Source organism: Mobula hypostoma, chromosome 3, assembly GCF_963921235.1.
Source record: "Mobula hypostoma chromosome 3, sMobHyp1.1, whole genome shotgun sequence".
Taxonomy (NCBI): domain Eukaryota; kingdom Metazoa; phylum Chordata; class Chondrichthyes; order Myliobatiformes; family Myliobatidae; genus Mobula; species Mobula hypostoma.
This window is the reverse complement of record NC_086099.1, coordinates 29250183-29394361: the sequence shown is the minus strand read 5'-3', so window position 1 is coordinate 29394361 and position 144179 is coordinate 29250183. Positions and strand designations below refer to the sequence as shown.

Genomic DNA, 144179 nt, shown 5'->3' with positions numbered 1-144179 from the left:
TGCCACATTGGACACTCACCAGTATGTTTCCCAACAGAACTGCTCTGCCATAGCATCTGTCATGCTCCTGACCCTGACACACCTAGAAAATAAGGACACATGTCAGAATGCTATTTCTGGATTTCAGTTCAGCATTCGACACTATTGTCTCAGAAAACTTGGTGATCAAATTCTTACTCCTCAGTCTAAATACTTCACTGTGCAACTGAGTGTTGGACTTCCTAACCAACAGATCTCAGATAGTCAGGACGCACGACCACTCTTCCTTCCCCATCATCCCCAACACAGGTACCATTTAACACAGGTACCATTTAACACAGGTACCATTTAACACAGGTACCATCTAACAAAGGTACCATTTAACACAGGTACCATTTAACACTATGTGCTGAGTCCATTGCTGTACACTCTGCACAGTCAAACACCCAAGTAATCACGTGATCAAGTTTGCAAAGGACACAACAGTGATGGGATTCATCAACAGCAATGATGAACTGGCCTACAGACAGCAGACATCCCACCCTGCAAAAACTCATTTCAGGGAGGTAGCACCATCAATTTGCGGGAGACTTCCGGGAGAGGTGGGATGTCTGCAATAGAGTAGCTCCTGAGCAGCTAGCCAGCTAGTTTAAATAACGTTAGCTACGCTAATGAACGAATGACACCTGATAAACTCACCTCAACATGTCTTTTACATTTTAACCCACCATGGGCAATAGAAAAGTCACTGTTGCAAACAGTGCAGTGAGCAACACTGTCATTATTTTTCACCCCTATTAGGCAGGGGTACACTTTAGTGTAGTCTGGGGTGACGTACGTTTTATATTTTCTTTTTTTGGAACACTCTCCCATGGCGTGCTCTCACTCTCTCTGTCTCTCTCTCGTGGTCACTCTCTCTCTCTTTCTCTCTCTCTCGCGCTCTCTCCCTCTCTCTCTCTCACTTGCTCTCTCTCATGGTCGCTCTCGCGCTTTCTCTCTCTCACTCGCGCTCTCTCCCTCTCTCTCTCTCACTCTCGCTTGCTTGCTCTCGCTCTCTCTCGTGGTCGCTCTCGTACTTTCTCTTTTGCTTTCTCTCTCGCGCTCTCTCGCTTGCTCTCAAAAAAATTGATTTCTATGACATTGTATGTAATTTACTGGCATCAGGGAGCCACTATTAATATGCGGGAGACTCCCGGAATTTCCGGGAGAGGTGGGATGTCTGAGACAGGAGGTAGAAGAGGCCTGCTGGCAGGCAAATAACCTCTTCCTTAATATCAACAAGACAAAGGAAATGGTTATTGACTTCAGGAGAACTTGTAGTACTCGCACCCCTCTTTACATCAGCAACACATACAAAATGCTGGAGCAACTCAGTAGGCCAGGCAGCATCAGCTCATCATAACCAGTTTTATAACTCTTTCAGGTCCAGAAACAGCAGCACTAAAAGTCAATCTTCTGGAGCTCAGAAGCTGATTCATTAATGACTTAATAAGATTTTGATTTTAAAAAAGACTCAATAACTTTTTGCCCTGATCAAGATTCTCTTGATGCTGGCTGGCCTGCTGAGTTCCTCCAGCATTTTGTGTGTGTTGCGTGGACTTCCAGCACCTGCAGAGATTCTCTTGTTTGTGAGTGGAAACTTCAAGCAGTTTTAACTCCTGGAAGTACATGTCTCACACAACCTCTCATGGTCCCAGAACGTCTTATCATTGTTCTGGTGTTATCATTTCAGAGGTCCTGTTCTGGGCCCAGCACATAAGTGCAAGTATCAAGAAAGCCCGGCAGTGCATCTATTTCCTTAGAAGTTTGCAAAAATTGGGCATGACAACTAAAACGTTGACAAACTTCTAAAGATGTGTGGTGGAGAGGTTATTGACTGGCTGCATTGGAAACACCAATGCCCTTGAATGGAAAATCCAGCAAAAAGTAGCGTATATGTCCAAGTCCATCGGGGTAGAGCCCTCTCCACCATTGAGCACATCTACATGGAGTGTTGTTGCAGGAAAAGCATCCATCATCAGGGACCCCCACTACCTAGGTCACGCTCTCTTTTCACTGCTGCCATCAGGAAAAAGGTACAGGAGCCTCAGGACCCACACCACCAAGTTCAGGAACAGTTATTACCCCTCAATCATCAGGCTTTTGAATCAGAAGGGATAACTTCACGCAACTTGCTCCATCACTTAACTGTTCCCACAACCTATGGATCCACTTTCAAAGACGCCTCATCTCATATTCTCGATTATAATTGTTTGTTTGTTTATTTATTTATTTTTGTATTTGCACAGTTTGTCATTTTTTGCACACTGGTTGTCCACCCCGTTAGTGTGGTCTTTCATTGATTCTATTATGGTTATTGGATTTATTGAGTATACCCACAAGAAAATGAAAATCGGGGTTATATATGGTGACTTACAGTACATGTACTTTGACAATAAGTTTACTTTGAACTTTGAACGCATTCTACACAATCAGAAAAGCTCACCAATGCATCCACTTTCTGAGGAGGCTGAAGAGACTGGACTACGCACATCCATATTCACATCATTCTGGTATTTCGAAATCCGAGTGAACTAGTAGTCTTTGGGGTACTGCAAGTCTGTGTCTTTGCTGTTGCTCTGCTCACGCTTGAGTGCTTGGTGGCAGGTGCCGATGCTTTTTTTTGCTAGTGGGGGTGAGGGGGGGGATTGTTGCTTGCTACTGCTTACGCGCGAGAGGGAGGGGACTTTGGGGTTCCAACATTTAACTGTCATTCGTTCTTTGGGGGCACTCCTCTGTTTTGTGGGGGTTACAAAGAAAAAGCATTTCAGGATGTATATTGTATTCATTTCTCTGACATTAAATGTACCTTTGAAACCTACTACAGATGCGCAGTAAAGAACATTCTAACAAACTGCATCACTGCATGGTACAGAGACTGCACTGCGGTGGGCAGGAAGGCTTGACAATGGGTAGTCAAAACTGCATCACCAATACCAGCCTACTTGCCATAAAGGTCCAACAGAAAGGTGCTGGAAAAGGGCCGGTAACATCATGAAAGATCCCACCCACCCTGCTCATGAACTGTTTGTCCCAGTCCCATCAGGCAGGAGGACAATGCTAGGACCAAAGAGTTAGTTTCTGCAAGGAGTAAGTCTGATCAATACCTCTGACCACTAACACATCCCTCCAACCAGACCCCCCCTCCATCTCCGCCCTTCACCGCTCCCCCATTTCTTGTCCAGCCACTCCTGTGCCTAGCACTTTATGGACATACAATACAATCTATGTATATGTTATCTTATGTATTTATATTTATTGTGTTCTTTATCTTATTGTGTGCTGCATTGGATCTGGAGTAACTAATCTACTTTGCCTTTACATGTATGTACTGGAAATTGCATCAAGGTTCAAGTTTATTATCAAAGTATGTATACAGTATACAACTCTGAGATTTGTCTTTTCCAGACATCAAACAATCTTAATAATGATTATAGATCACAAAGAACACAGGAAGACAGTATTAGCAATAGTGAACACCAAACTAGGTTATAACTATGAATTTTCACATTATTTTCAAAACATTGCTGCAAACATCTGCAATTTGCTTGGATCCAAATTGCTACTGGCTTTTGATTAAAAGCTATGCATACATTGTAGAAATAAATTGTGAACTTGTAGACAGCAGCTGCTGTTAAATACAGCAGTGGAACTTCTACTCTTTCACGTGAGGCTTACATCACAGCTTTATTTTGATTGCAACAGTCAATAAAATAACATGAAGTAAACAAGAACCCTGCTTTCAGAATTAGTTCTATCAGTAGGAAGCCAGAAAATGCAAACACTCCAAAGAAAAACAAGGACAATATAAGCACTCCATGAAAATTAGAAAGTCTTTTTTTAAAATCAAAATCTTATTGAGTAGTAAGGAATCAGCTTCTGACCTCCAGAAGACTGATTTTTAGTGTTGCTGTTTATGGACCTTAAAGAGTTATAAAGCTGGTTATGGTGAGAAAATGTACACATTCGGCATTTGTGCTTTTCTGGAGTTTCCTCAGTAGGTGTGAAAACCAATTCTCCAGGGTGCTGTGAAGTAATTGATAAATATTTCCTGCAGATACTTTACACCTTCTATCCTGCACCCTGAAACCCACGCTTACGGAACAGGAGGTTTGAACTTGAAAGGAAAAAAAGTATTCTTTAGCTTGTTAAGGCAAAGCTTAGAGAAAGACCAAAATCTGCCAAGAAAGCAGACCAGCTTCAAAGTAAATACAGTATGTTTGCTGTTGACATTCCTTTATTCTACATCTACAGCTATTAGAATTGGAATGTACTATCCTTAACACCAGTGAAAATACTTACTGTAGTGATAACAGTTTACAGAGCGGTGAAAACAAATGAGCAAGAAGCAGAAACAAATTTCAGAACATGGAAAAACAGCATGAAAAACATTTTGATCCTACATATGTAAAATAAACTAAATCTTAATTGTGAATATTATTGAACCTCTAGTGGATGAAAGCAGTATTTTTAAAAAATTGTTCTTATCAGGCAATGGTATTTTCATTATTTTGGGGATGCAAAACATTCCTCGTTGCTTTGTTAGATATAATTGGCTTTTTACACCATTTCAGAGAGCAGTTAAAAGTCAACCATCCTAGTTACAAAGAAAAAAGGTAGTCCTTTTCTTTGAACTACTGTTGTCCTGCTTGTGATGATGACGCTAACACAATGGTGTGAGGTATGGAATTCAAGGATTGTGACTACAAAGAAAGTCAATTTATGTTCAAACCAGGGATGCTGATTGACTTGCTGGGGAACTTTCTAAGAGCTGTGTTCCATTGATCATGATACTTCTTGCCTTTCTTGCATTTAAAGTTGCGAAGATTGAGGTGCTATTGAAACAAACATGACAAAATGCGGTGAGGCATCCTGTATTCATAATCAGTGGCACATGGTAAAATCGAGCATTTAGCTGGTAGCTAAATACATGTTTTAATAATTGTCTTTACTTTAAAAGTGCAGCAAGGGATAAACTCGAGAATGGAGTATAAGATTATTTTTTATATACTTAGGGGATAAAATGAATATAAACATTTTAAAAGAAGTTGCAAATATCTTCTTTAAGAAAATTAAAATAACGTTTATAAAGTTGAATTTATGACTTGTGTTTGGAAGAGTGACCTAGCCACAAGTCAATTTTTTGAAAATACTGTAGTGGAATTATATAATTTGTGTTTATATATGCAAGGGGTGGAGGGGGTGGTGGGCAGAAGGCAAGAAGCAAATGAGCCAGACTTACAGACTCCTGACAGGGAATCTGGAGACAAGACTTGTGTTTTATTACTGTGAGGAATTTATCAGTTTCATGGCATTATGTTCATTGTTTTGAAATTTTTAATGCCGCTCCCCCACTTATCAATTAGAAATATTACAGAACTGAGGAATAAAATTCTGGGACAAAAATATGCAAGTTATGGAGTTTAAACTAAAAAACCCTGAATTAATGTGGAGTATTTTTGTTTTAGGCTCCTGTGTTATTGGCTCCAGTTCTATCTTGTCTCCAACTGTTTTGCCCAGATAAAGACAGTGACCTCCCTTGGTTTCCCGTTCTTTCACTAACCATCCCTGGCCACCACACCATGCTTCCACCTCACCCCTGTTTACACTACGTTTCAGTTACATTCAGGTGGAATTCATTTTAATGTTATCTCTCTTCTTTTAAGTAGATTGGTTCTTAATGGTATGTTGTCAAATAAGTAGCCTCTTGCTACTGCTAAATACTTATGCATGATTTCTTAGATATTTAATGTAATATACTGTATTGGACAGAACAGATCTACATTAATGTTTTTCCTTTACTGATTTTTCAACTGTTGGAAAAATATGGATGCACATTGTGGCTTCACCTGGGCTATTCTACGTGCATGATTACATAGATCATAGAACATAGAACAATCTACAGCACATTACAGGCCCTTCAGCCCACAATGTCGTGCTGACCATGTAACCGACTCTAGAAGCTGCCTAGAATTTCCCTATCGCCGTAGTGCTTTCTTTTTCTAAGCTCCGTGTACCGAGTCTTTTAAAAGTTCCCTTTCAAATAATTTATCTAATTCTCAGTGACATCTGAACACAATTAACTGAAAGCGCGATTGAATACTGAAATTTTTGAAGATGTACACGGGAAGATGAGATTTTATTTTTTTTCTGTTGCAGGTTACTAAAATTCAGAACACACTGTGTGAAAGGTAACTGAAGCACAGTAACTTAGGAACGAAATTTGGATAAACATATCAAGGGACAAAATTAGATAGGGATATGGGTAAAGAGCAGGAGAACTTACACAAAAATGGTAATTGGACTGGCTTGCATCTGCTATTCAGCATGCTGGAAATGACTTTGAACACTTCATTACTAGCATATTCCTCTGTGGCAAATTAAGGGGAATAACAATAAAACAAGTATCTTATCCTTACTGTGTTATTCTGCTCTGATGTTCCTGACTAACATGGCCATTTTATTTGGTACCAGAGTGGAACCCAGTGTGGTCTTCTGCTGCTGCAGCCCATCCACCCCAAAGTTCAATGTTTTGTCCATTCAGAGATGCTCCTCAGCACACCACCACTGCAACATGGCTACACGAGTCACAGCCGTCCTCCTGTCAGCCTGAACCAATCTGGTTATTCTCCTCTGACCTCTCTCATTGACAAAGCATCTTTGTCCACAGAAATGGCGCTCACTGGATGTTATCTTCTTGTTTTCTGCACTATTCGCTGTAAACTCTAGAGACTGTTGACAAACAACCAATGCACAGAAGACAGACTATGCAAATATAAAAAGCAAATAATAAAAAAAACTGAGAACATGAGTTGTAGAGTCCGTGAAAGAGTGTCCATAATTTGTGGAATCAGTTCAGTGTTGAAGTTAAGTGAAGTCATCCACGCTGGTACAGGAGCCTGATGGTTGAAGGATAATAATATAGTCGTCCTCCTGTGAATATACTTGGAGCATAGTTTTGTCATAATGAATCCATTATTTTGTCAAAGGTGCAAGTCAAGGACCAGTCCTGGATAAGGCAATTGCACTTTCTGGATTATGTCAACATCTGAGCAAGAAATCATAAGGATATCTGTATTACAGGTGCTAACATTACCATTAATATGCATTAGTATCAATAGAAACATGGAAGCAAAAAGATCAATGTTAAAGCACTCAAGAGCTCCCAAAGCCAGTTCATCTTGTACATTAGAGGGAACGAGCACAGGAGGTGGCAGCTTTGACATGCTTGGGATCTTTAGCATTAACAGCGGCCCAATACTTGAAGCCCCACCACATTGAGAGCCAAGAATGAAATGATGTTGAATATCAATTGGCTACTAAAAGGTGGAGGTCACTGCAGATTTATCCAGTGTTGACCTGAAAAATGTTGGCAATAGGAGAGCTCGGAGGTAATAATACAGAGAAAATAAGGGAATTGAAATGAGACCACACTAAGCAATCAGGTATAGAAAAGATGAAGAATAATTTTTTTACTATCTTCCTAACAGCTTTGAGACTAATAGACAAGATTTCTCACTGTTCAAATGGCTTTGTTGGTAGAGGACTGCTGGCAAGAGTTCCATAGAAATAAGCAAAACATTTTTTTTCTAATCAACATCAATATTTCATCCCCAGTATCCAGAACAAGAACTATTAAACTGGATGCACAATAAAGATTTGTCTTTGTACCAAATTAATTTTAGTCGATTTAACCGTAATGCATATTGCCTATATTTTGATGAAAGTACACATTAACTGTGAAAGCACCAGTGAGAAAGAAGCAAATATGTAGTACTGCAGTGGTCATAGAGACAGAGAGAAATACAGATCCATCCCACTGAATCCATATAAACCATCAAGTGCCCATTTTTATTATAATCCTACCTTAATCCATTTTATCCTCTCCATACTCCCATCAACTAGCCTCCATCACAGATTCTACCACCTACCTACAAGTTACAGTAGCTAATTACTAACTATCTGCACATTTTGAGCTGTTGGGGAAAACCAAAATAGCCACAAGAAACTATGCAGCTACATAAAGTATTTTTAGGTGGCAATTACTGTACTCATACAAAGCTGCCTACTCTACATAAATGCTTAAACTGGTAATACTGAGGTTCTTGGGTAAGTAGGACAACATGGACTACAGGAGGAAGAAGCTGGAGGATCATGGTCCAGTTCTCATTAGGAGATCAGAGGCAAAGAGGGTCAATTACTTAAAATTGAATTGAATTGAATTTAGTTGACTTTGTTTCTTACATCTTTCACATACATGAGTAAAAATCTTTATGTTGCGTCTCCATCTACATGTGCTATGTGCGATCATAGTAGTTTATAATAAATAGAACAGTCAATGTAATATAGAGATCGGCATGAGTTCGTCAGTTTGATGACCTAGTGGAAGAAGCTGCCTGGAGCCTGTTGGTTCTGGCTTTTATGCTGCGGTACCACTTCCCGAATGGTTATCATGGCTTCCTTGGCATTATCATATCAGTATCTGTCCTGGGATCAGCATGTAGGTTCCACCACAAGGAAAGCATGACAAAACCTCTACTTGCTTAGAAGTTTGCTTAGATTCAGCATGTCTCCTAAAACTTTGACAAAATATGATAGGTGCACAGTGCAGAATATTCTAACCAATTTCTTCATGGCCTGGTATGGAATACCAATGCCCAGGAATGGAAAAGTCTACATAGAGTAGTAGGTACAGCCCAGTTTATCACATGCAAAGCCTCCCCACCACTGAGCACACGTACATGGTGTACAGCTACAAGGAAGCAGCATCCACCATCAAGGACTGCACCATCCAGCCCATGCTCTCTTTTCACCACTGCCATCAGAAATGAGGTACAGGAGCCTTAGGTCCCACACCACCAGGTTCAGGAACAGTTATTACCCTACAACCATCAGGCTCCTGAACCAATGGATAACTTTGCTCACCACAATTCTGATCTGATTCCATAACGTATGGACTCACCTCAAGGACTCTACAACTCTTGTTCTCGGTATTATTTATTTATTTTTTCCACGGTTTGTCTTCTATTGCGCATTAATTGTTTATGTATAGCATTACATAAGTTATGTTGTATTTCTTTATTTTCCTATAAATGCCTCAAGGAAATGAATCTCAAGGTAGTATTTGGTAATATTTATGTACTTTGATAATAAATTTACTTTGACTTTGATTTTAATTGAACAGTTTCTTAGTATGATAAAATGGCGTCTTGGAGTTAAAATCTACCTCATTATCTGCCTGCTCTGCACATTCTCTGTAAATGTAACATTCTATTCTGCACTCTGTTCCTGCTTACTTTGTACTTCCTCAATGCACTGTTGTAATGAATTGTTCTGTAAAAATGGTATGCAAGTTAAGCTTTTCACTGTACCCCAGTACCTGTGACAATAATAAACTAGTTTACTAATTTTCAATATATCTTCCTTCGCACATCTTGTTCGTGCTGTTTCAGTACAGTATAAACCAAATATGAATTATACTAAGAAATTACAAGTGATGCTTTAAGACTCTCCTGCCACTGTGGGAGGACACACAGAAATAAAACTACAACTCCAATGTTCAAGCAATCTCTGCTGCTCTCAGCAAAATCTGGCTTTGTAAATTAAAATCTTGGGCAGAGAGAGCAACAATGAGTCCACTGTCTTATTCTCTCCTCCCCAAAGAAAGCATTTTTAGATATTTTCCTATTTCCTAAAATGTAACCTTTCTGTAGTTTTTAAAAAGAAATACAATTATTTATACTGTAAATAACAAGGGCTTTTCAGAAGATCACTCTCCATCTCGGCATGACTTAACTTTAAATTCTTTTCAGGCCTTGTGGTGAATCAGAAATTCATTGATTAAACAAGTCTCTGGAAAGCTTAAGTCTGAATTGTATTAAAGCTTTACTTGGGAAATCCTTGAGAAATCCCTAGGCTCACTGCTATTGATTTTCCTTTGACTTTTTAATCGTCTGCAAACACTTGAGATGGGATCAACTGTACCCCTTGAAAAGCCTTTACTTTCACTGTTATGCATGAGTGCCTCTGGAGAAACTCACAGCCTTGTTTCACCAACAACAGCTAGTCTTGTTCTAATTATTAGAAGCAGCAGGAATTTCCTTTCGTGTTTAAGATACAAAGTGCTTCTTTAAGTAAGCTAATGCCTAACATGTTATCCTCATACTGTTTAAGCACTGAATTCTTATCTTTTTATAAGGACACAAGATGATTTGGAGCTTTTGCAGAGAAGCTTACAGAATTGAGGAATTTATAAGGTGCTTTAGTTTCTAATGTTTTTTTAATCTATGAACAAACCACTTAAACGTTTAGGCAATTAGCAGATCTGCACCTACCTTCTCCATATCTCCCGAAGCTCATTCCCTTGGTATCTTGGTTCTCTAAGACCTTTCAGTTGTGCTATTGATCGCTGCATGCCCAGTACTCAGGCTTCGGATGGCAAGCCAACAGATGGATGCCGGTCATCACCCAGCAAACCGGTTGGCATCAAGTTTCAAGGGACCATGTCACTGGCAAAACACATGGGTAAGACCCATTGAAGGGTAAGTGGTGAGGAAGAGATAAGACCAGGAAGGGTAGAGTGATTGGCACGGAATGGGCTAGCAATGGAAATGGAGGCAATGGAGAAGGGATCAGACAGAAGCTGTCATAAGGTCTTTCAATGCTGTCAATGACCTGGCAGGAATACTTTTGCTCTTCTTCTATATTTAGGCAATTGTTTTTCAAGAACTTTCCATTTTTTGTGGGTACTTCAGTGATCCTCAGAAGGGCATATATGACATTATGGCTGGAACCCACACTTTTCTTCGGTCCTGAGACAGGGCACAAATGTAGTGTTTACTACATTGCAATAAGATAATTTAATTTCTAATCCTTGAACTGCATTTGATACAGAGCAACAAACAGTACATTTGTAAGGAGTATGTTGAGAGGACTGGATGTAATTGACTGTGGATATCAGAAAGGGTAAATCGAGAGAACGAACACCAGCCCTTATCGAGAGATGAGCAGTGGAAAGGGAGAACAGTTTCAAATTCTTGGGTGTCAGCATTTCTTAAGATCTATCCTAGAAACAGCAATTAGAAAGGAGGCACATCAGCCACTATACTTCATTAGAAGTTTGAGGAGATTTGGTTTGTCATTTAAGACTCTGCTAAGTTTCCACAAATGTACAGTGAAGAGCATTCTAACTGGTTGCATCACTATCTGGTATGGAAGGGCCACTGCACAGGATCGGACAAAGCTGAACAGGGTTGCAAACTCCGTCAGCTCCATCAAGGGCACTAGTCTCTCCCGCATTGAGGACATCTTCAAAAGGCAATTCCTCAAAAAGGTGGCATCCATCATTAAAAACCCCCATCACCCAGGACATGCCTTCTTCTCATTACTACCATCATGGAGGAGGTACAGGAGCCTAAAGACATATGCTCAACATTTTAGAAACAGCTTCTTCACCTCCAACATCAGATTTCTGAATGGGCAATCAACCAACCCATGAGAGCTACCTCACTATTTTTGCACTACTTACTTAATTTAATCATATGTATATTTGTTATTGTAATTTATATGTACTGCACTGTACTGCTGCCACAAAACAACACATTTCACAGAATAGTCAGTGACATTAAACCCGATCCTGATTCTGATCTTGTAATCTCCTGACCAAAACAGTTACTAAGCAACAAAGTTCCCACTATCCTAGTCATCAGCTAGTAATTCTCCCAGATAGTTGAGAGGGAGAAAGCAAATATCTATTGGATCTGGCTGCGCAAAGTAATTTTCTAAGTTTATCTGGAATGGCCACTTCCATTTTGGGACAAAGCCCTGGCTTAGGGCAACTGATATAGGCTCCCTGGCTACTATTAACATCTCGGGACCACAACTGAATTACTATATGGTATCTCTGAATAAGTCAGCTACTCCATATCTAAAATATTAGGTAGAAAATTGCACACAAAACTACTTCTGCCTGAAACAGGTGTGCAAATTTTCTTCAAGCTAGTAACAGAAAACAAACCTTTATCTGTAGCCCTGCATGTGCCTCCTGTCCCATAAAGGATATGATTGGATCTTAATGCCCTGTCAGTGTTTAAACAATTAGTGTAATACTCTAGCTAATAACATGTCTCTAAGCACTACAGAAGTTTAAACAGGGCACCTGAGCTTGGGCAATAAAACCATGGAACGCCAGAGTAATCCACTCCACTCTGCTTTGGAGCATCTAGACAACAGCAAAACTTATGTCAGGATTTGCTTGTAGATTACAGCTTGGTATTCAGCACCATCTTCCCCTCAGTATTAATCACCTAGCTTCTAAACCTGGACCTCTGTACCTCCCTCTACGATTGAATCCTTGACTTCCTCATTAGGAGACCACAATCAGTACAGAATTATGATAGCATCACCTGTTCATTGACAATTATCACAGGAATACCTCAATGATGAGTATTTATCCCTCTGCTTTACTCTTTCTACAACCATGCCTGTGTGGCAAAGCTCAGCACAAACAGCACCTATAAGTTTGTAGACTGTTATTATTAAGATCTCAGATGGCAAACGGAGACGTGTACGGGAGTGAGGTAGATCAGCTGGTTGAGTGCAGTTGCACCAATAACCTTGCACTCCGTGTCAGCAAGACTAAGGAATTGACTGGGGACTTCAGGAAGGGGAAGTCAGGAGAACACACACCTTCCTCATTGACAGGTCAGTGCAATCCATGACAAAGGTGCACCTCATAACTATGAGTTTGAAGGGATTTAGTATGTCACCAAAGACTTACTAATTTATATAGAGTTACGGCAGTTTGCATTCTAACTAACTGCATCACAGCTTGGTATGGAAGCTTCAATGCACAGGATCACAAGAGGCTTCAGAGAGTTGTAGACACAGCTAGGTCCATCACAGACACAACCCTCTCCACAACTCAGAACATCTTTAAGAAGCAGAGCCTCAAGAAGGTAGCATCCCTCATTCAAGACCCTCACCATCTGGGACATGTCTACTTCTCATTACTACCACGAGCCTGAAGACCAACACTCAATTATTCAATAACAAGTTCTGTCTTTCTGCCATCAGATATCTGGCAATCCAAGAACACTTCTTTGTTTTTTTTTTGCACAACTTATTTTGTAATTTACAGTAATTTTATGTATTTGTGATATGCTGCTCCTGTAAAACAACAAACTTCATGTCTTATGTAAGAAAATGATAATAAACTTGAATCTGACTGGTTTTGACAGTGATCCCACAGTCCTATCCTCTCATCTCAAAAGAAATTTAGCGTTAGGAATTGGTATACGATTTCTGAAATACTACTCTTTCCTGAATTTATAAAGTAATACATAATTATAAATACACATTGAAGGATTCTTAAAAGGTCACTCTGGAAACAAATCTATGGAAGGCTTAAGTCAAAATCACAATAATTCATGCTTGTCAAAGCTGCCCAAACAGCAACTTGCTTTAATATAAGTTTTTAAGGTAGTAAAACATTCCAAGGTGCCAAACATTAGTATGGATACTGTTTTGGAAAAAATGGACATGGATTTTTTGTGTCGATCAATCCTCCCTCGTTTTGCTTCCAATGCCATGGGGGGCTGGCGGCTGGCACAGTGCTGTGGCAGTTAGTGCAAAGCTTTACAGCACCAGCAATCCATGTTCAATTCCGGCCATTGTCTGTAAGGAGCTTTTACGTTCTCCAGTGACGCCATGGATTTCCTCATGGTGCTTTGGTTGCCTTCCATATTCCAAAGAATATTAGTGTTAGTAAATCATGGCCATGCTATGTTGATGCCGGAAACATGGCGATACTTGTAGGCTATGTCAGCCAACCTTGCGTTGGTCATTGATGCAAATGATGCATTTTATTTTATGTTTCAATATAAATGTGACAAATAAAACTAATCTTTAAGATACTTATCTTTATTATTTCAAGTCAAGTCACTTTTTATTATCATTTTGACCATAACTGCTGGTACAGTACACAGTAAAAACAAGACAACGTTTTTCAGGACCATGGTGCTACATGAAACAATACAAAAACTACCCTGAACTACGTAAAACAACACAAAAACTACACTGGACTACAGACCTATCCAGGACTGCATAAAGTACACAAAACAGTGCAGGCATTACAATAAATAATAAACGAGACAATAGGCACAGTAGAGGGCAGTAGGACAGTGTCAGTCTGGGCTCTGGGTATTGAGGAGTCTGATGACTTGGGGGAAGAAACTGTTACATAGTCTGGTCATGAGAGCCCGAATGCTTTGGTGCCTTTTGCCAGATGGCAGGAGGGAGAAGAGTTTGTATGAGGGGTGTGTGGGATCCTTCATAATGCTGTTTGCTTTATGGATGCAGCGTGTGGTGTAAATGTCTGTAATGTTGGGAAGAGAGACCCCAAGAGATTTCCAAATCCACAGGGCTTTAGCAAGGTGTTTGCTTATGCTTACACCAATATGACAGCAAACACAAGTTGTGACACAATGTAGTCACCATGTTGTGACATAACGTCCACTGTGTTCTAACAATGGATGCTACACAAACTGAATTCTGGAGACTACCTATGTTTAGACAAAATTGTAAGAAGAAAATACTTGTAAAATATAAAACAATTAACCTGATGACAATAATCAGAGTACTGCACATCTGGGTTTAATTCCTGATCTCTCTGACTAAGCTGGTTAAATCAATCCAAAGCAGGGAATGGGAAAATACAATTAACCTCAAATTAAGGGAGGTAAAGAAATCATCTCAGAGTTTCAATCCCAATCATTATCCAATTGGCGCCCCCCCCCCGCCCAAGCAGGAAAACTGACGATCAGATGAAAATGGGATTGGACTTCATCTTAAGATGTTCCATTTTTAAATAAGCTCAGACCCTTGAGGTCCATAAAACTAGTATTAATTGAAATTCTAATTCAATTACTGTAATTGAATATAAGAATTTACAAAAGTAATTGCAGTTAAATTCAAAGACATTTATTTAAGTTTCTTAAAATAATTGTAAACTTGGCCTGAGATTTAGCTTTAGCTTCAGTTTTAACTAATCAATCAGAACATTACCTATTATCTTGTCATGCTTTTTAAATCCTTAACTAAACAAAGCTCATCCTTAACTAAACAAACAGACCACAGTCACTTACCTTAACTATCTTGGTAAAGGAACTGAGAAAGTCTCTTTGGAACAAGGAGAGCAAGGCAATCATCTATACTTAGAAATATTCATGTTATTAAGAAATACGTTTTCAGCAACAGTGACTCGTTTACATGTTTTCCTTTTTTGTTACTTTGTAGATTTGTTTCTCTTCTCCCTCCCTTAGCTGAGGGTGTTAATCTGCAAAGTTTGTTGAAAGTGTTGTTGATATTGGGATCTCTAGGCGATAGAGTTCTCAGGTACAAGGCATAAACAAAAACTATTTTAAAATTCATTCCTGGTTCTGCTCAGGTTACTTGCATATGTATTCACAAACAAAGGAGACAACTCACGTGTTCAATGCCACAAGAAAACACTTTATTAGATCTAGCAAATGCAATACAAAAAAAACAAATTTCTACAGCAGTACAGAAATCAAAATAAAACTTATCATCATCTAAATGAACTTATCTATGGAATGCCAACAGACTTTCACACTGCCTCTCCTCTCTCACTCTCTCTAAGTTTAAGTCTAACTCTGACTGGACATAATATCTTCATACACTAGCCACCAGCTGTGACCTAGCCTAGGACAAATCTTTCTTCCCCGCCCCCCCACCCCCACACCAAGAAAGTGTCCCTCTTATGCCCTTCAAAACCCTTTACACTGGTACTTTTACATTTCTTGGTGGTAGCAACTGCACCCCACCCTTAGCCACCTTCTGCCCAGAAGTACATGTTTTTCACCACTTTCCACTGTTCCTGGTATTTCTCAAAACATTACTGTGGACTGTTTCACTTGTGCTTTCTCAAAACAAACTCACTCCGAGCTAACACCATTTTGTCTTACAGACTTGCATTTTATATTAGCACGTACCAAGGAGGAATCGCATTTAACTTTTTTCTCACACAAGCCTGAACTTGAGTCTCTTCAGGTGACATTAGAACACTATGGCTTTTGTCTCCTTCCAAACACCCATACCTGGACCCTGCCAGGAGTCACTGGATGGCAAATGAGAATGAGAAACCTATCCAACCTTGGTCCTCTCAGTTACATCACTATGGCAGCGATGATCAAGCAATTTTACACAGAAAAAAAGTAATGGGTTTTCTGAATGGTCCATGAACTCATGAACATTACCTGATTATTTGCTTATTGCTTTGTATATTTGTTATTGTAACTTATAGTAACGATTTATGTCTTGCCCTGTACTGCTACCACAAAACAACAAATTTCACAACATAGATCAGTGATAATAAACCTGATGCTGATTCCAATTACCCACAAATCCCAAAATTAACAAAATAACTTTAAATTACTCAGTGTTATCATTTCAGAGGATCGGCCCTGGGTCCAGCACATAAGTGCCATTACAAACAAAGCACAGCAACACCTCTACTTTCTTCGAATTTTGTGAAGATTTGGCATGACATCTAAAACTTTGACAAACTTCTATAGATGTGTAGTGGAGAGTTTATCAACTGGCTGCATCACAGACTGGTATGGAAACACCAAAACCCTTGAATGGAAAACCCTGTAAAAAGGAGTGGATACAGCCCAGTCCATCACAGGTAAAACCCTCCCCACCACTGAGCACATCTCTACACTATGTGCTGTTGCAGGAAAGCAGCATCCATCATCAAGGACCCCCAGCAACTAAGCCATGCTCTCTTCTTGTTGCTACCAACAAGAAGAAGGTACAGTAGACTTAGGACCTACACCACCAGGTTCAGTAATAGTTATTACCCCTCAATCTTCAGGCTCTTGAACCAGAGTGGAAAACTTCACTCAACTTCAGTTGCCCTATCACTGAACTGTTCTCACAACCTATGGACTCATTTTCAAGAAATTATCATCTTGTTTTCAGTATTTATTGCTTATTTATCTATTTATTTATTTATTTTGTATTTGCATTTTGTTGTCTTTTGCACATTGGTTGTTGGCCCACTTTGTTGGGTGCAGTTGTTCATTGATTCTGTCGCATTTCTTGAATTTGCTGTGTATGCCCGCAAGAAAATGAATCTCGAGGTTGTATATGGTGACATACAGTATATTACTTTGCTAATAAATTTACGTTTGTACAATGAACTTTGAACTTTGAGAATAGTCCAACTTTTAAGGTAAATTTGGAAAACTCAGTCTGCTGAGTTAGAGTCAATAAAACTGTTTGAAGAGCTGTCAAATATTTGTTCTTTGAGGTTACCTGTTTGTGAACAAGAGAAAAGAAACAGATGACAATTAAAGTTTGCACAGTAATGCTTTCTAAAGGACAAAGTGCCCAGATGGGACATTACAGATACTACATGCAAGTGGACATTGGATAAGCATGAGGCATGATGAGACAGACTAAAACAAAGTAGTTATCTTCCATTCCTGAAATTTAGGCTTTCAGCTGCTATCATGTGGGTATCCTTCCAGCTGATGTTTAAGATAAATGCACAGACCAAGGAAATCAAAAGAAAAATGGCCAGCTTTTTAAAGGAAAGCATTTTAATTTGACTGCATGGTAGCAAAGCAGTTAGCATAACGTTTTACAGTGCCAGAGACATGGATTCAGTTCCCGCCTCTGTCTGCAAGAAGTTTGTACATTCTCTCTGTGACCGTGTATGTTTCCTCTGGGTGCTCCAGTTTCTTCCCACACTCCAAAGTTTTACAAGTTTGGGTTAGTGAGTTGCAGGCTTGCTGTGACGAGAGTCCTTGACGAGGATGGTTTGAACCGAAATGCTGGAGTATCCAAGGATAGGATTGAGACACTGAATAAAACTGGACTGAGAACTGAGCACAAAATAAAATGCTAGATGATATCTCTGGTTGGATTTACGATTGAGCACAAAGGCTCCATACAGGTGCTCTTTAAACACTCAATTCTTGGCGCCCAACACATGATTGCTAATTAGCAAGACGGCCCTGAACCCTTAAAGAGGCTATGCCATCTACCCATATTCTGGAGAGTTAGGGCATCTAAACCCTGGAAGCTGGTGCAGGTAGGTGCGTCTTGTAACACTTGTTACGTTGGCGACAGAAACATGGCGCCTGTTATGCACATCCTCGGACTGTGTTGGTGGTTGACACAAATGAAGCATGTCACTGTATGTTTCAATGTTTCAATGTACGTGTGACAAATAAAACTTATCTTTCATTTTACTTCCTTCTGAAAAAAATAAGAACTTTCTTTAAAATGTCTATATTTTGCTTGTTTGCTCCTCTTGCATTTCTTATGGAGTCACAGATGTTCCAAAAAGTGATTTGTGTAACTAAGGAGCTTAATACTTCCCACTTCAACATCTCTTCACACTCCTAATGAAGAATAGCCACTGTCTTGCCCTCTTTATAACTGCATCGATCATTTTCAGGAGAAAGTGGCTGGTTAAAGATGAAAATTAACTGATTTTATACAGTATTTACAACACAGAAGGCCTATTATCTAAGAACAACCTCATTAGTCTCAGTCCATCCTCCGTATTCCCTATATTCCTGGAACTTATTCTCCCCCACACGTCCACCAACAGCACTTTGATTCCTTCTGATATTAACCTACATTACAGAGTAATTGACGGTGGCCACTTAACTGCAGAATGATGTGGGTGGAAACAGGAAATCCATGCACAGAGAGGTGTTTTTTATAAGGTGAGTACAATGGTATCGAACAGCAAGAGGAAAACTGAACGGAATGTTGAAGTCAGTGCTGATACAATGGTCCAAAACTGAGCACGAATCCAGAAAGAATGAGTCAGAACTGGAGACATATGCTGAGTAAAGACACGTAGCTTTGTAAATAATTCTTTGTCACATCATTGTGAAAAACAGATAGGAAAGGTTTAATAATTAAATTAAATAGGGAAAAATAGGTAAGCAGAAATGATGCAGGAGAAGGGAAAATTGATTTCTTTAAGATTGGTGCTCCAGGAAGAGAAATGGCAGTAAGTGCTCCGGTTTCCTCCCACATTCCAAAGACATACCAGTATGTAGGTTAAGGGGTCATTGTAAATTGTACTGTGATTACGCTAGCGTTAAACTGGGGGACTGCTGGGCGATGTGGTCTGAAGGGCCGGAAGGGCCTACTCCACGCTATATCTCAATAAATTTTATATGAAGAGGAGGTAAAGTATTTTTGTTGGGTCTAGAAGTGGCGTATGTGCGTGTGTGTCTAAGACCTTTACACACTACTGTATATCAGTAACAATAAACCTGATTCAGTTGCTTTATCGCCATGGTATACTGAAAATACATTATCTTGAGCTCTGTGCTCTAATGGGCCTTTTTTTTTAGAGAGAATATGATCACTTATACCAGAGGTCCCCAACCTTTTTTGCACTGCGGACTGGTTTAATATTGACAATATTCTTGTGGACCGGCAGACCGGGGCGGGGGGTGGGGGGAGGGTAGGGTTGCCAACGGACAAGAGTAGCAGACAAATACGTTGTGTTTACCCCAAGGAAGACTACAATGACCATGAAGCCTTGCGCGGGCACCAGTGCTTATGCGTGTACGTGCTGATTTTTCTTTACACAACGTTTTTGGCGATTCTGTTCGGGGGAGGTGGGGTGTTAATCACGACCAGAATATAGGTGATAAGTGGCTAATACACTCAATTTCGTTTCTAAAAGGGTTTATCTGATGAATTTAATATTAAAAACACAGCGCACATTTTCCTCACATGAATATAGTGATGTCAATTATCAGGAGAGGACAGGGGAGCTTGAAGTAAGCATTGAACGAACTTCCAGTAGAAGTGGTAGAGGCAGGTTCGATATTATCATTTAAAGTTAAATTGGATAGGTATATGGACGGGAAAGGGATAGAGGGTTGTGGGCTGAGTGCAGGTCGGTGGGACTAGGTGAGAGTAGCGTTCGGCACAGACTAGAAGGGCCGAGATCGCCTGTTTCTGTGCTGTAATTGTTATATGGCTATATAAGTCACTTATAAGTCAATAGCATTATAACATTTTAAGTAACGTTTGGATATTAAACACACAGAACATATTTTCCCCGTATGAACATATAAAATCATTGCAACACGCCAATATCGCTGAATCAGTGGGAGCCCTGGGCTTGTTTCCCTGCAACATCGAGGGGTGATGGGAGACAGCGAAACTCGAAGGGGGTTCCTTATGTCCAGTCTATTCCGCAATTTAGTTTTCATTGTATTCATTGCAGAGATACGTTGGAAATGCAAGCAATGTTTTCAGTGCTTTCGTGGCTACCTCAGGATATTCAGCCTTGACTTTGATCCAGAATGCGGGCAGAGATGTTATGTCAAACATACTTTTCAGCCCACCGTCATTTGCAAGCTCGAGGAGTTGACCTCTTACCCACGCTGACACCGATGACGCGCGGGTAATGACCTTGCGTGCGTTCAAGTTCAACACTGCGTGACAGGGAATGAGGAAAGGTGCAGCTGACTCATATCGCCAAATCATATCATTTCCTCACGGCCCGGTAGCACATGCTTTGCGGCCCAGTGGTTGGGGACCGCTGGCTTATACAAAAGACAAGATTAAATGTGATATAAAAGCACAAATCTGAAAATTGAATCAAGGCCAGATGACAACAAAGCTAATCTGAATGGCTTGGGTAAGTAGCACAGAACTACTGACAGGGTTGTCAGTTCCATATTTTGCTTATATGTCTTAGGTTAAAAAAAGAAGATAACTGATATGATCTTGAAACATTTTCTGGTTGAAGATATTGTGGAGTGGATTCTCTTTGGTTAAGCTGAATTAGTAGCTGCAGCTTATTATAAAAATTATAAAAGTGGGATCTTCCAGTGGCCATCCATTTTAATTCTACTTCCCATTCCGATATGTCCATCCATGGCCTCCTCCAGTATCGTGATGAGACCACACCTAGGTTGGAGGAACAATACCTTATATTCTGTTTGGGTAGCCTCCAACCTGATGACATGAACTTTGATTTCTCTAATTTCCAGTAATGCCCCCCCTTCACCATTTCCCTCTCTCACCTCATCTCCTCGCCCACCCATTGCCTATCTCTGGTGCTCATCCCCCCTTTTCTTTCTTCCATGGCCTTCCTGTCTCTTTTACCAATTTACTTCCCAGCTCTTTACTTCATCTCCTCCCCCTTCAGGTTTCACCTATCATCTTGTGTTTTTCTCTCCCCTCCCCCCACCTTTTAAATCTACTCCTCAGCATTTTTTCTCCAGTCCTGCCGAAGGGTTTCGGCCCAAAACGTCAACTGTACTCTTTTCCTAGATACTGCCTGGCCTGCTGAGTTCCTCCAGCATTTTGTGTGTGTTGCTCTAATTTCCAGCATCTGCAGATTTTCTCAGTTATAAAAATTGTCAGTGTTTCCAGACAATATCCAACCAGAATGAAAGGCTGGATAGCTCTTGTGCAGGACAGACATTTGGCATGAGAAGCAGAGGGATCAGGAAAACCAGGAGTGGGATGCAGCGCTTGGGAGCAAAAGGAGAAATCAGAAGCCAGAATCAGGCAGAGATTAGGTTCAGGAGAATTCAGTAGAACCAAGGCCACAATCATGGAAGATTGAAGGGCCAAAGGAAGGTCAGAGGTCAGAAGGGAGAACAGAAGAGTCAGGAATTGTATGACGGTGTTCACCACTGAAACCTGTGGCTGGAGTCAAGTTTTAAATTCTTAATGTTTTTACATTAACCCTCACCTAATTTTACCCAACTTTGTATGTAACAATTGCCAAGGTTTCAGCTTAATGATCTTAAATCACCACCAGGATTGTTATAAGTTAATTCACACTTACTGACAAATATATATGGAACAATGCAGAAGAGAATATTTGGCCTATCAAGTCCATTCTAGATCTCACAGAGAAATGCCAAAGGTCCCATTTTCCATCATATCAGATATGGTCCTGATATGGTCATTGACCAAATCTGGTCACTACAGCCCTCATATCAAGAAGGCACACCAGTGCTTCTACTTCTTCATGAGGCTAAAGAAATCTGGCATGTCCACTTTGACTTTCACCCATTTTTTATTGATACACCATAGAAAGCATCATATCCAGATGTAACACAGCCTGGTATGTCAAATTGCTCTGCCTGAGACCACAGAGAATTGTGGACACAGCCGAGCACAGCACGAGTTCCTTCTTAAACAAAACAGTCATGAAGCATTTGAGAAGCTTTTACAGATTGTCCAGTGGTGGCAAGACCACAAATGTGGTCCTTGTCGCAGAGCCTTTGTGCTGGCTGCACTGAGTCTCAATGCATCCTTCAGCACAAACTCCAGCACATTGGAATGTGCAAGATGGTGACATACAGTTGTGGATACTCCTAACAAGTGAAGATCAACAAGCTTTGTGCAAACCAAAGTGCATCTCCTTATGCAAACCACTTTTTAAATTTAAAAAATAAATTATACTCATGAAAATATACTGCATAAGATACAATATGATCAGTACATCTTTTTTTACATTCATATTGTTATCAAATCAGTCCCTTCATTTCACCACTAACCAACGTATTTTATTTACAAAGCATCAACACACTCATGTTTCCTTCTTAAACAGTACTCCAAATGAAATGTCTGAGAAGCTGACACACAGGACCCAGCCCCTCAGAGTTCCGTGACAGCAGAACGTTAGACTTTAGACAGTCATCACAAAGTCTTTGTTGTGCCAGAACATCAACAGACTATGGGCATCGTTCATGGAGTTGATGATATTACATCAGCAGTTGGTATTTCTCTAACCTTGATCCCTTTGAACAGCCGGTAGATCATAGACTCCACTAATGGTGCATCTCCTTGGGACAAATCTTGACCCAAGTAAACAACAGGAATTCTGCAGATGCTGGAAATTCAAGCAACATACATCAAAGTTGCTGGTGAACGCAGCAGGCCAAGCAGCATCTATAGGAAGAGGCGCAGTCGACGTTTCAGGCCGAGACCCTTCGTCAGGACTAACTGAAGGAAGAGTGAGTAAGGGATTTGAAAGCTGGAGGGGGAGGGGGAGATGCAAAATGATAGGAGAAGACAGGAGGGGGAGGGATAGAGCCGACAGCTGGACAGGTGATAGGCAAAAGGGGATACGAGAGGATCATGGGACAGGAGGTCCGGGAAGAAAGACAGGGGGGGGGTGACCCAGAGGATGGGCAAGAGGTATATTCAGAGGGACAGAGGGAGAAGAAGGAGAATGAGAGAAAGAATGTGTGCATAAAAATGAGTAACAGCTGGGGTACGAGGGGGAGGTGGGGCCTAGCGGAAGTAAGAGAAGTCAATGTTCATGCCATCAGGTTGGAGGCTACCCAGACAGAATATAAGGTGTTGTTCCTCCAACCTGAGTGTGGCTTCATCTTTACAGTAGAGGAGGCCGTGGATAGACATGTCAGAATGGGAATGGGATGTGGAATTAAAATGTGTGGCCACTGGGAGATCCTGCTTTCTCTGGCGGACAGAGCGTAGATGTTCAGCAAAGCGGTCTCCCAGTCTGCGTCGGGTCTCACCAATATATAAAAGGCCACATCGGGAGCACCGGACGCAGTATATCACCCCAGTCGACTAACAGGTGAAGTGATGCCTCACCTGGAAGGACTGTTTGGGGCCCTGAATGGTGGTAAGGGAGGAAGTGTAAGGGCATGTGTAGCACTTGTTCTGCTTACACGGATAAGTGCCAGGAGGGAGATCAGTGGGGAGGGATGGGGGGGACGAATGGACAAGGGAGTTGTGTAGGGAGCGATCCCTGCGGAATGCAGAGGGGGGGGAGGGAAAGATGTGCTTAGTGGTGGGATCCCGTTGGAGGTGGCGGAAGTTACGGAGAATAATATGTTGGACCCGGAGGCTGGTGGGGTGGTAGGTGAGGACCAGGGGAATCCTATTCCTAGTTGGGTGGTGGGAGGATGGAGTGAGAGCAGATGTACGTGAAATGGAGGAGATGCGTTTAAGAGCAGAGTTGATAGTGGAGGAAGGGAAGCCCCTTTCTTTAAAAAATGAAGACATCTCCCTCGTCCTAGAATGAAAAGCCTCATCCTGAGAGCAGATGCGGCGGAGACGGAGGAATTGCGAGAAGGGGATGGCGTTTTTGCAAGAGACAGGGTGAGAAGAGGAATAGTCCAGATAGCTGTGAGAGTCAGTAGGCTTATAGTAGACATCAGTGGATAAGCTGTCTCCAGAGACAGAGACAGAAAGATCTAGAAAGGGGAGGGAGGTGTCGGAAATAGACCAGGTAAACTTGAGGGCAGGGTGAAAGTTGGAGGCAAAGTTAATAAAGTCAACGAGTTCTGCATGCGTGCAGGAAGCAGCGCCAATGCAGTCGTCGATATAGCGAAGGAAAAGTGGGGGACAGATACCAGAATAGGCACGGAACATAGATTGTTCCACAAACCCAACAAAAAGGCAGGCATAGCTAGGACCCATACGGGTGCCCATAGCTACACCTTTAGTTTGGAGGAAATGGGAGGAGCAAAAGGAGAAATTATTAAGAGTAAGGACTAATTCCGCTAGACGGAGCAGAGTGGTGGTAGAGGGGAACCGATTAGGTCTGGAATCCAAAAAGAAGCGTAGAGCTTTGAGACCTTCCTGATGGGGGATGGAAGTATATAAGGACTGGACATCCATGGTGAAAATAAAGCGGTGGGGGCCAGGGAACTTAAAATCATCGAAAAGTTTAAGAGCGTGAGAAGTGTCACGAACATAGGTCGGAAGGGATTGAACAAGGGGTGATAAAACTTGACCCAAGTATTTATGTTTCCAAATAACAGCATTCGTAAATTCATAATTCATTCAGCGGTTAAATTTAATCAGGAGATTTGAGTGGAGAGTATTGAAAGTAAAGGATGGACAAATATTTCCTGAGACAGAATACTTAATTAAGGCCCATTTGAATGAGTGCCATGAATGGCATATATACCATGTGTTCTTTATCTAACTAACAAGTACTTCGTGACAAACAAGATAGCATTGAATGGAATGCAAACCTCCTCTAGGAACACATTTTATTCCCAACTGTGTTGAGTGAGCATTAGATAACCAATGGAAAGAGTTAATGATTTATAGCTCCCCATGTGATACAACTATGCAGCAGTATATTGTTCATCCAGAAAAAAAAGGCTCATTAGTTAAACCGTTAATAGATAAAGTTGTAAAGTGTATACCTTGTATCTATATTATAATTATGTGATTTAATGGAGTGGCTTTAAAATACATATTCCTTCTCTCATCTGATACCGTCTCTGGGGATAGAACAGCCATCCAAAATCAAACTATAATTCTGCGTTCACCAGCAACTTTGATGTGTGTTGCTAAAATAGAATCAAAATGTTATTTTCTTTTGTATCATAGTTATTATAGATTTTTACAATCTATTTGTTTAATTCTAGAATCCAAAGATAAAATTGAGTTTTCAAGTTCCAAACGGAATTCAATTTAGTATTTTAATAGACTTTCACCAAAATCTGTACCATATGATATTAATGTAATTTACAATATGTCTAAATTAAGAAATTAGTCTATGAAACCAACTTTTGTTATTAGGCCAGAGCAAGAATCGTGGGGTCATCTCCGAGTTTACCGATCTCCTACGAGTCATGACATTTGGCCTTGATGGCCCAGGGCGAACAAGTGAAAAAGAGCCAGGATTCTCACCTCTAATTGCTTTTCGAATGACCCCCTGCTGGAAATTTCTTTCCCGTGGCCACTGGGTGACATCAGGGAGAATTTCTGGTCGGGTCTACTGATGCTTTCGTTTTAGAGTCACATCCCACTAGAACGGTTCCGTTCTGAAATGAAACTGCTAAAGAGATAAAGGCGAGCAAGTCTGGGAAAAGGAAGATTAAAGCTGAAAGGAGAAAAAGCTGAAGGTTCCTGTTGGATCATTTGAAAAGTGTGTGGCTTAATGTGGTCCTTTACCTTGAAGTGACCATTCTTATAATAGCGAATCATGCAATGCCCAACAGCCATCTCAATGATCGAGCATTTGCTCATTTCAGCCTGTCTCGCGGATAGGTAAAAATTATTCTCTAGCCCTGTATTGACGTCCTGCCTTCTCTCGTCATTGTTAATAAATTGAGGAATCACTTATGCAGGGTCAGGTACAATTTGGAAGTGCAGGAATTCAGAACAAAGTTCTCTGAAACTGATATCAATGCAGCGTCCAGCGGATTCCGTCTTTTGTTTTAAGCAAATGAGAACGAAGCCATTGGAGCTCTCCGCAGTCGTTGGGCTCCTGTGTGGTAGGGTGGGAAATTACGGGTGGAACTGCTGCCGTCTGAATGTTGACATTAAAAATGAAAGCGAGTGAAAGATTCTTAAGTCAAAGGGAGATGGAGAAGCTGCTTATTTGAATGTGGAGGCGGGACAGGTTTGTATTGGTTTCCCGAGAGCTCGGGAAGGAGGAGGTGAGAACTACAGTTGAAGAACGGGCTGAAAACCCCTGAACAGGAGGGCGGCATCTCCCACTGGCGCCCCCTCGAATTTACCGGATTTCCAAGTACTAGTGAATTATAACCCCTGAGCAAGAAAATGAAATTGGAAAGAGTCTCTCGGTAAGTTCACTGCAGGGATGCCATGCGAATTCCTCCGGTACGTTTAGTCCCAGCACTCACCGCTATTTGATGTACTTTTAGGTTCCTCTCTGTGGTGATATTCGTCTTACAGGCGGCGGGAACTGAGACTGGTGAGCGATTCAAGTGAACCTTGAATTATTCATCTCATGTTCTTGATATTATTTATTGTTATTTTTCTTCTTTTTGTATCTGCCCAGTCCGTTTACTTTTGCACTTGGATTGTTTGTCCGTCTTGTGTGCGGTCTTTCATTGATGCCAGTGTGTTTCTTTGTATTTACTGTAAATGTATTAAATCTCGGGGTTGTATATGGTAACATATATGTACTTTGATAGAAAAAATTTACTTTGAACTTTGAACATTTTTTCTTGTGATATCCAGTAATACCAAGCGGTTATGTTCGGTCAGTTTCAGGTTGCGAAGGTCAAAACTGTGAAGATAAAGATACTTCTGACTCCGCTGTTCAGAAACACACAGAAAAACATCACAGATCCTCTTTAAGACACTTTAATCACTTTAACAAACAGGCGGAAGACCGAAAATCGCGAAGCCATGAAGCGGTCATACCGTTCATTGGATTAACGGACAGTAAGTCACGGCGATCAAAACACGGAGGTCATGAGATCGAGTAAAGTTGCGGAGTCTAGTTTTGGATTCAGCCGTTAACCAACGGCAGTGGGTCTCTTTGTCAACGGCGATAAAATGACATAATAGGTACTAATATTCCAGTTTATGCTGCAATATTCATACGGAAGTCGTAAACTTGATCCAAGTTGACTTTAATTGCCACGTCCCCCTAATCAATCAATCACATCTTCAATAATCTCTCTTTAGCTTTTTAATCCTTATCCAAACAAACGAGTCCTTACTAAGTAAACACAGCACGCTCGCTTGGTTTTATTATCGTCCTACCAGCTGGGTGGGAAAGTCTTCTGAAGAAGACGCTTCCAAATGATAATTATTGACCGCATTTTAAATTCGTAATAGAAATTAACAGAAAAAGTTTTTTTTTCATTCTTCATGGAATAGCAGAACGGGTTTGAAGAGCTACCGTTTGTAAATAGCCCATTCAAACTAAACGCCTGATAGCAATAATTTACTTCATCTTGTTGGACCCTCTGTGTGAGAGAACTTTCAACCACGGAACCGACCCTGTCGGACTCAAACGGAACGAAATTGAAACTGTGAGGGAGCAAGGGGTATTTCCCAATACAGTATCCAGGTTTTCCAGAATAACTATTTTTTACTGGTTTCTCAATTGTGATTAATTGAGCATTTTGAAAACGTTATTCTTACGGCGGTTAGTACTCTATAACATATTTTAGTAGATTGTTAAGAATTGAAAAGTTTTCTGAATTTTCAAGCTTGCTGTGTCTGCTCTGCATGAATAATGGGATGAGTTGGAATTTTGATGTTCAACCAAAAGAAGTATGTTGAAATATATCAGAATTTATTTGTCCTGATACTTGCAGTACATAGTAATTTTAAGCTTATCCTATAGGGAGGATACGAGGACTTAACTTGACGTCGAGACAGGTGCATTTTTGGATGCAACATATAGGTTGAGCCCAAGACAGAGTTCCATTTTATTTGATATTGTCAGCTGGGTGAATATATTAGCAGGACCTCATGGTTAACCATCCCAATTCTTCTTTCACAATGCAAAGCCTTTGCCTTCTTTTCACCTAATTGAACAGACAGGATCTCTGCAGAAAGCAAATACCCAAAACAGCACAGCATCACCCCCGTCCTAGTACCTGTATTAAACTTCAATATCTCTGGAGTGGGCTTGAAAGCACAACTTTCTGACCAACGGAAACTGGCGTTACCATAGACCATAGACTATAACACATAGCAGAATTAGGCCATCTGGCCCATCGAGCCTGCTCCGCCATTCAATCATGGCTGGTCCTTTTTTTCTCCTCCTCAACCCCAGTTCCCAGCTTTCTCCCTGTAACCTTTGATACCATATCCATTCAAGAACCCATCAATCTCTGCCTTAAATACACCCAACAACCAGGCCTCCACAGCTGCTTGTGGCAAAAATTCCATAAATTCACCACCCTTTGGCTAAAGAAATTTCTCTGCATCTCTGTTTTGAAAGGGTGCCCCTCAATCCTGAGGCTGTGCCCCCTTGTTCTAGACTCTCCCACCATGGGAAACATCCTTTCCACATCTACTCTGTCTAGGCCTTTCAACATTCAAAAAGTTTCAAGGAGATCCCCCTCATCCTTCTAAATTCCAATGAGTACAGACCCAGAGACATCAAACGTTCCTCGTATGATAACCCTTTCATTCTTGGAATCATCCTTGTGAAATTCCTCTGGACCCTCTCCAATGCCAACACATCTTTTCTAAGATGAGGGGCCCAAAACTGTTCCCAATACTCAAGGTGAGGCTCACTAGTGACTTATAAAGCCTCAGCATCACATCCCTGCTCTTATATTCTAGACCTCTTGAAATGAATGCTAACATGGCATATGCCTTCATCACCACCAACTCGACCTGCAAATTAACCTTTAGGGTGTTTTGCACAAGGACTCCCAAGTCCCTCTGCATCTCAGATTTTTGGATTTTCTCCCCATTCAGAAAACAGGCCCCACATTTATTTCTACTACCAAAGTGCATGACCATGCATTTTTCAACATTGTATTTCCAATGTTGTTACTATTAAACCTGGGTGAAATCAAATGCATATCTCAGAATCAGAACCATAATCACGTTTATTATCATCGCCACGTGTCATGAAATTTGTTAACAACAGCAGCAGTTCAATGCAATACATAATAAAGAAGAAAAAATAATAAATAAATAAGTAAATCAATTACAATATACATATATTGAACAGATTAAAATTCGTGCAAAAACAGAAATATATATCAAAAAAAAGAGGTCGTGTCCAAGTGCTCAATGTCCATTTAGGACTCAGATGGTAGAGGGGAAGAAGCTGTTCCTGAATTGCTGAGTGTGTGCCTTCAGCCTTCTGTACCTCTTACCTGATGGTAACAGTGAGAAAAGGGCATGCCTGGGTGCTGGAGATCCTTAATAATGGATGCTGCCTTTTTGAGACACCACTCCCTGAAGATGTCCTGGGTACTTTGTAGTCTGGTACCCAAGATGGAGCTGACTAGATTTACAACCCTCTGCAGTTTCTTTCAGTCCTGTGCAGTAGACCCCCCACCCCCCCATACCAGACAGTGATGCAGCCTGTCAGAATGCTCTCCAGAAATCTCTGTGAAATTTAACAACTTGCATGTGCTCTGTGAACCAAATGACTGAGGGCTGTAATTTCTAAGTTAAATAGCCACATCTGATCTGAAGATACTGAGAAATTGAACAACGGTAAATATTAATCAAGTTGATTTTACTTTTTGACTTATATTTGTATACATTACAAAAAAAGTCACTTATTCTATTGCAAATGTTCTTTTGCTCCATTTACCATTCTTTGCAGTTTTATTAAACGAATACAAACATAGTGACAACCTCTCCTTTTGAATGACATACTGTATGTCAGTGATAATAAACCTGATTCTGATTCCATGCAAAGCATTATATCTGAACCCCAATCCTGTTCTCACTTAGTTTCCACTAGAGTGTGCTTTTCATCACGAGTCATTAGATATTGACTGGCATTTTACTGTAATAAGGAAACCAGTTGTAACAACACAACGAACAGCCCAGATGAGATCAATCTTACTGATCATAAAACTAATCTCCACTCAGTGACCACTTTATTATGTACACCTGTACACCTGCTTGTTAATGCAAATATCTAATCAGCTAATCCTATGGCAGCAACTAAATGCATTAAAGCATGCTTGCATTGTCAAGAGGTTCAGTAGTTGTTCAGAATGGGGAAGAAATGTGATCAAAGTGACTTTTTGACTGGGGAATAATTGTTAGTTCCAGACAGGGTGGTTTGAGTATCTCAGAAACTGCTGATCTCCTGGGATATTCATGCGGTCTCTAGAGTTTACAGAGAATGGTGAGTGCACAAAACCAAGAAGCATTTAGTGAGTGGCAACTCTCTGGGCAAAAATGACTAGTTAATAAAGTCAGAGGAAAATAGCCAGACTGGTTTAAGCTGACAGGAAGGTGACAGTAACTCAAATAACCATACATTACAACAGTGGTGTGAAGAAGAGCATAACATAATAATAATAATAAACACAATAAGAATGCATAACATGTGAAACCTTGAAGAGGATGGGCTACTTTATAAAGTGGCCACTGGGTGTATGTGTTCATGCATGTAGTTTATATAAGCATTGGCACCCCAATGTAAAACATAATTTTCTTATCATTTAAACCAAACAAAGACCCTTAATCAGAATGGCTCACTTCCACATTGCTTTCACTAAATCAGGCAACAAGTCAACTACCAGGTTCAAACGAGTTCCAGTAATGAAACTTACAAGTTACATGCATCTTTCTTTGATGAGAGGAAATGGATCAAAGCAGACAATGCTCTATTTCTGAAGGTGCATGATTTATTTTTCTTTCCCCAGGCAGCAGGCTAAACAAGAGTTGCTGTCAGAATGGAGGAACCTGTGTACTTGGCAGTTTCTGCATTTGCCCCAAACATTTTGTGGGGAGAAGTTGTGAATATGATGAGCGCATTAGGTATGATCAATTGTGTTGTTAAGTCTAAGAACTGCAATGCTCTCTGCTGGTTACTGTTGAGGTAGATATGGGTTACATAGGTTTAAAGGATTGTGATGAAGAAAAATATTGCTATTCCTCCTAAGGTTAGCCTCCTCTTGATTTGTGCTGTTTATATTCATTATATATTTAGGCCCACAATAAAAGAAAACTTTCTGTTATGTGCATTTAGTCATTATATATTGCATTCCAGATGATAAAACGTATAATGTTTAATGACTGGGCAGTTCTCATCTTCTCTTTCTCTTAACAATATTTCTCACTTGTACACTTCAACTGATTGATCATTCAACCCCACCCTAAACTCCCATCCCCTCACATTTCAAGTACAGACTCAGCGTCTTCCAGAAATTCATTCTTTTAATGTAGTCATGGCGCAGGTCGAACATAGTACTAAAGCACAGTAGAGAATATTCAAGAGCGATGCTGAACCACACAATGCCAAGTTTTATTTCCTTTTGATTTCATTTAGGGGATCTTGGTTTCTGATATCCTTGATGCATAATTTTACTCCTTTCATTATCTATAATTGTAACATACACATGACTATTTAAAATATTTTGCTTAATATTTTATTATATGTTAAGTATTGAATGGTCCCATAGTACAAAAAGATGGAACTCTTGACCTCATAACCTACCTTGTTGAGGTGTTGCACCCTATTGTCTGTCTGCACTGCCCTTTCTCTGTAACTGTAACACTTCATTCTGCTTTCTGTTATTGTTTTACCTTGTAGTATCTTAATGGACTGTTGTAGTGAAATGATCTGTATGGATAGCATGCAAAACAAAATTCTTCACTGTACTTCATCTGTCTGTCTAGGTACCATATCCGATGCGGACATTAGTGACCATGGTTTTCCATATAGATCTATCCTTCGTTTTTTGGATGACATCCTTTTCCTCGATGTGCAGCCACCTGGCTAGGCTTTTGATGTACATAAGCTGAGGTCTTCCTCTAGGTTTGCTCCCCTCAATCTTTCCAGAGAGTATGAGTTTTTCTAGTTCATCTTTCCGCATGATGTGTCCTAGGAATCTGAGTTGTCTTTCTCTTATTGTTGGTATGAGTGATCGAACTGCTTGGGCTCTTCTGAGAACTTCTTCATTCGATGTGTGTGTGGTCCATGATATTTTTAACATTCTCCTGTAGAACCATAATTCAGCTGCTTCTAGTCTCTTTTCCATTGCTGGAGAAAGGGTCCAGCATTCACTTCCATAAGTCAAGATAGAATAAATGTAGCACTGCAGTATTCTGTTTTTAGTGTACGTGCTCATCTTCCTGTCTGTTAATACGGTCTTCATTTTTTGGAAACCTTCTTTCGCCATTGCTATTCTGTATTTGATATCTGTGTCGCACCTGCCATTACTTGTTATTAGGCTGCCAAGATATTTGAATTTGTTGACTTGTTTGATATTTGTATTTTCGATCTTGATCACACATTGTGGGATGTTTGTCTTTCTGGAGATGACCATGCTTTCTGTCTTCTTGCTGTTGATTGAGAGGCCTCTGAGATTACTTTCTGCTGCCACTATAGTGAGTAGTTCTTGAAGTTTTGTTTCTGAGTCAGCTATTAGTACGATGTCATCAGCATATCTGATGTTATTTATATTATGGCCTCCAATTGTGAATCCTTTGATGTCTTTGATACTTCTCAAGATATTTTCACTATACAGGTTGAATAAGTCTGGTGCAAAGACACAACCTTGCCTGACTCCTCTCGTGATATTCACATACTCACTCACTTCTCCTTCTATTCTGATGGATACTGTCTGGTCCCAGTATAAGTTTCCTAAGAAACGTATATCTTTCCCATCTATGTCAAGATCTTGAAGCATTTTCAGAAGATCTTGCTGCCGGACAGTGTCAAAAGCTTTTGTATAGTCAATGAAACATAGGTAGATGTCTTTTTGTACCTGAATGGCTCGTTCACAGATCATCCGTAGCATGAAAATTGTATTTCTGGTGCCAGTACATGTAACATGTAACAATAATAAACTCATTTTCCAATTTATTAAAAAAACAAGTTTGTACTGCATATTGAAGCATAAAATTAAAATCTTCAGATGCTTCTCAGTAACCATAGGAAAGCAAACTGAAATTTTGCAATGATCCTGGTTGGTTGGCCAATAGGCTAGACAATACTAGGTTTCTTTGCATTATCTGATTAGCAAATGGTTTTGTTTTATGAATCTTTATCACAATTTGACTAGAGAGAAAGGAAAGTTAACTAGTTATCTGTATAATTCTTTTACAAGTCAAAGTAGGCTTGGTTGTGAAGCCTTTTGCAGTCAATTAGTTTGCAGATACACACTCTTTAGGTTCAAGGAGGATAAAAGCTACTATGCTGAGGTAGTTCAAGACCATCTCAATGAAACACCTGCTGGAGAAGGAATATATATATTCACAAAATCTGGAGGGAAATTGGGGAAAGAAATCACATGTTTTGGATTATATTATGCTGAATAGTTGCCTATGATTTTTTTCCCTCTTTGTGTCAGAAACTGTGGCTACATTCCTGAAGGAGCATGGGTACCTAAAAACTGTACATGGTGTAAGTGTAGCTATGGGATTTTACACTGTGTTCATGGATCTCAGAGTGACTGTGGTAAGAATCTATTTTTCTTGTGATCTTGATCTTAATGGAAACTTTGCCATAGCAGCCTTTAGATTCTTTTCAAGATTTAAGGTTCAAGTTTGTTTATTCTCATTCTTCAGTACATGAGAGTAAAGAATGAAATGATTGGTTTTGATGCAACATAAAAGAACACAATAACTAAAATTGTCATACAGGAAAGGGGTTGGGGGTGGCGGGGTGGGTAGTGGGGAATAAGCTCCCACTACCTAGTAAATGCTCCAAATGGTGTCTGTCTTAAACAGCCTCTAACAACCAAGACCAGCTCCTGGCCTTCACATGCAGCTTAGCTACTATGCCAAGCAGAACCATTTCTACTAACAGGAGAAGGAGTAAAGGTGGGTTACTGGCACCTTAAAACCAGCTGCGTTGGGCAGATAGGGTTTATTAGCCATGGTTGGCAGCTCATCTTGGAGAAGAAAAACTTTGATTCTCAAACCTCTCCTGCATTGTGGCTCTACACACTCATGGGGAAGGCTTTGAGAGTAAACCCCGAGGAAAAATCTGGATCTGGAGTCCCTAAGGCAGAACAACATTGAATTCAATGCTGGCAACTCCTGTGAAGCCAAAATGTATCAGTCTTTGCCGGTCCTCTTGATTCATCAGATGCATGGAGAGGGGGAGCCTGTGACATGGGCAACAGCTTGCTCTCCATATCATGCTACCCTGACTTGCATATCATGTAGACAACTGGGACACAACTTCCTTGTTGACCCTGGCTGTTGGAGGCCTCAAGATTTTATGTCGATAAAGTGACGCTAGGTGATGTGTATGTAGCAGTGGTGAGGGGTGGTGGGGCGGGTTAACTGATGGAGGTGTTGATTAGTCTGACGGTTTGAGGGAAGTAACTGTTTTTAAGTATTCCTAATTAACATAGTTATTACCTAACATATTTATTATGCATTCCCTATGAAATCAGCATATTTGTGTTCATTAATAACTAATAACTCCACAGAAATGTGGTTAATCTCTTTATAAAGTTAGTTTGTCTCAGTCAATAAACATTTGTCAACAGAAAATTACACAGGAGTTGTTAGTCATTAGTTTCCGTAATCTTAAGCAATTTGCGGAGGAGTCAATATGAGTTTTTTGTGTGAGTCCACTGAAAATTCATGAGCATGATCATTTGGATGAAGAGACTTTGCAACCATGAGTGTTTGTATAAACAATTTATTTTCATTCCAGATGAGAGGATGTTTATTATGTAATCTGAATAAATGGTTAACATAACAAAAGGAATTTGCAGGGAGAAAGGAGATGAGTGATTCTTCCACTGATAAGGAACACAGAACAATTAATTACACCCTGAAACTTCCAGTTAAGTTTCTTGGTGATAAGTCTCATCAATGCCGCACACATGCAAAAATATTAAAATTAGAACTAATAGGGTTTAGGTATTTGTGCTCAGCTATATTGCATCCTCGGCTCCCTATTCCACTCCCTGTACACTCATGACTGCGTGACCAGATTCTGCTCTAGCTCCGTTTACAAGTTTGCAGATGATACCACTGTAGTGGACACCATCTCAAATAACAATGAATCAGAATACAGCAAAGCGATAGAGAGTTTAGTAAAAATGGTGTCATGACAATAACCTTTCCCTGAGTGTCAACAAAAGACCTCACCATTAGTCAAAGGGGAGGGGGCGCTGCACATGCTACTGTCTGCATCAAAAACGTTGAGCTTGAGAAGGTTGAGAGTTTCATGTTCCTAGGTGTGAACATCACCAAGAACCTATCCTGATCCAATCTCGTTGATATCAAGACCAAGAAAGCTCACCAATGCCTTTACTTCCTCAGGAGGCCTGAAGAAATTTGGCATGTCCCTGTCGATTGTAACCTATTTTTTTTATCAATGCACCATAGAAAACATTGTCAGGATGCATGATGGCTTGTTATAGCAACTGCTCTGCACATGACCACACAAAAAAGCAGAGTTGTGGACACAGCTCAGCACATCACAGGAACCAGCCTCACCTCTATGGACTCTGTCTATACTTCTTGCTGCGTTAGTAAAGAAGTCAGCATAATCAAAAACTCCACCCACCCAGACAATCTCTCCTTTCCCCTCTCCCATCAGGTTTGAAAGCATGTACCACCAGATTCAAGGACAGCTTCAATCTCATTGTCACAGGACTTAAATGGACCTTGTGTACAGTAAGATGGACTCTTACCACCACAATGTACCTGGTTCTGATCTTGCACTTGTCTTGTACTGCATTTTTTAAAAAAGTTTTTACACTTTATCCTTCATCTAAAAAAAATCTTAAGTACACCAATACCACTATTAATGTACAGGAGCAGGAATCAGACTCCTAAAGACTCCCTTGCCATTTTACATGAACATGGCTGACATCTACTCCTCTTCTGTGCCGTTTCTCTATAAGCCTCCATTGCTCAATCTATCAAATATTTTTTCTACCTGTTCCTTAGTTCTTGTGAAATTCATGGAAAATAGGCTTAAGACAACTCTCTCATCCTAGGAATTAGCCTGGTGTATCTCCTTTGTACTGCTTGGTAAATAATATTCTGCCCTTTCCACTTATCTTACCAAAGCGCATAACCTCACACTTCCCCACATTGTTTATTGGTTTCCTATTGTCACGTGTACCAAGATGCAGTGAAAAGCTTTATTTTGTCTTCAAACAAACAGCTGCAAACTGATCATCCCTAACATAAGTACATTGAGGTAGTCCAAAAGGAAAAACAGTATAAAATGTATTTTTAAAGTTTCAAAGTGCAGTGCAGGTAGACAGATATGGTACAAGGACCATGGAAAGGTCAACTGAGAGATCAAGAGTTCACCTTAACCTACAAGAGGTCTGTTCAAGAGCTTTAAGACAATGCGATGGAAGCTGTCCTTGAGCCTGCTGGGTGATATTAACCTACATTTGACAGTCTTTTGCCCACTTACTCAATCTATTTACATCTGGTGGCCGAATCACAATATGTTGTTCCATTTACTTTTTTGTATCATCAGCAAATCTGAAATCTTCCAGATCATTACTGACTTGCTTTTGATTAATTCTGAATATCCACTTCTCTATGCTTATCCTTCCGTTTCTTTTATATTTCAGATATTAAAGGTGACTTAAAAGAAGATCTCAGACATTACCAGTTAATTTCAGGGGGTTCTCGGCTGTTACCAATAAGATGCTTACTGTTGCCTGGGATATTCTTAACAACTGTGATTCTTGGACTTTTACCTTTGAATGTATGGTCTGACAAATTAGAAATGGTTCATGAAACATTTTAATTGTGTTCCAGATATTCCAGAGAATTAATCCTCATCCATGAGAAGATGCTGCTGTAATATTAACAGTAGTTCAACTTCCAATAGATTCTTACTATTATTTTCCAAAGCACTGCATCAGCTTTATCATGAAAAGATTACGGGTACAGGGTATGTTTGTGACAGACTTTAAGTGCACCTTATATGTGAGGTATTGACTTAGTATAGTAAAATATAGTGTTTGTTTCATGATATCTTCATTGATTTGCAACGTCATAAAGATAGGTAAGGAGGGAGTGCTGCAATGATTGAATCATGTGATATTAAAGAGAGAGTACTGTTCAAGACAGCCTTGAGCAGATTAACAGTTTAATGAAAATAACATTAAGCTTTTTCCTAGTTTTGTTGTTCAAGGAAACTGCTTGTTAGATTGTTGAATAATATTATCAATGATAACCTTAAAATATTATTTATGTTGTATATAATTTCTTTTAAAAATATGAAGTTATACAATAATATAATTGTAATAAACCTATTTATCCCAATAGATAGTTATTGTTCAATCATATACAAGTTCTTTGATGTTTTGGAAATGACTACTTAATCCTGATGGCTAAAGATCTCCACTAGACAATAAAATCCAGTAATTAATTTGCCATGCATGTAAAACTCAAATGCCATAGTAGGCAGAAGAAAAACTACAACAAGGTTGGCAGAATTATGAGGGCATTAGGCAGGAGCTAAGAAGCATTAATTGGGGGCACCTTTTTTCCAGCAAGTCCACATCAGATATGTGAGGTATGTTTAAAGATCAATTGCACAAAGCACAGGAAAGGTATGTTCCTATTAGAAGGAAGGATGGGGATGGAAAGTGAAGCTTGGATGTCTAGAGAGGTGATGAATTTAGTCAAGAAGAAAAGGAAATTTATGTAAAGCTTCAGAAGTCAGGATCAAACGAAGCACATGAGGAGTATAAGGAAGACAGAAAGGAACTAAAGGGCATTAGGAAAGTAGGAAGGGCCATGGAAAGTCCTTGGCAAGTAGATACATAAATCAAGGATTCTTGGGAGAGGGTGGGACCATTAATGGGCAAAAGGGGGAACATTTGTTTGGATGCAGAGAATGTGAGTGAGTTTCTTAATGAGTACATTACTTCAGTATTTACCATGGAAAAGGATATGGAGGACCAGGAGATCAGTGGTGAGTGTATAAATATGTTAGGGCATTTAGAGGTCACGTACGAGGAAGTGTTAGGCCTCTTAATGAGTATTAAGGTGGATAAGTCCCTGGGGCCTGATGGGATTTACCCAAGTTATTGAAGGAGGCAAGAGACAAGATAGCTGGGCCCTTGACCAGTATTTTTGTGTCCTCTCTAGCCATAGACAAGATCCTGGAGGACTGGCGAGTGGCTAATGTTGTACCTCTATTTAAGAAGGGAACAAGGGAAAATCCTGGGAACTATAGACCAGTGAGTCTCACGTCAGTTGTAGGGAAATTGCTGAAGAAGATTCTTAGGGATAAGATAAATGAGCATTTGGAAACCCATGGCCTAAGTAGGGAGAGCCAGCATGGGTTTGTGCAGGGCAGGTTGTGTCTTATCAACTTGAGTTTTTTGACAAGGTGACGAGAGGGATTAATGAGGGTAGGTAGTGGATGTTGTCTACATGGACTTTACCAAGGCATATGACAAAGTCCCTCATGGGAGGTTAATCCAGAAAGTTAAGATGCATGGGGTCCATGGCGAATTGGTTGTTTGGATTCAGAAATGGCTTGTGCCTAGAGGACAGAGGGTAGTGGTAGAAGGAACTTATTCACGCTGGAGGTCTGTAATTAGTGTAGTTCTGCAGGATTCTGTGCTGGAACCTCTGCTTTTGCTAAAGTATATAAATGACCTGGATGAAAATGTAGATGGGTGGGTTAGTAAATCTGTGGATGATATCAAGATTGGTGGAGTTGTGGATAGTGTAGAAGACTGTCAAAGAATACAGCACGATATGGATGAGTTGCAGATATGGGCTAAGAAGTCCAATAGTCTTACACATTCAATTGGGAGAGACTTCTCTGGAGAAAGATTTCTTCACCGACACATCTTTACTATTGGTTCTGTCCACAGGATTCCCAATGCCGAAAATAAACAGTTTAAATCGACTGACCTTAAATTCCTCTAGAGAGAGTGAGAGCACCTTTTTGCATGAACTCTTCGCTCTTTCTGGCAAGAGTTATCTCGATGCAGGTACTTCCCCAACGAAGACTCAATAAGGTCGATTCTTTATTAAACTGCTAAACGATGCCGACTTCTCTTGATCCTTCACTTCGATGAATTCTTCATCCTCCCTTCAAAACTGTCGGAATTGAGTAAATTGGCACTTCCAGCCACAAATTTCCAGTTCAAATATACAATATCTTGTAAGAGAACGCTCCTTCCGTTTTAAAAATGAAACTGCGTCACAAAAACAAACACGCAACAGAAACGGAGGCACAACACGTTCTACCTGGAAATCTACAAACTCAAAAACCTACTGCATCACCTGAGTCGACCCTTATATAGTCACGGGGCACATGTCATCACGTGACCTCACATCGGTGGGAAAATCACATCAGGTGACCTCCAAAAGACCATTATATCATTCTCACAAAAAAAACAGATCTCCTTGAGCATGTAACAATTGCTTTTCATAAAATCCTATTGTATTTCCTTTTTTCCCCTCTGAGTACCTGCAAGAAAATAAATCTCAAGGTAATAGCTGGTAAAATATATGTACTTTGATAATGAATTTACTTTGAAATTTGAAATTGATTATTGTGTTTATATTTGACAGATAGCTAGCATATAGGTTTGGAATTTTTTGTCTGACGATTGTAATTTCTCAAGTGAAGACAGTCCAATGATTAATTCTGCACATTTCCCTGAGGTTTTCTGTTGGTTGAGGTCGATCGTGGATGTTGTGTCTTTGCTGTCTATGTGATACGCCAGTGCAGTATGATATGGAGAGCAAGCTGTTGCCCATGCAGCAGGCTCTCCCTCTGCTCTTTGAATTTGATGAATCCAAAGAAACAGCAGAGACCCTTACAGTTTGGCACAGGCAGCATCGCAGGAGCAGCCAATCAGTCTTGAACTCAATGGTCAACTGCCTAAGGGACTGCAGCTCTGGACATTTCCTCGGGGTTTACTTCCGAAGCCTTTCCCATGAGTGGGTATAGCTGCAGGGCAGCGGAGGTTTGAGATCAGAGTTTTCCTTCTAGACGAGCTGCCAACCATGACCGACAAGCCCTGTCTGCTCGAAGAGACTGGTTTTAAGGTGCCTGTAACTTGCCTTTGCCCCTTCTCCTGTCAGTAGAAATGGTTCTGCCAGGCCAAGTAGGTAAAGCACACATGAAAGCCGGCAGCTGTCCTTGGCTGTCAGAGGCTATTTGAGATGCACACCATTGGGAGCATTTAACTTATCCCCACTACTCCCTATCCCACCTCGACAATGATATTTCCCTATAGCTTTTTATGAAAGACTTTATCAGTACAACTATAAATTGAAGACTACACTTTCATGGCTGTTCCTCACTTTGTTAAGCAAGGGATCTGTGGATGTGAAGAGCAAGAAACAAAGAAACAAAAATAGCATAACTTCATGACCTTAACTCCACCTTACCTTGTCAAGAATATGACCTTTATTTGAAAATTAATCTCGAATTAACCTACAATTAACAGCTACCCAAGCTGAGATCAGCTAAATCAGCACAGGCAATAAACTAAACTGTGTTATTCTATTCTGGTGCACATGGTGTAGTGATATTGGTTCAAGAGATCAAGAGAACCCTACATCATTGTTTGTAGGGCTTTGAAATGGACTAGCTGACCAAGCGTTGCTTATTTCTTCCCTATCATTTGTAAGTAAGTTGTAATCTCTCATATAAATCACATGACGAATATGAGTGAATGAAAGACCTGGTTAATGAATCTTGTTGCAATTGGTCTCAGAGCCTTCTGGTTTAGCAATGTAATTTTGAGTAATTTAAAAAAATAGCAAGGATACACATAACCTCATTGCATGAGAAGTATAAGCACAGCTGGTGTAGGTACATTTATTATCATGTTAAAATGAGAATGTGGGCAGCAAGTGAGATTGGCTTTGTGGGAGAAGCCAGAGGGTGGTAGTAGACGGTTACCTCTCTGACTGGAGGCCTGTGAATAGTGGAGTACTGCAGGGATCAGTGCTGTTTGATCAGCAAATTTGTGGATGATAGCGTGTGTCTGGTATGCATCAAGGAAGGCTATCATGGCTTGCAGCAGGATCTGGACCAGCTGGAAAAATAAGCCAAAAAATGGCAGATGGAATTTAATGCAGACAAGTGTGAGGTTTGCTCTTCGGTAGGACCAGCCAGGGTAGGGCACTGAGGAGTACTGTAGAGCAAAGGCAAGACATCCCACCTCTCCCGGAAGATCCGGGAGTCTCCCGGATCTCGATAATGGCTCCCTGATGCCGGGAAATTATATATAATGTCCTGGAAATAGATTTTTTTGAGAGGGAGAGTGAGCATCCTGATTGGTTTCTCTTCGTGCTAAGAGTGGTCCCCAACCACCGGGCCGCAAGGAAACGATATGATTTGGCAATATGAGTCAGCTGCACCTTTCCTCTTTCCCTGTCATGGCCACTGTTGAGCTGGAACGCATGCGAGCTCATTACCCGCGCATCATCCATGTCAGCGTGGGAAGGAGATCAACTGCTCAAGCTTGCAAATGACGGCGGGCTGAAAAGTATGTTTGACATAACATCTCTGCCGGCATTCTGGATCAAAGTCAAGGCTAAATATTCGGAGATAACCGCGAAAGCACTGAAAACGTTGCTTCCATTTCCAACATATCTCTGCAATGAATGCAACGAAAACTAAATAGCGGAATAGACTGGACATAAGGAACCCCGTTCGAGTATCGCTGTCTCCCATCACCCCTCGATGGGACCGTCTTGTTGCAGGAAAACAAGCCCAGGGCTCCCACTGGTTCAGCGATATTGGTGTGTTACAATGATTTTATATGTTCATACAAGGAAAATATGCGCAGTGTGTTTAATATCCAAACGTTACTTAAAATGTTATGATGCTATTGACTTATCACCTATATTCCGGTCGTTATTAACACCACCCCCCCCACCACTGGTCGGCCGGTCCGCAAGAATATTGTCAATTTTTTGCAGTGCAAAAAATGTTGGGGACCCCTGCTAAGTGGACCTATCAGATTTCTCTGTGGGCGGGCTTTACAGTCGACCTCAAAAATAATGACAGTGTTGCTTGCTGCACTGTTTGCAACAGTGACTTTTCTATTGCCCACGGTGGGTTAAAATGTAAAAGACATGTTGAGGTGAGTCTAACAGGTGTCATTTGTTCATTAGCATAGCTAACATTATTTAAACTAGCTGGCTGGCTGCTAAGAAGCTACGCTATTGATGTCCTACGTGATGAGGCCAAACTCCCTGTAGACTTGCTTAAAGTTGTAATAGAATAAACATGATAATATAATATAAGTACATATTTCAATGTCACATTTGCTGCATATACCCAACTTGGTTTGCAGATTAGACAAAATCACTAAACAAAGTATTACATACACCCTTGGAGGTCGATGGTGGGGGGGGGCGGTGGATATGGGGTTGCGGTGCTACCTCCCTGAAATGAGTTTTTGCAGGGTGGGATGTGTGCAAAGGGATCTGGGAATACAAATCCATAATTCATTGAAAGTGACGTCACAGGTAGATTGGGCCATAAAAAAGCTTTTGGCACATTGGCCTTCATAAAGTATTGAGTACAGGAGTTGGGATGTTATGTTGAAGTTTTATAAGACATTGGTGAGGCCTAATTTGGAGTATTGTATGCCGTTTTGGTCACCTACCCACAGGAAAAATGTAAATAAGGTTGAAAGAGTACAGAGAAAATTTACGAGCATGCTGCTGCGTCTGGAGGACCTGAGTTATAAGGAAAGATTGAATAGTTAGAACTTTATTCATTGGAACATAGAAGACTGCGAGGAGATATGATAGAGGTATACAAAGTTATGAGGGGTATAGATGAGGTAAATGCAAATGGGCTTTTTCCACTGAGGTTTGGTGAGACTCCAACCGAACGTCATTGTTTAAGGGTGAAAGGGGAAAAGATTAAGGAAACATGAGGGGAAATTTCTTCACTCAGAGGTTGCGAGAGTGTGGAACAAGCTGTCAGCATGTGAGCTCGATTTCAATATTTAAGTTAAGTTTGGATAGGTACATGGATGGAAAGAGTATTGAGGGCTATGGTCCTGATGCAGGTCAATGGGAGTGGGCAATTTAAATGGCTTGGCATGGACTAGATGAGCCAAAGGGCCTGTTTCTGTGCTGAACTTTTCTATGATTCTAAGCAGCTAAGGTTCTGATGAAAGGATCAAGTATATGTCTTTCCAGTAGGTAGGTGACCAGAACTGCAGACAATACTCCGAATTAGGCCTCACGGATTCTTTGATCCTTGTTCCTCAAAACTAGGCTGATTGACAATCTCTTATTCAACTTCAACATAACATCCCAATTCATGTACTCAGTACTCAGACTTATGAAGGCCAAAGTGCCAAAAACTCTCTTTACGACCTTATCTCCCTGTGATGCTACTTTGAAGGAATAACATGCTCAAAGAAAATTAAATAAAAATGCAGAGTTACTGAGAGCAGAAATATGCAATCTATAAAATCTGCTTGGCAAGCATAGCAAAATCTAGAGTTTAACAGATGAAATGGATAAGACAGAAATAGATAAGGAGATCATGCCTTTATATGATTTTATAAAATGTTCTGTCTATACTATGAATCCATTGTAGAAAAAAAAGTTGTACATAAGACTATATTTAGGTTGTAATAATCATTAATAGACAATCATGCACAGATGATTACAGATGGCATCTACAGCATTTTTGCTTTTCAAATTCACCCAAAACATTTTTCCAACCATAGAAAAATCAGGTTGTCTTAATGTATAAAAAATACAGAAACCACGGTTGAAAAGTTGGTATCAACACATATAGGAATCATTGTCAACATGTAGGAATAGTTGCAGCTTAAGTAGGATTGGTTGCATTTTATATTTTGTTGAATAATTTAGAATGAAGTTTAATGTATATGTTTTGATAATACTTAATACCAAATTAAAAACTTAATATTAATAGATGACATTTTGTGTGACCTCTGGCCTGTTCAAATAGTCTTACTTTCTAAGCTATCTGCAAAATAAATAAAATAACCAGCAGTAAACTGGTATTGTTAGAGGTCTTATTGTTCTTAAATAAATAAGTGGCCATTTTTACTTCTATTGATCTTTTATCTGCTCTTGCAGCGTCCAACAATTACACAAAATGTTCCTGTGAGCAATAAAATTAGATTTAGCACAGAATTAGCCTACTGAATTAATGTGCTAAATCAGTGATTATTCTGTGTAATTTCTTGAATAAAAATAATCATTTCTAAAATTTCCAGCTCTAGTTAAATGATCTTTGTTATATTGCAATCAATTACACTTCACTTTCAAGTTAAAATGAAGAACTATCAGATCTGCTGTTAGAAGCACAACTGTGTTACAAATAGTATAACTTCATGTTATACTGTATATGTTGAACAATTTAAAGTTGACTACATGGGGGTAACTCAGTTTGAGATTTCAATGACATAAATGTGTTAAACACTATATTTACCTTTGGAGATTAGTACACTGTCTAGAAATAATTGCTTTACAGGATGTTTTTCAGGTATACTGATTTTTACTAGCACAGACTATTGCTAGAAACGCTTGTTGCCAATGCTCCAAATCTCACCAATTTGCAACGATAGTGACATGCAAATCCTCCAAGAGGACCACAACCTTGTCGTAGGGGTTGGAGGTTTGTGTGCCTCAGTGACCCAGAGAGCTACGTTGGCTGGAGCCAGGGCCAGGTCCTCTAGGTTCGACGGTTCATCTCTGGGCTAACAACCCTGACTGGTCAAAAAGCAATTGCTATGGAGACGGGAATGAGGATTCCTTCTATAATGGAGGACCTTATTGCTGCCCTAAATACCAGCGGTGTAATGGGCAGTGAGTAAGTGACATGGAAGCATTCACAACCGTAATCCTTAATGAAATATTAGAGATGTTTGGAGGGAATGTTCAAAGTTCAAGGTAAATTTATTATCAAAGTACAGATACGTCACCATATACAACCCTGAGATTAATTTTCTTATGCTCAATAAATCTGTAGAATAACATTAACAGAATCAATGATAAGACCGCCCAACAAGGGTGTTCAACCAGAGTGCAGAAGACAACAAAATGTGCAGATATAAAAGAAGAAATAATAATAAATAAATAAGAAATAAATATTGAGAACATGAGATGAAGAGTCCTAGAAAGTGGAAAGAGGTATACAAAATTATGAAGTGCATAGATGTGTAGATGGTTGGCAATGATTTCTTATGGCATGAGTAACTAAACCAGAGGGCAGTGGTTTACAATCAGAGAGGATCTGAGGAAGAATTGAATTGAATTGACTTTATTTCTTACATCCTTCATGTACATGAGAAGTAAAAATCTTTACGCTATGTCTCTGTCCATATGTGCAATGTGCAATCATAGTAATTTATAATAAATAGAACAGTCAATGCAACATTGAAATACACTCAAATCAGTGTGAGTTAATTCGTCTGATGGCCTGGTGGAAGAAGCTGTCCCGAAGCCTGTTGGTCCTGGCTTTTATGCTGCAATACTGTTTCCTGGACAGTAGCAGCTGGAGTAGGTTGTGGTTGGGATGGCTTGGGTCCCCAATGATCCTACGGGCCCTTTTTACACATCTATCCTTGTAAATGTCCTGAATCACGGGAAGTTCACAACTACAGATGCGCTGGGCTGTCCACACTACTCTCTGCAGAGTCCTGCAATTAAGGGAGGTACAGTTCCCATACCAGGCAGTGATGCAGCCAGTCAGGATGCTCCCAGTTGTGCCCCTGTAGAAAGTTCTTAGGATTTGGGGGCACATACCAAACTTCTTCAGCCGTCTTTTCAGCACACAGCTGGTGTGTACAAACCACCTGAGGTCCTCGGTGATGTGGATGCCAAGGAACTTAAAGCCGTTTACCCTCCCAATCCCAGATGCATTGATGTCAATAGGGCCTGTCTCCATTCCTCCTGTAGTTCACAACCAGTTCCTTGTTTTTGCAACATTAGGGAGAAGTTATTTTCTTGACACCACCGTGCCAGAGGGTTGACTTCTTCCCTGTAGGCCACCTCGTTATTGTTTGAGATAAGGCCAATCAATGTAGTATCGTTGGGAAGTTTAATTAGTAGATCAGAGCTGCGGGTGGCGACACAGTCATGGCTGTACAGGAGTAAAGCAGGGGATTTAGTACACAGCCCTGAGGGGATCCTGTATTGAGATTCAGTGGGGTGGAGGTGAGGGAGCCCACTCTTACCACCTGCTGGTGATCTGACAGGAAGTCCAGGATCCAGCTCCACAAGGCAGGGTCAAGGCCGAGGTCTCTGAGCTTCTTGTCGAGCCTGGATGGAACTATGGTGTTGAATGCTGAACTGTAGTCCAGGAACAGCATTCTCACATAAGCATCCTTCTCCAGATGTGTAAGGACAGTATGTAGAGCAGTGGCTATTGCGTCGTCTGTCGATCGGTTGTGTCGGTATGTGGGTCCAGTTTGGGTGGTAGCATGCTGCAGATGTAATCCTTGACCAGCCTCTCAAAGCATTTCTTTATTATTGGGGTGAGTGCGACAGGATGCCAGTCGTCCTCCAAGAAGATGGTTGGAACGTAGAACTCACAGCTTCAGTGAGTGGTGCAGGCTGCTACTCCAATATCATGTAGGAAGTATCTAGGTGGGCTACTACACAGGAGGTAGAGAATCAAATGCTGCTAACTAGGATCGGAACAGATAAATACTTGATGGTTATTATGGAGACAGTGGGCCGAAGGATCTTTTTCTGTGTGGTTTAAAAAAGAATTGGGAGACTCCTTGACCGTGTTCAGCTGGCCTTCTATTTCACTAGAACAATTGAGTTTCCCTCATTTTTCAAAACCTTATTCTGCAAAACTCAGCTGAATGACATAGAATTCAGTACATTATAGGACCATCCTTGCTTTTACATCAAATTGTGCTCCATCTGGAAAAATTAACTGGGTATAATCCAGAGATCACTACCCTTGAGGTCCTGCTTTTTAATCTCTCTCCTAACTTCCTATATTCACTCCATAAGACTTCATCCCCTTTTCCACCAATATCATTAGGCACTAAAGTGCACAATGATCTTCCGGTACTTCCTCTTCCCCTTTGACAATGTTCTGCAATCACTCATTGAGACCCTTGATCCTGGCATGCGGGAGGTGACACACCATCCTTGTTTGTCTTCCTAACTACTGAGTGTCCAGTCATTGAGATAGAAAAGAGACTGCAGATGCTGAAAAACTCACAAGACACTGAAGGAGCTCAGAAGATCACACAGCATCTCCAATTACTATTGCTCCATCTGAATGGAAAATCCTACAAAAAGTAGTGGATACGGTCCAGTCCATCATGGGCAAAGTCCTTCTCACCATTGAGCACATCTGCATGGAGTGCTGTCTCAGGAAAGTGGCACCCATCCTCAAAGACCAACCTCCTCCCCACCCTATCCAGGTCATGCTCTCTTCTCGCTGCTGCCATCAGGAAGAAGATATAGCAAGAGCTTCAGGACTCACACCACCAGGTTCAGGTTATTACCCTTCAGCCATCAGCCTCTTGAACCAGGGGGGATATAACTGTTCCCACAACTTATGGACTCACTTTTAAGGACTCTTCATCTCATGTTCTGGATATCTATCGCTTGTTTGTTTGTTTGTTTATTTATTTATTTATTATTACTTTTTTCTTTTGTATGTACACAGGTTGTCGTCTTGCACATTGGTCTGTCCTGCTGGGTGTGGTCTTTCATTGATTTCTATTATGTTTCTTGGATTTACTGATTAGGTCTGCAGGAAAATGAACCTCAGAGTGGTATATGGTGACAAATATGGACTTTGATGATGAATTTCCTTTGAGCTTTGATTGCACCCTTTCCCACTGAGTCTCACAGCAGTTACAATGCCAGAGGCCTGGCTGCCACTACCCTGCCAACTCCACTGCTCCAAAGAGGTAGACTTGTTGGTGAGGGGGAAAGGCCACAGGGAACCCCTACACTGTCCACCTGCTCCCCTTGTCTTTCCTGGCGGTCACCCACATTAGATGCTGCCAGGCTGTCAAGTCCTGGTGATGGGTCTCCATCCCATACTTCGACTGTTTATTCCTCTCTATAGATGCTGCCTGACCTGCAGAGTTCCTCCAGCACTTTATGCTTGTAGCTGAAGATTTCTGGCATTTCAGAATGTTTTGTGTTTATCATTTTCTAATTTTATTGTATCCATTCTATACTCCGCTGAAGATTTTCCCTGTAGAAGTGGGATGCAGGGGATTCGTTGCTACATCTACGACCAGTCTATTGAAGAAGTTGGGGGTGAGGGGTCACTCCCTCCAACAAGCAATCAAGTCCTTGTCAAATGCAGCAGAAGAAAGCAGCAATTGGATTTGGATTAAAAGGAAAGACAACAACTGGGTTGCAAGATGAAGACAGGAGGGTTATGGAACTGAGGGGGGTGTATCTGGAACGCTAGGTAGCACCGCTGAGCCCTCTGGAGACGTCGTGGGCTTATCAACGAAACGTCAAAGAAGGAGGGTGCCCACCTGATGACCCCGATAACCTACCTTGTCACCACTCCAAGCCCACTGCCAACACTGAGAGTGCCAACTTACCATAGGGATTGAAACATCAAGTCCTAGTAGCTCTACTGATCTACTGTTCTACCCATCCCCTCCTCCAAGAAAATCCACGCCACATTTTACCTCTTCCCTGAGACCCTGCCAGCTGCCTTTGCCTTTGCCTCCGCTGGGCGCGAGTGTCCGCCACACACCGTCAATGCGCATGTGCTTTGCCGGCAGACTTCCTGTTGTGCTGGGTAACCCTTAACCGCAAGAGAATGGAGTCTGTTTTTTTCCATGTTTTGATAGTGATTTAAATATCGCCCATGGATTGAGAAGCAGTAAAAGTCCATCCGGAACAGTGTTCGCCATGATTGAAGTGGTGGCTAAACTACTCCGAGGCCCGGTCTTCCTGACGGGCGAAGAGCTGGAATGTGTTATAACTTTCACCAATCCCGTCACGGCTCGCTCCACCTCGGCCAGCAGGTAAAGGGAGCGCGCGCCCGGCGCTCCACCCGAACCAGCGCGCCCCCGGCATTTCCCCCCACCCGATCAGCGCGCGCCCCGCATTCCCCCCCACTCCGATCAGCGCGCGCCCAGCATTCCCCCCCACTCCGATCAGCGCGCGCTCAGCATTCCCCCCCACTCCGATCAGCGCGCGCATTCCCCCCCACTCCGATCAGCGCGCGCCCAGCATTCCCCCCCACTCCGATCAGCGCGCGCCCTGCATCCCCTCCCCCAATCCCGATCAGCGGGCTCTCTCCTGCGGTCGATATCCCCGCTCGTGATGCGCGCGTCTGGCCTTGGAGGTGAGTTTGTGTGCAAGGCTACCCTACTCATGCCAGGCTGTCTTTGCTTTGTCAGAGCTGGGAGCAGCCAATACCTGCCAAAAGAACATGGGCAGGCATTCTGACCTCTGCAAGGGACTGGCAGCTGTTGGTGGACCTCGAAGGGCAGCTGAAGTTCCACAACCATATTGCAGCCACCACCCTGAGACCAGACGTTGTCCTAGTGTCTGAGTCTACTAAGCAAGTGGTGCTGCTGGAGCTGACAGTCCCATGGGAAGACAGCTTGGAAGAGGCCTTTGAAAGAAAGCTCTCCAAGTACGCAGGACTGGTCAGCAACTGTCAGCAAGCTGGATGGAGAGCGAGGTGTCTCCCAGTGGAGGGTGGTTGTAGGGGATTCGCAGCCCGTTCCTTAGTTAGAGCCTTCAGCATTTGGGCATCGAGGGAGAGAGGAAGAGGAGAGCCATCCGCAGTACCACTGATGCGGCAGAGAGAGCCTCAGATGGCTGTGGCTCAAAAGAGGGGAGCCATGCAGTCATAAGTAGCTAGCCATCTGGACACAAGCTGGGGTCTGATCAGCCCCGGCTGGGTCACCTGGAGGAGGTTGTATGATGTTGAAAGACCCGAAACACCCGATGATTCCAGGAACATCACTGAAGATGTGTCCAGAAGCATCAATAGATGTATGTACACAGCTGAAGTTCAGGAACTCAGCATGAAGTTCTTGGCCCGAAAAGTCAACTCATTTCCATAGATCCTGCTTGACCTGAGGAGTTCCTCCAGCATTTTGTGTGTGCTGCTCTGGAAGCAGGGAGAGCATTCTAACTGGCTGCACCACCATCTGGTATGGGGAATGGTGTGTGTGTGTGTGTGTGTGTGGGGGGGGGGAGTGGGGGGAAGTGGGTAACATAGAAAACAGAAAATAGGTGCAGGAGTAGGCCATTCGGCCCTTGGAGCCTGCACCACCATTTATTATGATTATGGCTGATCATCCAACTGAGAACCCTGCACCAGCCTTCCCTCCATACCCTCTGATCCCCTTAGCCACAAGGGCCATATCTAACTCCCTCTTAAATATAACCAATGAACTGGCCTCAACTGTTTCCTGTGGCAGAGAATTCCACAGATTCACCACTCTCTGTGTGAAGAAGTTTTTCCTAATCTCAGTCCTAAAAGGCTTCGCCTTTATCCTCAAACTGTGACCCCTCGTTCTGGACTTCCCCAACATTGGGAACAATCTTCCTGCATCTAGCCTGTCCAATCCCTTTAGGATTTTATACGTTTCAATCAGATCCCCCCCTCAATCTTCTAAATTCCAACGAGTACAAGCCTAGTTCATCCAGTCTTTCTTCATATGAAAGTCCTGCCATCCCAGGAATCAATCTGGTGAACCTTCTTTGTACTCCCTCTATGGCAAGGATGTCTTTCCTCAGATTAGGGGACCAAAACTGCACACAATACTCCACGTGTGGTCTCACCAAGGCCTTGTACAACTGCAGTAGTACCTCCCTGCTCCTGTACTCGAATCCTCTTGCTATAAATGCCAGCATACCATTCACCTTTTTCACCGCCTGCTGTACCTACATGCCCACGTTCAAGGACTGGTGTATAATGACACCCAGGTCTCGTTGCACCTCCCCTTTTCCTAATCGGCCACCATTCAGATAATAATCTGTTTTCCTATTTTTGCCACCAAAGTGGATAACTTCACATTTATCCACATTAAATTGCATCTGCCATGAATTTACCCACTCACCCAACCTATCCATGTCACCCTGCATCCTCTTAGCATCCTCCTCACAGCTAACACTGCCGCCCAGCTTCGTGTCATCCGCAAACTCGGAGATGCTGCATTTAATTCCCTCATCCAAGTCACTAATATGTATTGTAAACAACTGGGGTCCCAGCACTGAGCCTTGCGGTACCCCACTAGTCACTGCCTGCCATTCTGACAAGGTCCTGTTTATTCCCACTCTTTGCTTCCTGTCTGCTAACCAATTCTCTATCCACATCAATACCTTACCCCCAATACCGTGTGCTTTAAGTTTGCACACTAATCTCCTGTGTGGGACCTTGTCAAAAGCCTTTTGAAAATCCAAATATACCACATCCACTGGTTCTCCCCTATCCACTCTACTAGTTACATCCTCAAAAAATTCTATGAGATTCGTCAGACATGATTTTCCTTTCACAAATCTATGCTGACTTTGTCCGATGATTGCTAGAGTACTGCACAGGATGGGAAGAAGATGCAGAAAGTTAGGAACTCCCTCAGCTCCATTATCGGCACTAACCCTGTGGTACCCAGGACACCTTCAAGCAGTGGAGGCTACCTCAGTAAATATAGTTAAGACAAGGTTGGATAGATTTTTGCATAGTAGTGAAATTAAGGGTTATGGGGAAACTGCAATTAGGTGGAGATGAGTCCATGGCTGGATGAACCGTGATCTTATTGAATGGCAGAGCAGGTTCAAAGGGACTGATGGCCTACTTCTGCTCCTATTTTTTTATGTTCTTAAAGAGCAATGCCTCAAGAAGGCGGCACCCATCATTGAGGACCCCCACAACCCAGGACATGCCCTCTTCTCATTGCTACCATCAGGAACCTGAAGCCACACACTCAACGATTTGGGGCCAGCCTTTCACCTCCTCTTATGCCCCTCCTCCTTCCCTTTATCCTGTGGCCCACTCTCCTTTCCTATCAGATTTCTTCTTTAGCCCTTTTACATTTTTCACCTATCATCTCCCAGCTTCTCACGTCATCCCCCTCTTCCATGCACTTGGCTTCACCTGATGACAGCTGGAACTCTATTCCTGTTAGATTGGTGGGAAAATGAGGTGAAGGTGGATGGACAAAGGTGAGGTGACGGGACATGGGGGAGATGTGGGTGTTGTGCAGCATCAGTGGTGGAGGAAGGGAAGCCCTGTTCTTCGATCTGTGATGTTCCGGAAAGGAAAGCCACATCCTGGGTCCAGCCTTTTGGTAAGCTAATCATGCACATTCCAAGGAATAAATTCCTAGCCTACTCAGTCTTTCCTTATAACTTAGGTCCTCTGGACCTGGCAACGTCCTTTAAAGTTTTCTCTATACTGTTTTAAACCTTATTTGCATCTTTCCTGTACGTAGATGACCAAAACTGCACATATTACTCCAAATTAAGCCTCACAAATGCCTTATAAAACATCAACATAGTGTCTCATCTCGTGTACTCAATACTTTAATTTATTAAGTCCAATGTGTCAAAAGCTTTTGTTATGACCTTATCTACCTGTGATGCTACTTTAAATGAATTATGGACCTATATTCCAAGATCCCTTTACTGCCTTTCCATTCACTGTATAAGATTACCTTGGTAATGTCAGCAACACCTCGCAGTTATCAGCATTAAATTCCATCTGTCATTTTTCAGCCTACTTTTCCAGCTAGTCCAAATCCTGCTGCAAGGCATGATAGCTTTCCTCGCTGTCTAGTACACCCTCAATCATGGTGTCATCCACAGATTTGCTGATCCAGTTAACCATATTATCATCCAGATCGTTGATATAGATGACAAACACAACAGACCCAGCACCGAACCCTGCGGCACACCACTAGTCACAGGCCTCCAGTCAGAGGCGACCATTTGCTACCACTATGACTTTTCCCAGAAAGCCAATGTCTAATCCAATTTACTGCCCCATCTTGAATGATCAGAGACTGAACCCTCTTGACCAGCCTCCCATGTGAGACATTGTCAAATACCTTAGAGAGAATCAGAATCAGGTTTATTATCACCGTGAAATTTGTTAAATTAGCAGCAGCATTTCAATGCAATACATAATCTAGCAAAGAGAGAAAAAATAAATAAAATAGAACATAATAATAAATATGTAAATCAATTATGTATATTGAATAGGTTATTAAAAAATATGCAAAAACAGAAATACTGTATATTAAAAAAAGTGAAGTAATGTCCAAAGCTTCAAAATCCATTTAGGAATCGTATGGCAGAGGGGAAGAAGTTGTTCCTGAATCGCTGAGTGTGTGCCTTCAGGCTTCTGTATCTCCTACCAGATGGTAACAGTGAGAAAAGGGCATGCCCTGGGTGCTGGAGGTCTTTAATAATCGGCGCTGCCTTTCTGAGACACCGCTCCCTAAAGATGTCCTGGGTACTTTGTAGGTTAGTGCCCAAGATGGAGCTGACTAGATTTACAATCTTCTGCAGCTGCTTTCAGTCCTGTGTGGTAGCCCCTCGATACCAGACAGTGATGCAGCCTGTCAGAATGCTCTCCACGGTACAACTATAGAAGTTTTTGAGTGTATTTGTTGACATGCCATATCGCTTCAAACCCCTAATAAAGTATAGCCGCTGTCTTGCCTTCTTTATGACTACATCGATATGTTGGGACCAGGTTAGATCCTCGGGGACGTCCACATCCTTGCCTTCATCAACTTTCCTGGTAACCTTCTCAAGGAATTCTATAAGACTGGTTACACATGACCTACCACCCACAAAACTATGTTGACTATCCTTAATCAGTCAATGTCTATCTAAATACTTATATATTCAATCCCTCACAATAGCTTCCAATAGCTTTCCCACTACTGATGTGAGGCTCACCAGCCTATAATTTCCTGGTTTATTTTTAGAGCTTTTCTTGAACAACGGAATAAAATTGGCTATCCTGCAATACTTTGGTAGTTAACCTGTCATTAACTATCTGCTAGGGGCTTGGCAATTTCTGTGCTTGCCTCCATCACTTTTGTGCCTATTTATAACAAACGTGTGTGGTCTCTAAATATAGGGTTGCAGTTGGACTGGGATTTTTTAAGTATTCACAATAATGGTGAATTTAACAGTTATTTGGAAATGGTTTTGAGAAATGTACTTGAGATTAAACTGTTTTTGGATTTTGAATATTTTCAGTTTTCCACATGCTTTGTAAAACATAATATTATAAATGTACTAATGTATTTTAAAATTGCGTCTTTAACTTCTGTCATTTAATTCAGTGAGATGTTGGCATGGGCAAGTGCTCAAATACATTGCCAATTTCATACCAGTGAGAGTCGTGTTGCACTTCCTCCCTCTGAAGAAACAAAGTACGATGTGCAGGCTGAAAATGAAACTGTATTTGTTCCAAACAGAGGTAGGATGCTATTTTTGAGTTTGCTTGGTGCAATGGATCAGATTATTTATTCTTAAAGTTTTGTATTGCTTGATTTGAACACAATGTACTGGATGAATCAGTATTACTTTTTGCTGTCTTGAATTGTTGTGTTAAAATTATGCACAGGAGTTCTTAACAGTCCTTGCAGAAAATTATCTCTTCATTAATGGGTGGGAGCTCAATGGTCTAATTAGTTTTTTCTTTTATCTTTTCTTAAAATTCTCATCAAATTAAATCAAATCCCATCTCATCAAACCCCTTTCTCCGAGTTACCCTTCCAGTTTCTTTCCCATTTACTTAATGCACCCTTAGTACTAGTTTTGTTTGAGATCCAAGTTGTGCATTATAGCATTGGTTCCCAGCTTTCCTTCTTGGCCCTTTTATTTGCTGACATTTTAAAAGGTTACCTATTCTTTGTGCTCTGTTTGCTTTCCTCCTTCTGTATCTGACCTCTAAATCCCCTCATTTAACCCTCAATCTACTTTATTTCCAAGGTTTTTTTTCCTCTGCAAAGCTCTTAAATGTACTAAGGTTAAAGATTGGCTTTATTTGTCGAAGCATACAATGAAATGCTTCATTTATGTCACCGACTAACACAGTCCCCAAGGATGTGCTGGGAGCACCCACAAGTGCCACAGTTTGCTAATCCTAACCTGTATGTCTTTGGACTGAGGGAGAAAACTGAACACCCAGAGTAAACCCATGCAGTCATGGGGAGAACATCCATACTCCGATAGACAATGGTGGGAATTGAACTCTGATCACCAGTGCTGTAAAGCATTGCACTAAATGCTACTTTAACATGCCACCTCATGGTCACTTCAAGTTTAAGTTATTCTCACAGCTGTATTTGAATCTCTTCAGTTACATTTCTCTTCTTAAAATCCCACCATAATTGCTGTAACCAAAGTCGCACGTAACATTGCATGTGATTTTGACCACATCGCATATGATTCTGACCACATTGACCATAGTTTCTGTTCAGTTTTTTTCTCACTATTCAGCTGCTTGTTTCTGTTGTCCATCCATTTTTTTCAATTCTTAATTTTCCAAACCTTCTTAATTATATTCCTGGTAACTTCAAGTTCTCCCTCGTGTTGTAGGAACTAGACAGCACTCCAGAAATCCAATATAACCCCAGTACCCAGCCCTTTACTTTGTCTCCATTCTCCTGGACACTATATTCTGGATATGTGAAGTAAATTTCCACTTGCTGTTGAAACTACTTTCTTCTCCATCTCTGTTGGCCTGCGGTTCAGACAGCTGGTTTTGGATGAGTTAAAATTTATGAAATCTTCAGTCTCCATCTCAAGTTTCTACCCCTGTCACTGATTTCTTCTCTCTCTTAAGCCTTTGTCTTGCATTGATTGAGGCTACTTGCAACTTTGGCTTGCTGTTAATCCTTGAAGGAGATTTGGGTCTCATTTCCTCTCTCACCAATACTGTCTGTTCTTCTGACCGTACAGAAATATGCCTCCACCCTTTTGTTGAAATGTTCAGTCATACCTTTGCCACCTCCAGATGTAACTAATGGTCAGACAACACACATAAAAGTTGCTGGTGAATGCAGCAAGCCAGGCAGCATCTCTAGGAAGAGGTACAGTCGACGTTTCAGGCCGAGACCCTTCATCAGGACAGACACTTGTGTTCCATCGTGTTAATGTCATTCAAACTTCTAAATTGTGGTATATCACGTATATTGGTCTTCTTCCACTTCCTCATTTTTCTGTGGGACAACAACAGAATACTGGAATAACTCAGCAGGTCAAGCAGCATCAGAGAAGGAAAAGAGTGTATGTTGTTGTTTCAGGTCAATGCTCTGCATCAGGACTGAGATTGCTGTATATATCAGTGCAAGGGTGGGTGAGATAGAGGCTGACAGGTAAAAGGTGAAGCCAGATGAGGCCATACTATGAGCAGATAGAGGGACAGTGATGGAACCAGTTAGGGGAGTGGATGGGAAAGATGAACAAAGGGAAAAGAAAACTAGGTCAGAGGTGAGTGTGTGTGGGAGGAAAGCTGTGGGAGTGAGGGTTATCTGAAGTTAGAAAATTCAGTGTTCATTTCCAAGCAGAAATCTATCTTTTTTTTTGTTGTTCTGTATTGGCTTAAGTTCCCAAACCTGTGTCATTTTAAATTCTGGTCATTTAGATATCATAAATGTCCACTTTTTCCCATCTTTAACATTATAGCTGCAATAACAAACTCTTTGACACCATGTTTCTTGTCATGATGTCTTCACCCTTTTCTCTCAAAATTTCTCCCTAAATCATCTTGTACACAGTAATTTCAACTTTCAGCTCAAATTATTGTACTTTTTGTCTCCATTGGGTTATCTATTTTTGTTCATTTCTTCCTCCGCACAAGCTCATTTAACTAATGATCATTCCTTCCACCTTGTCAGTTCACTTTTGATTACACTTCAATCCCAACCATGGCTAATTTTTTTTCATCTGTTTCCATGTTCTGGGTTCACCTCTAGTAAACCGTATCAGATCACTTATAATGGCACATTTAGAGTCCCAGCAATCTTAGTTTTTAAGCTTTATTCATTGTGACACTGTGTTGTCCATCTAGCAATCACACCCTCATCCTTGATGTCAAAGAGATTTTAAACCTCTCCAATCCTTACTGTTTCCTGGTCTTGTTCCCATCAACATTACCATTGTATTTATACTATACAGTTGGTTCAATGATTGATTCATCAGCCTATAGCAAAATGGATCCCAATCTGCTATAATTTTGGGGCCATCCCAAAAAGCAGTGTTCTTTCTGCATCCCCACCACACCCCACACTAGTGTCTTCATTTGTTTTCTTGAACAACTTCTGCCTTTTTTTCCAACTACCGCGAGGATTTCCTGGACTTGGTCAAAAAGATTGAAGCTGCCTGTACAAGTGCCTCTGTGGCAGCCCTTCATCTTGTTTAGCAGGCTATACCTGTGCCGTGGTTCACTCTCCATCTCCCATCTTCCTTTCACATGAACTATTTTTCTCATATCTTGCTCATAAGACTTGCTTCTTGGTGTCTGTCTCTCCTGCTCCCTGTAAATTACTCATGGTTCTTTTTCCGTTTTTGGCCATCTTGCTAACTGATTAATTGCATGTATTTCCATCTCCATGTGTATATCCGATCTTTCCTGAGTCTCCTTTAAATCACCTCAAAAGAGACTGTCTGTTGATGCCATTATCCTTGTGGATACTTGCCTCATCTCCAAGCTCCCTTTCTTCTCAAGCCTTTGAATACATTGTCTGACTAAATTTGTATGATATTTATTAACTGTTTTCAGTATTAGTCTTTGATCTAAAATTAAACATATTGTAGAAACATTTGAAGTACTCATTTATTTCCAGGTGAAAGAGGAAAATGTATTTTAGCCACTAATCCCAAGATACTGTTCTGTGACCTGTGCCTTGATCCTGGTGAATCAAAGTCATGTAAGTCAATGTATTTTGATGTAGATAAAAACTTTTTCACAGCTTAATAACAGTTATACATAGTATTCAGTATGTGCTGGGCTTGAGTTTTTTGGTAAGTGGTACTTGAGCTGCTTTTTTGATGTCTGCTAATTTTAGTATATAGACTGGTAATGTGGAGGGGGATTGGAAAATTTGACAACCATAGAACGTTATCAAATACCTTGTCTCTGCTGGTTCTGTGCTGGAGAATAATTTAAAAAAAATTCTTCTGATGCAATTTATCCCTGTTTCCTTTCAAAAGAGCATACTGCAGGAATTGTACTGATAGGTTAATCCTCCTGTGGTCCACAACAGCCAAGCTGGCATACGTTGTGGAATTGACAGTACCATGGGAAGATGGTGTCAAAGAAGCTTGTGAGAGGAAAAAGACCAAGTCCTCTGAACTGGCAACTGAAGCTGCCCAGAATGGCTAGAAGACCAAGATTTTCCCTGTAGAAGTGGGTTGCAGGGGATTCATTGCTACATCCATGACCAGTCTATTGAAGAAGATGGGGGTGAGGGGTCACTCCCTCCAACAAGCAATCAAGTCCTTGTCAAATGCAGCAGAAAAAAGCAGCAATTGGATTTGGATTAAAAGGAAAGACAACAACTGGGTTGCAAGATGAAGACAGGAGGGTATGGAACTGAGGGGGGTGTATCTGGGATGCCAGGTAGCACCGTTGAGCCCTCTGGAGACGTCGTGGGCTTATCAACGAAACGTCAAAGAAGGAGGGTGCCCACCTGATGACCCCGATGATGTACCTACCTTCCCTCCTTGTCATCACTCCAAGCCCACTGCCAACATCGAGAGTGCCAACTTACCATATGGATTGAAACATCAAGTCCTAGTAGCTCTACTAAGTACTATCGTTATCATGTGAACAAAATTTAAAATGGTCTGCTCACTGTTTTCTCTAGTTTTTTCTCCATCTTGTTCAAACAAGTGCTGTAACATTGCCTTGTAGTCTATATTGCTCAGGTAAAAATTTTCCTAATTCTCAGCTGTCAGCCAGCTGAATCTATTTTTTATGAGTAGGCCATGTGGTCAATTAAGCGTGCTCTATTAATACAGTAAATCTTCCACTTTCAAAGTTCAAAGTGAATCTATTATCGAAGTACAAATATGTCACCATATACAACCCCAAGTTTCAGTTCCTTGCAGACAATCACAGTAAGTACAAGAAACACAACAGAATCAATGGAAGGCCACCACCCACTGCAAAAAGAAACAACAAACTGCAAATACAAAAAGGATAAGGAAATAAGTAAATGAGCAATAAATATCAAAAACATGAGATGAAAAGTCCTTAAAAGTGAGTCCATAGGTTGTGGGAACAGTTACATAGAAACATACAAAAGCATAGAAAACCTACAGCACAAAGTTGTGCCAAACATGTCCCTACCTTAGAAATTACTAGGCTTACCTATAGTCCTCTATTTTTCTAAGCTCCATGTACCTATCCAAAAGACTCTTAAAAGACCCTATCATATCTGCCTCCACCACCGTTGACGACAGCCCATTCCACGCACTCATCACTCTCTGAGTAAAAAAATTTACCCCTGACATTTCCTCTGTACCTACTCCCCAGCACCTTAAACCTGTGTCCTCTTGTGGCAACCATTTCAGCCCTGGGAAAAAGCCTCTGACTATCCACACGATCAGTGCCTCTCATCATCTTATATATCTCTATCAGGTCACCTCTCATCCTCCATGGCTCCAAGGAGAAAAGGCCGAGTTCACTCAACCTATTCTCATGAGGCATGCTCCCCAATCCAGGCAACATCTTCGTAAATCTCCTCTGCACCCTTTCTATGGCTTCCACGTCCTTCCTGTAGTGAGGTGACCAGAACTGAGCACGGTACTCCAAGTGGGGTCTGACCAGTGTCCTATATAGCTGCAACATTACCTCTCAGCTCCTAAATTCAATTCTACGATTGATGAAAGCCAATACACCTTACGCCTTCTTAACCACAGTGATGGAGGGAGTGAAATTGAGTGAATTTATCATTTCTGTCTGTTTCAAGAGCCTGATGGTTGAGGGGTAATAACCATTCCTGGACCTGGTGGTGCAGGTCCTGAGACTACTGTACCTTCTTACTGATGGCAGCAGCGAGAAGAGAGCATGGCCGGGATGGTTAGGCTCCTTGGTGATGGATGCTGCTTTCCTGTGACGGCAGTCTTTGTAGGTCTGCTCAGTGGATAGGTCTTTACCTGTGATGGACTGGACCATAACCACTACTTTTTATATGCTTTTCCGTACAAAGGCAACGGTGTTTCCATACAAGGCTGTGATGCAGCCAGGTACTCCCTACCACACATTTATAGAAGTTTGTCAGAGTTTTAGATAATATGCTGAATCTTTGCAAACTTCTAAGAAAGTAGATGTGTTGGTATGCTTTCTTCATAATGGCACTTGTATGCTCAACCCAGGACAGATCCTCTGTAATGATAACACCAAGGAATTTAAAGTTTCTGACCCTCTCCACCTCTGATTCCCCATTGAGGACTGGCTCATGGTCCTCACGTTTCCTCCTCCTGGATCATCTCCAATGTCTTGCTGACATTGAGTGAGAGGTGGTTGTTGTGGCAGCACTCAGCCAGATTTTCAATCTCCCTCCTATATGCTGATTTGTCACCACCCTTGATTTGGCCAACAGTGGTGTTGTCAGCAAACTTAAATACGGCATTGGATCTGTGCTTAGCCTCAAAGTCTTAGGTATAAAGTGAGTAGAGCAGGGGTCTAAGCACACAGTCTTGTGGTGCACCTGTGCGGAGGGAGATTGTGGAGATTTTATTGCCAATCTGAACTGACTGGGGTCTGCAAGTGAGGAAATGGAGGAACCAGATGCACAAGCAGGTATTAAGGCCTCAGACGAAGATTATTGATTAGTTTTGAGTAGATAATAATATATTGAATGCTAAGCTGTAGTTGTTGATGAACATCCTGATGTATCATCTTCACTGTCCAGATGTTCCAGGGCTGAGTGAAGAGCTAATGAAATGGCATTTGCTGTTGACCTGTTGTGACAGTAGGTAAATTAGAGTAGATCCAAGTTGCTTCTCAGACAGGAGCTGATATGTGTCATCACCAACCATTCAAAGAACTTCATTACAGTGAATGTGGGTACTAATGGACGATAGTCATTGAGGCAGGTTACCATGTTCTTCTTGGGCACTGGTATAAGTAAAGCCTACTGGAAGCAGCTGGGTACCTCAGACTGCCAGAGTGAGAGGTTACGGGTATCGACGAACACTCCAGCCAGTTGATCAGTACAGGTGTTAGTACTCAGCTAGATACCCTGTCTAGGCTGAACGCCTTCCATGGGTTCACACTTCTCTCACGTCAGCCTCAGAGACTGAAATCACATGGTCATTGGAGGCTATGGGTGTTTGTGAAGGTGCCTCCATGTTTTGATGGACAAAGCGAATATAAAAATTACTGAGCTCACCTGTGAGCGAAGCCTTGTTGTCACCTGTGTCTTTTGGTTTCACTTTGTAGGTGATAGCTAGCATTCAAGCCCTGCCATAGCTGTTGAGCATCCTTCTGGAATTGCTGCCTTACACGTGAGATGGCGTTCCAGAGATTGATGTGGACCTCTTGAATTTAACAAGATTCCCAGATCTGAATGTGACTGATATGGCCCTCAAAAAATGGCGGATCTCATGGTTCATCTGGGGCTTTTGGTTAGGGAAGACTCAGTGATTTTGTGGGGACACACCCACCTACAACTGTTTTTTTAACCTTTGTGACAACCGTGGTGTATTCAATCTGATCCTCTGAGTGTATAAACACAGCTCAGTTCACTCCCGCAGCCTCCCTTGATCACCTCTTTGTTGTCCTTGTTTGTGCTTGTTACCACCCAGCGTCTAAATCCTGGAACTCCCTTCAAAAATCCACTCTAAGAGAGTGTTCACCAGAAAGATTTCAGCTGTTTAAGGAAGGAGGAAGTTCCACTATCACCCACTCGGCAGCAAATGTTGGCCTTGCCAATGACACACTGATTCTGGAAAATGAATTAAAAGAAATAAACTTCTTCATTCTCTAGGAATTTTTCTGGTAATCTCCAACACAGCAGTATTGAATGAAATTTTAAAAAATGCTAAACTGCTCTGCAATTCAGACAGGATTTGGGAAGAGGATTGCTATTGGAACAAAGCTGGATTATTGAAACCTAGTTGTTCTCGGAATGTCCAACAGTAGGTACTTGGCAGGACAGTTTAGTCTATTTCTGTTGCAGTTTTTCCAAAGGTCAGTTGCAAGAAAACAGGTGTCAAATGGACAAGGGTGAAAGAGCCTGGTTGAACTTTACTGCATTTCACTCCAGGTAAAGTCAATTTTCAGTTATGTAACACTGGACAAAATAATGTGTTAATGTCTAGTTTGTAGCTACATATGTCTCAACAATTCTTCAGTCTGAGAAGACATACTTTTGCTTGTTCTGTTTATGTGTTTCTTTGTAGATGTCTCCATGGAGTGTATGGTGCTACAAATCACAATAAAAAAAAGCTTATTGAATTCTTTGGACTCATGAAGGCATAATGAACATAGAGGAATGTTTGACCACAAAATGTATGCTAAAATAACTGAAGTGTAAGAAAGAGTCCCCATTATCTACTTCTGCAGTCACAACCAATTGTACAGTATATAGATCAAGGTTGAGTTTATCGTCATGTGCACAAGTACATGTATGCATAAGTGCAATCACAGGCACACAGCATCAAATCAGCAGCATTCACAAGAAAAACATAAATATACCAAATTATGCACCTTTTTTAACAGGAAAAACACAAAACCAAAAAAAGGTCATTTTGGTGTAAATTGATCACAGTGGTCATGGTATTTTAAAACTGTAGTGACTAGGTTGCTTCAAAAACTAAATGGTTGAAGGGAAGTAGATGCTCTTGAACCTGGTAGCGTGAGATTAAAAGCTTCTGTACCTACAGTCTGATGGTATCTGTAGAAAGATACCATGGCTTGGATGGCAAGGATCTTAGATGATATTGCCTTCTTGAGGCAGTGCCTCATGTAGATACCGCTAGTTGTGAGGGTGGGGTTGGGAATGTGCCCATGATGTACTGGGCAAAATATACTACTGTGCGGCTTTCTACATTTGTTACATTACAGACGATAAAATCTGCTGGAGGAACTTAATGTATCAAACAACATCTGTGGGGGGGGGGAGGGGAAGAAATGTTGATGTTTTGAGTCAAAACCTCACATTAAATTTTTTTGCCTTCCGCTCCCCCATCTCAAACATGTTGTTCGACCTGCTGATTTTTTTTCCAGCTTATTGTATGTGTCTTCAGCTTTTCGTTTCTGTGTCTTTGTAGATAGATGACCATTTGTTTTGTTGCTTTTTATTAAAATTCAAATAACCTGTTCCATAAGTCAACAAGACAAAGGAGATGCTTATCAACTTCAAAAGAACTCACACCCCCTTTTACGTTGGCGGCAAGCAGTTTCAAACTCTTGGAAACGCACATCACACAACCTCTCATGGTCCCAGACTACATCCTACTTAGTCAAGAAAACTCACCAACATCTCTACTTTCTGAGGATGCTGAAGAGAGCTGGGCTTCATGCATCTATACTCGCGTCATTCTACAGACTTGCAGTAAATAGAGAGCATCCTATCAAGCTACATCACTGATTGGTATGAAAACTGTACTGCGACGGACAGGAAGGTTTTACAACAGGTAGTCAAAACTGCCCAACGCATCACTGGTACTCGCCTTCTCGCCGTCAAGGACAGATATACAAAAAGGTGCTGGAAAGGGCCAGTAATATCATGAAGGATCACACACACCCTGCTCATGGACTGCTTTTCCCACTCCCATCAGGGAGGAGGCTATATAGCATCCCCAAGCAGTAAGGTTGATCAACACCTCCACCACTACTTTATTATTTCCCATCAGTTACTTCATGTACAGTGTAGCGTCGCTTTATGGACATACAGTCAATCTATGTATATAAGCTATTTTTAGTAATTACATTTATTGTGTATTATTATTGTGTTCATTTTGTTTTCGTGCTGCATTGGATCCAGAGTAAAAATTATTTTGTTCTCTTTAATACTTGTGTACAAGAGATAACGTTAAACAATCTTGAATCGTCTAGTCATGGACATTTATCTAGAGGTATCCAATGTGGTTTTGCTGTAAATTTTCAGATTCCTACTGTGAAACTGTACCTCTTGATGGTCCTCCATCCTTCCGAGGCCAGTCGGTGAAATATGCTTATAAATTGACAGTTGGTTGCCAAAGAGTAAATTCTCCAATCAAACTTCTTCGGGTTCCTTTTCGGGTATTTGTCGTTTATGGTGAGTTGATGACAGAGATTTATCTGATTTGAATTAATTCTAATTGTACTAATGGCATGGCTAATTTCTCAATCAGCAATAATTTGTTGCTTCTCGACCAGAGATAATTCCAAGGCAATTGTTCGCATTCTTTCCTTTTTAATTCGTAATTTCTCTTTGATGGAAGTGACGATTGGCGAGTTGAGGCTTTCAAAAGTCAAAGTCGTTCTGATGTTTAGGAATTTTATTCTTAAATAACTTTGAATTCAAGAATAAGTATGGCAGGATCATATTCCTATTGTTACAGATAGTGTATCTTTTGGTTACGTTATACAGGTCCTTTGCAAGCTTCTAGAGTCACACAGAATAGAAACTAGCTTTTCGGACAACTGTGCCATACCCTATCTATGCCCCTTATAACTTTGTACATCTCTGTCTGGTCTCCTCAAACTCCTGTTCCAAGCAAAACAATGCAGCCTGTTCAGTTCCATCTCTTATAAATGATGTGCCCCATCTCTGGCAACAGTATGCTGAATTTCCTCTGCATTCTTTCTAGTCTAATCATGTTCTTTTTATGGTGTGACAATAGATCTGCATAGAATCTTCCAGATGTGATCTAACCAATATTTTATAAAATTGTACAATAACCTCCATTCTTTTACATTTTTGCCCTAATTAATGAAGGCTGCCCATCTATTTTTGCTGATTTATTCAGGTTTCCTCGGACTTGTACACTGAAGTCTGTATGTTCCTTGATACTCTTGAAGTTAGGACCATTTATTATGCATGTCCCCTATACTAATTAGTCTTTTTCCTTTATCAGGATTAAATACCATCCGCCTTGGCTCTGCCCAACTTGATCTATGACTATCTTCCTGATTAACAACAATAGTGATCTTTGTGTCATCTGCAAACTAATCATGCTTCCCATATTGTAGATTTTGATACCTTATTTTGTAATAATTGTATTTTTTCTTTGGAAATGGTTGGATGAATTTCCAGTTTTATTTACAGCAAAAATCAGATGTCAGCATCTCCATTTTACATACTGTCTCCAAGTTTAATTTATAAATGCCATTGAGGATTGTGTAATTCTCTTATTGACCATTTTCTGTAGGATGGTGAATATTTGCCTTTTAGTTATGTGTGTAAATGACTAGATTTCATTTATTGGTTGCAAGGCTTTTTAGTGATTATTCCATTTTTATTCACATCAGGATTGGAAAATTATCAGTTTCCTCCAGATGAGGCTATGGCACCTACAAATCCATTTTTGGATGAAGATGAAAGTACTAAAAAAGACACTAGATTAGTGGATCTTGCAACTGAAATGTTGATGACCAGCACATCTCGCCGTAGTCTTCGTGAGTATTAATTTTAAGCCAGCAGCAGGCAGCATAGGACTTCTAGTCTAGATACCTTTGCATCCATCAAAAGTAGAACATTTATCTATTTTTTTAAAATGGTGTATTTATGATGGGGGGGCAGGATAGTTTCACTAAAATATGAAAGAAATTAACAAATATTTTTTATTGAATTTTCCATTTTTTTGGGATGGTTTAGTAATGCAAATAGTACCATCGAAGTTAATTGCTTATTGTTACTGAATCTGACTTGAAGAAACTATTGGGAAGATTATTTTAGAAAATAAATTGGATTTATTTAAAAATCTCATCCTTCAATATTCAAGCTGCACAAACCTTGAGGCAAAATATGCAGTAGAATAGGCCCATCCTGCATCAGGGTTGGGAGGAATTTGTGTTCCTGAGGAAGGATATTTAAAATGTTGGGATTGATGTTGGACATTCAGCAGATCAGACCGAGGAGAATAGATATTTTGATAAAGTAGAAAACATCTTGTACACTATTTCAACAGATCAATTCATTGCAAGGTAAAACAATAACAGAATTCAAAGGGAAGTGTTACAGTCACAGAGAAAATGCACTGCTGGTAGATAACAAGGTGCCAGGTCATAATGAGTAGATTGTGAGGGCATTACCCCACTTTATACTAGGGTACCATTCAATAGTCTTATAACAGTGAGATACAAATCTCCATGAGCCTGGTGGTATGTGCTTTCATACTTTTCTGTCCACTGGGAGGGAGAAGAAAACAGACTGTCCATGTGTGAGGAGTCTTTGATATGCTGGCTGCTTTACTGAGGCTGTAAGAAGTATAGACAGAGTCCTTGGAAGGGAGGTAGGTTTCTCTGTACTGAGCTGTGTCCACTACTCTCTGCAGTTTCTGCAAGTGGAGAACAGTTATGCCAAGCTGTTATCCATCCAGATTGAATACTTTATATGGTGCATTGATAAAAATTGGTATAAATCGACAGGGATGTGCCAGATTTCTTTAGCCCCTAAGGAAGTAGAGGCATTGGTGAGCTTTCTTGGCCATGACATCGATGTGATTGACTTGGCTATTGGTGATGATCACTGAAACTCTCAACACTCTTAACCTCAGCACTATTGAGTAAACAGGAGTATGTGCACCGTCCTCCTTCTCCCTTTCTGAAGTCAATAACCAACTCTTGTTTTCCTGACGTTGTGGGAACGGTTGTTGTCATGACATTATGTCACTAGGCTTTCATCTCTTTCCTTCACTCTGACTCGTTATTCGAGATATGGTCCACTGTGATGATATCATCTGCAAACTTGTGAATGAAATTGGAGCACAGTGCATCGAGGAAACTTATAGGAGTAGAGTAGGTGGTTGAGGAGGCAGTCCTGTGAGGCACTGGTCTTGAAGATGGTCATGGTAAAGGTATTACTGCCTCTCATTATTGATTGCAATCTGTTGGTCAGGAAGTCAGGGATCCAGTTTCAACGGAGGTGTTGATCTCTAGATCTGGAGTTTGGAGATGAATTTGCTTGGAATTGTAATATTCAGGTGGAGCTGTAGCCAATAAATGGAGGGCCTGAGGACCTCAAAATGGGGGTGATGGGGTGATCAGTACTGACAGAGACCTAAAGAATACACCTACCTCATGAAATTTAATTCTACATGCATCCTAGCAATGGTGTAAGGTACTGTTTGAAAGGAAATTTTGAAGTATGTCTTAAGTCTGATCTTAGTCAGAGATTATACTGAAATGAACATTATACAGAATACAACACCATCATACATGTCCTGCAGTCCCCATGCACTAATGTAAATGACAATTTTGGTGTGTGGTCATGTGCTCTGATCTCATCTGATATGACCCTCGTCTCCTAATTAACGTTTTAAAATAAATCTAAAAAAATTACAGCAGTAACATTGTGCTTTTGCTTATAAATTATGTTTGACTGAAAGTGAAATAATATATTTTGTGCAGATTTGTATAACATTACTAATGTCAGGGGGAAAGTTGGAAAATTTTGCATTTTCAAAACCATCTATAAAATTGGAGAAGATGTATTGGGCACATTTGATTTCTCTGAAGGAAATATTCCATGTTTACAGGTCAGTACATGTCATAAATATTTTGACTCTGCATTTGACAATGTCTGTTATTACAGCTTTTACCAATATGACTATCTTTATCTTTAAACTGTTGTGCAGGTATTGTGTTAACAGTATCTGCATTTTATCACCCATTGTATAAAGATGAAGAGAAAATAATTTGCTGCAATTGTTCTGCATCACTGCCATCCTTCAAAATGTATCCAACAATGTTAGATGAAGGTGGGATTGAGATTGACTGTGATTACCTCCGTGACCAACTGTTTTATCAGCAAGCTTTTGGACCCGACATTTGCAGACAGTCAGTGCTGTTTTTGCAGTTTCCTTAATTCAGTCTTCACTTCTGTCTCTTCAGATAAACAGTTATTGCTGGTTCAGAGTATGTAAAGTTCAAAGTAAATTTATTATCAAAGTACATGTATGCCAACATATACAACCATGAGATTAATTGACTTGTGGGTATACTCAATAATTCCATAATAGAATAATAACCATTTCAGAAACAATGAAAGACTGCACCAACCATGGCATTCAATCAGTGTAATTGATATCTCCTATGATTGTGCTGCAGTTGATCAAAATGCATTAATAACCTTTGTGGCACTGTTAGATATTTTCATTTTCAGATTTATTTATCACATGTACATCAAAACATGCAGTGAAAATGTGTTGGTTGCATTAACAACTAACACAATCTAAGGATGTGCTGGGGCAGCTGCAAGTGTTGCCACGCAGTCTGGCGTTAATGTAGCATGCCCATAATGTACAGCAGAATAACACAACGACAATAGCAACAGCCATAGCAAAAGCAATAACCATTCACACACACAGACAGTTGTCCAACACCAAGACAGGCTCCCTCCAGGCCTTTAGCCTCCAGTGGACTTATGGACTCATGGACTCGCAGGCATTGGGCATTTTTTCTTTCCTGGTGGATTTGCAAGCCCAGGGCTTCGGCCATTGAGTACCAACATCTGGTCTTGCTGACTTCAGTTTTCGACCATGGGACTTTGATCTTCGATATTGACACAGGACTTGCCGATAATGGGACCCTGAATTCCAGCTTCGAGCTCCTGACTCGCTGGCCTACTGCCTGCACAGACTTCTGATTATGGGACCTGTTGACCTGGAAGGCACCAGTCCTTGTCCTTGCTGGTCTTCATTCACAGTGCTTGCTGGTTCTACATCTGTCTATAAATGTCCTTTGTTGCACATCCAGGTGGCTGGTCTTTGAATGCGGAGGATGGAGTAGCGGTCTAAACTCTAACTCCTCTAAACCCCCATCCCCGAACCCTAACCAAACCTCTAACTCTCCTCTCTATCCCAAAAGTCATCCCTATGAACCTGAATAACAACCCTGTCTGAGCCACAACTTTGACAGATACCTCAGCTCAGCGCCATCTTGACTGGAAGATTTTGCTGAAGTCATGGAGAATTTAAGAAAGCATTATTTCTCAATATTTGTCTTGGGATACTTTAACTGGCTATTTTTGTTCTGTTGTTATAGAATCCATTCTTTAAATACGCAACATAAAATTTTAATTGTTTCCAACTGAATAATAGATGAGACCTCATGGTTTAATTTCCACAAGTGCACAGCTGACTATGAAATTTTAATAACTTTGTTTGGTAACTAGATCTTGCTGTTTTTTTCCCAATATAGAATGCTACCACTAACAAAGATGAAACTCACCTTTTGTCTAAGTTTTACTCATTAATTCAAATCCTTGACTCTCCTTATTTCCAGTTCTCAGTATCTTTGCAGACTGAAGAGCATGTACAAGAGGATTATCAAAGAAAACCAGGGCAACCTGTTTCACTGAGTACACATGCTCGGCATCAGGAATCATGTTTGCATACTGCTAAAACTCATTTCAGTTTACCAGTTCCACTTAGTGCTACACCCAGCTTTATGACCACTGTAGGTAAGTGTTTTATTAATTATCATTTGTATAAATGACTTTATATATGACAATATGCATCAACATATCTTGCGTATTTGGATAAACCTGTTATTGTCCACTGAAAAATCAGACCTACTCTGCCATTTGTTAAGACCATGGTTAATCTTTGCTTCACTAACCCTATACTTTCATATTTTAAATATCTATGTACTTTTCTGGAATATACTGTTTCCACAGGCCTTAAAGGCAAGGAATTCCAAAGATTCATTATGCTATGGTTGAAGAAATTTCACACCCATCTTTGATAGCTTGCCACTTTCTTTGATACTATGATCTCTGGGTCTAGATACTTCTGCCATGAGAAATATCATTTCTGCATTGATGCTGGCAAGTTTCATAAAAAATTTACACCATTTTTAATGTTTATAAAATAAAAGACAATATTTCAATTAGCTTTCTCATCCTATATTTCCACCATCCCAAGAATCAATGTCTTGAGCATTCGCCATGCTTCCGTAACCCTTAAATGTGTTGAGAGACCAGACTAGTGCGCAATATTTCAATATTTTACTTCCTTACCTGGGATTTGCTAAAGAAATAGTTTGTCAAACTATCAGACTAGATAAATTGACCTGAGGAGTATTTCCAACATCAACAGTATTTCACTGTTGTATTAATTAGTCTAATGTAATTTAATCAATAATCACTCGGTCATTTACTGCTCATGATGTAGCAAATGTAATGACTTGGTGGTGGTTGTCAGTCATATCTGACGATGACAGGAACCTGTGTGGGAGAGTTTTAAATGGATGAGCCATTGTACTGGGGCACTTCCACTCTCTTGACCTCAGAAGTGGTCCAAACAGGTATCACAAATTGGGGTTTCCTTAGTTGCAGTAGATGACCATGATGCCTTCTGTGCCTTGTCATGCCCTTTGTTCTTGATAACAAATGATACTTTTGTTATCAAGTGCTTACTGTTATAAGATTTTATTTTTAATAATGAGATGAGCTTGCTAGTAGCGCAAACACGAGAAAATCTGCAGATGCTGGAAGTTCAAGCAACACACACAAAATGCTGCTGGAATGCAACAGGCCAGGCAGCATCTATTAGGAAGAAGTACAGTCGAAATTTTGGGCCGAGACCCTTCGTCAGGACTAACTGAAAGAAGAGGTAGTAAGACATTTGAATGTGGGAGAGGGAGTGGGAGATCGAAAATGATAGGAGAAGACAGGAGGGGGACGGATGGAGCCAAGAGCTGGAAAGTTGATTGGCAAAAGGGGTACAGAGCTGGAGAAGGGAGAGGATCATGGGACGGGAGGCCTAGGGAGAAAGGGGGAGGGGAGCCCAGAGGAAGATGGAGAGCAGGCAAGGAGTGATTGTGAGAGGGACAGAGAGAAAAAAAAAAGAGGAAAAAGGGGGGGGGATAATAAATAAATAATGGAGGGGTAAGAAGGTGAGGAGGGGCATTAACAGAAGTTAGAGAAATCAATGTTCATGCCATCAGGTTGGAGGCTACCCAGATGGAATGTAAGGTGTTGTTTTCTCCAACCTGAGTGTGGCTTCATCTTGACAGTAGAGGAGGCCATGGATTGACACAGCAGAATGGGAATGGCACGTGGAATTAAAATGTGTGACCACTGGGAGATCCTGCTTTCTCTGGCGGACACAGCATAGGTGTTCAGCGAAATGGTCTCCCAGCCTGCGTTAGGTCTCGCCAATATATAGAAGGCCACATCGGGAGCACCGGACGCAGTATATCACCCCAGCCGACTCACAGGTGAAGTGTTACCTCACCTGGAAGGACTGTCTGGGGCCCTGAATGGTGGTGAGGGAGGAAGTGTAAGGGCATGTGTAGCATTTGTTCCACTTACAAGGATAAGTGCTGGGAGGGAGATCGGTGGGAAGGGATGGGGGGGACGAATGAACAAGGGAGTTGCGTAGGGAGTGATCCCTGCGGAAAGCAGAAAGGGAGGGGAGGGAAAGATGTGCTTAGTGGTGGGATCCTGTTGGAGGTGGCGGAAGTTACAGAGAATAACATGTTGGACCCGGAGGCTGGTGGAGTGTTAGGTGAGGACAAGGGGAACCCTATTCCTAGTGCAGTGGCGGGAGGATGGGGTGAGAATAGATGTGCGTGAAATGGGGGAGATGCGTTTGAGAGCAGAGTTGATGGTGGAGGAAGGGAAACCCCTTTCTTTAAAAAAGGAAGACATCTCCTTCGTCCTGGAATGAAAAACTTCATCCTGAGAGCAGATGCGGTGGAGACGGAGGAACTGTGAGAAGGGGATGGCATTTTTGGTTGAAAAGTTGAAGGGCTGAAGAAATTACAGATGGGGAGCAGTGAGAGACGGTTTCACTAAACTCCCATTGAAGAGAAGATTTAAACTTCTTCAGTGTAGGCATCACTGGAAGAGGCTTCGTGAATTTAAAAACACAAACACGAGAAAATCTGCAGATGCTGGAAATTCAAGCAACACACACAAAATGCTGGAGGAACACAGCAGGCCAGGCAACATCTATAGGATGCCATCCCCATTCCCATTCTGCTGTGTCCATCCATGGCCCCCTCTACTGTCAAGATGAAGCCACACTCAGGTTGGAGGAAACAACACCTTATATTCCGTCTGGGTAGCCTCCAATCTGATGGCATGTACATTAATTTCTCTAACTTCTGTTAATACCCCTCCTCCCTTTCTTACCCCATCCCTTATTTATTTATTATTTCTCCCCCCTTTTTTTCTCTCTGTCCCTCTCACAATCACTCCTTGCCTCTCCATCTTCCTCCGGGCTTCCCTCCTCCTCTTTCTCTCTAGGCCTCCCATCCCATGATCCTCCCCCTTCTCCAGCTCTGCATCTGTTTTGCCAATCAACTTTCCAGGTCTTACCTCCATCCCTCCCCCTCCTGTCTTCTATCATTTTGGATCTCCCTCTCCCACATTCAAATCTCTTACTATCTCTTCTTTCAGTTAGTCCTGATGAAGGGTCTCGGCCCAAAACGTCGACTGTACTTCTTCCTATAGATGCTGCCTGGCTTGCTGCGTTCCACCAGCATTTTCTGTGTGGAGCTTGCTAGTAGGACCTGATTAGGAAGCAAATTATTTACCCTACTGGAAGTTTTGTGATCAAAGTCATGAACTCTTGGTTCTTCTGGAATGTGTTATACCCACTGTTGGAATGATTTCATAGGTAGCAGGAACAAGGATGCAATCTGTATGTCCCTCTTTCCACTTGCTCTCAAATACTGTGACCATTGAACAGTTTTGAGTTGCAACACTAGGAGTGAATCTTTTTTTTATTTATGGTGCAGAAAATACAGTTGTATGTCAGCAGGCATTTGCCAACTAAGTGAATTTGAGAAGCCCTGGAAATTTTTTATGTTAATTCAGGTCCTTCACTTATAACTGTGCACTTGTTAGAAAGTTTTGATTTCTGATGATACTTAGTCTTGTACCTAATAGGTGGTAGTTTGCCATTCTTAAAAGAATGATCACTCGATAATGATCATAGTGCAGTCCATAATTAGCACTATTAACTGTGCTATGAAATATTATTCCCGGGGACTTCCGGTAGCGCTCATGGAGTGAAGTCGCGTTCTTGACTCGCTCCATTACCTCTGAGTTTTTTTTCTCTATGGTCAGCTATACTTTAATTAACCATTAAGGCATCAACTCTTACAATACTTTGAATTAAACTGAATTCTCCGACAACTGGATGGAACTTAGATCTGCTATGTCTAAGAACGAGAAAGACGGCAAGGATGGTAAACCTCCGGTTAAACCGAAAGCTACGGATCTCCCTCCGACTGAATCACCGGTGACTTTGAAAGCGATATCGGAGTTAATTCAGAGGGAAATTTCAACCTCTGTTAGGGAGATGATTCGTACGGAAATTGCAGGCTTTGTTAAAGACCTGATTCATACGGAAATCTCAACTAATTTCCAGAAAATTGCCGATTTAATTGATAAGATGCAAACATGTATTGCGGAACATCAGTCGGCTATATCTGATCTTCAAAAATTCGCGCAACAAAGTGAGCTTAAGATGGGGAAAATCGAAGAAACAATTAATGTAATGAAGAAGAAACTTGACTTTTTGACTTTTAAAAACTCTGACTTGGAATCTAGAATGCGACGGCAGAATCTACGAATGATTGGCGTGAGGGAAGCCGTTGAAGGTAACAACCCCATGAAATATTTCTCCCAACTTTTAAAAGATGCATTCCCTACTGTATTTCCTGACCAACCACCGCTACTGGATCGTGTTCACAGAATCCCATCATACTCGTCTAGGTCAGATAGACCTAGGCATGTTATCTTACGTTTTCATTACTTTCAAGACAAGGAGAGACTGTTTCGATTCGCTCGATCTAAAGGTTTCATTGATTTTTCGGATCTTAAGTTCCGATTCGTGGAAGATTTCAGTAAACCAATCTGGGACCAACGGGTCCGTTACAGATCCGTGATGTCGGAATTCTATAAGAGGGATTTAAGACCAGCGCTGCTGTACCCTGCACGTCTAAGGATTCGCATGTCAGATGGAGCCCTTCGTTTTTTTGATTCTCCATCGGATGCCCAGAGTTATCTGGATCAACTTTCATCTCCAACATCTTAATTGCTTTCTTTTTAATTTTCTCCGTCGATCGGAGGCTGTGAATTGGTTGGTTTTAACTTTTCTGTGCCCTATTTGGGCAGAAAAGTTTACTTTCGATTTCTTAATATGGCTACTAAACTTTCTTTTTAACTGCGTCATTTCTTTCTTTTCCCAGGGGATTCTGGGTGGTTACTTCCCTTTTGTCATCTTACGTATTTCCTGTGCGGCCTTAAATTTTGTAGTTTTTGTTTAAATTTTATTCTGTTTTGCTTTTTATAATCACTTTATGTTAATAATCCTATTTTTTTTGTTGCTGTGTCTATTCATGAGTTTGAGGTTTATTGTGGTTTTTTTTTAATATATATTTTCCGGCTTTTGTTCTGTTCTGTGTGTATTCTAATTGAGCTAACTTTTTTTTACTTATTTTTTTACTGTTTTACAATTAGCTGATCCTTTTCATATTTATACCTTTTTTTTAGGGAGCGTATACCGGAAGTCATGGGGGTAGTTTTAGCGCTTGCTTCTTTCTGGCGGGTCTGCTTTAGATTTTGCCTTGGGATCTTGGGTTGGGGGGTGGCGGGAGGGGCTTCACGTTTTAGTTTGTTTTTCTTTGGGCTATATACATTATTGAAGTACTGGTTGCGTCCTTTTCCCCGGTATCTTTTGTATGTTCTGTTTCCTCTCCGGGTTTGTGGGTCGCGCCTATTGTCAATCCTCCTTGTTGTGGGTTGACTTTAGGATTTATGGAGTCTATTATTAATTTTGTCTCCTGGAATACTAATGGTCTTAATCATCCTATTAAAAGAAAAAAAGTTTTTAAAGTGTTCCGGAGACTTAAAGCACAAATTTTATTTTTACAAGAGACCCATGTACGGAGGGGGGACAGACTACGTTTTTTCAAATTCTGGAAGGGCCAACAATTTCATTCGAACTCCAATGCTAAGATTCGAGGCGTCTCTATTTTTATAGATTCCTCAGTTACTTTTATACAACAGGATATTATCTCTGATCCGAATGGTAGATTTTTATTGGTTAGTGGTTTACTATTTAATAAAAAAGTAGTTTTGGTTAATGTTTATGCTCCTAATATGGATTGTCCGGAATTTTATAAATCATTGTTTGATCAGTTTCCGAATTTGAACGAGTTTTCATTGATTTGGGGCGGAGATCTTAATACCTGTTTATCTCCAGCTTTGGACCGTTCGGCTCCTTTACGGACTTTACCTAATAAATCTGCAAATTTGATTAATTTTTTCCTTTCTGATTCTGGGTCGACGGATATTTGGCGTTTTCTGCATCCTCAGGAAAAAGATTTTTCCTTTTTTTCACATGTTCATCATTCCTATTCAAGAATTGATTATTTTTTTATTGATTCTCGTCTCATTCCTTCAGTGATTAAATGTGATTATGATTCTATAACCATTTCGGATCATGCTCCACTTAAGCTTTCTATTAAAATTATGGCCAATATACCAAACAATAGACAATGGCGTTTTAATTCGCTGTTGCTTCAGGACTCGGACTTTGTTAATTTTATGAATGAACAGATTGAGCTTTTTTTTATAATTAACCATACAGAAGATATTTCGGTTAACACTCTTTGGGACACTTTTAAAGCCTATATTCGGGGTCAGATTATTTCGTATTCCGTTGCTTTGAGGAAGAAACAGAAGCAGGAGGAGATGGCAATTGTGGACAAGATTAAAGAAATTGATAAGAAATATGTTATGGCTCCTTCTGAGGAGTTATACAAACAAAGAACTGAACTCCAAATGGAACACAGTTTACTACTCTCGTCCTCGATTGTAAACCAATTAAAGAAAACAAGAAGTGATTTTTATGTTCACAGTGATAAAATTGGCAAGTTGCTGGCTAATCAATTGAAATCTAATTATGTTAAATCTCAAATCAATCAGATTTATAACCAAAATGATCGATTGATATTGGATCATGTGGGGATTAATCAAACCTTTTGTGATTTTTATTCTTCTTTATATCAATCGGAGTCTCCTCGAGATTCTAAATATATGAATGATTTTTTAGATAAGTTAGACTTTCCTCAGATTTCACAGGATATGTCTTCTTTATTAGATACTTCCATTACAATGGATGAGATTAAGAATGTTATTTTTTCTATGAATCTGGGGAAAGCTCCTGGCCCTGATGGGTTTACCGTTGAATTTTATAAATGTTTTGCTTCTTTATTGATTCCTTGGCTCTATAAGGTTTTTGAGGCTTCTTTGAAACTTGGTAAACTTCCGGAATCTTTTAATAGAGCATCAATTTCTTTAATACTAAAGAAGGATAAAGACCCTGCTCAATGTGCATCTTATAGACCAATATCTTTATTAAATGTTGATTCTAAAGTTTTTTCTAAGTTATTAGCAAATAGACTAGAAAAAGTACTTCCTTCTATTATTTCGGAAGACCAAACGGGTTTTATTAAAGGTCGTTACTCTTTTTATAATATTCGTACATTGTTAAATATCGTTTATACTCCCTCACAAAATGTTCCTGAGTGTGTTATTTCTTTAGATGCCGAGAAAGCTTTTGATAGAGTAGAATGGCCTTATTTATTTAAGGTGCTTGAAATGTTTAATTTTAGCCTGAAATTTATATCCTGGATTAAACTGTTATATCACTCCCCTGTAGCCTCGGTTCGTACTAACTCTTTAAACTCACCTTTTTTTCCTCTCTTTCGTGGTACTCGACAAGGCTGTCCTCTTAGTCCCCTATTATTTGATATTGCATTAGAACCTCTTGCAATTGCTATTCGAGAATCTTCAAATATTACTGGGATAACTCGGGGATTAAAGTCCCATAAATTATCACTCTATGCTGATGATTTACTTTTATATATTTCTAATCCTGAGAGATCTATTCCTGCTGTTTTAGAGTTATTAGCACAATTTGGTCTTTTCTCAGGTTATAAATTAAATCTTAGTAAGAGTGAACTTTTTCCGATTAATAAACATCTTCCCTTATATTATAAATTTCCATTTAAATTGATTAATAATTACCTTTCATATCTTGGGATTAAAATTACTTGTAAACATAAAGATTTATTTAAGACTAACTTTTTACCATTAATAGACCATATTACTCAACTTTCATCTAAATGGTTTCCTTTATATTTAACTTTGATTGGTCGTATTAATGCAGTTAAGATGTTTTTTTTGCCAAAATTTTTATATGTGTTTCAGGCATTACCAATTTTCGTTCCTAAATCTTTTTTTGATAAAGTCGACTCTAAAATTTCTTCATTTATTTGGCAGAATAAGAATCCGAGACTGGGTAAAATACATTTACAGAAAGCTAAGAGAGATGGAGGTTTAGCATTACCTAACTTTAGATTTTATTATTGGGCTATTAATATTCGACATATGAAATTTTGGTTACTTGACCGGGATATACTATCTATTCCTAAATGGGTAGCATTGGAATTACAATCTGTTCAGGGTTATACACTTGGTTCTATTTTAGGTTCATCTCTTCCTTTTGATTCGAAACGCCTTAAGCAGGTCTCTAACCCGATCGTTAAATATGCTTTGCGTATTTGGTTTCAATTCAGAAAATTTTTTGATCTTAATCAATTCGGGTTAGCGATTCCTATTTTAGGTAACATATTTTTTCCTCCCTCTTTTACGGATCGCGCTTTTCAAACTTGGAAGACTAAGGGTATTTTACGGTTTTTGGATTTATTTTTAGATGGTTCCCTTATGTCTTTTGAACAATTATCTAATAAATATAACCTATCAAGAATACATTTTTTTAGATATTTACAAGTTAGAAATTTTCTAAGTACTATACTTCCTTCCTTTCCAATGCTTCCTCCTATATATATTTTAGATTCGATAATTAACCTTAATCCATGTCAGAAAGGTGCATCGGCTATGATTTATAATATTATTATGAAACTCAGGAAAGCTCCATTTGATAAGATTAGGGTAGATTGGGAACAGGAATTGGGGCTTACCATTTCTGTGGATGATTGGGGGCAGATTTTACAATTAGTTAATACTTCCTCTATTTGTGCTAAACATTCCCTAATTCAATTTAAAGTGGTGCATAGAGCACATATGTCCAAAGATAAGTTAGCGCGTTTTTACTCGCATATTAATCCTTTCTGTGATAGATGTTCGGGGCAGATAGCCTCTTTAACTCATATGTTTTGGTCTTGCCCTACTTTGGAAACTTTTTGGAGAGATATTTTCAATATTATTTCTAAGGTATTAAATATAGATATCTCTCCTCACCCTATTACTGCTATCTTTGGACTACCTAAAATTTCTAGTAATCTTTCCCCTTCAGCCCGTAGAATGATTGCATTTCTTACTTTAATGGCGAAAAGATGTATTTTACAACATTGGAAAGAGCTTAATGCTCCAACTACCTTTTTTTGGTTTTCTCAGACGATTTTATGTTTGAATCTGGAGAAAATTAGAAGTAACCTTTATGATTCTTCATTTAAATTTGAACAGATTTGGGGACCTTTTATTCGATATTTTCATTTAATGTAATATTTACCCTTCTTGTTTTTTTTCACTGTTTTAATGGAGGTCGGGATTGAGGACGTGATTTTAAGTTTAACTCTGTTTGGTTTCAAGTTAGCCCATTGCTTTGCTTTGCTTTTAGTTAGTTGCACGGTGGGTTTTTTTTGGGGGTTTTTTTTTTTTCTTTTTTTCCATTGATATATATAAAATCTAGTATACTATTATGTTATCTTGGTTTCTTATGCTTAAATTACGTTGTTTGTAGTATTTTCTTTTTGGTATTGTTACCTTTTGGAATTTTATTATACTTTAACATTGTATTAATGTTTATATGGCTTACCTTTTTTGTATACTTACTCAATAAAAAGATTTAAAAAGAAAAAAAAAAAAAAGAAATATTATTCCCTAAGCTCTATTTGAAAATAACTGCTCATGTTCTATTTTGTATTATTTTTTTCTCCTGTAACCCTAGTCCTCAGTCCAATAGCTTAAAATCTCACTATGTTAAATTCAAATTGCTAGTCAACTGCTATTTGTGAGTCTGAATTTCCAAGTTTTATCTTGCAATGCGCTTTGGATGTTTTACAATGAATTTAGGCCATCCCATTGTGGATCTTTCTTTAGAACTTATTACTTCAAATTTTTCTTTTGTTCTCTTTCTTAGAAACCTCTATTTCTTTCTTCTTATTTTTTGGTTAATATCTTTTTTCTCGTTTCTCAAAAATTGAGCATTTTTCTTCTTTAAAAGTATTAAAACATGCTATTTTCATCATTTGGTTGTAATTGGGTCTTAAGTGACTTCAGTGCAAAAATTCTCATTAAATCTTGTGCAACACACCAAATTTATAATATTTTATTCATAATTTTAACAATAATTTGATATACTTGTATATTTCAATTTCAGTATCCTTGAAGTGGCGTTTACACTTTGAGTTTGTCACTGCTTGTGAGCCAGTGGAACCACCTACTGTACTTGAGAACCAATCGGAGATAATTACTTGGACTGGGGCAGGGAAAATAGATGTGGACACATTCAGCTGGGACCTGCCCATCAAAGTGCTTCCAACTAATCCTGTACTCGCATCATATGTTTCACAGTTGACATCTTTTAACTCCATTACTATCTGAAATCTTAAATTTTTTAAGCTTGGGAAGTTTGACCATTTGAAATTTTGGAGAAGCAGTTGAATAGCAACAACAAATGAAAGAACAAGCAATGATATTGCTTCAAGTATTATGTAGTTCTTCTATTTCTTAATCAAAAATTACTGGAACATGCTACAGAATGCAATTGCAAATGACAGTATTTCTTCCTGGAAGTGTGAGGAACAAGGTTAGCGATGACTACAGTTTCTCCCATCATTGAACGGACTAAGATGGAACACTACACCTTGCACATTTTTTTTTCATTTTAGACATTCAATTTCAAAAATTCCTTACATTGATAATGACGAGAAGATTTTATCTGGAGAACTGTTTTGTCTAGACTATGTATAGCTTTTGGAACTGGTAGATCTGAAGTGCTTTTTATTGTGGGTTTTGCTGTAGATAGTCTAAATTCTGTATCCCACAATTGAGAAGAATTGCAACTTCACATTGGTGCTCGTTGTATTTGCATTTATTTATCTTAAAAACGTGTTGCACAATTACACATAGTTTGTTGTTCTGGAACATCTATTAAACGTAGATTTTACTCATTGTGCTGTAATACAATAATAAACCTTGTCAATCACCATTCAACATCTTAACCTCAGGAGTGAAAAATTAATTATATTTTAGAAAATCAGTTTTGTTTTTCTGTGTTCCTATTGGTTATTACATTTTATTTACTGCTTTGACTCTTGGCATGTCATAGAAGTTGCATCTATGGCTGTGTTTTGGTTAACTGGCAGCTAAAACCATGTTCAACTTCATTTTAGTCTTCCTCCTGTATGTTTACTTCACATTAAAGTTACTGGTTATCACAATTAAATGGCAATAATTATACATGCAAGCATCGCTCATCTACAGAACAAATAGTATTTAAATTAGTATTCATCTAGTTTTCCCCCTTTTTGTATATATCCTGTGTACCTTTCTTATTGGTAATTTTGAGAAGAAATAAACTTTAAAATGTTACCCAGTTTTTTGCAAAATATATTAATGTCATGTTTGTAGGATATAACATTCACTCCGTTTGAAGTATTTATGTGATGTTTTGTGCAAAGGTTTTGCAGCCTACAGGCTGACAGAAATATTCATCTGCTGTGTGAAGAATGTTGAAGGTTTTATTTCACCAAGAAAACATTTCTGTACTCATTCAGTATTTTTACATTTATTTAGCAATTCATCTGAACAAAATGAACATCTCAAAAATCATACCTACTCTAAAAATGCTAGCAACTTCATATTTTGCACTGTGTCTAAACAGGTGCGAACAAACGTGGGAAGACTTGAAACATTTGATTTTGGACTAAGACTAGCAGTAAATATGGCAAAATTATTTGAGAAGAAATGGGGAGGTTATAACTGATTTGGTGGTTAACATAGAACAGTATAGCACAGGAATAAGCCCTTCAGCCCACAATGTTTTGCCAAACCAACTAAAAAGTAAATCAAAAATCCTCAAAAACTAATCCCTCCTATCTACACAATGTCCATATTCCTCCATCTTCCTCATATTCATGTGCCTGTCTAAACATTTCAAAAGCCTCTAATACACTTGCCTCAATTACATTACCAGGCAACACATTCCAGGTTCACTGCTCTCTGAGTAACAAACTTAACCCTCACATCCCCTTTGAACCTACCCTCTCTCACCAGCAATGCATACCCGTAGCATTGCAAAGGACTTTGGTTTTGAAAGTACAGTATTATTAGTTCTCATCCAAAAGTCTTGCAGATTACAGCCACATTCCATACAAAATGAGCATAATAAATGAAGTTTTTACAGCATACTTGCGAATGCAGTCAACTGTTTTAAATATACAAATGTAAATACGAATAAATCTTGCTTTTCAAAAATGGCTTTTTTTCTATTTTCGTAAGCTTGAAGGTAAGCTAAGCAAGTTTCTGTATACTGTAATTGATTTCTTGTATCGCTTCAATTGTTGCTTCAAACGTCGACCGCATGGTTGAGAGGGGTGGCAAGTCCTTGCATCGTACCACGTATCACAATATTGACGAACATCAACTGTATAATTTACCCTGAACAGATAGCAATTCTAGTTAACTTTCGATTCAATAAAAATGAATCTGTAATTTATAGTTACCTATGAAGTTGATGAGATGGGGTCTTTTTTATTTTGTCATTTTGTGTACAACAGCAATTAAAGGTCTCTAGCATCCAGCAACAATAACTGCATTAAGATAACTGAGCACTGTTTAAATACATTTTAGATGGCAAACTATGCAGGCCAAAGCATATGCTAACTGAAATCATTATTTTTAAGACCCTAAGTCATAGGAGCAGAATTAGGCTATTTTGGCCTGTCCAGAGTACCTCACTTTTTTCATGATTGATTCATTATCCAACTGCTTTCTCCCCATAACTTTTGATGCCCTTACTAATCAACCTCTGCTTTAAAGATACCCAAATGACTTGGTCTCCAGCCGTATGTGGCAATGTTTTACAAAGAAAAATACATTTTAATAGTCTGAAATATTTACGGATGCCAGTGTTATTTGCAAGCATTCTGGCTCCACTATAAGATGAGAATCAAGCTTTTCCTGGCTGTCTAGGTCATTCAAGAGACAGTGTTGCATCCGGGACTATACAAGAAGAAATGGCATGGTTCCAGTAATTTCAGGCAGTTCATTCTCTGCAGATAATTTGGCCTATTTTGTTGCTCAGGCCACAATGTACTCAGTGTTCTCTGCACATCTTCTAAATCTTGAAAGAAACAACTTTAAGGAGACTTCTGTGTTGAACCAGTATAGGAGAAAGATGAAGCTATTTTACTGGGGAAGGCTACATTTGTACTGGGCTGGGGCCAGTGTCTTTGTGAATTGAGCAGCTAAAACCACAGATACCACAGTAAGACAGCCAGCCAGACTTCGAAGTTTCTCTGAGCCAGAAAGTACTTTTGCTGAGAGCTTGAATACATAAATTTACACTTTTGTCCAATTTTAGTCTGGTAAGATACTAAACTGAGGTTGTGTCTGTTTGCTCCTATCCAATGACACTAGCTAAAGCCTGATTACACCAAAGTTTAGAAAAACTCAGTGTAAGTGAAATAGAAATTCACTGCATGGGAAGTGGGATTAGTATAAATGGGTGTGATAGCTTACATAGACATGGTGCTGTATGACTATGACTGAATCAGAAAAAAGTGGTGATGTTATATTTGTGACCCATTGTTTCATTCTTCAATAATTAGGTCATCTCTCAATCTTTATTTCCAATGTAATTTTTTTTGGCCAGTTCATTGTTCTAAATGGCTATGAATTCCTGCATTGATGGAGCCTTTTGAAAAAAAATCCTAACACGAATAATTTTTGCCTGTCTTGGAAGATCTGCCAGCCAATTCAGCAAATCCACAAACACCTGAATGTTTGGCGCTGTTGGTTGGTGGAAGGCATTTTTAGAGGAAATTTGTAACTTCTAGCTGATTGGCAGTACATTTCATATCCCTGTTCAATGAGAAATCCATAAATCACTTACATGTCACAGCAAATAATTTGTGTTGGAGCTATACAGCTGCATTGATAGCAGTCATTCGTCTTCCACATCTCCCCAACTTTATACTTGTATTTTCCGTACTTGCAGGTACCTGGAAAATACAAACATGTTCTTTGCAAAATAGCTGGAAAATGGTGTCTCAGTGAAAAAAGCGGCTGGATTTGTTCGGAAACAAAAAAGCTTAACGATCAAATTAACCGACTGCCAGGTTGTATGTTAGTCGGGGTCAACAATGATGTTGCCTATCGGCTGCCTATGTGATACACAAGCCAGTGCGCAAGCCGTAACAGTACGATACGGAGAGCGAGCTGTTGCCCTTGTAGCCGGTTGCTCCTCTCCACACAGCTGATGAATCCAAAGGAACGGCAAAGACCGATAGTTTGATATCAGCAGTGTCGCAGGAGTTGCCAGTCAGCGTTGAACTCAAGGTAGAGGCTCCATTTTGAACAATCAAATCGTTTTACTGTGAGAGCACTTTATAATAAATCACACAAAGAGTATAGAATTACTTGTGCAATTGGAAGCAGTCTATCTGAAACATAACTCAACACCCAACCAAACAAAGTTCACTTGGATGCAGCACTATACAAAATGTATATCTGCTTAACTACGTTTATCGCAGGTGGTCTTGAAACAGTTCAATATAAACCAGTAAAACGTTTTTAAAAGTTTATTTCTCGTTTAAAGCAATAATAAAGCAAAACAAAAACAAGTTGCTCATGAAGCATGTAAAAGAAAAGTACAGATTAACTATTACATTACCTGTTGTGCGCCAGTAGCATTCAGCCTGGAATTCAGGGATTAATAATGCCAAGAGAAGAGAGAGAATGAGATAGTTGAACTTGCGTTGTTCCATGAATGAAAGCCAGTGGAAATTCAATGTTTCAAACTGCAGCCTGCTATGTAGCTGTTTAAAGATCTATTGAGGAAGTTACCAACCCCTGGAGAGGTACCTCGTAACTTAATAAAAGTGCCAACTACTGGCCTGCAAACAGAGTTTGTATTTTAAAATAGGTAAAAAGTAATCCAATCAGTTTATAATAGAAAATTAGCGTTACTCTTACATACTATGCATCAATATGAAAATATGTGAAAGATGAACTCCATTACTTTTTTCAGGAAATATTGTTAAAGAGAGGGTAACTTTGTTTTTAAGAGTCTGTAACAGCAAAATGTACTCATATTGAACCATTAATTTCAGAGATCACAGAAAGTTTTAAAACAATTTTAACATTTAATTACTGTAAATGTCATATTAAGACAGATGATCAAAAGCTCAGCAGTGAAACGGTTTTTATGACTATTTTAAAGGAGAAGTTTAGGAAGGAAATGCCAGAAGTTGGACTTTGGCTGGTGAAAGGGGGATTAAAATCAGTCCTGATGAAGAGCCTCGGCCCGAAAAGTCGACTGTTTACTTTTTTCTATAGATGCTGCCAGGCCTGCTAAGTTCCTCCAGCATTCTGTGTGTTACATTGAAATCAAAATTTGTCCATGAAAAACTTTGCAATTTTTTGTCACCCAGAGGAAGCTCAAACATATTTTAGTGTACAATCTGTCTTGCCATGCAAAACTCTGAAGTTGCCCTTTCAGTAATATTTTCAGTACTGTAATATGTTTCTGCAATTTGGCAATCAGTTCCAAAAATATTTCATAACATTTTAACATTTTACCCAATAACTGGCATTTCTAATGCACTGCTTTCAGCTTTAAGGAGACATTCAAAAGATTTCAAATTTCACAAGGTGATCCATGCATTATTAATAACTGTATGTGAGCCGTCCTGAGTCCCAGGTCATCTTTGACTCGCATAACCTGTGATTAGAGCTTACTTACGGGTGTGTGGATGGTATTAATCCATTATTTCTTTAAGATCCTGGCATTCCTTCAGGAAACCGTGGAAATATAGGGAAGAGAGGCGGTAGCAACGGTTTCCTCGTTATTAGGTTTCCGTTGGCGCTTCACCTGGTAGCCATTCTGTTAGGAACGTTGTGCGTAATCGTTTTGTTTCCTCTTGGAGACTCTCCAGGTCCAAAATAGTTTTTGCACGGTTAATCAAAATAGAAAGAACCGCTCTACGTTGGGAGGTGTGATGGTGGCTGTTATTGTTGAGTTATAAATCTGCATGAGGGGTTTCCGATAGACGCCATTTCCGATGCTACTGTCCAGTTTCCGTCCTATTAGAATGCCCAGGAACAGGAGGCAACCATTCTTCATCTTTATCTCCACCTCCACTGAATGTGAGTCTGGATCTTCGCAAGTATCCTATTAAGTTCTCAATTGACATAAATTCATATTAAATTCCTGATTAATCCTAAGTAATTCAATCGTGATACATTTATATGGATTTATTACCAATCTACTAATATTTTCAATTCCTCACAAAGAGGCAAACAGACTATAGGACTAGAAGGACAGTTACTGTGTAACACAAACATCAGTGGAAAAGGATCAGTTAGTTCATGTGTTTTATTCAGAGAAGAAAAATAATTTAAAACATTTTCGGTAATCTATTGCTTTATTATGCAAATACTGGATAGCTATGCTACAGGTATTGACAGAGCTGCAGGTAAGTGAGGAGGCCAAGTTGTCTTCTTGGTGAAAGAAGACATTGTAGGATAATCTTGGATGATCATTCAGTAATGCCATATGGGTAGAAAGGGATGGTCACTCTAAGAGGATTGCATTATAGGCCCCCCCATTAGACCATGGGAATTGGAGGAACTGGTAAGTACTGAGATTGCAGCCGGATCTAAACACAATAGAGCAGTATTAATGGGAGATTTTAACTTCCCTAATATTGACTGGGACAAACATATTTTAAAAGGAATGGAATTTGTTAATGTGTCTAGGGAAAACCTTCCTTTAGAGGGAGCTACTAGAAAGGGTACAACACTGGAATTCCTCCTGAGGAATGAGGTAGAGCAAGTGGTGGAAGTGTCTATTGGTAGGTACTATAGTCCAGTGGCCATAATTCTATTAGTTTTAAAATAATTCCGGAGAAGGAGACAATCAGTTCACAGGCGAGGGTCCTGTACTGAGGCAGAGCAAATTTTGGAGCCATTAGGTAAATTTTTGTGGAAGATGACTGGGCAAGATTGCAGGGGAAGGAGTGCCTGCCAAAAGGGAGGCTTTTAAAAGTGTGACGTCAAGACTTCAGGTTCTGCATGTTTCTGGGGTGAAGGGCAGGGCTGGCAGGTTTTGGGAACATTGGTTGATGAGATATATTGAGACTCTGGCTAAAGAGGGAAATAATTGGAAAATAGTGAACCCTTTATGACCATAGGAGGTTAGGGGTGCAGTTAAGAGAGAACAAGAGGGTGTGGGAAGTTTCTGGCAGACAAGCTGAATCAAAATCCAAGACATTCCATAGGTATGTTAAAAGCAAAAATGGTGGTTAAAGAGAGAATGTCTCCTTAAAGATCAGCATGGGATCAAAGAAAACTGGAGAAATTTTTAATGAATACTTTCCTTCAGCTTTTACTGTGAAGAAAAAGCTGAAAACTAAGGAAAAGTGTGGCCGGGGGTGGTGTTGGGAATGAGTTGTGATGTCTTGGACTACATGTATATTAGCAGGGAGGAGGATTTCAAATCTGTTAGGATGACTAGATATCCAGGGCCTGTCTTGATGCATTCTTGGATCTGGGAAGCTGGAAAAGAAATTAAGGAGGCCCCAAGGAGATTTTTGCTTCATCACTGGCCACAGGAATGTTCTGGAGGATTGGAAAGTGGCTAATGTGGTACCATTGTTCAAAAAGGGTAGCAAAACCAATCCAGGAAACTACAGGCTAGGGAGTCTGATATTGGTGAACAGTAGCCAGAATGTGGGCTAAGAATTACAACACAAATTACAAGAGAGGGCATATAATAGAGCAAAAATTAGTGGGGAGTTTGAGGATTGGGAAGATTTTAAAAACCAACATAAGGTAACTAAAAAGTCATAAGGTGGAAAAAGATGAAATATGGTAAAATAGTTAATAATATCAAAGAGGATGCCAAAAGTTTTTTTCAGATATATAAAGTGTAAAAGAGAAGTGAGACTAGATACCGGACTGCTGGAAAATGACACTAATGAGGTACGAGGAAATGGCAGACAAAATAAATAAGTATTTTGATCCATCTTCACTGCTGAAAATGCTAGCTGTATGCTGGAACGTGTCAGGGTGCAGAAGTGTGTGGAATTACCAATACTATGGATGAGGTGCTTGGGAAGCTGAATGGTCTGGATAGGTCACCTGGAACCAGGTGGACTACAGTCAATGGTTCTGAAAGAGGTAGCTGAAGAGATTGTGGAGCCATTAGTAATGATCTTTCAAGACTCATTAGATTCTGGCATGGTTCCAGAGGACTGGAAAATTGCAAATGTCAGTCCACTCTTCAAGAGGGAGGCAGAAGAAAGGAAATTATAGGCCAGTTATCCTGACCTCAATGGTTGGGAGGATGTTGGAGTCAATTGTTAAGAATGTGTTCTCAAGGTACTTGCAGGCATGTGATAAAATAGGCCAAAGGCAGCATGGTTTCCTGAAGGAAAGATCTTGCCTGACAAATCTGTTGGAATTCTTTAAGGAAGTAACAGGCAGAATAAACAAAGGAGAATTGGTAGATGTTGTGTACTTGAATTTTCAGAAGGCCTTTGACAAGCTTCCACATATGAGGCTGCATAACAGAATTAGAGCCCTTGGTATTACAGGAAAGGTACTAGCATGAATAGGGCATTGGCTGATTGGCAGGAGGCAAAGATTGCTAGTGACTAGTGGTGTTCCATAGGGGTCTGTGATGGGACCACTCCTTTTTATGTTATATGTCAATGATTTGGATGACTGAATTGATGGCTTTGTGGCCAAGTTTGCAGATGATACAAAAATAAGTGGAGCAGCAGGTAGTATTGAGAAAGCAGGGAGGCTGCAGAGGAACAGACAGATTAGGAGAATGGGCAAAGAGTGGCAGACTGAGTACAGTGGTGGGAAGCATATGGTCATGCACATTGATAGAAGGAATAACAGCATAGACTACTTTCTAAACAGGCAGGAAATTAAAAAAAAATCAGCAGGGGAAAGGGACTATGGAGTCCTTGTACAAGATTCCCTGAAGGATAATTTGCAGCTTGAGTAGGTGCTGAGGAAAGCAAATGCAATTGTCACAAAGGGGGTGCTGGGGCAGACCCAAATGCAGGACACAAACACATTTTGTAGGGTTAACTAAATTGAGTTTATTACTCATTACAAGGAGAGCAAAGCAGAAGCAGGAATAAGCGTAAAGGACAAGGACTCAGGCCCTGGATGGAGCACAGACCTCAGAGCACGGAACTCGGGACCTAGACATGGACTTGGTACTCGGAACTCGGGACCCAGACATGTACTTGGTACTTGGAACTCGGGACCCAGACATGGACTTGGTACTCGGAACTCGGGACCCAGACATAGACTTGGTACTCGGAACTCGGGACCCAGACATAGACTTGGTACTCGGAACTCGGGACCCAGACATAGACTTGGTACTCGGAACTCGGGACCCAGACATAGACTTGGTACTCGGAACTCGGGACCCAGACATAGACTTGGTACTCGGAACTCGGGACCCAGACATGGACTTGGTACTCGGAACTCGGGACCCAGACATAGACTTGGTACTCGGAACTCAGACACAGGACATAAAACACTGAGCCGGGAATCCTCCTTAGACACTGGACGGAGTCGGGACTCTTCTTGACACAGGGACAGGACCCTTCCAGGGTACAGGGCCAGGACCCCTTTTCGACACAGGACATGGATACGGAGGCCACACAATGATAGACAGTACTATAACTGGACACAATTCTGCTCCAAGCAGCGGCGAGCTCTTGACTCACCACGGCGGGTTAACTTTGACGGACCCGCTCTGGCAAGGGAAGGCGGCTTGCTGGCACTTGCTTCGGGAGGAGACTAGGCTTGCTCTGGCAAGAAACTTAGTTGGCTCTGGCCAGATGACATTGGCTCGCACTAGCTTCGGTGACTTCGTTAATGCTCCATAACGCTCTCGCGCCGAACGGCTGAAGCCGGAGTCTTATAAACTGCCGGTTCAGTCGAGAGTAAATTGCCTTTCATCACCAAGCCTGAGGGACACAGGAAAACAGGGAATTAAAGGGAAACAGGGAGTCAACGGTCCGGATCATAACACAAAGTAAATTTAAAGGGAACCTGATCCGGACCATGACAGCAATTTTAGCATTCATTTTGAGAGGACTAGAATTCTAAAAGCAAGGATGTAATTCTGAGGCTTTATAAGCACTGGAGAGGCCTCACTTGTCTCAGTATTGAGCTCCATATGCAAGAAAGGATGTGCTGACCTTGGAGGGGGTTCAGAGGAAGTTCACAAGAATGATTCGTGGAATGAAAGGATTATTGTATGAGGAGCATTTGATGGCTCTGGGCCTGTACTTGCTGGAGTTCAGAAGAATGAGGGGAGATGTTATTGAAACCTATTGAATGTTGAAAGGCCTACAGAGAATGGATGTAGAGGGATGTTTCCAATAGTGGGTGAGTCTAGCGCCAGAAGGCATAGTCTCAAAATAGAGGAACATCAATTTAGAACAGTGATTAGGGGGAATTTCTTTAGCCAGAGAGTGGTGAATATGTGGAAATCATTGCCACAGGCACCTGTGGAGGCCAAGTCATTGGGTGTATTTACAGAGGAGTTTGTTAGATTCTTGATCAATGAGGGTGTGAAAGTTTACCGGAGAAGGCAGCAGAATGAGGTTGAGAGGGTAAAATGAATCAGCAATGATAAAATGGTGGAGCAGACTCGATGGGCCAAATGGCCTTATTCTGCTCCTCTGTCTGAAGAAGGCGGAGTGGAGTGATGATGGTGCAAAACGGCGACTCATTTGCTTGCACCTTTGGAAACAGCTCTATTTCTATCTTTAATATCTTTATTTTTTTCCTTTCAGGGTTCTTTTGAAGACCCTGACCTGGAGTTACACACTGACTGTGGTTCTTTGTGGGAATGGAACCCACTCTCGGGGTTTCATAACCGGCCGATGTTGTTTGGTACGCCAAGGGCTCGGCCTAAATATTCGGCTTGGCTTTGGAAACCTAGGATCTCGGGACTCTGGAGACGGGTGGATCGAGGGTCAGTGTCACGATAGGAGACCTGTGTGTCATCGGGGGAATTGGAATATCTGTGGCTGTGTGCCCAGAGAATTGTGATCGTGATCTTCGGGCACAGAGCTCGAGAGAAAAGCGACGTGGCGGACTCTTAACATCGTAGACCAACAAGTTGTTTGTTATGTCTCCCCGCTCGCTGTGAAAACGGAGACACCTCTTTCTCCCTTATTAGGGTAACTGCAAGCCTGTGTCTTTACTGCTACTTTGCTCACGCTTGAGCGCTCAGTGGCGGGTGCCGATGCTTTTTTTGCCGGTGGGGGGTAGAGGGGGGATTGTTGCTTGCTGCCGCTTACGCACGGGAGGGAGGGGAGCTGGGGTGGTACTTTGGGGTTCTAACATTTGACGGTTGTTCATTCTTTGGGGCACTCCTCTGCTTTTGTGGATGGTTGCGGAGAAAAAGCATTTCAGGATGTATATTGTATACATTTCTCTGACATTAAGTTGTACCTTTGGACCTTTGTCTTATGGTCTTAAAGTGCTGGAAGAGCTCAGCAGGTCAGGCAGATTCTATGAGGGGAACAAACAGTCAACATTTCAGACCGAGAACCTTCATTGGAAGTGGAAAGGTCAGGGGAAGAAACCAGAATAAGAAGGTGGGGGAGGTGAAGGAGTACAAGCTGGCAGGTGATAGGTGGAAGAGTTAAAGGGCTGAAGAAGAAGGAACCTAATAGGATAGGATAGGACAGTGGACATTGGGAGAAATGGAAGGAGGAGGTGCACCAGAGGGAGGAGATTGGCAGGTAAGGAGAAGAGAAGAGGTAAGAGTGGAGACAGAATGGGGAATGGAAAGAGAGAGAGGAGGGAGGGGGAGGTTTGAGAAATTGAGTTCCATGCCATCAGGTTGGAGGATACCCTAACAGAATATGATGTATTGCTCCTCCAACCTGAGAATGGCCTCATCATGTTAGTAGAGGAGACCTTGTGCTGACACGTTGGAATGGGGTTAGCAAGTGGAATTGAAATGGGAGTCTCTAAAGAAATTCCACCTTTTGTGGTGGATGGAGTGAAAGTGCGCCACAAAGTGATTCCCCATTCTAGATCAGGGCTCACTGATGTAGTGGGGCTGGCAGCACTGCAGTGTGTCACAGACAAGAAAGGCCACTGGTTTGCCAGTAAGTTGCTAAGACCTTGATGTCCTAATACATACTTCACTTACGTAAAACATGTTGTATCTGGCAACAATCAACTTGTATTTTTGATAGGATAGGACATAGAATAACTGACTTTGTGTTCAACAAGCACAAGGTTAAGGACAACAGGGGTAGAAAGAACAAAAGAAAGCAAAGAAGTAATAATTTCATAAACACTGACAGTGAAATAAACATTATTTTATAAAGCTCCTTTTCACTGGCCTCAAAGAATAATGAATTGTGATGTGATGGAACATGGTTAGAATCTTACAACTCAAGGACACAATTTATGCTCAAGTCTCCCCAAACTAAAGCACAAACCAATCTTTGACAAGTGTGACAGAATATGAAACTAATTAAAAATCAACCAGAAAGTGAAAATTTGTAAGTAGTATAGTTTAAAACAGAATATAAAAACAGAAAATGCTGGCAATAGTCAAGTCAGGCAGTAAAAATGGTCTTCATTGGCCTAAATGTCAATTCTGTTTCTCTCTATTTATACAAGCTGCTTGATCTGCCAGTTTCTGTTTTCCCAACATTTTCTGTTGATAGAGTTAGAGTTATAAAGCATGGAAACAGGCCAATTGGTTCATGCCCACCAAAATCCCCAATCCAACTTAATCCTATTTGCCCACTTTTGATCCATATCCTAAACTTTCTATACACGTACCTGTCCAAAAGTCTTTTAAAACTTGTCATTGTACCTATTTCAGCCCCTTCCTTTGCAGTTCAATCCACATACACGACACACTTTGTGTATGTAAGGGTTTTTTTGTCACTGCGTAGTCTAATTAAAATGGCTTCTTTGTTATGTTATAATTGAAGGGGCTTCTTTGTTATGTTAACTGCTGAGAAAGTCCTTCCCGCTAGCAGTTTGTTTTGGATTATCTATTGATAAGAGGACGAATGAACCAATTACGATAGTTGTTATGCTTTTGGTGTGTCTGTAAGATATTGTATGCGCGGGGTTTTGGGGGGAGAAGGCAGGAGAAGGAGACAGAGGATGGACCAAATGCTGTGAGTCCGCTAACGGGGTTGGACCCCGAGCAAGGAGAGGAAACGGAGATGGACTCGTGTGGAGCGTCTGGTCGACCACCAGTGTTGGTCCCAGGCGGCCGGTCGCGGTGGTCCGAGGGGTCGCAGGGTGAAGAAGAAGGGTCCTGAGCTCTAATTGTCTGTGCACAAAGAGGTTGAACTTTGGTAAGTGTGGTGCCTTTTATTTTCCTTTTATATTTTATTCTCTATTAATTATATAGTTCCAGAAATACCTATAAACTGTAAATCATTTAATCATATCTGGTGTATTGTCTGCTATTTAGGTGGGGTGGGGTACCTCACACAGCATCCACACAAACTAATTACCCAGTTTGGCGGGGCCGGGGCTGTTTCCCTAGACGACAACGAGCTGAGCGACCCTGAGGCTGGCCAGGGGGGCTACATGTAAAAAGAAAGTTGCCACTCAAGTTCTCCCTCACCTTAAACCTGTGCCCTCTAGGTTCTTGATTCCCCAGCCTTGGGGAAAAGACAGTGCTTTCACCCTGCCTATGCTTCTTGTGATCTTATACACAGCTATGAAATCATCCCTCAGTCTCCCGTGCAGCAAGGAATAAAGTTCCAGCCTGTCCAATTTCTCCCTGGATCCCAGTACATCTAATCCTGGTGACATCCTTGTTACTTTAGTTCATGCCTGTTTCATGGATATGTTTGGATGCTGAAACTGATTACCACACCTCCACACAGGGCTAGATTTTGATGCTTTACACCCATCTGAGACTTTTCCTTCTACTTTCTGTGCATAAAACAGGCCAGAAAAGCACTTATGTCACGAGAAGTGACCTAGTGCAAGCAAATTCTCCCTTTAATCTGTCCATTACAGACTACTGTTGCCCTCTGTTGGAGCAGACACAGACTGAAGCTTCTTTATTGTTATTATTTCATTCCCTCTTCCTGTCTGGATAAAGTCTTAGCTGGTGATAATGTTGTCCGTACTCCTAAAGGGGTGGAGCATTCTTCTTCACTTGCGGGAAAGGTTAGTCTCAGGGTGTTGTGGTGAACAAATCTGCTGTCTGGGTTGAAACTGTTAGCAGTGACTGGCCCTTGTAGAGAATCTTGGGATAACTTTACTGAAACAGGCAGGTAATTCTGAAGATGAAGTACCTGGTAAGGCTCTGCAAATCTGTGCCAAACAACTGGCGGGGGTGTTCAAAGACATTTTCAATCTCTCATTGCTACAGTCAGAAGTTCCCACCTGCCTCAAAAGGGCAACAAATATACCAGTGCCCAAGAAGATCAGGGTGAGCTGCTTTAACGACTATTATCCAGTAGCACTCACATCTAGGGTAATGAAGTACTTTTGGAGGTTAGTTATAGCTAGAATCAGCTCCTGCCTGGACCCACTGCAATTTCCCTATCGCCACCATCGTTGGATGCAATCTCATTGATTCTCCAGGCAATGCAAGCACCTATGTCAGGATGCTGTTCATAGACTACAGCTCAGCATTTAACACCATCATTCCCAGAAGTTCTGATTGAAAAGCTCCAAAACTTGATCCTCTGTACCTCCCTCTGCAATTAGATCCTGGATTTCCTAAGCAGAAGATCCCAATATGTGCAGATTGGAAACATCTCCACCTTGCTGACAATCAACACTGGAGCACCACAGGAGTGTGTGCTTGGCCCATTGCTCTACTCTCTCTTCACCTATGACTGTGTAGCTAGGCACAGCTAAAATGCCATCTATAAATCTGCTGATGATAAATCTGTTGTTGGCAAAATCCCAGATGGTAACAAGGGGTGTGCAGAAGCAGGATATACCGGCTAGTTGAGTGGTTGTTGCAGGAACAACCTTGCACTCAACGTCAGTAAGATCAAAGAATCATGGACTTCAGAAAAGGTTAAACAAGGGAAGACACACCAGTGATCATAGAGGGATCAGAAGTGAAAAGAGTAAGCAATTACAAGTTCCTGAGTGTCAGTATCTCTGAGGAATTAACTTGGACGCAACATATTGATGCAGCTACAAAGAAGGCAAGTCAGGGGCTGTATTTCTTTAGGAGTTCGAGGGGATTTGGTACGTCACCAAAAACACTCGCAAATTTCTATAGATGCACCTTGCAGAGCGTTCTAACTGGCTGCATCACCACCTGGTATGGGGAAGGGGGGACTACTGCACAGGATTGAAGTAAGCTGCAGAAAATTGTAAAATTAGTCAGCTCCATCATGGCACTAGCCTCTAGTAGACAGGACCTTTTCAAGGAGTGGTGCCTCAAAAAGGCAACGACATCATTAAGGACCCCATCTCAGGACATGCCCTCTTCTTACTGTTACCATCAGGAAGGAGGTACAGAAGCCTGAAGGCACATACTCAGCGATTCAGGAATAGCTTCTTCCCTTCTGCCATCAGATTTCTGAATGGACATTGAGCCCATGAACACTATCTCACTTCTCACTATTATTTTATTTCTATTTTTTCCACTACTTATTTAAAAAAAATGTATATATGTACACACACTGTGTAAATATGTATATACACACTGTAATTCACAGGTTTTTTCCCTCTTATGTATTGCATTGTACTGCTGCTGCAAAGTTAACAAATTTGATAACATATGCCGATGATATTAAACCTGTTTCTGATTCTGATTCTGGAAGATCAAAAACAAACGCCCTCTGAATTGTTTGCAAGTTATTGCACAACACTTGGATTGAACAAAGGTAGTTTTGTCAAGAGAGCAACATGTACTGTACTTTGCTGATAGTGGTTTTTCATTGTTAACACAGAGCATGGAAAGAAAAGAAATTGAAAGAATTAGGTGGGGAGGGGGATCTCATTGAAATCTATTGAATGTGGAAAGGCTTAGATAGAGTGGATGTGGAGGGTATGTCTCCTATGGTGGGTGAGTCTCGTATGAGAGGGCACAGTCTCAAGATAGAGGGGTCACCTATTTAAAATGGAGATGAGAAGGAATTTCTTTAGCCAGAGTGTGGTGAATTGGTGGAATTCGTTACTACAGGCTGCTGAGGAGGCCAGGTCATTGAGTGTATTTAAGGCAGAGGTGAATAGATTCTTGGTTACTCAGGGCATGAAAGGTTACGGGGAAAAGAAAGGAGAATGTGGTTGAGAGAGAGCTGGATCAGCCATGATGGAATGGTGGGGAAGATTTGATTAGCCAAATGGCCTAATTCTGCTCCTATGCCTCATGGTCACATGGTGTAAATTAGCCGATGAAGCACGACAAGTTAACAAAGAAGGTCAGGATTTTCTGTATTGAATCATTTCATTCCCTCTCCAAACCATTGGACTAAGCATAAGTTTTGATGCTTCTGCGGTTATTTCTCAAGGGAAAGTTACATTTAGATCAGAATTAAATTTAAGAAATTTGATCATCCTAGTCTTACCAAGCATGTTGTAAATTTGTCCCAAATGCAAGGTCTCATAGCAGGATTGACTGCAAAGGTAACTTACAGTGGCCCACTGTCTTACCAGTACATTATTGGGATGTGACAGAAAACCAGAACGCCCCCTGTGTGTAAATGTTGTCCATCAGGTTGATTATATTTCTCCCCTTTCAACTTAAACCTTTGCCCTCTAGTTCTTAATTCCCAAATCCCAGAAAGAAGGCTGTGCATTCACAGTTATGAAAATACATGCAATATCATTATCTTCATAAATAAAACAACTTAAAGCCAATCTGGCTGGCATATTCTGTACAGTTTTAGGGAACATTCTTTAAGAAGTTTGTCAACCGGTAGGAGAAGTTACAAAGAAAGTTTATTAGGAACAAGAACTTCATGATGTGAAGAGATTATAGAAGAGTAGATTTGTTTTCAGGCAAAAGATTAAGAGTTGACTATTCATATTGGAAACACATTTTGATAATGCAAATAGAAGATAACTGTTATTTCTGTTGATAAACAGAGAGCATTGTTATAAGATAACTGGGAAAAGAAAATATAAAAATGAAACCTTGTCTTTCTAACACAGAGGAAGGTGGAAGTTGATAGATTCTTGATTAGTCAAGGCGTGAAACGTTATGGGGAGAAGACAGGAGAATGGGGTCAAGATGGATCAGCCATGATGAAATCTGAGGAGAGATCTGATAAAGATTTATAAGATTATGAGAGGCACTGATAGAGTCCACAGACAGTATCTTTATCCCCAGGTTCTGCAAAAAGGTCCTGAAGGGAGAATTTAGAGAGCTAGGTAGAAAGCTGAGAAGCAGGACCTCCAGGGTAGTAATTTCTGGATTGCTACCTGTGCCACATGCCAGTGAGGGTAGAAACCGGATGATTTAGCAGATAAATGCGTGGCTGAGAAGCTGGTGCAGGGGCAGGGCTTCACATTCTAGGATAACTGGGATCTCTTCTGGGGGAGGTATGATCTGCACAAAAGGGATGGGTTACACCTGAACCTGAGGGGGACCAATATTCTCATGGGCAGGTTTGTTAGAGCTGATGGGGGGGGGGTGCGTGGTTTAGACTAAGTTGACAGGGGGATGGGAACCGGAGTGAAAGAACTCAGGATAGGACGGATGGTAAATAAGCAAAGATAGTGCGCAGTCAGACTGTCAGGAAGGGCAGGATAGGACAAAATTGCAGCCAGCAGAGTGGGTATCAGTGTATTAGGAATGCAGAATCAAAAAGGCCAGCAAATACAGTACTCAAAATGTTATATCTCAATGCATGGAGTATAAGAAATAAGGTGGATTATCTTGATGCACTTTTACAGATTGTCGGGTATGATGTTGTGGCCATCACTGAACTATGGCTGAAGGATGGTTGTAGTTGGGAGCTAAATGTCTAAGGTTAAACATTGTATCAGAGGGATAGGAAGGTAGGCAGAGGGGGTGGCATGGCTCTGCTGGTAAAGAATGGCATCAAATCATTAGAAAGATGTGGCATAAGATCAGAAGATATAGAAACCTTATGGGTTGAGTTAAAAAACTGCAAGGGTAAAAGGACCCCGATGGTGGTTATATACAGGCTCCTGAACAGTAGCTGGGTTGTGGGCTAAAGATTACAATGGAAAATAGAAAAGGCGTGTCAAAAAGTCAATGTTATGATAAGCATGGGAGATTTTAACATAGAGAGTGAATGTGTTCAATGCCTATGAGATGGCTTTTTAGAGCAATTTATTGTTAAGCCTACTAGGGAATCAGTTTTTCTGGATTGGGTGTTGCGTAATGAACCAAAGGTGATTAGGGAGCTGAAGGTAAAGGAACCCTTAGGAGACAGTGATCACAATATGATGGAGTTCAACTTGGAATTTGATAAGGAGAAACTAAAGTCGGATGTAGCAGTATTTCAGTAGATTAAAGGAAATTACAGTGGTACGAGAGAGGAGTTGGCCAACATTGGCCAAAGTAAATTGGAAAGAGATGCTGAAAGGGATGAGCAGCAATGGCTTGAGGTGCAGAATAAATAAGGATGGTGTAGAATAGATGTATTCCAAAAACAAAGAAATACTCAGATGACGAAAAAGTACAGCCATGGTTGACAAGGGGAGTCAAAGCCATTGTAAAAGCAGAAGAGAGGGCATACAACAAAGCTAAAATTAGTGAGAAGATAGAGGATTTCGAAGCTTTTAAAAACCTACAGACAGCAACTAAAAGAGTCATTAGGAGGGAAAAGATGAAATATGAGATTAAGCTAGCAAACAGGGTTATTTCTTCAGCGGTTTGATCGGGGCACGACTGCGCAGGTATGTGGAGGACAGCCAGTGAGAACAGCAAAAGAGTTTAAAAAGAAGACAGATTTATACAGCGGGCCTTGGAGAAGTGGGCGACGGAGCAGGGGGAAACAGAGTAGGAAGGCTTTGGCTTAACGGGACTTCAGCGATAACGGGTCTAGGCGATGTAGGTTATCTGTGTAGAATGCAGACAGGAAGTATGTGTGTGAGGCCAGTTTTCTGTGCTCGGTATCGGATGTGGGAGGTTCTGGAGACTCCCAACCTCACAGACAGCCACATCTGCACCAGGTGCATCAAGCTGCAGCTCCTTTGGGACCGCGTTAGGGAACTGGAGATGCAGCTCGATGACCTTTGTCTGATCAGGGAGAGTGAGGAGGTGATAGAGAGGAGCTATAGGCAGGTCGTCACACTGGGGCCTGGGGAGACAGATAACTGGGTAACAGTCAGGGGAGGGAAGGGCAGGAGTCAGATGCTAGAGAGTACCCCAGTGGCTGTCCCCCATAACAATAAGTATTCCCGTTTGAGTACTGTTGGGGGGGACGGCCTACCTGGAGGAAGCAACAGTGGCCGCGCCTCTGGCACAGAGTCTGGCCCTGTGGCTCAGAAGGGTAGGGAAAGGATGAGGATGGCAGCAGTGATAGGGGACTCTATAGTTAGGGGATCAGACAGGCGTTCCAGGATGTTGCTGATCGCGTCCACGATATCTTGAAGTGGGAAGGAGAACAGCCAGAGATCGTGGTACACATTGGTACCAACAACATAGGTAGGAAAAAGGAGGAGGTCCTGAAAACAGACTACAGCGAATTAGGAAGGAAGTTGAGAAGCAGTACCTCAAAGGGAGTAATCTCGGGATTACTGCCTGTGCCACGTGACAGTGAGTATAGGAATAGAGTGAGGTGGAGGATAAATGCGTGGCTGAGGGATTGGAGCAGTGGGCAGGGATTCAGATTTCTGGATCATTGGGACCTGTTTTGGGGCAGGCATGACCTGTACAAAAAGGATGAGTTGCACTTGAATCCCAGGGGGACTAATATCCTGGCGGGGAGGTTTGCTAAGGCTATTGGGGAGAGTTTAAACTAGAATTGCTGGGGGGTGGGAACCGAACTGAAGTGACGGAGGAAGAGGCAGTTGGCTCACAAATAGGGAAAGCTTGGAGACAGTGCGATAGGGAGGATAGGCAGGTGATAGAGAAGGGATGCGCTCAGACTGATGGTTTGAGATGTGTCAATTTTAATGCGAGGAGTATTATGAACGAAGTGGATGAGCTTAGAGCGTGGATCAGCACTTGGAGCTATGATGTGGCCATTACAGAGACTTGGATGGCTCAGGGGTAGGAATGGCTACTTCAAGTGCCAGGCTTTAGATGTTTCAGAAAGGACAGGGAGGGAGGCAAAAGAGGTGGGTGCATGGCACTGTTGATCAGGGATAGTGTCACGGCTGCAGAAAAGCAGGAAGTCATGGAGGGATTGCCTACGGAGTCTCTGTGGGTGGAAGTTAGGAACAGGAAGGAGTCAATAACTGCAAAGGTGTAATAATAACAGGGTTGTTGTTGTGGATGATTTTAATTTCCCAAATATTAATTTGCATCTCCCTAGAGTGAGGGGTTTAGATGGGGTGGAGTTTGTTAGGTGTGTTCAGGAAGGTTTAGAACATAGAACATAGAATAGTACAGCACAGTACAGGCCCTTCGGCCCACAATGTTGTGCCGACCCTCAAACCCTGCCTCCCATATAAGCCCCCACCTTAAATTCCTCCATATACCTGTCTCGTAGTCTCTTAAACTTCACTAGTGTATCTGCCTCCACCACTGACTCGGGTAGTGCATTCCACACACCAACCACTCTCTGAGTAAAAAACCTTCCTCTGATATCCCCCTTGAACTTCCCACCCCTTACCTTAAAGCCATGTCCTCTTGTATTGAGCAGTGGTGCCCTGGGGAAGAGGCGCTGGCTATCCACTCTGTCTATTCCTCTTATTATCTTGTACACCTCTATCATGTCTCCTCTCATCCTCCTTCTCTCTAAAGAGTAAAGCCCTAGCTCCCATAATCTCTGTTTCTTGACACTATATGTAGATAAGCCTACAAGAGGAGAGGATGTACTTGATCTGGTATTGGGAAATGAACCTGGTCAGGTGTCAGATCTCTCAGTGGGAGAGCATTTTGGAGATAGTGATCACAATTCTATCTCCTTTACCATAGCATTAGAGAGGGATAGTTAGATGGAGCCACTTCAAAATTATTTGGACAAGTGTGGAATGAATAGAAATGTTAATGAAAGAGGAAGTATGAACTAAACATAGTTTACTACTTCTAATAATGACTGTAAGTCAGTGTGGCTTCTCTTTCTGTAAAAAAGCAGAGATTGTCTCATTCTAATTTAGACCCTTTTGAAGAGCAATGTGTCACTTGTGCCTTGGAATTGAATAACGGTTTTTCCACAAGTTGCCAGATTCTGTAATCATGTTGAACTTTGGGAAACCAAAGTAATGCAATATTGAATGACAGCTTCATAGCTGAAATAAGAAGTATTTCTGTTTGAAACTGGTAGGCTTAAACTAGCTATCAAGGCTACAACCTAGGGAAGGTATGCTAGAAGATTATAATTATGTCACCTGGGTAAAGATGAGTTGTTTCTTTGTTAAAATGAGTTCTTAGGGAATGAAACTGGATTCTGACACAAAGATTCTATTTCTTTTTAACAAGTCTTCATGGTTTCTCTTATGGCAATTTAGAGTTAATAGCAATTAAACTGTTGTACCTTTGGGATGAAGTAGGTACTCAAACTGATTGAGTTTTGGTCAGAATTCAGGATGTATATGGTGTTTTGATACTAAAAGTTGAAAAGTAGTGTTGTGAAAAATAATTAAAACTATTCTAGTTTTCTGTGATCTGACGTGGGTAATGGGACCAATGCGATCCAGGAAACCTCCCAGATATGGGCAACGCACACAAAATCCTGGAGGAACTCAGCAGGTCAGGCAGCTTGTAAGAGAGGATTTAAATTTCTTCAGAGTAGAAATAACCTCAAAGGGACTTCACAGAGGTGTAGCATAACATAGATGCCAGAGATTCTGCAGATGTTGTGAATCTTGAGCACCACACTCAAAATGCTGGAGCAACTCAGGCAGTATTCATTTTGTGTGTTGCTCAAGATTTCCACCGTCTGCAGATTTTCTTGAGTCTTCCACAAAGGGGGCAGGATATGGCTACCTACAAAATGCTAAGCAGAGAGGTTATTCCAGAAATTTGGACAACAGTCTTTAGAAATGAAGCTTCGTTTGTACACCTGTTGTGTCTTCCCCTGCTGGCCAATTGCAGCTTAATCACATTCCCCGTCTTCATCCCTTCATTCTCTGGCAGCTAAAACTCTCTGTTTCCAAGGGCACCAGCAAGGTAAGTGCATTTGGCTCACAGGCCCTCTCATCGATGTAGAGGAAGGGGTTGGGGTGGTCTCTATTTGAATGACTGCAAGGATCTTTCCCTGGTGGCACCCCCTCCCGAACTGTCCAGTCAGTCACTGGCCCGGCTGCTGAAAGGATCCAGCTCATTTGTATTTACTCCCCATTCAGACTGGGGATGAATGCCTTCAGATGCCATGTGCAATCTTTCTCAGTCTGCCATGCCATCTATGTTGTGGAACTTGCTGTCTCTGCTTTAACTTAAATCCCTCTCCATCTATTTCCCCAATATCTTTTCTGTTCTATGCTGTTCAACTAATCATCTACCTTCAGCAACCAGCCTTCATCACAGAGTACCATTACCATTACACTTCACATGCTATTCACGGGTTTATGTCGGTATCTTCTTGATCCCCCGTTCTGTCTGAGGGAACAACAAGAGGTGAAACATACGGTTTAGCTTGAGTCCGGTGTTTCTGCTGGCTGCCTCGCCAAGTCTGCACACAGACACAAGTGTCTTCACCAGCTCTATGATCTGACCAGCAGTTTGATTGGTCAGACTGGGCACTGATGGGGTGAGAGATTGTGTGTCTGTCATGACTTTCACCTGGTTTTCTTTCCTCTTTTTTGGACACTGCCTCCAACCATGTCCCGATAGGCCACAGCTGTAGCATATCAACTTCTCTACCCTCCCACATCTACTCCAGCAATTCCTTGCTTCGTGCCCTGGTCGCCGGCAAACAAAACAAACTCTCTGGGACATCCCAGCAGCTGCATCCACTATAGCCGCTTTACGATTTCTCTTGCACTTTCTTTGGTCTATCTCACTGGCCCACGAAACTGTCGCAGAGTAGGTCGACCCCACCGCTAGTCCTCAATCTAAAACTTCCTGGTGGGCTGAGTTTAGGCTTTCCTTCATAATTTTCAGGAAGACTGGATCATCCGTCTCTGAATATTCCTGATACACCCGATATTTACATTCTGCATAATCCATGGCCATCTCATCAGCTCTTTGAATCACTGACATTATCGTTCCCTAGTTACTCTCACCTCCCCCCAGCCGCTGCCTCACTTCCCCTTTAAAGGAGCGATATCTTTCTTCATTGCTGGCGTTCCTGGTTGTTGCCCATGTACCATCCTGCCCCAGATATTCCTCGGGCACTTCGCTTTTACCAGCACGTGTATATCTTCAGGGTGCATCTGGTGAATTTCAACCATTTCCTCGAGCTTGCATCTGAAGTCCGAATTGCCACATGCACCTTTAAGTGAAGGCAACTCTTGACAAAATGCTCTGTCTCTCCGCCCCCTGGGAAGAAGGGTCATAATCAGAGTCTGGGCTGGGTCAGATCATCAGGGTTCTCGACCTGACATTGCCTGGCCTCAATAGGTGCCATCCTGACAGATATATCTGGGTAAAACCTCTTCCTAGACTATCTCCACACTAATTCCCTTACTACGCAAAATAAAAATGTTGGGTACCAGTTAAACAGCACGTACTTAAAACCGCAGAGTATGCACTCACCTATCTGCCACTTTTGAGTGCCCGAACTCATGATGCCTGCTGTATTCCTTTGCGTCACGCTCGCAGAACGTGTATGCTAAAATGCAGTTCCTGAGCGAGTATACCGGCCTCCACTCTGGCATCCCAAACCGTCGGTAACCACCCTTCACACCAAATTTACGCACAACGTTTTGTCTCTTACATAAACACACACGCACGCGCACACACTACTACCAGTTCAGCTCTCTGTGTTCACGATACCTCGTGTTCCCGGGTAGCACCGACTGGAAAAGATCCAAGGATGAGTGTTAATTTCTAAAAATACTCACCCACATAGACTGCTAAGACTGCTGGCCACAGGACGGGTCGCACGAAGGTATCCCACTTGACACCAAATATTGTTGCGTGAATGAAGTCACTGGAGAAAATTACTGGTAGATACAAACCAGTTTCTTTATTTGACAAAACAAGGTACCATATGGAGACGCTTCAGTCAGAGCTGCACTCCAAATTAAATCCACAATACATTTGCAGACGTAAAGACTGGTAGTCAAGGTCAATTGTTAAATGTATATGTCCTAAACCCAAAAATTGCTCTCACAATTAGCACAGGTCTTTGGTACTCGGCCTGGTACCCCATCTGGGCTGGTTGCTTTCCCTGGGTTCACCCTCCTGAAAGCTGCTTACGTATCAGCCTCAGAGACTGAAATCACAGTGTCATTGGGGGGTGTGGGAGTTTGTGATGATTCGTCTATGTTTTGATGGTCAAAGCCAGTATAAAAGGCTCACCTGGACGTGAAGCGTTGTTGTCACCTGTCATTTGGTTTCACTATGTAGGAGATGATAGCATTCAAGCCCTGCCACAGCTGTGGAGCATCCTTCAGTGATTCAAGTTCAGTCCAGAATTGCTACTTCACATGTGAGAAGGCTTTGTGGAGATTGTACCTGAACCTCTTGTACCTTTCTTGGTCTCCAGACCTGAATGCCACTGACCTGGCCCTCAGCAGAATGCAGATCTCATGGTTCATCTTCGGCTTCTGATTGAGGGCGACTCTGAATGATGTTGTGGGGGCACACTCATCTACACAACTGTTTTTATAAAGTCCTTGACAACCGTGGTGTATTCATTCAGATCCTCTGATGAGTCTTTGAACTTGACCCAGTTTACTGTCCTGAAGCAATCCCGTAGCCGTTCCTCTGCCTCCCACGACCACCTCTTTGTTGTCCTTACCTCTGGAGCTTTGCTCTCTAGCCTTTGCCTGGATACTGGTAGGACAGCCAAGTGATCAGATTTCCCTAAATGTGGTCTGGACATGGAATGGTAGGCATTCCTTACTGTTGTGTATGTGGCCTGGCTACACAACAATGCTATGAATAGAAACGCTGGAGATGGGAGCTAAGTTTCATGGTTCTTTACTGGCAGAATCCGAGCCTTAACACACACATACAGATCAATACGCACCTAATAGTGTATGCTCAATGTGCGCCTAATAGCACATTCAATGACGTGTTACTAAAACATAAAGTAGTCCCTTATTATACTGTAGGCAATACGGTACACTCCTCCCTTTTTATTTTAGTAGTGTATCATCTGTTTTTTTTTACTGGGGCACTATGCTAAACAAATATGTTTACCCTTAACATACAAATACCTACCATTTGTTTACTTAGTAACTTAATAATATCAAATTATAACAAAGTAATGTAATAATATCAAATTATAACAAGCCTTTTTTTTTACCTTTGTTCTAAGACCCATTTATAACTTATGGGTCTAGTCTCTGCGGGGGGGGGGGGTCCTTCTTGGCCTCTCCAGGTAACGTCTGTCAATAAACTTGTTTGTTTTAATACAGATTTCCATATAAAAGTCTTGACAAGTTGACCTCTGAGCATAGGGGGTTAAGAAGATGTGCGCCTCCAACTTGCTAAGAGTTCTAGGCAGCAGATCGCCTCCGTATAATGAAGACTCCTCTGTGCAGCTGTCCTAGATATATACGCATCTTTGTGCTATCACTTGTCCTCCTTAACCATATCTCACTTGATCCAATTGAGCTAATTACACAGCCAATCTTTGTATTCTCCTTAGATTCCAAATAGATAGCCTGACCTTTATGATACCATCTCTTATCATAATATAACTTTCCATCTTCTATTCGTGCTTCAAATCTTTGTGCTGGTGATGCAGCAGGAGTGCTAGGAAGATGCTCAGGAGAAGACGGAGATGCTGGTCGTTTCGGAGATTTAAGCTTATTGAGAGTTCGCAGATCTTCCATTATCTGTTCCTCTGTTAACAAGTAATTTAACTGCGCAGGTGCAGGTTTTCATCTTTTGTCTGTAATTGGAACAGGGTCATTAGGTCTCCTCCTTAGTTTCCTAGTCATTATTGGCCTTACCTCCATAGAATCTCCCGTGAGTTCCATTGTTAGCCTCTCATTCTCAATCATCTTTTCCTTATAACTAAATCTTTTTATTTTCAAATTCCTTCACTGTTGCTTTCTTCTCTTTAATATAATTCCTTTCCACTTGTCCTGTCTCCAGTTGCAGAAAAAGCTCTGCATTTCGTATTCCTTCCTTGTATTGTCGATCTAGTTTCTTCATCCTTTTTGGATACTCCTGGAAAGTGCCTTCCTGTAACTTTTGAGAGATGTCAATTTCTCCTGGTACATCTGCTCTTTTACTTCCAGGTAGTCTTCATCATCCTGTTTATTGGCAATATCTGTCTCCCTTGCATCCTCTATATCTTCATCCGAGTCGTGGCCACGGATACTGTGTTCATCCTCATTGTCGACGTTGTCTAGCTCCTCCTCGTTATTGTAATAGTTGACAATGGGTGAGAGGAGAGCTGCGGATATCTTCCCTGCCGAGCTGCCCTTCTTTGTTGACACATCTAGTGCCTTGATGGTGTGCCAATCCAACTGGATTTTCCTGAGCCATTCACATCCCAGCAACGGTGGTCCTCCATTTTTCAGTACATAGCGGTTCAGCTGCTGTGTTTTGTCTCTGTAGGTCACTGTCTTTTTAATTTTACCCTTGGGACGCTCTTTCTGTCCTGTGTAAGTCTTTAGCAGTAGTTTAGTTCATTTCAGGGGTATGTGAGAAAACAGTCGTTTGTAGTCGTGTACAGAGATCACTGTTAAAGCTGAGTATGTATCCAACTCCATTTTCAGTCTCACGCCTGCCACTTGTGGAGTGATCCTTATTACTCTTCAATCATCTGTCTCTTTCACGCTGTGAAGTTGCAGACAAGACAATTCACTTTCGTCTGAGTCATTTTCATTAGAACTGCTTTCTTCCATTTTGTGTACATTGTTATGTTTTCCTTTCTGGGGTTTCTTGTTTCTCTGCATTTTGTCCTTTTTCTGCTGTTTGCTAGCTTTGCATACTCTGCCAATGTGGCCCTGTTCGCCACAGTTTCTGCATTCTTTGTCTTTAAACCAACAGTCGTCAGGGTCATGTAACATGTTCCCACAACGGTAACATTTCTTTCCTTCATACCTGCTCAGTGACATTTTATTCATAGCATATTCCAGAGATTTTTGTTGTATCTCTGAAGCACCCTGTGCTGCTATTTCCAATGATATTTGCAATGTTCAGCGCCTTCTCTAATGTAAGGTCTTTTTCACCCAGGAGCTTCTTCTGTGTGGTTTCACAGTGCATGCCACACACTAACCTGTCCTTCAATGCTAGACTAGCTCCAAATTGACAATATTCTGATAATTTGCGCAGTTCAGCACAATATTCAGAAATGCTTTGATTTTTGCTCTGATTCCGTTTGTGAAATTTAAATCTTTCAGCAGTGACCAGTGGTTTGGGGTTTAAGTGCTGTTGGACTGTGTCTACCATTTGCTTGAACGTTTTGTCTGCTGGCTTTTCAGGGGTTAACAAGCTTCGTAGCAGCCCGCACCTTTTTGCTCCCATAATACTGAGTAAGACACTGGCTATTTTTCATCATTAACACTATTAGCGTCACACTATAACTCCACTCTTTCAATGTAAGTTGCCCAGTCTTCAATGCCACTATCAAATGCTGTAATGGTTCCAATCATCGCCATCATTTTTATGTTAATTTAGCCCCATTCTCCCCTTGTTTTCCTTAACTGACATGTCCTTTTTGCTAGCACAACGAGCGAACTCCGTCTAGATGCGTCTAGATTTTCTCTCTTCTCCTCTGAGTGTCGTTATCAACTAAAACACGGCATTCTGATAACATAGAAACATAGAAACATAGAAAATAGGTGCAGGAGTAGGCCATTCGGCCCTTCGAGCCTGCACCGCCATTTATTATGATCATGGCTGATCATCCAACTCAGAACCCAGCCTTCCCTCCATACCCCCTGACCCCTGTAGCCACAAGGGCCATATCTAACTTCCTTTTAAACATAGCTAATGAACTGGCCTCAACAGTTTGCTGTGGCAGAGAATTCCACAGATTCACCACTCTCTGTGTGAAGAAGTTTTTCCTAACCTCGGTCCTAAAAGGCTTCCCCTCTATCCTCAAACTGTGACCCCTCGTTCTAGACCTCCCCAACATCGGGAACAATCTTCCTGCATCTAGCCTGTCCAATCCCTTTAGGATCTTATACGTTTCAATCAGATCCCCCCTCAATCTTCTAAATTCCAACGAGTACAAGCCCAGTTCATCCAGTCTTTCTTCATATGAAAGACCTGCCATCCCAGGAATCAATCTGGTGAACCTTCTTTGTACTCCCTCTATGGCAAAGATGTCTTTCCTCAGATTAGGGGACCAAAACTGCACACAATACTCCAGGTGTGGTCTCACCAAGGCCTTGTACAACTGCAGTAGTACCTCCCTGCTCCTGTACTCGAATCCTCTCGCTATAAATGCCAGCATACCGTTCGCCTTTTTCACCGCCTGCTGTACCTGCATGCCCACTTTCAATGACTGGTGTATAATGACACCCAGGTCTCGTTGCACCTCCCCTTTTCCTAATCGGCCACCATTCAGATAATAATCTGTTTTCCTATTTTTGCCACCAAAGTGGATAACTTCACATTTATCCACATTAAATTGCATCTGCCATGAGTTTGCCCACTCACCCAACCTATCCAAGTCACCCTGCATCCTCTTAGCATCCTCCTCACTGCTAACACTGCCACCCAGCTTCGTGTCATCCGCAAACTTGGAGATGCTGCATTTAATTCCCTCATCCAAGTCATTAATATATATTGTAAACAACTGGGGTCCCAGCACTGAGCCTTGCGGTACCCCACTAGTCACCGCCTGCCATTCTGAAAAGGTCCCGTTTATTCCCACTCTTTGCTTCCTGTCTGCTAACCAATTCTCCACCCACACCAATACCTTACCCCCAATACCGTGTGCTTTAAGTTTGCACACTAATCTCCTATGTGGGACCTTGTCAAAAGCCTTTTGAAAATCCAAATATACCACATCCACTGGTTCTCCCCTATCCACTCTACTAGTTACATCCTCAAAAAATTCTATGAGATTCGTCAGACATGATTTTCCTTTCACAAATCCATGCTGACTTTGTCCGATCATTTCACCGCTTTCCAAATGTGCTGTTATCACATCCTTGATAACTGACTCCAGCAGTTTCCCCACCACCGACGTTAGGCTAACCGGCCTATAATTCCCCGGTTTCTCTCTCCCTTCTTTTTTAAAAAGTGGGGTTACATTAGCCACCCTCCAATCCTCAGGAACTAGTCCAGAATCTAACGAGTTTTGAAAAATTATCACTAATGCATCCACTATTTCTTGGGCCACTTCCTTAAGCACTCTGGGATGCAGACCATCTGGCCCTGGGGATTTATCTGCCTTCAATCCCTTCAATTTACCTAACACCACTTCCCTACTAACATGTATTTCGCTCAGTTCCTCCATCTCACTGGACCCTCTGTCCCTTACTATTTCTGGAAGATTATTTATGTCCTCCTTAGTGAAGACAGAACCAAAGTAATTATTCAATTGGTCTGCCATGTCCTTGCTCCCCATAATCAATTCACCTGTTTCTGTTTGCAGGGGACCTACATTTGTCTTTATCAGTCTTTTCCTTTTTACATATCTATAAAAGCTTTTACAGTCCGTTTTTATGTTCTCTGCCAGTTTTCTCTCATAATCTTTTTTCCCCTTCCTAATTAAGCCCTTTGTCCTCCTCTGCTGAACTCTGAATTTCTCCCAGTCCTCAGGTGAGCCACTTTCTCTGGCTAATTTGTATGCTACTTCTTTGGAATTGATACTATCCCTAATTTCTCTTGTCAGCCACGGGTGCACTACCTTCCTTGATTTATTCTTTTGCCAAACTGGGATGAACAATTGTTGTAGTTCATCCATGCAACCTTTAAATGCCTGCCATTGCATATCCACCGTCAATCCTTGAAGTGTCATTTGCCAGTCTATCTTAGCTAATTCATGTCTCATACCTTCAAAGTTACCCCTCTTTAAGTTCAGAACCTTTGTTTCTGAATTAACTACGTCACTCTCCATGTTAATGAAGAATTCCACCATATTATGGTCACTCTTACCCAAGGGGCCTCTCACGACAAGATCGCTAATTAACCCTTCCTCATTGCTCAAAACCCAGTCCAGAATAGCCTGCTCTCTAGTCGGTTCCTCGACATGTTGGTTCAAAAAACCATCCCGCATACATTCCAAGAAATCCTCTTCCTCAGCACCTTTACCAATTTGGTTCACCCAGTCTACATGTAGATTGAAGTCACCCATTATAACTGCTGTTCCTTTATTGCACACATTTCTAATTTCCTGTTTAATACCATCTCCGACCTCACTACTACTGTTAGGTGGCCTGTACACAACTCCCACCAGCGTCTTCTGCCCCTTAGTGTTACGCAGCTCTACCCATATCGATTCCACATCTTCCCGGCTTATGTCCTTCCTTTCTATTGCGTTAATCTCTTTTTTAACCAGCAACGCCACCCCACCTCCCCTTGATGTAGGTTCATAATCCTCATCGTCAGTTTGTTGTGTATGTGGCCTGGCTACACAACAATGCTATTAATAAAAACGCTGGAGACGGGAGCTAAGTTTCATGTTTCTTTACTGGCAGAATCAGAACTAAAACACACACGTACAGATCAATATGCGCCTAATAGCGTATTCAATGACGTGTTACTATAACATAAAGTAGTCCCTTATTATACTGCAGGCTATATGGCACACTCCTCCCCTTTTATTTTAATAGTTCATCCACTGCTTTTTTTTACTGGGGCACTATGCTAAACAAATATGTTTACCCTTAACATACAAATGTCTACCATTTGTTTACTTAGTAACTTAATAATATCAAATTATAACAAAGTAACATAATATTAAATTATAACAAGACTGGTTTTTACTTTTGGTCTAAGACCCATTTATAACTCAAGTCTTGGTGGTGGGGGGTCTTCTCTGCCTCTCCGGGTAATGTCTATCAATAACTTGTTTGTTTTAATACAGATTTCCATATAAAAGTCATGAAAAGTTGACCTCTGAGTTAAGAAGATGTGCGCCTCCAACTTGCTAAGAGTTCTAGGCAGCAGATCGCCTCCGTATAATGAAGACTGCTCTGTGCATCTGTCCTAGATATATACACATCTTTGTGCTATCACTTGTCTTCCTTACCCATATCTCATTTGATCCAACTGAGCTAATTACACAGCCAATCTTTGTATTCTCTTTACATTCCAAGTAGATAGCCTGACCTTTATGATACCATCTCCTATTGAAATTTAACGTTCCATCTTCTTATACTTATTATTATACTGTAGGCTATACGGTACACTTACCGTAGTATATCAGAGGTTTAGTGTGCTGCGGATTAAATGCTAATGATAATTGGGCAGGGATTTCTTCAGACAAGCCTGTTTGAAGTCCTCAAATATTATTTAAAATGCATCAGGTTGGATTGTTTCTTCTTTGTTGATGGCAGCAATCAATATCTCGAGTGCTGGATTAACGTCAGCTTTTGGTGGTATGTAGATACAGCATAGAAACAGGAACTTCGGACCATTGAGTCCATGCTGACTCATTTACACTAATCCTGCACTAATCCCATTTTATTTTCCCCACATTCTCATCAGTCTACCCCAGATTCTACCACTTAACTCAGGGGTAATCTATAGTGGCCGATTAACGCACCAAGCTGGTCAAGAAAGTGGAGTACCCTTGAATAAAGCCACACAGTCATGTAGGTAGAACATGCAGACTCCACACAGACTGCACCCAAGGATTGAACCCAGGCCTCTGGCGCAGTGAGGTAGCAGCTTAACGAACTCCGCCACTGTATCAATGCTCAATGATTTCTCTATTCTCTCTTCCTTCTCTCTATTTGTTTGCCTTGTTGGCCTGTCATTCTAAACTCTCCTTTCATAAACAAATCATGTGTAACAATAGCAATACACACAAAATACTGAAGGGACTCGGCAAATTCAGCAGCATCTACGGAGGAGAATAAACAATTGACATTTTGGGCTGAGAACTGATTCATTACTCTCAACAGGTTTTGAAAACAATGATAGTGTGTTGCAGTCTGCCTTGTACATTGATGTCAAATAGCACCAAGTTTGTTTCTGACAATAGATGCTGCCTAACTTCATGAGTTCCTCCAGCATTTTGTGTGTGCTCCTCTGGAATTAATTGTTTCATTAACTTGTGGGCTAGTATATACTTAAACTTTCCTCCTAAGAAAGAAATCAGCTCTTGATCTTTCAATCTACATTCTCATGGTCCTTGTGATTTATTAGTCCAGGCACACTGCACTTTCTCTACAACTCTTGTACTGTATTCCACAACTGCTATTTTCCCTTTGTACTGTCCTGAGGCTGGGAGTGATCTGTGTGAATGGCATGCAAAACAAAGCTATTTTGGTACATGTAATAATAATCAATTATAAAACAGCTCTATGATTTAAAACATCACACCTTTTGGTTTTCTGTCTATCTGCTAAATTTCACTCTTTTCTGAAGGATTTGGTTTTGTACTTTCTATAGTGGTTTAGTATTCTTTTCTGCAACTTGGATATTTATTTTGAGGGTCTTGGTGATATTTGTTGTCAACATACAAGGCAGGCTGTAACCCACTCGCTGCTTTAAAAGCCTGCTTAGCGTAATCAATTGAATAATGTGGCATAACCAATTTTCCCTTATTAATAACTTTGGCTCTTGGAAAACAAATGAAACTGCAGATGCTGGAATTGGAAACAAAGACAGAAATTTTGGAAGAACTCAGCCAGTCAAGTTGCATCTGTGGAAAGAGAAACTAGTCAATATTTCAGGTCAGTGACCCTTCCTCATAACCCATTAAAACAACTAACAATTGCTCTTAGCTGTCTTATTCTTCTTGAATTAGGTGCCAGAGTTCACAATACAACATGCACTTCATTGTGTTATGAATTTATATTATATGTTTTGTTAATATAAATAAAGAAAAGTTGGAGAAATTGGAGTAGTCCGTCTTTAGTTGTGTGCAGTTTTTTAAATTGATTCTATTGTGTTTCTTTGTATTTACTGTGAATGACCACATGAAAGTGAAACTCAGGGTAGTATATGATGACATACATATTATGTACTTTAATAATAAATTTACTTTGAACTGAAAGATGTAAATAAGGTTGAAAGAGTACAGAGAAAATTTACAGGGATGTTGCCAGGTCTGGAGGACCTGAGTTCTAAGGAAAGATTGAATAAGTTAGGACTTTATTCCTTGGAACGTAGAAGATTGAGAGATTTGATAGAGGCAAAAAAACCTCTCACCGTGACTCGTAACTAATTTGGCTCATTAGCTAACAGCTATGTGACTCAGCATTGCATGGGTAATGGTGAGAAGGCCACCCGCAATAAACAACACACGTCAAGGGTCGGTATGATTCAGGTTCAACCAAACAGGAAAGTTGGAATGTTCCGATAAGGGAACAGAAATTATGGTCAATGCTGTGTAAAAGCTGCCCCATGCAAAGTTATCGTTAGATAAGAAATAGCAGACCTTACACCATCATAATATTAAAGTGGAAGTATCTTTACAGATATTTCAACTTTAACAGTTAATTGGGAAAAAAGGGCACAATACAGTTAAATCTAACTAAAAGTGCACATAAGTGTTGGACGCGAGGAAATCTGCAGATGCTGGAAATTCAAGCACCAGACACAAAAATTGCTGGTGAACGCAGCAGGCCAGGTAGCATCTCTAGGAAGAGGTACAGTCGAAATTTCGGGCCAAGACCCTTCGTCAGGACTAACTGAAAGAAGGGCTAGTAAGAGATTTGAAAGTGGGAGGGGGGAGGGGGAGATCTGAAATGAAAGGAGAAGACAGGCGGGGAGGGATGGATCTAAGAGCTGGAAAGTTGATTGGCAAAAGGGATACCAGGCTGGAGAAGGGAGAAGATCATGGGTCGGGAAGCCTGGGGAGAGAGAGAAGGGGGGAGGGGAGCCCAGAGGGTGGAGTTATAGTGAGAGGGACAGAGGGAGAAAAAAGAGAAAAAGGAGGAAAAAATAAAAAATATATAAAAAATATATTAAATAAACAAGTAAGGGATGGGGTGTGAAGGGGAGGAGGGGCATTAATGGAAGTTAGAGAAGTCAATATTCATGCCGTCAGGTTGGAGGCTACCCAGACGGAATATAAGGTGTTGTTCCTCCAACCTGAGTGTGGCTTCATCTTGACAGTAGAGGAGGCCGTGGATAGACATATCAGAATGGGAATGGGACGTGGAATTAAAATGTGTGGCCACTGGGAGATCTAGCTTTCTCTGGCGGACAGAGCGTTGGAGCTCATTTCTGGAGTAGTCGGGTGCTTTGCTTTGATTACTCACGCACTGAACCCGCATTCTAGGTGAAAGACACCAGCCACAGTTCAAACTTCCCTTGAAGACCATCTCGAAGGAATCTGGTTAACTCAAGGGTATTGGGACCTCCTCCTTGGACCCATTCATCTGCTCAAAGCACTCCTTACAACGGGGTCTCTCCTTCGAGCCGCATTCTGTGAGCATCTTTCCTTGTGCACTGTTCTGCACCTCCTGCCAACAAAGACCCCAAAAACAGGCTACTGTCTGTCAGAAATCTGATCTCACCCAGCTCTCTTGAATGTTCCATGGCATAACTGGACAGAATGTTACAACACACTAGCATGACAAACCTGGTCGGCTGACACAACATTCCTGGGTTGAGTAAATGGTTCCTTATTTCAGCCGAAGCCAAAACACTAGTCTATGAAGCATGAGCAGAAAAGCTGCTAAAATAAAATACTTCAAGCATAGCACAGAAATACAATAAAAGATGTTCTTAACCAGGGCATTACACAAAATTATGAGGGGTATGGATAGGATAAGAAAATAAGAAAATAAGAAATAGGAGCAGGAGTAGGCCATCCGGCAAATCGAGCCTGCCCTGCCATTCAATGAGATCATGGCTGATCTGTCCGTGAATTCAAGCAGGCTTTTTCCATTGAGGTTGGGTGCGACTACAACCCGAGGTCATGGGTTAAGGGTGAAAGGTGAAAACTTTAAGGGGAATAGGAGGCGAAACATCTTCACTTAGAGAGAGTGTGGAATGAGCTGCCAGCTCAAGTGGTTCAAGTGAGCTCGATTTCAATGGTTAGAAGAAGTTTGGATAGCTACCTGGATGGTAGGGGTATGGAAGGCCATGGTTCTGATGCAGGTCAATGGGAGTAGGCAACTTAAATGGTTTGGCATGGACTAGATGAGCCAAAGAGCCTGTTTCTATGCTGTACCTTTCTGTGACTCTTCTATTCTGTGCCTGTTTAGAAATTCTGTTTGCTGATCTTTCCCACCTTTTCAACAACTGTTTTAAGCCATGAAGGCATGCACTTATACATTAGAAGTTTTAAGATTCCCTCTAAGCTATATTATTATTATATGAAGGAGATGTCCCCCTTTTTCAAAGAAAGGGGCTCCCTTCCTCCACCATCAACACTGCCCTCAACTGCATCTCCTCCATTTCATGCACGTCTGTTCTTACCCTAACCTCCTGCCACCCTACCAGGGATAGGGTTCCTCTTGTCCTCACCTACCACCCCACCAGCCTCCACATCCAGCACATAATTCTCCGAAACTTCTGCCACCTCCAATGGGATCCTACCACCAAACACGTCTTTTCCTACCCCCCCCCACTTTCTGCTTTCCGCAGGGATCGTTCTCTACGCGACTCCCTTGTCCATTCGTCCCTCCCCACTGATCTCCCTCCTGGTACTTATCCTTGCAAGCCGAACAGTACTACACCTGCCCCTACACCTCCTCCCTCACCCACCATTCAGGGCCCTAAGCAGTCCCTCCAGGTGAGGCGACACTTCACCTGTGAGTCTGTTGGGGTCATATACTGTGTCTAGTGCTCCCAGTGTGGCCTCCTGTACTACGGTGAGACCCAAGGTAGATTGAGAGACTGTTTTGCCGAGTCTATCACAAAAAGCAGGATCTCCCAGAGGCCACCCATTTTAATTCCACTTCCCATTCCCATTCCGGTATGTCCATCCATGGCCTCCTCCACTGTTGCGATGAGGCCAAACTTAGTTTGGAGAAACAACACCTTATATTTCGTTTGGGTAGCCTCCAACCTGATGGCATGAACATTGATTTCTCAAACTCCAGTAATGCCTCCCACCGCACCCCTCCCCACTCCCTGTCACCATTTCCCATTCCCTTTTCCCTCCCTCACCTCACCTCCTTGCCCACCCATCGCCTCCATCTGGTGCTCCTCACCCCTTTCTCTTTCTTCCATGGCCTTCTGACTTTTTAACCAATCAACTTCCCAGCTCTTTACTTCACCCCCCCCCGCCCAGTGTTTCTGTCTCCCCTCCCTCCATCTTTTAAATCTACTCCTCAGTTTTTCTTTCTCCAGTCCTGCCAAAGGGTGTCGGCCTGAAACGTCGACTGTGCTTTTTTTCCATAGATGCTATCTGAACCATAGAAACTACAGCACAGAAACAGACCTTTTGGCTCTTCTTGGCTATGCCAAACCATTTTCTGCTTAGTCCCACTGACCTGCGCACGGACCATATCCCTCCATACACCTCCCATCCATGTATCTGTCCAATTTATTCTTAAATGTTAAAAAAGAACCTGCATTTACCACCTCATCTGGCAGCTCATTCCATACTCCCACCACTCTTTGTGTGAAGAAGCCCCCCCCCAATGTTCCCTTTAAACTTTTCCCCCCTCACCCTTAACCCATGTCCTCTGGTTTTTTTCTCCCCTTGCCTCAGTGGAAAAAGCCTGCTTGCATTCACTCTATCTATACCCATCATAATTTTATATACCTCTATCAAATCTCCCCTCATTCTTCTATGCTCCAGGGAATAAAGTCCTAACCTATTCAACCTTTCTCTGTAACTGAGTCCTGGCAACATCCTTGTAAACCTTCTCTGCACTCTTTCAACCTTATTTATATCCTTCCTGTAATTTGGTGACCAAAACTGAACACAATACTCCAGATTCGGCCTCACCAATGCCTTATACAACCTCAACATAACATTCCAGCTCTTATACTCAATACTTTGATTAATAAAGGCCAATGTACCAAAAGCTCTCTTTATGACCCTATCTACCTGTGACACCACTTTTAGGGAATTTTGTATCTGTATTTCCAAATCCCTCTGTTCCACTGCACTCCTCAGTGCCTTACCATTAACCCTGTATGTTCTACGTTGGTTTGTCCTTCCAACGTGCAATACCTCACACTTGTCAGTATTAAACTCCATCTGCCATTTTTCAGTCCATTTTTCCAGCTGGTCCAAGTCCTTCTGCAGGCTCTGAAAACCTTCCTCACTGTCTACTACACCTCCAATCTTTGTATCATCAGCAAATTTGCTGATCCAGTTTACCACATTATCTTCCAGATCATTGATATAGATGACAAATAACAATGGACCCAGCACTGATCCCTGTGGCACACCACTAGTCACAAGCCTCCACTCAGAGAAGCAATTCTCAACTACCACTCTTTGGCTTCTTCCATTGAGCCAATGTCTAATCCAATTTACCACCTCTCCATTTATACCTAGTGACTGAATTTTCCTAACTAACCTCCCATGCGGGACCTTGTCAAAGGCCTTACTGAAATCCATGTAGACAATATCCACTGCCTTCCCTTCACGCACTTTGCTGGTAACCTCCTCGAAAAACTCCAATAGATTGGTCAAACATGACCTACCACGCACAAAGCCATGTTGACTCTCCCTAATAAGCCCCTGTCTATCCAAATGCTTGTAGATTCTGTCTCTTAGTACTCCCTCCAATAACTTACCTACTACTGACGTTAAACTTACCGGCCTAATTTCCCGGATTATTTTTCGATCCTTTTTTAAACAACGGAACAACATGAGCCACTCTCCAATCCTCCGGCACCTCACCCGTAGACAACGACATTTTAAATATTTCTGCCAGGGCCCCCGCAATTTCAACACTAGTCTCCTTCAAGGTCCGAGGGAACACGCTGTCAGGTCCCGGGTATTTATCCACTTTAATTTTCCTCAAGACAGCAAGCACCTCCCCCTTTACAATCTGTACAGTTTCCATGATCTCACTACTTGATTCCCTTAATTCCATCTGGCCTGCTGAGTTTCTCCAGCATTTTGTGTGTGTTGCTCGGACTTCCAGCATCTGCAGATATTCTCTTGTTTATTATTTTTCTATTTATATTTATTCAGCTCATTTAATTGCCTTACAACAAAATACAACATTCAGATTTAATAAGTATCATTGCAAACTTTTAATTCTTTGTTCACACTAAAGAGCTTTGCAGTGGTCCACAAATTATCATTCACAGTGTAACTGTACTGTCCACACAAAAAATGACATAATACTTTTTAATGCTGGCAAATATCAACCAAACAAAATGATGTTTAATGTGAAAGACAATCTGCAGCTGGCACTCTGTGAATGAGCTAATTGATTTAGAAAACACTTGCATGATGTTTGCTAGAGCCATTAACATCTGCCCAGCCCTCTTCCTTATTGAATAGAATATTAGACTGAAGTTGCTTTAGTCAAAGGCTGGATCATTCTGGCAAATGTGACTGAGTCTTGTTGATGTTGCTTTTCAAAAAAAAAAAAAATTGAATGTGAAATAATATAACATAAGCTTCAATATTATTTGAGAATGGGAAATAAACAAAGTATATTTACTGAAGAGCAGCTAGATGAATATCAGGTAAGTCCACAGAAGAGATTATGTAATGTAAAAGTATACAAGATTATTATTCTTAATGTTGCATTTAAATGTACTAATTTGTAATGTTATAATAGAAGAGAATCTATTAAAATTGTTCCAGTTTCAATGTCATATGATAGGTAATGTTTGGTAAAGTTCTACTTTAAAAACATGCAAAGAAAAATCATTTTAATGTCACTGAAGAATGATATACAATAGGGTATGGATTATTTACAGAAGTAATGATTATTGATTTAAGGTTTAACCGCTTTTTAATCTATCTAATTTTGGAGAAACTTGAGAATTTAAGTACAGGTTAAGTCATTCTATGGATGAAGTGAATGGTGGGGTTCTGAAATGAATGAGCAGCAGAAGGCTACCCAGAAAATGTTGGAAGAAAATATTGTGAAATATTTCAGCCAGAAGACATTATCAGAATTTAAATGGCTGTAGATCTGTTAAAGGAAGGGAATATCAGGTGTGTCACAAATTCCTCCATAATGCTGTCAAAGGAATGAACGCAAATAATATTTTACTTTTGTGGGGAGGTGGGGAACATAGTTTTTAGATCTATTAGATATTCGGAAGGGAATTGCTTACTTTTATAGCAACTGTTATAATGCAAATAACATTCCTCAATAAGTGCACATAAAATATATATCACTGAACTTACAGCAATGCATGATGACCTTATATTGACAGTGTGATAATTGTCTCCCATAAGAACAAGGAGCTACTGTGAGTCAAAATAAAATTCACAGGTGACTAACAACAGAACATAAGCTTGCAATCATCTGAGAATGGCTCCTATTCAGGTATAACTCTTAAAATTGCTTTTAGACAATAGACAATAGACAATAGGTGCAAGAGTAGGCCATTCGGCCCTTCGAGCCAGCACTGCCATTCACTGTGATCATGGCTGATCATCCACTATCAGTATCCAGTTCCTGCCTTATCCCCATAACCTTTGATTCTGCTATCTTTATGAACTCTATCCATCTCTTTTTTGAAAGCATCCAGAGACTTGGCCTCCACAGCCTTCTGGGGCAGAGCATTCCATATATCCACCACTTTAATTGCTTAAAATTTATAGAAGATCACTTTTAGTTAAAGAGAGGTATACTCATTGGTAAGATCTCCTGCCAATGACCTTCTTGCCAGGATGATCATGTGTTAATGGATGTAAGATGAGTTGACTTTATAAACACATCCTTTCATTTTGCTTTATTCATTTTTTATGCATCTGTCTTCATTTGCGCTCATGCTAATTTGACCTAAGCATTGCAGTCTAATGAAAGGGACAGGAAGATTAGATTCTGAGAATGAAAAAATAAATGAAGAAGTGAAGTAAAAACTGATTGCCTATAAATTATAAACCCATAAACCTCTTCACCCCAGGCCTTTGAAGTTTGAATCTTGCAAGTGGTCAAAGTTTCAAGAGAGATTAGTGACATTGCCAGCACAGAAATCTTACTTTGTAACTGCTGCTTATATTGTCAGATATCAGCCTTAGCTTGCTGCCGAGGGTGCGATCTATTTTTATGATGGAAAGCCACCAGAGTCTTATGTAGAGGTTAGTGCCACCAAACTTTGTTCTTTGGCACGTTTAAGATTGCATAAGTTATCCAACCAGCCATGATGGTTGGTAACTCACTGCATATTTTGTTCATTATTGTCTTGTTGGTGTTTTGTTTCAGCACTTTTTATGGCTAGTGCTCATATTTCCTGGCAGCTTCTGAGAAATAATCAATTAAATTCACCAAAGCACAATCTACAATTCAGTGCAGGACCAAATTAGTAAGAAAGCATTTATTGGACAGTAGGTGGCAGCAATGGAATAGATTTATGGCAAAACTCAATTGATAAATAATATTATTCCATTATATGAAAATGCATTTAAAGCTTAAGATCCAACTGACTTAAAAATCTAAATCGAATATATATAAAATGCAATTTTAAGCAATATAGCTGATGAAGAATCATAACTGAAAGATGATCTCTTTCTGAGATCTTTACATTTATTTTTATAACAATAAGGTTTTCTAATGCAGCTCATTCTTAGTGGTTGAGTTAGCAAATTGGGAAATATGTGGTATTTGTACACATAAATGTGTAGTGTCTCTTATCTGTGTCTGGGTAGCAAGATAAAATAAACAATCCTTTAATACATCTATACAAATGGCAGTAATCGTTATTCTGTAATGCCAGCTCCTGATAATGCTCCACTTTGAGGCACACTCCACAGATTAATTAAGGCTAAGAACAGAATGGAAGCTCCAACTGAGGTGAATCTTAATGTTTCACAGCTACCGTTGTTCCAATAACCAATACATCACCTCTCTATCCACCCCACCAACTAAAGTCGCATTCTTCTCTTACCCTGTAACCGGGAACATCAAATTGGAATTTCTCCTTTCCTTAAGACATGTTTCAGTAATACCTGTAATATCAGACTTAAGCACATTTATCTGTGTCCTAAATTCATCCACCTATTTACAAAGTACTGTTATTGTACTCTGTACCAAAGTGCAAAGTAATTTTTTATTATCGTTTATTAATACCAAATTTATTTGTCTTTTTCCTAATCTTTCTTTTGTTATCCTTCCAAACCTACTGATTAACTCCATTTCCATTTCCCCCTTTCTCATCCTTCTGACTCCACATCCAAGTTCCTAGCCTTTGCACTAACTGAAATATTGGACAAAAACAAGTTGGAAGAATTCAGTGGGTCAGCCAACATCCATGGAAGCAAAGGGTGTAAGCTGATATTTCAGGTTGAGTCATTGCATCAGTCTTCAGTAATTAAACTACTCTGTCCCTGACCCAATGAAGTGCAACTTGTCTATTTTGTACAAGTCCATCCTCCCAGGAATCGAAAGTCCTTTTTGGTGTAATCACAAGCTCCTTTTTTCTGTGGTAATTAGCACTTGGATGGGCAGTCCGAATTCCACAGATTCCTACCTTGAGGTCCTCCCTTTTACTCTTAACTGTTCCCAAAATCTGCTTTCAGAACCGGATTCCTCTTTGGCATAGAACGTTCTTCAGCTGCTTGGTAATGTCCTTGACACTGCTACTGCAGAATTAAAAAGCTGTCTTATTATTATGCAGCAGAAATACCAGTCTTAACTTCTACATTTAAGAGAAGCTTGGAGAAATATATGGATGGAAGGGGCATGCAGAGCTATAGTCCTGCTGGTGGTTGATAAGACTAGGCAGAATAACAGTTTAGCATGGACTAGATGGGTCGAAGGGCCTGCTCCTGTCCTGCAGCACTATACAACTCTATGACACTATACACCCTCCAGCACTCCAGCCTTTCTAGTTGCCTCATCTTCCTTTGGATAATTGACCCAGGCAATGGACCTATCTCCTTTGGATCTGGCTGTAACCCACAAGAACTGTAAACTCAATTCTATTCAGAGGTGAATACAACAAGAGTAAAATACAGTTGGGCATTCATGCACTGTCTGCCTGAACCATCTTTTCTGGCATTCATCTGTTCCTCCTTTGCTGTTGTTAGGTAGGAACGCCTGAATGCCATTGCTCACGTAACCCACGGCCTCACAGATGCGTCACAGTGAGACTCTAACTGTGATAACCTTGAGCAGTACAGTACAGTACAATATAGGCTCTTCAACTCACAATGTTGTGTTGACTGTTTAACCTCCTCTAAGATCAATCTAACCTTTCCCTCCCATGTAGCCTTTCATTTTACTTTCTTCTTTTTTTTTTGTAATTTATTTTTTATTGAATTTCATCATCAAACAATCTGCCTCTACTGCCACTCCTGGCAGGTCATTCCATATACCCACCTCTCTCTGTGTAAAAATACATACCTCTGACTTCACCCCCCCTCCCCATACTTTTCTCCAATCTCCTTAGAAGTGTATCCCCTTGTACTAAACGTTTATGCCATAGGTTTATCTAGCTGAAAATGCTTCCAGAAATACTCTGCAGCTCCTATGAGTTACGGCACTTCACAGGGAATTCACAGGCGGCCTTTTCTGCCGCGATTCACCAGCTAACTAATTAAAATGAGGCAACACTCGTCATTCAGTTTTGACTTTTCACAGCACTAAGTGTTAGATAGCCTGGTGAACTATCCTAGTTTCTGCATGTTTATGTGGGACAAGTCTTAAAGAAAAAGGCAACTAATTTTTTTTCTCTATTTCAAGGATTGTACTGTCTTCTCAAGGAAAGAAATTATGAGGTAAATTAAGAGATTAGATTTACTTTTCATATGTACTGTACATCAAAACATCAAATTGTATGGTAAAATGTGTCGTATTGTGTCAGTCTGAGGATGTGCTGGTTGCAGCAACCCAACATAGCAAACCCACAATTTACTAATCCTAACGAGTACATCTTTGTAATGTGTGAGGAAACCGAGCACCCAGAGGAAAGCCACGCGGTCATGGGGAGAACGTACAAACTCCTTACAGACAGCAGTGGGAACTGAATGCCAATTTTCCGCTTGCTGGCACTGTAAAGCATTATGATGACTGTCACGCCACTGTTCTGCCAGTGTGAGCGTAGCAATATGAGAGCTAAATGGTGTCCCTGTGCAACAAAGAGCCCACCATGCATTGAGGTTACAGCCAGAACAGAGGGTCAGGTTGTCTGAAGACATCAGTTTCAGTTTGAAAATGAGGTCTTCTAGGGTTAAGGGAAACATGGAGGGGGGTTTCTTCACTCAGAGGGTGGTGAGAGTGTGAACAAGCTGCCAGTAGAAGTGGTGGGTGCGGGTTCAATTTCAATATTTAAAAGAAATTTGGATAGGTACATGGATAGGAAGGGTACAGAGGGCTATGGTCCAGATGCCAGTTGATGGCATTAATAGTTTGGCATGGACTGGATGTGCTGAAGGGCCTGTTTCTGCACTGTACTATTCTATGATTCCAAGGTTGTCAAGAATAAAGTGAACATAAGGCACTGTTTCAATAGGAATGCTTGTTCATAGCTTTTCAGTGTAAATTCCATTTTTGTGACTGTTTTGTGCTGTTCAATGTTGCCACATCAAAGATCGGCATCCATTAAACAGAGTAAGATCGGAATTGTGCGACAGCACATCAATAATTCCACATATTCACAAACACAATAAATATGGCTTGGCTTTTAAAAAAATATATTTATGGGATATGGGAATCACTGGTGATGTCAGCATTTACTTCCCATTCCTAACTGCCCTTTGAGAAGATGATAGTGGTGGAAGGAGGCTTGAACCTACAGTCTGGTGAAGGGATTTCTGTGGTGCCATTATAGTCATAGAGCACTACAGCACCAAAACAGGCCCTTCAGCCCATCTAATCCATGCCAACCTGATCACCTGCCCAAACCCATTTACTGCGCCCAGATCATATCCCTGCAAACCCCTCCCATCCATGGAACCTGTATGTAGCTTTGTATTATCAACTTTGTATTGTTAACTTCATTTGATCACCTCATCTGAATCATTAATATGTCTTGAAAGCTGGAGATCCAGCACCAATTCCTGTGGCAGCCTCCCAACCCAGAGGTGACTTGATCATTCCCATTCTCCATTTTCTCTCTGCTAACTAATCTTCAATCTGCACCATATGTTACCTCAAAAATTATGTGCTTTTATCTGGGAAGAATTTTGGCAAATCCAAATACACACAAACGTTAGTTCTCTTTTTTTATTCATTCTTCTAGTTACCATCTTAGAAGAAATCTACTAGCTTTATCAAATATAGCTTGCTTTAAATTCATGTTGACTGCCCAATCCTGTACTCTAAATTCCTTGTTATCACTTCCCTAGTAATACATTTCAAAATTTTCTCTGCTATTGATGTCAAGCTAATTGGCTCACTGATCCCCATTTTCACTCTCTGATCTCCCTCTATACTTGGGAACATATTTATTATCTCACATCTATTGGGACCATCCTAAAATTATGGAATTTTGGAAGGTAACAACCTCTACCCTCCAGGACGCCCCATTCAAAACCTTAAGTTGCAGGTCTCATTATTTTGTCTAACACTACTTTTTTTTTACTGCTAATGCTAATTTTTTTCAGCTTTTCGTTTACTCTAGACCTACAGTCCTCCACTATTTCTAGGATGTTTTCTATGCCTTATCCTGTGAAGACCAATCAAAAAATGGTTTCTTTTTGTTGGCTATTTTCTTTCTCCCATCTCATTCTGTGAGGCATCCAGTATTAACTTTTGCAAATCCCACTTGACGTCTCCAGAGGTGCTTTATATTGTTCATGCTAAGTTATTCTTGTTTACTATTTTCCTTGACTTCTATTGTGAATTCTGAAGTGTTCCCAATCCTCAGGCCTATTGTGAATTCTGAACAGTTCCCAATCCTCAGGCCTATTGTGAATTCTGAAGTGTTCCCAATCCTCAGGCCTATTGTGAATTCTGAAGTGTTCCCAATCTTCAGGCCTATTGCCTCTATATCCTGTTTCTTTCTCCATCCATATGCTTTTATATCACGATTATTTCCATTTTCGTCAAAGTATTTTGTGGGAAAACTTCTCCAATAATTTCCCACATTCATTTAACCTTACTACTGCCTGTTACACACTGGCATTTAGGGCAGCAATGAAGGTCCTCCATCTCCGCGGTGTTCAGGGCTTCCTTCACCATATCATTTGCTTCCTTTCGGTTTTCACTACCGTCAGTCATGCAGGTATTGAGTGGAGACTCAGGAATACTGTCGAACTCGGATGTAGAAGGATTCTCTATTGCTGTTTCTGTAACAATCTTGTTTTGCCAGTCAGGGTTGTTAGACGAGAGCTGGACCCCTAAACCTGGAGGACCGGTGGACCTCTCTTAGTCTGAACTCTGTCCTTTGACCTGTCTGGCACTGGTGACTCTACCATGAGCCAAAACATAAAGCTCTGACTCCAGCCAACATAGCTCTCTGGGTCATTGAGGCACGCAGGCCTCCAAAGCACGACAAGGTTGTGGTCCTCTTGGAGGCATTCATTTAACCATATCTCATCATTATTTATAATAAACAAAGAAAGTTAATCCATTTCCCCCCACCTTTGTTGAATCTCTGTACTCTTTCAGATTATATCATAGATTCCGTGCACTGGTACCACAGAATGTCCCTTGGCAATTCAATGATATTAAAGATATCAAGCTGCCACTGCAACTCATCAGCAAGATGCCAGAACTGAAGGTACGAATGTAGGACTGGTTAGTGATGGCAAAAATGACGTGGTTCTTTTACTTGGTGAACAATCTGATACCCAGTGCCTGAGCTTTCTGAGACTGGCTCATAATAACACGATTATCCTGACATCTAACTCTTCTCACCCAGTGAGAATGAGAGCAGGTAAATTCTATTCCTGAAGCATCCTGTACAAATGTTAAACATTTGAAATTATAATTATTTCCTCTTTTTTTCCCTTCAGGAAAACCCCTTTCATCAAGAGATACTTAAAGTGTTTTCAGATGAGCAGGGCGTCATGACATTTAATGAGTTTCTAAATATGTTCTCTGCTTTAAGTGACATGGCGCCTAACAGTTTAAAGGCATATTATGCATTTAAAATTTACGGTAAGTCTTCATACGGTAAGAGAACTGTGTTCTCAGCATCATTTTAGAGTTTTGTACTTAACTGTTAATTGAAAATTAAATTTGTTGTATAGTGTATTCTCAACTGTCTCAAATTAAAGTGAAAATAGTGGTGTTGCCCAAGTGAGCAAGTGAGCTGATGTAAAATCAGGCAGATGAAAGCTGTGCTATTAGAGCATATTTTATTTCAGCACAATAACAGCCACTTGGCCCACAATGTTGTGTCACCCTTTTAAACTACTCTGAAATCAATCTAATCCCTCCCTCTCACAATTTTCTATCATACATGTACCTCTGTAAGAGACTCTTAAATGTCCCAAGTGCATTCCCGGTACACACGCCTACCACTCTCTGTGTAAAAAAACCTACCTCTGACACTCCCCTTAACTTTCCTTCAGTCCCCTCATTTTAGCGATTTCAGCTCTGGGAGAAAGGTGCCAGCTGTCCACTCTATCTGTGCTTTTTAACATCTTATATACCTCTAGCAAGTCACCTCTCATCCTCAGAATCAAATTAGAATCAGATTTAATATCACCGGCATATATCATGAAATTTGTTAACTTAGCGACAGCAGTACAATGTAATACATGGTAATATAGAAAAATAAGTGAATCAGTTACAGTAAGTATATATGTGTATGTTAACTAGTTACATTAAAAATTGTGAAAGTGAGGTAGTGCTCATGGGTTCAATGTCCATTTGGGAATCGGATGGCAGAGGGGAAGCAATTTTTCCTGAATCGCTGAGTGTGTGAATCATCCTCTTTTGTTCCAGAGAGAAAAGCCCTCGTTTGCTCAACCTTTCCTCATAAAGCATACTCTCTAATGCAGGCAGTTTTCTGGTAACTATCCTCTACATTCTCACTAAAACTTCCTCATTCTTCCTATAATGAGGCAACCAGAACTGAACACATCATTCAAAGTGAGGTTGAGCCATATAGAGCTGCAACAGTACCTCATGAAGGCCAATAGACCATATTTCTTCTTAACCACTCTATCAACTTGCACGGCAACTTTCAAGGATCTATGGATGTGGACCGCAAGGTCCCTCTCTTCCCGAGAAGGATCACGTTTTAGAAATGCATGGCCTTTGTGTCTTTATCATTTGTATTTATTATACAACATAACAACATAAATGACACAACTGTTCATATAACACTGCTCTGTAAAATTGCTCCTGCAGCAGTTATGGCACAAAGCTGGTATTCACTTCCCAGAACTGATCAATGCAAGGGGATTAATTCAACCACAACAGTTTTCAGCCTGATGAAGCAGCAGGCATGATGGAACGAAGATCATTAACCCTTTCCATCTATTGAAATGATCAGAAAGCACAGTTTTTTTGAATGGTGAGAGAATTCCATCTGATATCATGGAACAAATGTATCATTAAAACATTCACGTTAAGGTGATATATTTATAGTAATAATTTATTGGAAACAAATGCCATCAGTAAATTAAATGCTCCAGATGATGATTTGAGATATATCTCTGAGACATGAAGCCTAAATGAGGAAGCACATCGATTCATATTTACATCGTCATGTTTTTCCTACAAATCACACTCAGTACCAGCTGATGTTACAGAGTTGTAGAGTCATAGAATTACCCAGCATAGAAACAGGCCCTTCAGCTCTGCTGGTCCATCCTGATCAAGGTTCCCAGCTAAGCTGTAGGCAAGTGTATGGCCATGCACAAGGAGTAAACGCGTAGGCTATGTTCTAAATTGGGAGCAAATTCAGAAATTGGAGGTGCAAGGGGACTTGGAAGTCCTGGTGCAGGATTCCCTAAAGGTTAGCTTGCAGGTTGAGTCAGCAGCAAGGAAGACAAATGCAATGGTAGCATTCATTTCAAGAGGACTAGAATATAAAACCGAATATTCTGTGCTGAGATTTTATAAGGCTTTGTTCAGACTACATTTGGAGTATCTTGAGCCATTTTGAGCCCCATGTCTACGAAAGGACGTGCTAACTTTGAAGAGGGTTTTATGGGAATGACCCTAGGAATGAAAGTGAAGCATCTGATAGCTCTGAGCCTATACTCTCCGGTGTTTAAAGGAATGAGGGGAGATCTCATTTAAATATACTGAACATTGAAGAGTCTAGTTAGGGTGGCCGGGGAAAGGATTTTTCCGATAGTGGAGAGCCTAGGACCAGTGGGTAGAGCCTCAGAATACAAGAATTTATTTAAATCTTCAAAGAATCTCCTTTAAATCTCTTCCCTCACACCTAAATCTGTGTCTAATTCTGATGTGAATCTAAAATAGATTAGTAAATTGACAAAATATCCACATACAGTATATAGGCAAGCTGTACATGATTAGCCATTGATGTCTAAGTGGAGTTTTTTTTTCCTGAATTATGAATATGAAACTCAATAGAGCCAAATACAAGAAAATACACAGACTCCTACTTACCATAAATCAAATGTTGAATTTATAAAGTTCCTTATTGTCATCCTTTCAAAACAAACTCCACTGGATTCAGTTACTGACTCAGTTGATGAATACTATGGTGACTTAATACTAGAACAATAAGTTCTCTTATTTGATATTAGTTAAGCGTACAGTTTGTAAGAAAGTTGTAACAAAAGTTGCTTGGAACTTCAAGATTCTCGGCTTGGCATTTGAAATATATTGGCAAGGTTTACAGGGAACTGGTTACTAAATGATCTTCTCAAAGCTATTGTTATATCTTGTAATGCTTGATTTTCCCGTTAGCATATGCTTTAGTCTTCAGTTCAGAAGATGAAAGGTAACAGGGTTTCCCTTCCTCCACCACTGACACTGCCCTCACCTGCATCGCCTTCATCCCCTGTACATCCGCGCTCACCCCATCTTCCTGCCACCTTAACAGTTTCTTGTCCTTACCTAACACCGCATGAGCCTCTGCCTTCAACACATCATTCTCTGTAATGTCCGCCATCTCCAAAGGGATCCTACCACCAAACATATCTTTACTTCCCAGCCCTCTCTGCTTTCCTGCAGGGATTGCTCCCTCCGTGATTCCCTTGTCTGTTCATCCTTCTCCACTAATTTTCCTCCTGGTACTTACCCCTGCAAGCGGCCAAAATGCTACACCTGCCCATTCACCTCCCCATCACTTCCATTCAGGGCCCCAGGCAGTCCTTCCAGGTGAGGCAACATTTCACCTGTTAATCTGCTGGGGTCGTCTATTGCATCCAGTGCTCCTGATGTGGCCTCCTCTACATTGGCGAGACCCGTTGCAAATTAGGGGAACCGCTTCAACGAGCACCTCTGCTCCATCCACCATAAGCAGAATTTCCTGGTGGCCCAGTGTTTTCATTCCGATTCCCATTCCTGTTCCAACATGTTGGTCCATGGCCTCCTCTTGTTCCAAGATTAGGGTGAAGGAGCAACATCTTATATTCTGTCTGGGTAGCCTCCAACCTGATGGCATGAGTATTGATTTCTCCTTCCGGTAAAATAATTTTTCCTTCCCTCTCCCCTCTTGTTCTATTTCCCACCCTGGCCTCTTGCCTCTTCTCACCTGCCTATCACCTTCACTTGGGACCCCTCCTCCTTCCCTTTTTCCTGTGATCCACCCTCCTCTCCTATCAGATGCCTTCCTCTCCAGCCCTTTATCTTTCCTAGCCCTCTGCGTTAACCTATCTCCTTCTAGCTATCCTTGTTCCCCTTCCCCCACCTTTTTATTCTGGCATCTTCCCCCTTCCTTTCCAGTCCTGAAGAAGGGTCTCGGCCCGAAACATCCATCGTTTGTTCATTTCCATAGATGCTTCCTGACCGGCTGAGTCCCTCCAGCATCTTGTGTGAGTTGCTTTGGATTTCCAACATCTGCAGAATTTCTTGTGTTTAAGGTAATATGTTAGTTGTGTCAAATTTCATAAATTGTTCATGACATAAAATTCCCAATCACATTCCATTATCCTACTAATATATGCTCACTGGAATCATTACAGTGCCAAAGCACCAGTCAATAGAGAAGGGGAATGATGCTACTGAGACTGGTCTGCTGGGAGCCAGCACTGAGCTGTTATTATGCAGTATAATCACAGATATGTGGCCCTTGTTTGTCCCATCCATGATGCTTATCTATGCCAATTACATTTGCCTGCATTAAGCCTGGGTCCATAAGACCATAAGACAAAGGAGCAGAAGTAGGCCATTTGGCCCATCGAGTCTGTTCCACCATTTTATCATGAGCGGATCCATTCTCCTATTTAGTCCCACTCCCCCGCCTTCTCACCATAACTTTTGATGCCCTGGCTACTCAGATACCTATCAATCTCTGTCTTAAGTACACCCAATGACTTGGCCTCCACTGCTGCCCGTGGCAACAAATTCCATAGATTCAGCACCCTCTGACTCAAAAAATTTCTTCGCATTTCTGTTCTGAATGGGCGCCCTTCAATCCTGAAGTCATGCCCTCTCGTACTAGACTCCCCCATCATGGGAAACAACTTTGCCACATCCACTCTGTCCATGCCTTTCAACATTCGAAATGTTTCTACGAGGTCTCCCCTCATTCTTCTAAACTCCAAGCAATACAGTCCAAGAGCAGAGAAACGTTCCTCATATGTTAACCCTCTCATTCACGGAATCATTCTAGTGAATCTTCTCTGTACCCTCTCCAACGTCAGCACATCCTTTCTTAAATAAGGAGACCAAAACTGCCCACAGTACTCCAAGTGAGTTCTCACCAGCGCCTTATAGAGCCTCAACATCACATCGCTGCTCCTTTACTCTATTCCTCTAGAAATGAATGCCAACATTGCATTTGCCTTCTTCACTACTGACTCAACCTGGAGGTTAACTTTAAGGGTATCCTGTACGAGGACTCCCAAGTCCCGTTGCATCTCAGAACTTTGAGTTCTTTCCCCATTTAAATAATAGTCTTCCCGTTTATTTTTTCTGCCAAAGTGCATAACCATACACTTTCCAACATTGTATTTCATTTGCCACTTCTCTGCCCATTTTTCCAATCTATCCAAGTCTCTCTGCAGACTCTCTGTTTCCTCAGCACTACCAGCCCCTCCACCTATCTTTGTATCGTCAGCAAACTTAGTCACAAAGCCATCTATTCCATGATCCAAATCGTTGATGTACAATGTAAAAAGAAGCGGCCCCAACACTGATCCCTGTGGAACACCACTGGTAACCGGCAGCCAACCAGAATAGGATCCCTTTATTCCCACTCTCTGTTTCCTGCTAATCAGCCAACGCTCTATCCACATATGTAACTTTCCCATAATTCCATGGGCTTTTATCTTGTTAAGTAGCCTCATGTGTGGCACCTTGTCAAAGGCCTTCTGAAAATCCAAATATACCACATCCACTGCATCTCCCTTGTCTAGCCTACTGATAATTTCCTCAAAAAATTGTAATAGGTTTGTCAGGTAGGATTTTCCTTTAAGGAATCCATGCTGAGTTCTGCCTATCTTGTCATATGCCTCCAGGTACTCTGTAACCTCATCCTTGACAATCGACTCCAACAACTTCCTAACCACCGATGTCAAGTTAACAGGTCTATAATTTCCTTTTTGCTTCCTTGCCCCATTCTTAAATAGCGGAGTGACATTTGCAATCTTCCAGTCTTCCGGAACCATGCCAGAATCTATCAACTTTTGAAAGATCATTGCTAATGCCTCCGCAATCTCCACAGCTACTTCCTTCAGAAGACGAGGGTGCATTCCATCTGGTCCAGGAGATTTATCTACCTTTAGACTATTCAGCTTCCTGAGTACTTGCTCTGTCGTAATTGTTACTGTGCACACTTCTCTTCCCTGCCACCCTTGAGTGTCCAGTATACTGCTGATGCCTTCCTCAGTGAAGACTGATGCAAAATACTCGTTCAGTTCCTCTGCCATCTCCTTATCTCCCATTACAATTTCTCCAGCATCATTTTCTATCAGTCCTATGTCTACTCTCACCTGTCTTTTACTCTTTATATACTTGAAAAAGCTTTTAGTATCCTCTTTGATATTATTTGCTAGCTTCCTTTCATAGTTAATCTTTTCTCTCTCAATGACCTTCTTGGTTTCCTTTTGTAAGGTTTTAAAAACTTCCCAATCCTCTGTCTTCCCACTAATTTTTGCTTCCTTGTATGCCCTCTCCTTTGCTTTAACTTTGGCTTTGACTTCTCTTGTCAACCACGGTTGCATCCTTTTTCCACTCGAAAATTTCTTCTTTTTTGGAATATACCTGTCTTGCACCTTCCTCATTTCTCGCATAAACTCCAGCCACTGCTGCTGTGCTGTCTTTCCCGCCAGTATCCCTTTCCAGTCAATTTTGGCCAGTTCCTCTCTCATGCCACTGTAATTTCCTTTACTCCACTGAAATACCGACACATCAGATTTCGGCTTCTCTTTTTCTAATTTCACAGTGAACTCAATCATGTTATGATCACTGTCTCCTAAGGGTTCCTTCACCTCAATCTCTCTAATCACCTCCGGTTCATTACACAATACCCAATCCAGTACAGCCGATCCCCTAGTGGGCTCAACAACAAGCTGTTCTAAAAAGCCATCTCACAGACGTTCTACAAATTCTCTCTCTTGAGATCCAGTGCTGACCTGATTTTCCCAATCTACTCACATGTTAAAATCCCCCACAATTATCATAACACTGCCCTTCTGACAAGCCTTTTCTATTTCCAGTTGTAATTTGTAGTCCACATCCCTGCAGCTGTTTGGAGGCCTATAAATAACTGCCATCAGAGTCCTTTTACCCCTGCTATTTCTTAACTCAACCCATAAAGATTCTGCACCTTCCGATCCTATATCACCTCTTTCTAATGATTTAATATCATTTCTTACCAATAAAGCCACGCCTCCCCCTCTGCCTATCCTTCCGATACACCGTGTATCCTTGGACATTCAGCTTCCAGAGACATGCATCCTTTAGCCAGGTCTCAGTGATGGCCACAATATCATACCTGCCAATCTGTAGCTGTACAACAAGATCATCCACCTTATTCCTTATGCTGTGTGCATTTAAGTACAACACCTTAAGACCAGTATTTGATACTTTTTGCTTTGAATTCACTGCAACTTTATTGCACTGCAACTCTATTGCACTGCAACTCATCCCGATGGCTACAAATTTGCCCCATCACCTGCCTGACTTTCCTGACATCTTTACTGCTCACTATCTTAGCTTTGTTTCTGTTTTCCCCTTCCTCCGCTCTATCATTCCGGTTCCCATCCCCCTGCCAAATTAGTTTAAACCCTCCCTAACAGCTCTATTATACTTTCCCGCCAGGATATTGGTCCCCTTCGGGTTCAGTGTAACCTGTCCTTTTTGAACAGGTCATACTTCCCCCAGAAGAGATCCCAATTATCCAAGAATCTGAAGCCCTGCCCCCTACACTAGTCTCTCAGCCACGCATTCATCTGCCTGATCCGACTACTCTTGCCCTCGCTAGCACGTGGCACAGGTAGCAATCCCGAGATTACTACCCTGGAGGTCCTGCTTCTCAGCTTCCTTCCTAACTCCTGGAAATCTCTCTTCAGGACCTCCTCCTTTGTCCTATCTATGTCATTGGTACCAAAATGTACCAAGACAACTGGCTGCTCACCCTCCCCCTTTAGAATATTCAGGACCCGATCCAAGACATCCCGTACCCTGGCACCTGGGAGGCAACACATCATGCAGGTATCTCTGTCAGGCTCACAGAACCTCCTGTCTGTTTGCCTGACCATGGAATCCCCTACGACTACCGCATTTCTCTTCTCCCCCCTTCTCTCCTGCACAACAGCGCCAGGCTCAGTGCCAGAGACCCGGTCACCGTGGGCGTCCCCTGTCAGGTCATCCCCCTCAACAGCATCCAGAACAAGATATTTGTTGCTGAGGGGGACAGCCACAGGTGTGCTCTCCAATATCTGGGCATTTCCCTTCCCTCCCTTGACAGTGACCCAGTTTTCTGACCCCTGTAGCCTAGGGATGACTACCTCCCTGTAGCTCCTGTCTATCACCTCTTCACTCCCTGACAAGCAGTAGGTCATCAAGCTGCAGCTCCAGATCCTTAACACAGTCTCTGAGGAGCTGCAACTCGGTGCACCTGGCACAGATGTGGCCATCAGGGAGGCTGGAGGTCTCCCAGGATTCCCACATCTGACACCCTGAACAAAGCACTAACCCTGCAGGCATGCTATCTAATTCTACAGGAATGAAACAGGAAAAATAAGTCTACTCACCCACTTACCTCGCCAAACAGACGAACTTTTTAAACCGTTAGCTCGTACCGTTAGCTGTGAGAGCCCTGCTGTTCTTGTCTGTCCGGGCTGATTCGTGAAGTGGGGAGAGAAAAAAAGAGTTGGCGCTTCGCTCTCGCCTCTTCCCGTTTACCGCCGAAGCCCGTTGAAGCAAAGCCCTACACTCTGCTCCCACTCACTCCGCTGCCCGCTCCGCCAGCTGCTCGCTGTATAGGGTGGTCTCCTTTTTAAACTCTCCGCACGGTCCTGTTGACGTCACGCGCCTGCGCAGTCTCGCCCTTCTTGCACTCCAAGAAGTTTTTTAAAAAACTGCCTTCCTTCAGAATTCAGCTCCCACGACGCTCTGTAGTCCCGATCGAAAAGGTCCTCTGTGTATTTCCTATCTAAGTATCTGTCCAAATGCTATTAATGTATCTGCCTCCACTACTTTCTCTGGCAACTTGTTCCAGATAACCACCACCTCTGTATGCACATCTTACCCCTCAGATCTCCTTTAATATGTCCCCTTTCTCCTTAAAACTGTGTCCTCTTATTCTAAACTGCTCAGCCTGCCCTGGGTGCAAGATTCAAACTATCCTACCTATGCCCCTCTATAAAGTTATCTGTTAACTTCCCGTGTTCAAGTGAGAATAAACCCAACCTCTCCAACCTCTCCTTATAACTATAGCCCTCCAGTCCAGGCAATAGCCTGGTGAATCCTTTTGCATTCTCTCTATTGTTACCATATCCTTCCTGTAGTGTGGTGACCAGAACAGTACAAACTTCTCCACTGTAGTCTAACCAAAGTTTAATAACATAAAAATAAAATGTAAGATAATAAAATTAAAGTAATAGATGTAAAATAATTTTTGCTGCTCTAGCTATTTATTGAGATACAGCACGGGACTGGCCCTCCTAGCCTTTCGATGTGCGCCGCCCAGTAACCTCCAATTTAACCCTAGCTTAATCACGGGACAATTTACAATGACCAACTAACTTACCAACCGGACGCCTTTGGGCTGTGGGAGGATACCAGAGCACCTGGAGGAAACCCACACAGTTACGGGGAGAGTGTACAAACTCCTTACAGACAGCAGTAGAAACTGAATTCAGGTCATCAGTACTGTAAAGCGCTGTGCTAACCACTGCATTATAGAACCTTGTTATTAGTCCTCCGACAATCCTGCTTTGAGCGCTAAGATCACATTGGCTCCCCGCAAACCTGGGACACTAACAAGCAATGAACAGGCTCAGGAAAGGAAACTCAGTCTCCAAATCAAGTTAGTGGTTGCTTTAACAAAGTCCATTCTGTTGGAAGAACTCAGTGGGTTGAGCATCAATTGTCGGAGGAAAGAAATGTTGCCACTTTAGTTTGAAACCCTGCCTGAGGTTTGGTCATTTAAGTTTTGTACGTAGTAATAGTAACAATACTTCTCCATTTAAGACAATTTATATTTACTTAATGTTATATAAAAAAAAGGCATACTCAATGACAATTTTATTAAGCACATCTGTTTGTGAATGCAAATATGTAATCAGCCAATCGTGTGGCAGCAATTCAATGCATAAAAACATGCAGGTATGGGCAAGAAGTTTATTTGTTGTTCAGACCAAACATCAGAATGGGGAGGAAATGTGACCTAAGTGACTTTGGCTGTGGAATGATTGTTGGTGCCAGATGGGGTAGTTTGAGTATCTCAATAACCATTGATCTGTACTTAAAAAGACCAAGGTAACATGTCTGAACAACTGGCATCCTGTCGCACTCACCTCAGTAATAAGCAAATGCTTTGAGAGGCTGGTCAAGGACTTCATCTGCACCATGCTACCACCCAAACTGGACCCCCTACAATTTGCCTACTGACACAACCGACCAACAGATGATGCAATAGCCACAGCTCCACACACCATCCTTACACATCTGGAGAAGAAGGATGCTTATGTGAAAATGCTGTTCTTGGACTACAGTTCAGCATTTAGCACCATAATTCCCTCTAGGCTTGACAAGAAGCTCAGAGACCTCGACCTTCACCCTGCCTTGTGTGGCTGGATCCTGGACTTCCTGTTAGATTGTCGGCAGGTAGTAAGACTGGGCTCCCTCACCTCTGCCCCTCTGACCCTCAACACAGGAGCCACTCAGGGCTGTGTCCTAAGCCTCCGCCTTTACCCTCTGTATACCCATGACTGTATCACCACCCACAGCTCCAATTTGCTAATTAAATTTGCTGACAATACTACATTGATTGGCCTCATCTCAAATAATAATGAGGCAGCTTACAGAGAAGTCATCACCCTGACACAGTGGTGTCAAGAAAAGAACCTCTCCCTCAACCTCGCAACAACAAAGGAGCTGGTTGTGGACTACAGGCAGAATGGAGGCAGACTAGCCCCTATTGACATCAATGGATCTGGGGTTGAGGGGGTGAACCCCTGTAAGTTCCTCAGCATAAACATCACCAAAGGGGCACAACAGCACCTCTTTCACCTCAGACAGTTGAAGAAGTTTGGTATGGGCCCCCAAATCCTAAGAACTCTCTATAGGAGCATGACTGAGAGCATCCATACTGGCTGCATCACTACCTGGTATGGGAACTGTACTTCTCTCAATCACAGGACTCTGCAGAGAGTGGTGCAGACAGCCGAGCGCATCTGTAGATGTGAACTTCCCACTATTCAGGACATTTACGAAGACAGGTATCTAAAAAGGGCCCAAAGGATCATTGAGGACCCGAGTCACCCCAACCACAAACTGATCCAGCTGCTACGATCTGGGAAATGGTACCGCAGCATAAAAGCCAGGACCAATAGGCTCTGGGACAGCTTCTTCCACCAGGCCATCAGACTCATTAATTCACACCGATACAATTGTATTTCTGTGTTTTATTGATTGTCCTATTGTATATACTAACTATTATAAATTACTGTCATCGTCATCATCAGGTGCCATGCCCAGTTTGAGCTTTGACTGCCATGGTCCACACACTCCTGTTTCAGGTCAAGTGGATCAATTCATTGGTATTCATTTCCACTTCTCTGGCTGCTGTCTCCATCATCATTTGTCTTTGTCTTCCTCTTGCTTTCTTCCCTTCAATCTTTCCCATAATTACCGTGCATTCTAACTCCTCTTTCCTAATCACATGTCCAATGAAGTTACGTTGGGTTTTCATGATCTCATGCATTATTTCTATTTTTGTGTTTGCTCTGTTCATGACATCCTCGTTAGATATTCGTTTCATCCATGATATTCTTTGCATCCTCCTCAAAAACCAGATCTCTGCTGCTTCAATTCATTTCTTCATGTTACTAGATATTGTCCAACATTCTGAGCCATATAACATAACTGGATAAACGTAACATTTCAGTACTCTGAGGCGGGTTGTCATGCCTAATTTAGTATTTGTCAGTATACTCTTCATTCTTGTAAAGGTGTCTTTTGCCATCCCTATTCTTCTTTTGATGCCCATTTCGCACCTGCCATCTGATGTCACCCAGCTTCCTAAGTAGCAAAAGTTCTGTACTTGTTTTATGTCTTCCCTGTTTATTCTCAGCCTGCAGATAGGATTCTCCTTCTTTTTGGATATTACCGTACATTCTGTCTTTTGCAATTGATAGATAGACCAGTTACTACACATTGCACATTTAGATGAACTGAGTGTATGTTCGTGGTCTTCTGCCACTGCAACCCGTCCATTTCAATGTTCAAAGTGTTGTGCATTCAGAGATGCTCTTCTGTGCGGCACTGTTGTAATGCATGGTCATCTGAGTTACTGTCACATTCCTGTCAGCTTGAACCAGTGTGGCCATTCTTCTGGAGGCGTAACGTAAAGATTTTTACTCCTCAGGTATATGAAGGATGTAAATAATAAAGTCAATTCAATTCAATTCAATCTCTTGGTATTTTCACGCAGAACAGCCTCTAGAGTTTACAGAGAATGGTGCGAAAAACAAAAAACATCCAGTGAGACACATTTCTGTAGATGAAAATGCCCTGTTATGAGAGGGGCCAGAGAAGAATGGCCACACTGGTTCAAGCTGACAGGAATGCGACAGTAACTCAGATAACCCTACATTACAACAGTGACGCACAGAAGAGAATCTCTGAATGCACAACACTTTGAATCTTGAAATGGACAGGCTACAGCGGCAGAAGACCACGAACATACACTCGGTGGCCACTTTATTGGGTACAGGAGGTATCCAATAAAGTGGCCACCGAGAGTAACAACTAGCAGGAATCAAAGCGAAGGATCTAAAGGAGGATCTTAAAGTAGGAATGGGGGAAATATTCCGAGAGGGAAGACAAGGACAGCTGAAGGGTTGTGGTAAAGGGAGCTGGGTGAACAGAAGACCGGTGAAGGAAGAGCAGTCTTGTGTTTGGAATAATTGTGAACAGAAAATTCAGCCCAGACCAGCTGGAATGAAATTACTGAGGTAGGACAGGCCTCTGTGTGGAGGATAAAAGAAGGCTTTTGCAGCCTCTGCAGCTTTGCAAATTAATCCTGTTCAAGTATTTCTACAACTTCCTTTCAAAAATAATTATTACATTTGTATAAACGTACTCCAAGCGTATCTTGCCAATCAGAACAAAATGCTGATTAAAATTATTCTTCCTCATTACTTTTTTGCCTAACAGCTTAACTCTGTGTATTTTGATTACTAAGTCTTCTCTGAATCTCTGTTCTGTTGAACACAACCCAACTTTCTTTAGTTTTTCTTTGAAATATAAGTTGAAATTCTTGATTATATTGCAGAAATCTCCACTCCACACACTCTTAGACTTTGACCATGCTGCTAAATCACCCCAAGTTAATCTGCAAACTAACCAGTGATTTAGAACAACTTCCATGTTCTTGTACTTCACGCTTACATTTATAAAGCCATGGATCATGCCTGCTTATTTATGAGCTGTCTCCTATGTCTTATCCTCCCCAGAGACACATTTACACATCTCTTGACTCCCTGCTCCGACATCCCATTCAAGGTTGTACAACTTCATCGATATTTGTCTTTTCTCATTCTTCCTACCTAAGTGTTTTCATTTCATATCCCGTATTTGGTTTCATCTATCATATCTTTTTCCTCCAGTCACCGACTTTCCTTGCTTCCTCAACTATTGTTTATTGCTACAGCGATGGTCATTTCGGTTTTTAATTTGCTTTAGTTATGTGTTCCCAGATGGCCGTCTTCATTTCTGAAACTTCACCCTATGAAGTTCACTCATTATTCTTAACTCACTTCAGAAGTTCAGACTGGATGAAGTCTTTGTCTTCTTCAATCTCTTCCACATTTTCCAGACCAAAATCCATTTTTCTTGTCTGGTCAGTGTTTTATTCATCTTATTTATCTTCTGGAACAGCACACAATCAAACAAATCATTATATCTGTGTTATATTTTGCATAGACTTCAACCACGATAACTTCATTTGCCAGTCTGACCTGGAGGTAATGCTCAACAAGCTTATGGGCAAGGAGCTGTCAGATGAAGAACTTCAGTTGGTATGCAACAAAGTCGTGGAGGAAGGAGACCTGGATGGTGATGGGAAACTGTCTTTAGCTGACTTTGAATACATGATCACCCGTGCCCCAGATTTTGTGAGGTAATGTCAAAGTCGATCAATGAAGGTTTTTGTTATTTTTATTTTTACATATTTCATGAATCATAGAGGATATGGTTGCATTTTTAAACATTGGTAGTATCACATCTACTGATGTAAGATGTCAACCTTCCTGTCTAAATCTTTCTGGAAGAACCAGGAGTCCCCGTGGGGCTGCAAGTACATTCTGAGAGTAATTCACAAATTTGGTGTTGACCGCATGCAGGAACTCCATTCGGGAAGAAAATAATTTCAAATGAATATGTTTCAGAGAATGGGAGTAGAATTAACATCACAACCAAATCTAAACAAGGGTTACAAAGGGAAATGGGGAACACGATGTAAATGTTGGCCAGTGGGTACAGGTGTATTGGGTCACAGAGCAATAGAGTCATATAACATGGGAATAGACCCTTCAACCCAGCTGCTCCATACCAACCAAGATTCCCAACTAATCTTAGTCTAATCTGCCCATAGTTGACTCATATCCCTCTAAACAGTTATCTCCATGTACTTGACCAAGTATCTTTTAAATGTTGTTAATAAACAACATTTACTAAAATGCAAGTTTGGATCAGCAGATGAAGTTATGAAATGCAGCTTTGGATGTGCACAACGCTATGGGAGAACATTTAGGAAGTCATTGCAACACTTGAGTCTGAAAGTGATAATGGTAAGGAAGAGGCTGTTGCTGGCAGATGGATTAAGGCAGAGTGAAGGCAGAGAATTTGTGATGGGAGCTGGTGGATAAGCTGTTTTGTGATGGAGAAGATATGGGATAAAATGTCTGAGGTCAAATAAAACTGCTCAGTTTCAAATATACCAGTTTATTCTGAAGTCATGACCAAGAATGAATCAATAATAGAAGAATGGAGTTCTTGGCAATGGGGATTGACAATGTTTTTAATGCAGGAGGAGTTGCTTCACTCAAGACCAGTTGTGAGTGTGAAGTCTTGAGAAGTTGGGCAGATCCATTAGCCTATCTGTGAAATTTGATGTATAGTTTGAAAACCATGTCATTGGTTAGGGAGGGGTTGGAATAAAAATGAGGAGAAAAAATAAAGAGAGAGTAAACGAGCCCAGTCTAGCATTTTACCTAGTGGAAGTCAGCAACTTTGTCAATGCTGTTGTTCTTTACGAATGCACACAAATGTCAGCTTGAACCGTAATCCACACGTGTTAACATTGGCTTAAATGGAGGTACTGTATCAGTGAGCTAAGCCTGGCATTTCATGTAACAGGTTGATTTGTAACTTCAGGAAGAAAAGGATTCAAATCAGAATCATAATTAGGATTATTATTACTGACTAGTATGACATGGAATGTGTTGTTTTGTAGCAGCAGTACAATGCAAAGACAAAAAGTTATTATAAATTGCAAAAATAAACTACTAAAGAAGGGAATAACAAGGTAGTGTTCATGGGTCCATGGACCATTCAGAGATGCAAGATGACGCCGGCGATCTAGTAGATATAAATTTTCTTCTGAACTGTGATTGTTTCTGTCTGCAGCCTGTCAATTCCCTTTTAAGGTTGTACTTTTGAGCCAACTAAACGACCTGGCGCTTTTGGGGGATTCAGCGAAGTAGACCCTCGAGAGTGTAGGTATGGCTGGGGTGGTCGTCGCTGGGGGAGGACGCTGCATTGAGGCCTGATAGCAGAAGTTGTGTTTGGCTCCACTGCGCTGCACCGATGAAAGTGTTGAGCAAGAATAAAATCGTCGAGGACGAGAGTGGGAAGCAAACAAGTGTTCAGCGCAGTCTGCCTGCATTTGACCGGTCTCCCTCTTTTTGCTACTACCAACGGGTGGGAGGTGCAGGAGTCTTGGGTCCCACATTATCCTGCAGCCAGCGAACTCCTAGACCAGCTTCACTTGCCTCAGCACTGAATGGGCTCTGCACATTTGCACTCACTCTCAGTGATTCTGCAGTTCAAGTTCAATGTGTTTTTGTTTCCTATTTGCGTTATCCGTCCCCCTTTGCAAATTAGACATGCAGCTGTTCGGTGTGTATGTGTTTTAGTAAATTCTATTCTGTTTTTGTTTTGTGAACGCCTGCAAGAAGATGAACCTCAAGGTTGTGATGGCATACATACTTTGATAATAAATTTAAATTTTGAACTTTGAAATCTGATGGCAGAGGGGAATACCTGGTCCTGAATAATTGAGGACATGTCTTCAGGCTCCTGCACCTCCTCTTTGATGGTATTAATGAGAAGAGTGCTGATCCCTAAAGGGTGCAGCTTTCCTGAGGCACTGCCTTTTGAAGATTTCATTCATGGAGGGGAGCGTTGTGCCCATGATGAAGAACATAGAAAAGATTCATCTAACATTTTATGAACAGCTGTTCAGCTGTAAAACGTACTTGAAACTTTAATGCTACTAGTATAAAAAAAACTTACCCCAAAACTTATACATCTTAATTGTAATTCAGTATCATATACTCAAAAGTCAATGAAGGTAAGGCTGGCTTGACAGATGTTAGGAGTTAAGTGAAGGAAAAATATTGGGTGAGTGACTTAAAAATAAGACATCTAAATATCAATTCTTTATGCGGGAAATGTTCTGAAAGTAACTTGGTCACACTATTTGCTCGCATTTTAAAGGAGCGATAGTAAGATTTTAATGCATTATTTAGTCTTCTGATTTCATTCTGACATTTTATAATTCTATCATGACATCGAAGTTCAAATTTCAAAGTAAATTTATTATCAAAGTATATATATTTCACCATATACTATCCTGAGATTCCAAATGGACTCCCTGTATGGGGTCAACAATCTCAACACCAATCAGGCATTGAATCCTTAGGCTGAGTTGCTGTTAATACAAATGAGACTTTGACAGTATGGTTCAATGTACATGTGGGAAATAAATGAAATTGAATTTATGGCTGCATTTCACAATATCACTGAAACACTTACAGAATGAACCCCTCGTACTTCCAGAAAGCAGGAAGTTTGGCCCCATGCATCAATAAGACCATGACCTTAAGATATAGGAGCAGAAGTAGGCCATTCGGCCCATCGAGTCTACTCTGCCATTCAATCATAGGCTGATCCAATTCTTCCAGTCATCCCAGTCCCCTGTCTTCTCCCCATACCCTTTGATGCCCTAGCCAATCAAGAACCTATCTGTCTCTGCCTTAAATACACCCAATGACTTGACCTCCACAGCTGCTCGTGGCAACAAACTCCACAGTTTTACCAGCCCTCTGACTAAAGTAATTACTCCGCATCTCTGCTCTAAAGAACTAGGAGCAGAATAAGGCCATTCAGGCCATCGAGTCTACTCTGTCACTCTATCACGTTGTTGGGCACGTGGCCAAGTGGTTAAGGCGTTCGTCTAGTTACCTCAAGGTCGCTAGTTCGAGCCTCAGCTGTGGCAGCATGTTTGTGTCCTTGAGCAAGGCACTTAGCCACACATTGCTCTTGTCTGTGCGAGGAGTGGCGCCCCACACAGACTTCCAATCTGTGCCTTGTAAGGCATGAAAGTGCCCGACGCAGGCCTCTCGTGGTCTGAGTCGACGTTCCCTCCCCTCTGTTCTAAATGGATGTCCTTCAATCCTGAAGTTGTGCCCTCTTGTTCTAGACTCCCCAACAGATGGACATTAGCACTGTATCAATGTTATCACATTCCGTACGATTAATGAAATGTGTAAAATTAACAAGTGAATGTGTAAGGCTTTCTAAAGAGTTAAATATTAAAATCTAAAATCTTTTTATTTTTCAACAGCACTTTTCACATTAGGATCTGAAGAGCTTAAGTACATGAGAGGCTGCCACACAATAAAACCTTTACTTCTAATGCTACTCTGCACCATTTTTTTCAGCTGGAAGTATTCCATGACCATATTCTGAGGCAAGATTTCTATTACATATGTCTTGAGTATTTTAAACTAAATGACACTTAATTATCTGAGTTAGAATTTCCCAAGTCTTCGTTTCATCTCATCTGATTGTTGTATTTGAATTAAAGAAAAACCTTCAGAGAAATGCACATTTGTTTGAAATAATTCATTAAGCCAAACAGAAAGAGCATTTAAAGTCGCAAACACAAGGAAATCTGCAGATGCTGGAAATTCAAGCCACACACATCAAAGTTGCTGGTGAATGCAGCAGGCCAGGCAGCATCTCTAGGAAGAGGTACAGTCGACGTTTCAGGCC

General features: G+C 41.2%; 3 protein-coding genes and 1 long non-coding RNA gene across 7 annotated transcripts; 3 read left to right on the top strand and 1 right to left on the bottom strand.

Moving 5' to 3' along the window:
• Nucleotides 1–25746: 25746 nt before the first annotated feature.
• On the top strand, nucleotides 25747–37710 carry LOC134343373 (cryptic protein-like). The gene is made up of 6 exons (XM_063042073.1): nucleotides 25747–26627; nucleotides 26709–26758; nucleotides 27055–27234; nucleotides 31158–31272; nucleotides 33810–33916; nucleotides 37020–37710. Exons 1-6 carry the CDS (start codon nucleotides 26605–26607, stop codon nucleotides 37196–37198), a joined length of 654 nt encoding a protein of 217 aa, XP_062898143.1. The 5' UTR covers nucleotides 25747–26604; the 3' UTR covers nucleotides 37199–37710.
• An 11436-nt stretch (nucleotides 37711–49146) lies between these two features.
• rgp1 (GP1 homolog, RAB6A GEF complex partner 1) lies at nucleotides 49147–81998 on the top strand. 3 transcript variants are annotated; one of them, XM_063042822.1, is made up of 9 exons: nucleotides 49284–49406; nucleotides 49785–50549; nucleotides 54699–54835; nucleotides 58209–58292; nucleotides 64485–64634; nucleotides 65831–65977; nucleotides 67931–68058; nucleotides 69806–69983; nucleotides 79951–81998. In XM_063042822.1, exons 3-9 carry the CDS (start codon nucleotides 54703–54705, stop codon nucleotides 80172–80174), a joined length of 1044 nt encoding a protein of 347 aa, XP_062898892.1. In that variant the 5' UTR covers nucleotides 49284–49406; nucleotides 49785–50549; nucleotides 54699–54702; the 3' UTR covers nucleotides 80175–81998. The 3 variants fall into 3 exon arrangements, with proteins under 3 accessions (XP_062898890.1, XP_062898893.1, XP_062898892.1); XM_063042820.1 differs by lacking the exon at nucleotides 49785–50549 and having other exon boundaries at nucleotides 49147–49406; nucleotides 79951–81993; XM_063042823.1 differs by lacking the exon at nucleotides 49785–50549 and having other exon boundaries at nucleotides 49147–49406; nucleotides 69806–69979; nucleotides 79951–80088.
• A 98-nt stretch (nucleotides 81999–82096) lies between these two features.
• Nucleotides 82097–85582, bottom strand: LOC134343911 (uncharacterized). The gene is made up of 3 exons (XR_010017344.1): nucleotides 85540–85582; nucleotides 83689–83797; nucleotides 82097–82232 (listed from the first exon to the last, which is right to left on the bottom strand). It is a non-coding gene; the product is annotated as an uncharacterized LOC134343911 (long non-coding RNA).
• Nucleotides 85583–118647: 33065 nt separating this feature from the next.
• Nucleotides 118648–143831, top strand: LOC134343371 (calcium and integrin-binding family member 3-like). Of its 2 annotated transcripts, XM_063042071.1 has the most exons (6): nucleotides 118648–118698; nucleotides 122874–122908; nucleotides 125742–125853; nucleotides 126089–126233; nucleotides 139824–140019; nucleotides 143749–143831. In XM_063042071.1, the coding sequence occupies exons 1-6, from the start codon at nucleotides 118648–118650 to the stop codon at nucleotides 143768–143770; spliced, it is 561 nt and encodes a 186-aa protein (XP_062898141.1). In that variant the 3' UTR covers nucleotides 143771–143831. The 2 variants fall into 2 exon arrangements, with proteins under 2 accessions (XP_062898141.1, XP_062898142.1); XM_063042072.1 differs by lacking the exons at nucleotides 122874–122908; nucleotides 125742–125853.
• The last annotated feature ends 348 nt before the right edge of the window (nucleotides 143832–144179 follow it).

What these genes read in the sequence shown, in the direction of transcription:
- LOC134343373 (XM_063042073.1), top strand. Translation starts at nt 26,605, where the DNA reads ATGAAATTGGAAAGAGTCTCTCG. An exon ending in GTTCATTGGATTAACGGACA is followed by an intron (nt 27,235 to 31,157) that starts GTAAGTCACGGC and finishes TTCTTTCCCCAG; the next exon opens with GCAGCAGGCTAAACAAGAGT. An exon ending in GAATATGATGAGCGCATTAG is followed by an intron (nt 31,273 to 33,809) that starts GTATGATCAATT and finishes TCTTTGTGTCAG; the next exon opens with AAACTGTGGCTACATTCCTG.
- rgp1 (XM_063042820.1), top strand. Translation starts at nt 49,291, where the DNA reads ATGATTGAAGTGGTGGCTAAACTACTCCGAGGCCCGGTCTTCCTGACG. An exon ending in CGCTCCACCTCGGCCAGCAG is followed by an intron (nt 49,407 to 54,698) that starts GTAAAGGGAGCG and finishes CATTTAATTCAG; the next exon opens with TGAGATGTTGGCATGGGCAA. An exon ending in TCCTGGTGAATCAAAGTCAT is followed by an intron (nt 58,293 to 64,484) that starts GTAAGTCAATGT and finishes GTAAATTTTCAG; the next exon opens with ATTCCTACTGTGAAACTGTA.
- LOC134343371 (XM_063042071.1), top strand. Translation starts at nt 118,648, where the DNA reads ATGGGAAATAAACAAAGTATATTTACTGAAGAGCAGCTAGATGAATAT. An exon ending in AGCAGCTAGATGAATATCAG is followed by an intron (nt 118,699 to 122,873) that starts GTAAGTCCACAG and finishes CTCTATTTCAAG; the next exon opens with GATTGTACTGTCTTCTCAAG. An exon ending in CGTGCCCCAGATTTTGTGAG is followed by an intron (nt 140,020 to 143,748) that starts GTAATGTCAAAG and finishes ATTTTTCAACAG; the next exon opens with CACTTTTCACATTAGGATCT.